The sequence below is a fragment of the Andrena cerasifolii genome, chromosome 12 (genome assembly GCF_050908995.1).
Source record: "Andrena cerasifolii isolate SP2316 chromosome 12, iyAndCera1_principal, whole genome shotgun sequence".
In the NCBI taxonomy this organism is placed as follows: domain Eukaryota; kingdom Metazoa; phylum Arthropoda; class Insecta; order Hymenoptera; family Andrenidae; genus Andrena; species Andrena cerasifolii.
In genome coordinates, this window is record NC_135129.1 from 5,322,183 (window position 1) to 5,444,078 (window position 121,896).

Below are 121,896 nucleotides of genomic sequence, written 5' to 3' on the forward strand. Positions count from 1 at the left end.
ACGTGCTATGAGATACAATGAAACGAGCACTATGATTCGTGGCGCGGCCCGAGCATCCTAGGAAATACGATTTCAACGATTATGCAATTGCGCGACGAGTGGCCGAGAAGTGAAGGGGAGAATTGAAGGAGGTGCAGCTTATTTTCAGAGCTGCATCTCTGTACATATATATCTGGGCCCATGGGGATCTTTTGCAGAAACCATTATTGCGGTAGGTTCTTTTTAAATAAATGTCTATCAATCTATGCATATATAATCCGTTGGAAGATTGAAGTAAGTTGTACACGTGCCTAAAATTTCGTGAATTTCGCGATTATCGACCTTATTCTGCGATCTTTAAACGTTTATAGCTCAGAGCAACGTTAACACATTTTTATGAAATTTTAGGCATATATACGATTTACCTACTTCAATCTACAAACGGGTTTTTTGAATTTTCATTACAGGCTCACAAAAAAAGTTTAGAAAACGATTAATATTTTTTTTTTACTATTCCAACTGCAATTTTTTTCAAAGCTACGAAACACGTCACTTGGAAAACTAATCCATTTAGCGTCTAAAAAAAAAACTCATGTCGTTTGGACCAATTCAAAACGGTGCCCGGCTATTCCGCGCGGACGGTGGGGGGATAGTGTAAAATTATATTTGCTGCCGTCCAGCTACGCGTAAACTCGGTAAAAATTTCAACGCGACCACGCCTACGGAATTGGGCGATGATGCGGGATCGAAATCGCGAGTGCTTTTCGGCGAGGCTGTCGGTATTGTGCAGTGACCATTACACGCGATATCAAACAGATGCAAGAATCTCGCTGATGTTGGCACCGCTCGTCGGCAATTGCGAGATTTTCACCTTAATCGCGAAGAATCAACACCCGTTGCATCGAGTAAATCCCGCGTCTGAAATGTTTACGATTTTACGAGGGATTCTGCTCGCAACGCTGCTGCATACAATTTTGACCCTCTAAATGTGGCAACGTAGAGGAAAATCAGGTATCTAGGTTAAACTGAATGAAAAATAGAGAAGCTGTTTTGTAGTTGGTAGTTTCATAAGCAATTAAATATCCAATTAAATGCACCAATAAAATTAAAACCAATTATACAACCAATTAAATTATTAACGCTAGGATTGCTACGAAAATTAATCGATGTGTTTTTGAAAAATCACAATTTACTTTCCACTCTCTACAAGTGTGCTCCTAACAGCGCGCGATACTGCAACAATTTTCAAGCCACGTTCTTATATGAGTCCTCAACTATCGAACGCACTGCCTCCGAGTTTCATATTTACTGTTCCGCCAAACGCGTAAAGAATTGCGGAACTTTGCAATTTCCTTTGCCGCAAGCGCGGTACCTAAGTTTCGAAGAAGGCTGCAGTAAACTCTCAGTTTCCTTCTCACGCAGCTTCCAATCTCATCATGCAGGTCGAACATCAGGTTCGATCGAAACTAATAGGAAAACATATGCATTCCTTGCCTACTTAATACTTTTAAACACCGGCGATGGACAAGTCAGTAGTGCACGCGAATATGTGGGATTACAATTGGAAGATACTCTGAACACACGTACAAGAGAAACAAAACTTACCTAAGTTAAATGTACCGTTTGTGGTCATTGCACTGCTTTTGGCCATGTGTATAATTATCTTATTTTTAAACTGCTTGCAGATCATTATTATGTGGAGAATTTCACATGATAAATATTTTGTTTAGTATACCGCCAGAAATATAAGGTTACATTTATTGTTTACACGGAAATGTATTATATTTTTTAAGAAGTGACCAAAACTGGTACAATACCTTAAAGTGGCCACAAATGGTGCATCTACCCTACTCAAGACTTTGAAGATTCATCAAACTTAAACAGTTTTGAAATTCATATAAAATCTCAAGTGATTCGAATTGTTTGTTGTACTCTACTGGGAATATGTATTGCATCACCCACAAATTCAGGGAGAGAGAGAGAGAAAGAGAGAGAGAGAGAGAGAGAGAGAGAAGATTGTTACAATTATCATAGCTCTGTGACTAATATAGTGGTTGCTATCCAACTTATCTCAACAAAGATATCGAGCACTGTATGCCTCAACAATTATTAATAAGAATCACGTAATAATATTCCTTCAATGCTAATATTGCATAAGGTGCATGCGATAACGTGTCAAACATTCGGAAACGTTCCCAATAGCGTATCCTCGAAACGATTGAAAGTCGAAGAGATTCGTCATTACGGTATGGTCCCAAAGAGAAAACGAATCACAGCAATTCGTTCGTTTCTCGGTGGCAAGTTCGCGGACTCGTTGCGATCACCCCGGGCGGAAAAGAAAGGACTAGCGAGCAAAGAAGAAACATCCAACAGCTTCTCGCAGAGACATTTAAAAGCAGCAATGGGGATAGCACGGGGCAGCATCTGCAATTCTCACGTGTCGGGAAAGTTGTCAGCCAACCAGTTGCGCGCATTCTCACTGCACTTCATCCCGTGCCTGGCTGCCTGCTGGGTCAAGGTAAAACTTTGCCAAAGGAAACTTCGAAGCGTCTTCTGAAAAGGGCCGCGGCAAGTTCGCCGGGGAAGTTGGCCAGAAATGCTCGCAGCTTTTCTTAAGATTCCCCCGAGAATAAGCGGGAATCTTTTCTCCTCCGGCCAGACGCGAAAATTCTCGCACTAGCCTCCTCTCGGATAGAGGCAAATCTTCACGCTGCTCTAACGCTTCACGACGGATCTGTCGAATACATAACCCTCCGCGGAAAGAAACAAAATACACCGGCGGCGAAATGTATTTAACTTTTAATTGATTTTAGGTAACGCAACAGTGAGCTGCGATTTTAATATCGAACGACGCTGGGACGAAAACTAATAACGCGACAATGCTGGAATTTAAACAGTTTCCCGGGATCGACAACGAACGCGGTACACCGAACGCAATCTATGAGATTATTTATCGCGTCGTTCGCGAAACCTGCACCGTTATTAAAGCTGGAAACACCTATTTTCTGGCAGTAACAGTTTAAGGGATTTTTGTACCCGCTGGCACAGGGGCGAAAAAAAACAGCATTAAATTTGCGATCGATGGTAACATAAATTGCGTCGCGCCACTAATTTACACCGGCGACAAAGCTTTCCGGGCGCGCGTGTCTCTTAGCAGTGCACGAATTACGGAACCAAATGTGTGGCTATTTTCTAAAATCTAAACGATCACAATCGCGTGAAATAGCAACGCTCTCGCCAATCGCGGAGTCATTAATACTGCTACAACATCAAATATTTATTCTGGGAGAAGCGTCTGCAGCGAGCGCACTATATTTAATTGAATCGCCAGGTACCTACTCGTGGCTCACGAGCAGTTTTTCCTTTTCAACGAAACGCACAGAAGATTCGCTCCACTTCCTATATAGTTTTATTTATTTGTATGTCCAATATTGTCTCGATCGTGGAAAAATTGGACGTCGGATAGGATTCAGAAGGCGATGGCCGAAAATTCCTCCCACGTTTTAGGCAATTATTTTCAGCCAGCACGCCGGGACAGCCAGGGACATGGAAATAATTAAATTCGCGCGATACCTAAAACTGCGAAAAAACCGTGGAGATACGGCTCGACAAACTATCCCGTTTCCACTGCTGCTTCATGAAATTAGCGAGTTGCAAAACAACGGAGGGATTCGCACGATTTTCTGCGACGTAGGATAAAGTTTAACGAGCGGAGTGCGCTTATGAAATAGAAGGTATCGACGCCTGTATTTTTGAATTATTAATGACTGGTATTTAAGTCTGACAGAGAACGAATATGTATCTTCGAATGCTGATAATTTTTTGTACCCAAGTTATTGATTTTTTCAATGGATGAATGTGCCAATAGATTTTTCAATGATCACGTAAGGACGAAATGAAAAATAAGTATTCTATAATTTTCGAAGAAAGGAAATATCCAACAGAATTCTATTCGAAAATAATTCAAAGTCTTTTAACTCCCTGACAAGAACACTTTCATTTAAGCGACAAGTACTTTTAGGCAGAGATGGGGAAAATTGTTATTTAAATAAAATTTCGAATAACGAATAAGAGGTAACAAAATTATTCGTCAATCGTTCGTTAACCCGAGTTAATTCTGTTTTGTAAGCTGCAGCTAAATAATTTCTAAAATTAATGCTCAATCGACTTTCATTACTTCCGAGGGTTTTCACGAAATGACACACGGCGCATCCAGTTTTTCGTTCGGGGTGCAACGTTCCCTACTGAATAATGGCCGTGGAAATTCATTGAAGACGAGCTGGTGCAATTAGTTTTTCCACGCGCTAGAGAATGCAGCGGTTACCAATCCGTCGGCGGAGAATTTAATTTTGTTACGCACAAAAAGGAATGCTGTCCATGCCACGCCAACGCGCGAGAAGTAACGCGACCACCGTTTGAAAACAGAATTTGAGAATTAAGCGGCCATTATTCGATCGTTGATACTCCCAACATATATTCCTATTCGCCTCCAGCTCCGCGGTATGTTTTCACAGAGATATTTTTCTTCGACCCTCGCGCGCTTTAAAAAATCAAAAACCACCTCTGTAAATATCAAATGTTCCTAGCTGGAATCATAATGCTGCAAATATTTCCATACAATAATATCTTTATACTTGCCTGACGTTTTCATGAAAAGCAATAATTACACGCAGAACCTAATGTTCCTCTTAGATTGTACCGAAGAAGAATAAAGCAGAAGATGGCTTTCTGTTCCGCATAAAAAAAATGAAGTTGCTCTGATTCTTTAAAAATATCACAAATTGCAAGACAATACCAGAAGTCGAAGGCACTAAAGTTTAATCTGCCTTGAAATTTCGGCTGGTCAAGACTCAGAATAAGCTCTGCCATTTCTCAAAGTGCTTCGAGTGTTTCGCCTTCGCAAAATCTTTCTGCAATAATCGTGCACGATTATTACAACTCCTGCTCAGCAGTGTGCATTTGCTGCAACCAAGAAACTCAAACCCCCGAACAAAACGATTCGCATTTCACATACTCCGCAAGGTCTGCGGAGGCAGGACTCGCACCGAGCGCGGTTGAATTTAAAAAAAAAAAAAATAATACACCAAGGGTGGAAAGTTCGGTACATCCAAGCCAAACTTCGCGGCGACACCCTCGAGTGATTTTCGAGCAATAAAAATAACAGGTCCTTGGGCGGAGGAGTATACTGCGGGAGTCGATGCAGCCTTGCTCGAGGGCCTAAAACTTTATTCCCGATAATTTCCCGTGGCCCCAGCCTCCCCCTCTGGGGCGATCTTTCAAGTGAAATCCACTTTCGACTCTCTTTCCTTCGACGGCGGTCGGTACACGGTCTCCGTTCTTGCTGCCTACTCAGCTGCGGTCAGTTTCAGTCGAAAAGAAGTTGTCCTTCGAAAGAGTCCCGCAGGAAGGACCTCCATTTTCCTTGACCCAAGGCGAAGGGTGCAGACGCGGGGTGGCGGCGTGCACGAAGGGGTCTGCGAGCAGCCACAGACGCTATTCACCCGTAACAAAAGGCAATCACCATAGAAGTGGCGGGACTGGAAACAGCAGCCGTCATAAGTTATCGGAATCACGTCGATATTTTCCTGGGAATTTCGACGTGAACGAGCTGGCCACTGGGGCTCGTCCTTCATTTTCTCCTTGCGTACGCGACCTTAAAGATCCTTGTCCACAGAAAAAGAATGATTCCTTTGGTCTTACTAAATTATTCTGATGGGCGAGATGGATGGCTTTTCTCGGAACCTTGAACCGTATAGAGTATATACATGTTCTCCTACGTAAAGTAAACCCAGGGAGAAAAGCTTTCCCGTTTAACCAAAGCCCTGGCACATTTGCAAACACGTGACAAAATAACCTGACAATTTCCTCGGCTTCTCCGCTGCCTGCACCATCCACCTTCCGCCACAGGCTTCCTTCTTCTTTCAAGGATTGGCCTTTGTGTGGCCAAAGGAAAGCAATTATGATGCTTCTCGATTTCCCTCGCCCCCCCCCCCCCTCGCCCCGTCGTTAGTACCGTCCGTTTAATTACTCGTTGAGATTCCAAATAAGATAGACACCGTCGCAAACGGCACACAGCCGCGGACTCTGTTTCCACTAATAAGGGCAAGACGCCTCTCGTTCAGCGTTCAATCTCAGAGACCTCGTTCGATTTCTTAGGCACTCGAGCTGCAGCCGGGCTCCTTGTATCGCGAGACTCCTCGAGCGAGCAGAACGTCGCGAATAATAAACGGCATCTTTGACGATCCCCCGCTGAAAGCGTGGCTTGAGTCAACATCATCAGACACGAGTAGATCGATGTAATTGCTCGGGCTGCGATTTAATGGTCCACTCGACACTTCCGCCTTATAATCGGTACCATCGTTCGCCGATGTTTCGATAAAAGGCCTCCCTCCCTACCACGGTCGTTACCATTTCTGCCCTGACCTTTGCGCCGGTGCCTCGGCGGAACGACTAGGGACGTCTCGATGGAGGGAAGGAGGGTCGGCTCATGAAAATTAAGAATACAATCTGCGAACCGCTCGACGATGAATCTTAAGTAGATATCGATGGGACCCGGTAATTAGGATAATGAGCGTCCCCGAGGTCGGCCCCAACTTCCGAGCTCCCTTCGCGGCCGCCGCGACTCGTCCGATGAATTTGTTAGCGGCTGTGCCAGCTTTGTTTCCGCTGAACACACAGGAATCCGATATTTACACGGGATCGTTAATGTTTACTGCGCTGCGTGGCCGTCGCTATCGCAGAAATGACGTGAATAATTGGCCGAGTAATGCGCGTGCTGAGCTATAGCCGAATTATCCGCCGATAATAATTCTCGTAAAACGAGATAAAGTCGAAACTGCCTCGTGGATGAATGAGCCAGCTGAAGTGGCGGGATTCGAGTTGCGTTCGAACGATTCCACTCACCATCTTGGGGGCACTTTTTGGGGGGAACGTTGTTTTAAGGGGGTATACCCCTTTGAACCCTCGGAAAATGTGCACATTTTGTGGATTTTTTTACAAGCCAACGGCTTGATGAAGATTTCTCGTTTTTTTACTATCTTTACATAGTATTATGAACTACTTAAAAAAAAAGTTTCAGTTAAAAAACTATTGTTTTTCGAAAGTTATGCATACATATACGAAAGCCTCTCGATTTTAGCCTGCTAAACGGTGGGCCTGAAAACAGCTGTATGTCGCCGTAGATTATTAGTACATTCCTATTGTTTATAGTCTCTTTGTTATACTGGTTGCGACAACCTACCCGTGCGACAACCATACCCGGTCTCCCCTATATTTCTTGGAAACAGTTACGCGCATCAGCATTATAGAAGCGAACAGCGACTTTTTCCCGCGATAATGACTTTCCGGTAAATTAGAATCGATAAGCGGCCTGGGTATGCCATTTCTAGATCCCGCTAACGATCTTTTTGCGAGCATCGAAGGGGGCCAAACACGCGCGACAAAAGCTCGATGCAGGTCACCTAGTCGTACGTCAATTTTCATTTCAGTCAAATGAGAATCTCCCGTTCGCCCACGCGAACAGCACCTAACACTGTGGCGACGCGGTTTCCCTGAAGTTCTGAGGCCAGCACGGGCCACCGGCATATTTGCGCTGCGAAGCACCGCGGAAATTCTTACCGGGCCGTCGAAATTGGGTTACGCAAATATTTTCGAAAACACGGGTAATCCGTCCGGGTGGAGGGGAAAGTTTTTTTATTTATCCGCTGTCGAAAACGTTTCGAGCCGCGCGATATTTATCCGGGCGCTTTTATTTGAAGAATGCTTCCCACGGATTTGACGATTTTGTTTTATCGCGGACCGTTGGAAAAATTGCTCGTTTACGTCGATTTAGCCTGCGAACCTGTCGCGAATGGCTCGTTTGTCGCGTAATTCGGCGGAAAGCGCGCGCGGCGCGATGAAAATCCGGGGGAACTAAGGCTTTGTTATCGGTTCGGCGTCGATCCGATTAATTCTTCCGACTTAGTTTCAATTCCGCCGGATTCGCGGAGGCTTTCTCCGCCGGGACGCTAACAAAGGCAGGCGGGGACTGGACGCGAGGTGGGTGACGGGGACGCGACGCGACTAAACATAGTGAAAGACCAAGCTAAATAAAACGGAACAAGCGCGAGGGCTCTACCTGCCGCAAATTTATAAAGACAGCATCCGGCACAGATGACGTTCGTTAGGTTCTTTATGACGCACTTTGCGGCAATGAACGACCGTAAAAGCGTCCATTAGGGGCGTTAGAGTACTGTGATTTATAATCCGTCTTCGGTTCGTATTTACATGCAAACAAATTGTTCGGTCTCGATTAAATTCGACCACGTATCGCTGAAACACTTACTCGGTACGGATGATCATTGCTTTGATGCGTACTCACCGGTATCTGAAACAGAAAGGGGAATTATCTGTGAGACTTTGGGCTAGAAGGTTTGAGGGTTGACAAGATGTATCGTTTTGTATATTAGTGGCCAAAGAAATTTGAAACTGTCAGGAGTAATGGAAATAAGCTAGTTCTATTAGCAAGAATTATATCGTGAAATTTATATCCCATAAATTGGTGGGTTTCTCCACTAAGGTAGAGTAAAAATGACAGTTGTAAACATTCTCTTAATCACCTCTATATATATTGTATAATTACATAAATTAGTGGTAAAATTTAATGGAACGCTAAGTCCGTTTGAAATATGCAAGCTCTGTGTAAATTGTTTGATATCTTCTTGCATTTGTGAAGAATGAAATGAGAATCTTAATTAATACGATGAATACTGCGAGGCCTGTTACAGTAATTTGAAGGTAGAAGTGTTTAGCTAATAGCATTCGTGAATGCGGTAGGTACTCCTCGCACAGTTTGCTTCAATAAAGGCGGACAAGTGTATTTTGTATAGACGTCCTTCCACGAACGTTACGCATACTTCAGGACCATTTCGTCCGCGTATTACCATATAGAAGGCGAGTGTATCGACAGGAGGCACCGCGTAAACTTTTTACTTTATAGTGTGTCTTTATTTTTTCTTGAGAGCCTCTACGCCGCATCTATGTCCCGATGCACTCGATATATTGGTACCTTTATGCGTGGCTATGCTCTAACTCCACCTACCCAGTCCCCTTTCGTCAGCACGTATAAATTTTCCTCGAATTGCACGATACTGGAATACGATGACCATTGACTATCGATGTGTCTACGTAACCCATCATGTGGGAAATGTTTCATAGGAACGTTAGATTCGTAAAAGAGTCTCTCAAGTGAATTTCTGCTTTTATTAGGAGACAGAAATGGCACCTGTGCAGCTTGTATAGGTTTCCTACGCAGAGATAGGTTTCATTCGATTGTTCAGAGAAAAGTATTTGTACGTGTTTGCTGTTAGAATACTATCCATTAATTATTAAAAAGCTGACAGAGGCGCAGAGTTCCGAGCAAAGAATTTGCAGAAACATTCGTTGCTGCGAACGCACAAAAGCGATAGCTGACAGTCAAACTTTCAGCCATCAAAGCTCAGCTGGAAAAAAAATGAAAGGCAGACAGTTGCTCGCGGTTAAGATAGCTTCTATTGTTCGCGCCTTTTTTTTTATGGAGCCATCAGTTCGCGTTTCAGCTACAGGGCACACTGCCGCAAGATTTCAGTGGAACCGCGGGACAGAGCAATTCAATGGTAGAAAATCAATTTCGTGCCCGGCAATTTGCTTTTTCACCGCAACGGTCGCGTCCGAATAATACCGACGATTCGGTGATTGTTTTACGATAAGTCAAACAACGCCGCCAACGACACCGACTTCCTTTGCATAATCCATGGCCTCATCCTGTCCGACTTTTTAATCATTCCACCGCACTTCCTCCACGACTGCATTACGCAGAATCGCGGGACGAGACTTAAAGACACTCCGAACGTTGAAAATGAAATTTTTATAGCAAACCGAGCGTTTTACTCCTTCTCATTTTAAATTGATAGTCTCGACACAACTGAGTGTATAGCTGTGCTAGAGCTAAATTGCTGTGCTATAAAAAATGTACACCACAAAACTGTCAATGGAGAATAGAACTCGTTTATTATTCGTAGCAATGGAACTCTGTTGTGTTCCACGAAATATTCAACAAGGAAATGAAGTTCCTTAGCAAAGAACGTTAAACGAATTCACTTTTAAAGGGCCCGCAAAGTGAATCGATAAATTTTAATCGGCCTGCATAACATTAATGAAGCTACCTCGGAATGTATTCAAAGAGACTTCTGTTTCCTGTAAATATAGATCTGACCTCTGTCCATCAGCGTGTAGCACTAAAAAGTTAACGAATAGAGGAAGTGGTGTAAATATGGGCTGGGGTCTAAATATGGGCTAGTTGAAGTATTAGGTTATAGTGGATGCCACATTCCATCGGCGAAGATGTAAAAGTACGACTGAGAAAGAAAAAGAATCTGTGGGAAACAGATAATGGCTTACATTTGTTTGGTTAACATGTTGTGTTGCAAATCGTCTTAAAAGAACGAACGAATCTGAAAGATTTTACCGGTAGGGTAAACCAACCAGTAATTGACCGCATACCAGTGAATGATCATTAGGCAAAGAAATGTGAATTATAAATTTAAAAATTATTATATGTTTATAAATGGAGTGTAGTTGCACTTTTAATATCCTGTATTTTTAGTTACGCGTATTAAGCAAACATTAATAAGTAGAATTCTTATTAAAAGTATGCGGTCATTTATTGGATCCATGGATTCAGCAATTCGGTCATTCACTGGTTGGTTTACCCTATGTTTGTTTTATTTTTTTAGCAATAATCTGGTGAACTAAAAGTTAATTTGCTATGAGCACTACATTGTTGACATTGTAAGCTTGTTTTCGCATAATTTTTTGTAATGAACACCACCGCGTAGTACTGACTTTCACTGCTCTAAGCGTCCATTAGCAAGTGGTCTAAATACGAGCTACCAAGCTGAAGACGACTTCAGCAACGTTGTAAAATGTTTTCAGTGTTATATGTGGGCACACCATGACTGTCCAGGTGTTGAAAAGGACATATACATCTGTGACTATTGTAAATAGACCATGAACATCTAAATTTATTTTTATTAGCAATTTTGGACATGTTTTAAAAAAATTCAGTCTGAAAATATGCAGTTTTCACTGTTCTTTTAGATTATTTTAATAGCAGCCCATATTTAGACCCCACTTTCAAAACCGAAGATTCGTACTGTTATTTTAAACATAGAATTCGAAACAAACATTAGTTTTTTCACCTTATTTCACCTCCGTATCATAAAGTAAACATACTGAACATATAGATTCAAGTCTCAGATTATAAAAATCTTCAACAGGTGTTCCAAAAATCCTGAAATAAAAGTGGTAGCCCATATTCAGACCACTTCCTCTACTATTACTACTCGATCTCACATCGCCAAAAGAATACCCAGCAATTAAAATCTCGTACAGGAGGCTACATCTCACGAGGAGCAGTCAATTTCCTCGAACTATCCTCGCCAACGGCCTTTTACACCGAGATAAAAATTCACAAGCGCATTCGCATGCACCGTCCAGCGTCCCAAATCCTGTCCCATCTAAAACGGAGTTCCTCCTCAAAATCTCGTTTCGAAAATTGGCGCATTTCCCTCGAAGAAGAAGAGAGAAAAAACGCGACTTCTCCCCGGAGCGCAAATCCACTTCAGACTCTCGAGTAAAGGAGGGTCAAAGTGCAACGACGACGTGCCGGTGTTAGTGCAAATATTCTCCCCCGGAATTCCCGGAATATCCGTCTGAAATCCGCGCGCCGTCGTCACGGGCGTCTCTCGATAACGCCGTTTCGAAAAAGGGTATATCTTCAGCCCCCGCCTCTTTTATAATTAATCGACTGTGCCTGCTCCGATGCCGCCCCGCGGAACGTCGGCCACGATAGTGCATTATCGTGTACCCAAGTCGCGCTTTTGTCCGCGGAGAAATTTGGTTGCTAGCAACAATCGATCAGAAGGGGAGCTTATCTAATTACTGTAGCCTCGTAACGCGGTGTTAATGACGTGGCACGAGGATATTCGATTTGGGATGCACGGGACTACGAGCCGGTAGCGATGCCTCTTTATAGAATATGAAGGTCCTGCAGACACGAAGTATGCAAGTTGCTTTCTGTCAAAAGAAACCGTACGTTCTGTTACCATTCTCCAACTTGAAGCTTCGCTCCCGAGATGCAGGCTGTTGAAACTTGGCACTTCCGACGCGCGATATTCAAATGTCAGATGGCATATGCAGTCGCACGCGAAATAGCTACGAGATACACGAACAGATGCACGTTCGCGGTTATTGTTACGTTGGCGGTAAAAATTCTTATGTATCACTGGAGTTTGTTCGCGGAGTCGAGCATTTTTGCTTTTAGTTTCGGGAGGGTTCTCGCGTGGAATGATCACTTTATGCAATTTTATATTAAAAGAATGAAATAATGCGAGGGATCAATTGTTAAATTGTAATGTTTGCATGCAAGTATGAGTCACGAGGATATTACTTTGATGGGACTTGTTCAATTCCTTTCGCTTTCGGTTCTTCGATTTCTGCGCGTGTATCGTAGAGCATCAGTGTAAACGAATTTCACATCACTCAAACACTAACTTGTGCCTCGATGTGGCAGGACTAAGTACGAAGCAAGAAATATTCTGCGAGACAGGTGCGTCCGCTACCGCAGTCAAAATGATACTGACTGCACGAAGCTCGTTTGAGTCGAGGCGCCCTTGTTTTTAAATTCAAGGTACACCCAGGCGGTGGGGCCAGTTGATGAAAAAAGGATAGCTACTGATACATTACTAATGTTCAGTTGAAAGTTGTGGTCTCTTGTGGGCAATTTACTTTACGAATCTAAGGGGCAGGGAAATTGCTAGTAAATATACCTGCCCTTTTTTCAAATTGTCCTGAAAGAATGAAGATTCTCTTTACAGGCGCCCGGATAAACTTGAATTTGTGTGGAATAAAATTACAATGTATTTTCAAATAACATGCTATTCCACCACGGGTAATTTTGGAGATAATAATCATGAAAAGGTTTCCACGAAAAAGTTGGCATTATGACATTATTCTCAAATTATAGTTGAACGATACAATTGTTAATATTAGACTCGTGCCTGCCATATACCCCTCAAACAAGGACATTTTAACCACGAGAATGAAGACAGGGCACAAAGATAATGGCGGCTAAGTCGAGGTCACTTCAATTACATCCAATAGCAGTTAAATTCCGTCGGATCAACAGACTCCGAGCCTGGCAGGACGCCATAGAAAGTTAATTCGCCCTGGCGCCGAATTAATTCCTGCGTTATAAATATACCGTGCCTCTAGGAATTTATAGTCACGTAGATTCAGCGTTTTCAACGTGTTTTCCCGTCCTCCCTGCTCTCCTTTCGTCTAGAAAATCTGTTGGAAAGGGATGAAGGAAGATGGAAAGGAAGTGCACACACGATACACAGGAAGAGGAGCTGAAAGATGAGAGTCTGCTTTTGCCTAACAGTCATGTAGACCTTTCATCAGCTATCACGCAACATTATCCTGTCTAATTAGCTGTGCTAACGATTATGGAGTCTATTAATAAATTGTACATTCAATCTTTCCAGGATTAGAAAATTTCACAATATTTTCCCTTGAAACATTTATAGGAATCCGACAGTGTTGAAATTTTCGAATAGAAAGGTAGGAAAATTTGAAGATATGCAGAAGTCCTGATTCTCTCTTTTATAGGGACATCAATTATTCAACGACTCCTTGTGTAATTCATCAAGGGGGGAATCCTATTCTTTGGGCTAAAAACACAGCAAAATTTTGGATTTTTTAAAAAAAAAACCAGCGCTTGGATTCATCTGCAATTTGGACTATGGTTTGATGCATCTTTGTAGATCCTGTAGTTTTTTTTTTATTAATTTTTAACCATAAATATACTAGTTATGCATGATTGACCGTCACGCCGCGCAAAATTCGCCGTCCGATGGTGTGCATGATATTTATCTACTAAGTAATCTGAAACAGAAAAATCAAGCGGCGTTTTATTTTATACATATGTAGCTTGAAATAGATGAACCAGCAAAAAACAAAAAAAAATTACTGAGCAGTGTGGAGAGTTTTCAAACTGAAAGGTCTGAACCTTTAATTTTTGCTATCCAATTTATCGTCAATTTTCTTACATAACAAAAGAAGTACAGAACTTAGTGGTATTCTGGTTCATCAAATTCAAGCTACATATGCACAAAGTAAAACGCTGTTTTATTTTTCTGTTTCAGATTACCTGGAAGGTAAATATCATGCACACCGGCGGACGAAGAGTTTCGCGCGGCCTGATGCATAACTCCTATATTTATTATTAAAAATGAGTAAAAAAAAATCTGCAACTTCTTCAAGGATGCATAAAAACATGGTCCAAATTTCAGATGAATCGAAATGCTAGGTTCTTAAAAAAAAATTCTTAAATGTTTCAGTTTCTAGCCCATAAAATAGTATTCCCCCCTTAATTCTTTCAGTGAACAATTGAATTTGACGCCAAGCCCTCATTCATGATTCGACTAAAAATTCCACCAAAGAATCAGTTGGATCCTATTAAAGAATTAATTTGGCCTAAGTAGTTACGCAGAAAGCAACCAACCAACACTGTATTCAATGAAAGCCCAATGGTTAATTAGCTTCGTCAGAGAATTGCTAAATCCTTAAACCTTCGACGAAGATACTCCAATCTCCCCGAAAATAATGTAACGCTGAAACGTAAAACGCACAAAGCGAGCCGCAATCCTGAAAGCCCATCCATTCTCCTCGACCAGCTGTCAGTCACGCGAGACATCAAAGAAGCAAAGCCCCGAAAACGACGCCAATGGGCCCGCGGAGCGCGCAGCAGAGGGACACCGCGGATGAAAGAATATTAGGCAAAAAGGAGCGATGCATCGGTGTGTGGGCTAATTGTGGATCACCTGCGGCGCGAGGCCTTGTATAAATTGTAGCGCGAGCGTGTCGGAAGGACGAGGACGACGGCTGGCAGTAGTAAAACCGCGTATTAAAATTCCGGACACCCCGTGAAATAGTGATCTGCGTCGGGGGTGGTACCACAAAGGTGTTCGTTGGACGGGTTGGCGGCGAAGCGTAGGGGCGGGAGGCCTTGGAGAGAAGAGGGGAAGCGAAGGTGGCGAGATGCACCACCGTTGGTAGTACCAGCCCGTGCCCCGAGGGATTAATCACGGGGCATTATGGCGGTACCGACTCAAAAGCGGCCAAGGAACGAACAGGGCTGAATCATAACTCAACCTCCTCAATCTCCAACCGTATCTGCTAGGTCTAGCATTAATAAGGGCATAAACGCTGTATAATTTCAAAGTAGGCAGCGCAGGCAGCCAAAGAGCCACCCTTCCGAAGCTCTTCGTTCCTTCCCAGTACTTCTCTACCCCCCCACCTGTACACCATCGCAGCCAGCGAGCTGCTGCTGCTTCTTCTCCGCAATGCCGAAAGCATGATGCTGAAAGCGCCACAGTATGTAGCGGCGCCGAGTTCAGCTTCCCGGTGCCGGCCTCGCAAGGAATAGATATTACTCCCGTGGCATTAGGGGTTCATAACTGAAGCCTTAGACCATTTAGGAATGAACGTTCACGAATTATACCGTCAGTTATGGTACAGGGAGGAGTCAATTTTAAGCCGCGGAACGGCGTTACGCTGTTACTCCGCTCCGGCAATGAATCGAAGTCTCGGAGGAATGTGTTTTTAGAGAACTTAAGGTGCAAATCCACGATGAGACAAAAATATATACATAGTGTTGCAACGGAGAGTTCCCTCGGCGGGTATCATAACACATCCGCAGAAAAATGAGGTATACAAATAGAACAGGAGAACATAATTCGAGAGAACTGTATTGAATGTAAGGAACTATAAAGAACAAGAAAGTCGTGAACAATAATTATGGTTTCGGCCCTTCTGCATCAATGGCGTCTAGGCTTGGAGTCAGCTTGACAGGCGATCGATCCGATCGCCTTCTTCTCGGTCGTCTTCTTATCTCATGGATAATCATTTCCCACGGACAAATCATTAAAAAGTTTTCATGCGGGTGCTGGTGAAATTCTTTTTTCTTCTTCATAACTTTTTTTTTAAGTGTGGACAAACGGAAATTTTTGTTGGACAAACGTGGACAAACGAGTGCCATTGATTTTTTCCAAAAATTCGCATTTGGGGGTGCTAACTTCACAGACATAGATAATAGATAGTAGAACATAGGATGGCTTCGTTGTTTCGTTTTGGGCTTTAAATGATGATAAAGATATTCCATCGCGTATATTGTCCATTATCTGACCTCACACGAGCACCCCCTTGTGTTTCCCCATGCCTGTTGTCAGTTCCAACGTTTGCTGAGCAGTTGCTGATCAGCGAGCCAACCCTCGTATAAAATTAATTATATTCCCGACGCTGTCTGAATTAATTAATTGCAAAAACTTCTGTTTTCCGGGCTCGTCCAAGTTAAACATCGAGGCTGAGGGCCGTGGACAGTGTACGAGGCCCGAAAGCAGCTTCGTCGCTTACTAATTAAGCGCAAAGTTGAAACTCTAACCTATAATACACCGTAATCAGATTATGAATTTGGTCGTGAATAGTATATTACACGGCTGCAAGGAAACTGATAAGACAACGCTTTTGTTAACCTAATCCCTCTGTTGATCCAGAAATAAAGGGCAAAAAGGAGGAACTCGTGGGGGCTTTGTGGGACCCGGAATAATTTGTTTACTTTCGCGTAACGAGCGTAAACGCAGGGCGCCGTGCAGTTTGATTAAAGTTAATCATCATTGTTGCAGCCGATGCGCCTGGCAGGGAATCACCAGGAGCGCAGCAAGTTTCGAGGAATAGAGGCAATCTGCGTAATCACGGGGATAGAATGTAATAAACTGTTCTGGGACAAGGTGCCTCGAAGGACGTCGAGGGCTCTTTAAATTCTACGAGATCAAGGATAATCGGAGGAACGTTGAATAACAATTCAATCCCGTCGATCCTCCGTTGAATCCCTTCGTTTCATCGTTCACTTATTGTCCCGACTACAAGCCTTCCAGCCAGCGAGCTACCTTCGCGGTACAACTACATCGCTGCGACGGAGAAATGTACACCTACGTCAGAGCCTGCTGGAATTCTGACGCAAACACACAATCCCCAAGCTCATATTGCATAGAGGTTCGAGCACAGAGCACCGAGAGTTTGGTAATTTAACTGAAATCCAGACCCCCCGTGTCATTCACACTCTACTAAAGCAAAAACCCATTAACAATTATTGTCACTCGAATCCTGATACTACCCGATACAGTTAATCCTAAAGGGCCTGCGATCGAAACTGTTCCACGAAATTATGGTTTCACCGATCCAGCACAGCACAATCATTCGCTCGAGAATGATCTGAATTAAACGACACGCTGCGACGAATTCAGTGTAACCTATTAGGCCGCGTACAGACTTGAGCACTAACGCGAATGAGGCAAGCCGAGGCAGGTAAATTTTTCGAAAAAATCCCCAAATTCATTGACCTATACAAAGTAATCTTCAACACCGAACGAGGATGAAAATGTGCGAAGAGTATCATTTGCTTTCAATTTTTCTGTGCGAAGTTATGAATTCGTATTTTTATAGACTACAACGCAGTAGTAAAGAAAATATGCGGTGCCACTTAAAATTCGTATTTCCAAAAAGAAATCATAAATAAACGTGTATAGAAGGAGGCTCGTCTTTCCCTTGCTTTCGCCGCATGCCTCGGAACGACACCCGCATTGAGCACGAATTAATTTTTTCCGACCGATAGCGTGCGGCGAACAACCCCGAGGCAGCGGCGAACGGCCCGAGCAACACTTGCTTACGAATTCTGCCTCGGCTTGCCTCATTCGCGTTCGTGCTGAAGTCTGTACGCGGCCTTACCCTTCGACAAACGAACCCGTACGAATACTTCTCTCCCCCAGAAACACTCCTAATTACTCCAAATTCTGCAGAGTTATGCTCGATATCGGTGTATCGAATAACTTTAAAGCCAGGAATAAACGATGCCCGTATTCTACAAGACCCCGATCGGTGCTGGTCAACAAATATTGCGATATTACCCAATACAAGCCAACTTGTCAAATTTCATGCAGACCGATAAAATGCAGCCTAATAACTTCACTCCTCAAACGTTACAAAAAAAAAGCGCGGCAGTCTGTATAACTTACAATAATTATAATTAAACGTAAAAGCCCCTTCGTTCGTTGCGAAACGTCAACAAACTCTCTTTGCGCAGGAAAAACCGAAAGACCATTGCGGGTGTTTCACCACCCAAAGCTCTGAGCGTAACAAGTACGTTCCACGAGGATGGTTGATCAGAGGGTGGCCGGAAGGGAAATCGGGTTTCGGGTATCAGAGATCGGGCGATCGCCGTGTAAAGACTTGTAAACCAGCCGTAGCACAGGCTCAGGGCGCCGTGTGCAAATGGCTACAGATAAATACAAGCGCAACGCGTGCTGAGGGGTGAGAAGCGAAGGGTGGTCTTGGGCGCTTGCGCAACTGCTTTAGGCTTAGCTAGGGCTCGAATGCAGACAGGGGCGGGGGGGGGGAGGGTTTCTTCTTATCGGGCGAGAAATATATTGGGTTCCGGTTCGCGTTACGTACGATCTGAAACCTCATATAGTAGGCGTGTTCGCGTAATTAAGCCGCAAGAGATTTGCATACGATCCGACAGATACACCACCGCCACGGTCACGTGCTTGCAAATGCCGCGGAGAAGAAGAAACCGTAGCCGCAAGCGGTTGCTGCTTCAGCCAGACGGCTGTTAAACACGTTTTTTGCCCACGTGCAGCGGCGGTGCCCCGACGGTTCCTAAAAATTCTTCAATTTCAATGGAAATTCGCGACCGCGGCGTAATTAACGCGGGAACGTCGTCGAGAACAATAACGGAGCACTAAATTGCGCAATTATGATTGTAAGGAGTGTAATCGTGCTCCCTTTGAGTAAAAATGTATCCGCCCCCCTTTGTGTGACGTAATTATTGTTTTCCTGAGCACGCTCGTACAATGGGGGCGTAGCGAGGAAATCTTGAATGGAGTGTTAAAAACACACCTGCGTACTTGTAATCGGCGATTTGATGAAAGTGTACAGTATTGAGTTTTAAGGGGGGAATACTATTTTATGGGCTAAAAACATAACAAAATTTAGGATTTTTTTTTAAGAACCTAGCATTTCGATTCATCTGAAATTTGGACCATGTTTTTATGCATCGTTGAAGAAGTAGCAGTTTTTTTTATTCATTTTTAATGATAAATATAGGAGTTATGCATCACGCCGCGCAAAACTCTTCGTCCGCTTGTTTGCATCATATTTACCTTCCAGGTAATCCGAAACAGAAAACTGAAACGGCGTTTTACTTTGTTACATAAGAAAATTGGCGCAAAATTGTATAAAATAAAACGCCGCTTCATTTCTCTGTTTCAGATTACTTAGTAGATAAATATGCACACCAACGGACGGCGAGTTTTGCGCGGCGCGATGGTCGATCATACATAACTAATATATTTGTGGTTCAAAATTAATAAAAAAAAAACTGCAGCTTCTTCAAAGATGCATCAAAACATAGTCCAAATTGCAGATGAATCCAAGCGCTGGTTTTTTAAAAAAAAAATCTAAAATTTTGCTATGTTTTTAGCCCAAAGAATAGGATTCCCCCCTTAAAGCTACATACACCCTTGTAGAGTACACTTGGCAACGTTGATTTCTGATGAGAAAACTGAAACCTCCTCCATACACCCTGCCAAGTGATTCCTGTTCCTCCCCTTACAATGTTAAGTCTCCGTTGCAAGGGTCTCGGCGGGTAAGTAGAGTGCGCTAATTCGTCACGGGTCGTTAAATAATTCTAATCAATTAGACGCAGGCTGCGCCGCGACTGCAGCATCGATTAGCGTAGAAACGTTGATCGGGCAAACATAGCGCCCGACACAAATGCAGCCCCGATGAACACTAAGGGCACCCTAACAGAGTGCCGAACAAAACATCAAACGCCAGATCGTTCGCTTTTACAGCAGCGATTACCACGCGGAGCCCTATTTTCGCGCGGGTCTATTGAATCAATAAGCTCGAATCAACCGCTGCTACGTTAATTGGACGGCCCTTTGGGGGCAAACACCAACGCGAGGGGGGGTAGATGGCACAAATTATTCGGATGATTCATAAAACGGGGTCAACGGCCGGCTCCGATCGGTGTTAAGTCCGAATAAAATTTTGGAAAGGGAACGACATCTGCCGCGTCCATTAGCTCATGATATCAGGTAATCATTAGCGGCCCAACATGTAGAATTTACTGCCTCGTTAGTGCGCGACGCAATACACGTGCATACGGACGCGCGCGCGGACGGTATAGCATATACATGCCAGCGGCGTTTACGAACGCAGACGTCGCACTGCACCATTTCTAGGGGCAATAAAGTTTCTTAATTTATACTTGTCGATACCGTTGACCGAGTAAACCGTTTCGGGGAATAGCCTCCGAGAGAGGAAAAACAGAGGAGGGGGTTGCTTTCCAATTATTCTTAACCCGGCGCACTTTATCGGGGAAATATTCCAGCCACTTGGGCTATCCCGTGTTCCGACGTTCAACGAATCGGGCTAAGCAGAAACGGGGGGAAATTCTCCAACGACAGTTGTAATTTTAGAAATTCGATATTTGTAGTGTAGATTGGTAATACAGAGGGACGTAGGAATGTTTGAAACTGGTATATTTGTAGAGGGTTGGCGGGTGCTAGTAGCACGACCGTGAAAAGGGCAATACTTCGTGAGAGAACGAGGCACAAGCGGGGAATAGAGTTGTTGCAGATGAATTTTTGTTCGGAATGAAAATAGGACTTGAAAATCTGCTGAATTAATTTTTAGGTTCTAGAAGATATTTGAGGATCCTGCGGCAAGAGGGGTGCAGCTCCATTTGGGATAGTTTTCTGAGTTATGACAAAAGAGCGATTTATTTGTTTTGCAAATATATAAAAATAGAAATATTAATATTAATATTTTTATTATAGAATATTTTTTCGCCAAAGATAGAAATAAAAACTTATCAACTCAATAATTGCTGCTTATTGTGTGAAAATATATATTTTTCAATTAGTGTTCTCTTTTTAATATTAAATCAAGGCAATAATTTTATAAACAGTTTTTTCTAATTTATTTGAAGTTGGTAAATATGGAGCTGCACACCTCTTGGTGCAAGGTTCTCATTTGCTTTGACTCAATGATGCTCATAGTATAGTATATTAAAACACTAATATTGATGATGGTACCTGTCAGGTGATTTAATAAAATATGATTTGTTTATGCTTTTAAATTTATTATCTTAAAGAGCATGACTACCTGCACCACAGCAATTTCACTGAGCGAAGACACACAAGACACGCATCTTTAATTACTCATATCTCTAAAACTATCAACTACCCACGCCCAATATTTTTCAAATAGCAATCATGAACTATACACCGCTACCCCAAAAAAGCACAACAAAATCGAAGCTATGTACCTCGAGTAATAAACTCGCAAAGTGACCCGCGGACACGCATGAAACTCGAAAATCAGTGCCCGGCCAGAGCAGAGAATTCTACCTAAAAGATGATGCTTTTTACGCGAGTTCATTATCTCGCAGAAACGCGAACCTTTTGTCTCTCCGAGCAGAAACACTTTTTCTGGCTTCGTAGGCAAGCCACGCGTTACCCTGGCCCACGAAACATGGACGACCGTATTGCAAGCTTCCTCCGTTACGCTGAATGCAAACCAGGCTATTGCAATATTTGATTACGCAATAAAGTAAGTCGCGGGGCGTGCAATTTAACAAGAGAAGGAAAATAAAGAACTGGAAATTGTGGCCCAGTGTTCCCCCGCAAGCCCATCGGAATTAAACGCCAGAGTATTTCTGGGAGCCACCTACCCACGGAATTATACGAATTTCTCCGCGATACAGCCGCGTCACTCTGCGTTATCGCGCGATACATTTGAAAAGAGCAAACGCTCGAGTCTAAGCACGCGCAGCGGGGGGGGACTCGATCTAAGCAGAAAAATTTCTCCTCCCCCTCCCCCCCGGACGTTCTAATTTTACGCGAGGAAAAGCAAATAGCCGCGGTCCGCCAGCGCCTCGCCTGTTATTCTGTTTCTCCCAATGTTGCGTCACGAAAATGCAAATATTGTTACACCATGAAATTTAAACAGTACTAGCCCCCAAATAGACAGGGCGCTCGTCGAACACCGTGCTGGTTGGCGAGCCGGAGGAAGATAAATGTAAGCCTCGCATGTAAAGCTCGGGCTACAACCGCGACTTGGCATCCGAGAAAAAGGTCGATCGGATAAAATGCCGATAAGACCTCGCACACCTTGCAATTAAGATGGGCCGGTGCGTTAAAGCACGTTGCTTTTATCTCTGCAGATAAACACGGGCAACGAAAGCAACGCTCGGCAGCCCCGTTTCCCTCTGCATTCCCAAAATTCTATTTACGCTCCCGATGTTTTCCGCTCTTTCATCGGGCGATATGAAAAATCAAATGAAAGTTTGCGCGTAAAAGCGGGAATTGTGAGGATTTCAGTTTCCATCGGGAATTAAGCTAACGATGGGGTTTTATGGTAGGTAACGAGCGTTCAACTTTCTGTGGTCAGAGCATTTGCGAAATGTTCGCGAATAATTCTGTGGTATTTGTACCGCGCACTTTCGCCGAAAAGTATGCTATTATTGTCAAGCAATTATGAATTAGACAGATTTAAAAAATGCTAAACGAACCGAGCGCGTGGAGTTACCGAACTAAGTAGCTAACAAATATCGATATAGGTTTAATTCACTCACGAACTGCCCGGAGTTTTAGGCTCATCAGTCTTCCACGTTCATTCAAATTCACGCCACTTCCTTCCCAACGGATGTTTAATCAATAAAGCCACCAAGCATGCGCGTTACTTATAAATAAACAATTCAAGCCGAATCTACTTACACCAAAACGTGATTAGGTCCAGGGCTCGCGTGCCACGCAATCAAATTATTATTATAATTTCCCAGGCACAAAGAGGTCGTTTTAAGCGACTGATGAATCTAATTCTCAGCTAATCTCTCTCGACGCAAAATCCGCTCTTCGCCACCAGGACACTCGTCGAGAAGGCTATTGAATCCATCGTTATGAAACGTTCCCCTCGTCGTGTTATTTCAGCGCGTATTTTTACTCTCGCGAATCTATTGAGCGACACAAAACACTTTTGAAAATAATAAACCCGTTCGCGAGCCGGACCGCGTATATACGCACGCGCCCAATGTCCAGTTTACCGTGCAAAACGAACATTTTCCATTTTAAACACCGGAACGGACGTGTTCCTCTAAACAATGGTGGGAAAGCTATGTATTTTAACGTTCGACCGGCAGGCACATTCAGATCGAATGCGACCGAAATTTTACAAAAACATTCGCCGAGGTCCTTCGTCGCGCAGCAGCGGAAGCCTTGCGCGAAGGGCGGCGATCCTTTTTTTAAGCGCTCCGGGAACGACAGCCGTCGCAATCGTCAGGAAATTTCACCTCTCCGTGGAGCAGTTTGGCAAGCCTCAAAGATAATCGAGCAAGTTAAACTCTTGCGAATTCAACTTCAGGGCGCTGTAACCAAAGTTCGGAGGACTATCGTCTGGTGACTCTAATCGAATTGGCACAGTGGCGAAGTTGCGCCGGAACTACGCAACTTCCCAGCCAGCAACTGGCATTTAAAAACAGAAATTTATATTACGCCCTCCGCGCGGCCGACCGATTTTTACGAAATCGCCCAGTCGACTGTCGAGGTAGAAACTAGCAAGTCGCTGGTTTCCTGAAGCTTGTGCTTCGATTTTATCGATACAAGCCTGCTTTACGTTCCCTTATACCGACTAGGGGTGGTAACGACTTGGGCGTGGGGTTTCTCCAATGAAACTGCCAGCCAACACTTTAGCATTGTTATGGAAAATGGAAGTAAACGTTAGAATGAAGTATTAATAGAATAACAGTTGTAGTATTTCTTTCCCCATGCTGGGCGAGGTCAGATCGCAATCTAATAAACGTGCCTCGATATTACGACCAGTGCTCGTAATTATCAATCGCCACAGAAACGCCCATTGCCTAATACCCTATTTCTTTGGAAACGCAACATCGCTCGGTAAGGTTATACAGTAGTGATTTCGCTCTTGTACAATCGCGATCACGAAACGTAAACGCAAAATCGTGGTACATGCGATTTTACCTCGTCTCTCACAGAAGGACCTTTCTGTTTAAGGGGTCATGCTCAGTCAGGAGGCCGAAAAGAAGGGTGGTGTTTGGAAATTTTTTACTCAAAAGCTGTGACACATTTCTCAAAGAATCTTTTTTCCTTTTAAGGATTGCATCTAGTACCGTGCATCGTATTTTTTTTATTTAAAAATATTTATGAATAACTGGGTTATTGTCTATCACTCGAAGGTTCTCTAAAAGAAAAGAAAGAAATATTGATTTGGGAAAAAATGGCTGATGTTTAAAGTAAAAGTTTTAATTTTTGTCATAAATCTTGCCTGATTTTCGTCGATTAAAAGAAAACTAAGCATTGGATAAAAAATCCTTCGTTCAAATACTAGATAATATAATATAACAAGTAAATTCTTTTGAATTTTTTATTTTAGATGATCGACTTTCGAGCAGCAGTGGTCACCGCAGAAGCCTTTTTTTAGAGAACCTTCGGGTGATAGACAATAACTCAGTTATTGATACATATTTTTAAATAAAAAAAATACGATGCACGGTACTAGATGCAATCCTTAAAAGGAAAAAAGATTTCTTGAGAAATGTGTTATAGCTTTTGAGTAAAAAATTTCCAAAGACCACCCTTTTTTCGGCCTCCTGACTGAGCATGACCCCTTAATATCGTTCAACTGACGGTTCTACTGAGAAGCAAAGGAACGTTTTTACGTGGAAAGACCATAGAGCTTCGCAACGCCAAGTTGCATTTATCTTGAAACTGTCATTCAGACAAACATTACAATGACAATTATCACCCAGACGATAAAATATTTGAAACACTCGAATAGTATTCTGAGATATTATGTTTCACTTAGGAACCCTCCCCCCGGCGCAAGGAAATCGCCGCGAAGAACGCGGCTCATCCTCTTTTCCTCCCAGAAAACAAATTTCGTTGAGCGTTAAAAGGAAACAGTGGGTAGCAGGGAAATTAACGCAAACAAAGCGATCGCGAATTCTGTTATCGCGCGGAGAGGGTATTTGCTCATTTTCCCAGCTTTGAATGCCGGAGGACATCGTTGTTATTGCGGGAAATGAGAGAGGAGACCGCGGCGCGAACAAGCAACCGTCTCCAGGCACACGAGAAATCACCGCCGAACACCGGTAGCAACTTTTTAACGAACTGATGAAACGTCTGCCGGACGGGCACTCTTATTTTTCCCTTCGTCGCCCGGCGAGTCGACGAGTGCCATCCCGCGGATAATTGCGAGAAATATAATGACGAGGAGGCTGTGTGGCTTGCTTTGTGTCCGGCTCCCAGCGGCGGCCTCGAGTGGACTTTCAAGGGGGAATTATCGGGTCGAATCGAGTTTAATCGTTAGAGGGATAGTTTTATAGAGCCTTTTCGCGGCCCTTTGTCGCCACGCTTTTCATCTACCAAACGACGCACAGTTATTGTTCTATTATCTTTATTACTTTTTTCGCGGCCGTGCTTCGACCGACTCTGCCGCCTTCTGCAATTGGATTTCGTTCGTCGAGCGATTTAATTGGAAGACGAGAGCACATTTGCGACCTCCTCTCGTCGATGGAACTGCGAAGCTGATTGTGCAAGCTGCTGCCAGTTTGGAGGCATTTCTTTCGCTATGACACCGAGATAAATTTCACGGGGCTAGTGATTACGATGCTCTTAACTTTATGCTGGCAATCATACAGCTTCTGGAGGGTCCGATGGAAAGAAGGAAGCTTGTCTTTGTGGACTGGAGAATATAGATTGATTTTTAACAAGAAAATGCTTGCCCAATTGCACGCGCGAATAGAAATTCCGAAGAGGCACTTCATTCGTCGAAACTCTGTATTCCACTTTAATTAACCGACCACCTCGACAAGTACGCAAAGCAACATTTATCGGAACGAATATACGCAGATTGGAATACGCGATGTCGCCGTGGAAGTAGGGAATTGCTTGCTCAAAGGAGCGCTGGAAAAATATTCAACAGGGGCCAGCATTTCGGCGGTACTTTTCAGACGAGAACGGGAGAAATTATTTGATCATTTGTATGAAAACCACCGCTTCCGGCCACTGTTATCCGCCGACCACTTTTCACCTGGCGAAATAGCGTCGTTTTCCTACCGGATTCTCATTTTGCGCATCAACAATACACGCGGCTGGCCTCTGCACCGGGCGTTCGATGCGGTTTTGTCGAATCGACACGGGACCGTGCTTCTATGCGCGTCCTTTCCTATTTATTTCCCAGCTATCCGCGCCATTGTCCCCCAGGGCGGAACACGCAAAAATGTATTTTTCGAGAACGATTCGCGGTAATCGGAAATCATCACCGGTCCGCGAATGGTCCCCGCTTTGAAACGTTATTCTCTTTCCACGAGAATTGCAGGACTTTGCTCACTGTTGCATCACCTGTGTTCGCAGCCTGGTATTGCACATCCGACACTGCAATTGCAATTGTCATACCTAATATCTAACCTTCGAAGATGTATTTGCATGCAAATACGTCAAACGATTTTTTTAACGATTCTTGATCTACTATTTTAGAAATTTTAATTAGAATTTTATTAGATACTGGGAAAATATATCCGCGCTTCGCTTCGAGCCTACGACATATTAAGGACTCCATGAAAACAAATTTCACCCCTTTTCACCACCCCCTTAGGGGTTGATTAGGGCAAAATCCTGAAATTGGTATTTAGGTACTCGTGTGGGCAATCTTTGTGAGTAAGAATTAAGTTGATATCTAATCGGGCCTATGAGATATTAAGGAATCCGAGAAAATACATTTTATCCCATTTTAGCGGAATTTCCAAAAATCCTTCCTTACTGGGCGCCGGTTTGAGCTGGGCGTTGATGAGTCTGTCGATCAGCCAATCAGTCAGTCATGAGTTCTTAAATAATAATATATATATATATATATATATATATATTGATTTATTCTATTTGAACTAGAAAATATTTTCAACAGAGAGCAGGTAATTCCAATTCTGAACTGGGAACGCTAAAGCAGAGCGAGAAGAAGGAGCAATCGCGATCCCAGCCAAGGTCGGAGTACTTAATTTCGAATGCGTGGGTCAACCAGACGGTCCTTTTGCTACCGTGAGCGAAAGGAAATCTCGCGAAAAAGTGAAAAGGAGCACAAAGGAGCTGGATTCATATGCGGTAGTCGGTGTCGATGGTCCACGCAGAACCGTTTTCAGCCACTTTGTAAGGGGAACTGCGGATTAAAGGGTAAATATTCGGTGTTTCCAGGTGAAGCAGGAATTATTCCCGCGGCTCGGCTGAAGCGCGTGCAGAGTTTATGACTAAAACTCCCATTTGCGCGGCGCAAAGCGGCTGCTTTACTTTCGAATTCGTAATGCACTGTAAACGTAAGAATTTTTATTAGGTATAACCAGGAAAGCGCCGAGCTGAGTGGAAGTTGCTTCGATACAGGCGAATTTCATTTTCACTTCGTCAACGTCCTGCTTGATGTAGATAAACAATTATTTTTTATGCGCACCGAACAAGAAAGCTCAGCAGAGTTAGCGCGATTTTGATTAGTTAAACAAATGCTCGTCGACGGAATAATGTAGGATGCAGAGACGGAAAGAGACTTCGTTGATTATAAAAATAATATCTTTGCTGTTTGTCTAAAAAAAGAATAGTAAATTCTACACCCCTCGTGTTAGTGTAATAACTTTCCACTTGAAAGGACCCGCATTTTCATTCTTTAAATTAGCGAGGTATTGACATTTCCCTTCTCCCTGAATCGCTTGAAAAGAGAAAACACTGTTCCCGGTTCCGCGCGGGGAAAATATATTATTCCGGCCATTCCGTGTAGTAAATTATTCACTTAATTAAGGATTAATAGCCTGCGTTAGTGACTAATGATTAATGATCCCTCTGGCAAAGGAACGTTTAATAAGAAACACCGGGCACATCGTTAGACCGCGAAATTAAACGCGATAACTTCAAAGAACCAGCAACAGGGCGGCGGGGCGAGAAAGTATCGCTCGCGCTCGAGTGAAACAACGTACCGATTACAAAATAATTTCAAAGGGATGCATATTTCCCGTCACAGGATGCCGGTTAGAAGGCGAAGTTTCGCATACCTGTAATCATCGCGGCGCCGGGGTTAATTTATTTCTGAACATGCAGGGCAACGCATAATAAAGGAACGTTGCTCTATAATTTGCGTAAAGTTCACGCGGCGCGTAAATCTACTTTGTTTACTTAATGTCCAACTTTATTCCATCAATTTGGAGCAAGTTTGGATAAGTCCTGTTAAATTTGCATGTTTCCAGTCGAAGTCAGGAGCGTTACTTCCGCTGGATACATCAATCACTTACGCGCCATCTTTGTGTATACAAGCTCGGTGTAGTCCGTTAATAAATTGAAAATATCGAATGTTGCTGGGTACACGCTGCTGGCGTTCGAAATTGATTAACTTTCCGAGAAATTACGTGGTACAGAGTGGGAAACTTGCTCACGCAGCCATCGGGCGTCTTGTGCCCGTGCTTTATTTGTCAAATTATCCGTATCGATCCCTCGCGATTTCGACACCGAGAAGCCCCGTCAGTTGTGCGTTAATAAAAATTTACTTCACATCGGAGCAATGTTTACGTAAATTATCGTAATTCTCACATTTTTCATGTACTCTGTGTTCTTATGTAAAATCCGGAATAATAAAGACGATAACGAACTGGTTAAGAGAAAGGAAGGTAATGAAGTTAGGTAGAATCGAGAGCTAGAGAACGAAGAGGAGAACCGGCCCAAAGGGAAGGAATAGAGAATTACTGAAATCGCTTACTCGAAGCTTTGCAATTTTTGAAATTAACGAACACTGCCTTGACTGCACCTTTAATCGGACTGCTGCTCATCAGAGCAACTCGTCAGGCAGAGTATAGGATGGTTAAAGGGAAGAAGAAAAATCGACATAATCCAATACTCGGAGGAACAAAAAGAATCGGTTACACTAATTGAAGTTAACCTGCTGTTTCCAAGGACCGTTATACATTTCGCGGTCTCCGATTTCCATCGCCCGAACAGGATATTCCGAATCGCGAAAGAGGGTGTGAAATACACAGATTTATATTTAAGAAAGGCGCCAAAGGAGAACCCACCCTAATTCACGGACGAACGACTGTAGGATCCTGGGATAAAAATTGATAACAGCGATGCTTCTATCATTTCCACCTCCCTCGATGGAATATATCAACGGATTACGGGCAGCAATCTCGAGTGTCTGATGGTCACCATTCGAGGAAGGAGGCCAGTCATTGTAAAGAATAGTGAACGTCTCTCGCGGTAATATATGCGCCGATATCAGCCGGGGGGAACTACGATGCATTCTCCAACTGTCATTCAGAAGTTTTCAATCACTCGACATGCAATTCGAGACCTGATCCAACGAATTTTTACACGCTCGCCCAGTAAAGAGGATATTTGACTTCTGGGACACCTGGAGCATCCCCTTTACCCTGCAATCACCCTCGCGGCCCCGCAATCTTCCACCACCGCGCGGACGAGAGCCACCGTCCCCGGTCTTCAATTCTATTTCATTTCCCGCGGCACGGTCGCATAGGTAATCACCAAACAGACGCAATAACCATCGGCCAAAATCGGTGTCCAGAACGAGCCAAGGAAACGACAGCGGCATATTAATGAAAGGCACGAATCGATGGCGATCAAATTAAACGTAATCGCGTTGCGTCGCGACAGAGAGAGAGATGGGGAGAGGCGAGGGGGGATGAAACAGGGGATTGTGGAATGGACGATTGAGTATGGGACCTTTGGGGGTTGGACATAGTTTAGCTGGTGCGAAGAACGTGGTACGCACTTGGCGCGCGCGCGCGTGAGAACGCGCTCGCGCGAGCGACGTGACCGGGTTGCGAGTCCAGCCGATTTGAAAGAATTGCGAGTCCATCCACGTAACATAAAATATAGTAAATCGGGCAGAGAGTAATGCCTGGCTCGTAAATAACATGACATATGTTCGTAGGAGGCACGGCTGGCATGCACGCGGTAAATCTCCCTCCCGGAACGATCGATATAATGGCGGGCCGATTGCAGCGTTAACGCGCGTGCACCGATCGATCGAACCGGGCCGGGTTCGAGTTCGAGCCGCGATGCTTCAAAAAGTTCCGTGGACTTGAAAGCTGCCAAGGCCCCGACCTGCACCGATCAACGTCAAGTTTCCAGGACGTTCCGCGGCAAAACACGGCTTCCGCGCGCCCCACCCCTGCGCGGCCAACCCCTTTCGTCCCCCGTCGCTACCACCCCTCTCTCGCCCCTTCAGCTTGTTTCCGGCGGTTACTTACGAACAACGGAAAACCCTACATCCCCGTTTAAACTTCCAGTCGCCGACGTGGAAGAAGTTGCTGCGAACCCAACGATATCCGAATTTCGGTAGCATTCGCAGGGGGATAGCGCCACGATCACCTTGGTGTCCAGTCTAATAAGCTTTTCCCCTGTGTCGAATCGGGCACTTAACGCGAATGGAATTTAGGGAATTCGCGCCCCTATACGTTGCGTCGGTTTCCGGAATGAGGGAGGCATAGTTGTTTTATTCTAAAAATCGAATATTTCTGATTATCGCGAATGCGGGCTATTCCCAGCCCCCACTTCGAAATAATAATGTAAATAACTAATAATCTGACTAGAAGAAAAAATATAACATTAAAAATCTTAAAGAACCAAAAGTTAGAAGTAATACTGTAGTTAAAAATAAAATTAAATTAATACAAAATATTCCTTTTCTCCAATAATCTTCAAAATACTTAATATTATAAAAACTAATATAATTAAATTAGAAGAATATAAATTTAACCAAAAAATAAATGCAATACAATATCAATTTAACAGAAATGAATATCGAACTTCGTATTGCGAATATTTGTGAAAATCGAATATTTCCTGACGGTTGTTGTTCTGTATTTAGATTTTCTAATTGTGTCGAGAAGAAATTTGGGTGGCTCGCGAAATACGGAAAAACAATTCCTAAGCCGTCAGCCTGTTTTCCTGTTTAAAGTCTCTCGTCAACAAAATTGGTGTACATAAACAGTGCAACGTAATTTATGCACCTCAATTTTACTTTCCCAGTATGCACGAACGTGTCTACCTTAATTCTGACCCCAAAAGTTCAGCCAAATCCCCGCTATCCTTCACCTATTTCCAACCTGGCGCGTTGTAATCTCCTTAGGACACTTCTCTCCTTCCACGCGAAATAAAAATGCCCTCGACTCTGGTGCAATTTAATGCGACAAACAGGCGCGAGTTAATTAAGAATAAGCTCTGCCGTGCGATCATCTTCGCGTAGTGAAAAATTTCCTCAATGAATACCGTGGAGTATTTTATTTTCGTCCGTGCCAACGATCATAACCGAGGCAGAGCACATAGTTGTCTTCTCCTGGAATTATATGGATCTAGCTTGACTATAATAGCGCAGCTAGGGTTGTTGTTGTCCAGGCAACCGGAGAGCCTTAGAACCTCCCCGCCTTTGTCCATGTTTGATCAACGTTGTAAACAAGTTTCCTGCAAGTTTCGCGCCACGATGAATCAAGTCATCCATTCAGAGATCAAAGCTAAGCTCGCGCGTAAAGTTAATGTTCTACGATGAACTCGGCCAATCGACATGTCTCGGGAAACGATCCGCTTTCATGGACGATCATTCGTGATTTAATAAAGGAACTACCAGCGCCGCTGTATCCAGAAATACCAGCGAAACATAAGTTTACAGGAAGACGCATCTATTCCGGCCAGCGAAACAGCAGAGCTTCGGAGATCCCTTTGAATTCCTATAAAATGCCACATCCACCAGCTTTCAGATTTTTATATTTAAGGGGCAACGTCTGAAAACAGAAGTTGAGGCTGCGAAAAAGAAGGGAGCGATCACGTTGATCCAGAAAAGAGGCACGCGGAGTGCACGAAGGAGGGCAGGGGATACAACTATCGCGAGATAAGAAACGTTCATATGCAGAAAAATGCAAATTCCCCTTCGTACGGAATTACGTATTTGCTGGGTAAGTGGCCGGGTGAAAAAAAAGGGGGAGATCCGGCTCGCCACGGACGCGATATAATCGCTTCACGGTGATTCAGGTAAACCTTATTTAATTTTACGTCTTACCCGTCCCGACTATCACGCGAGATCCGCCACCGAGATGCGAACCCGTGATTCGACGCGAGATTGATTAAAACTGATTGCTCAATTACCCTGAATCGAGTTCGTTTTTAAACTAATCACGGGGTCTGCTTCTCCATCGCGAGTTCATTAAATCTATTTAAAAAAAAATAAAGAAAAGAGGAGAAGAAGGGAGGAATTAAAAATTCGCTAATGCAGTTACGCCGGCGGAGTTTTAACGAGCCAAGACACACGGCTGCTTCGTTAAGCGCGAGAAGAAGCCGGCGTGTTACTCCCGTTTACCTGAAAGAATTGAAAAGCATTTGCTGATTCTAATCTGGTTTGCAATCGCGACTGCGATATAATTGAGAAAGTAGGACTCTGGCGTGGCAAAGCGTAGGGAATTTTTATCATGTTTATATTTTTTGGAAATACGTACAACATTAGAAGAATTAATTTGCTAACTCCTGCGTAAGTGAAATAACTAATATAAATCGAAATGAAGAGACTGGTAGCTAAGTTATTGAAAAAATGATTGATTATAATTCATTTTCAGGATAATAATACAATAATTTTCAGGATAAATTTAATTTTAATTTAATTTCTAAAATCAAAATTAATTGTCTTCTTAACAGAAGTAAATATGGTCCAAAATGTCTCGTAATATTTTGAACGATATCAATAGCATCCGAACTTTTGACCAAAGCCTTAGTCTTTCAAAAATTGAATACCCTGATTACTGAGTGCAATATCTATATGCACTCGCACCCTCCTCCTACTTTTCAGGCATCAAAAGCCAACAATTCTACGCAGCGATACAGCGAACGCAAAGTATCACGCTTTCAGTGTATTCTGCTTAATGCCGAATGAAAGAAGGATTGATTTAACCCCGGTTTTCAATCTAAAAGTGCTTGTCGCGCGCCGAGGTTCGTTCGATTCTCCATACACGTCCGCTGGACGATTAATAATCTTCCCCTTTTTTATTCCATTGCCCTTGTGTACGTGCGACGACCATCAGTGGGGGGCGAGGAGGCGAGCCCGTGCTCTGTATGCCCGGCTTCATCAACCGATTTCGCAATTATCGAAGAAATAAGGGGACAATTGCATTTAGCCGCGACAAATCGCCACGCGGAACGCTCGACAGGCAGTGCATCGTCGGAAACGAGAGTCGCGGGAGGAAACAAACAACCCCGGAAACGTAATATGAAGTTCACAGGCACGCGGACGTTAATCTAACAGCCTGATGATGGCCGAAATCGTTTTACTCATCAAGATTGGCTTGTCGTTAGGGGGGTCCGTTTCCCGAAATTTTACCCACTCTTGATTGCTTTCCTCCGTGCCCGCCCTCTTCGGGAACCGCCGTCCCCAGCCATGTCTTTAAATCGGCAATTTGAAGCTACACAGCGAGGAGAATAAAATGGGAACACGGTGAAACTCGCGACATTCGGTCGGGGACACGCGTGGGTTCAGAGGAACTTTAAAATGTGAACAGGAATAAAAATAGTGGAGTTCAAGAAGGTGGATTGTGGTTCAGAGTTTGTCTTATGGAAGGGTTTGTTCTTGAGTCTCGGCGATAATGGGGTGACATGTAAGTCTAGGGTTAAGATTATATGTGGATGTGAGTAAAAAGATCGATTTTGAAATTTCTTTTTATCAGTAGTGTAAGTGGAGCAGAGCTCCAAAGGGCGTCTGACCATAGGCTGACTTATTCCCCTTTGAATCTTACACTTTGCTTATTTCTCGCGCCCTAAGGGTGAAAGTGATATTTTCTTAGTACAGACATCTTAGGACACGTATTGTTAATCACACTTTATGAAACTTCCTTCTGATCCATGTGTATTAAAGGGTGTTTTACACAACTCAGCTTTGACGTAAGTGACTTCTTAGTCTGTGATTCTTCCTAATAAATATTGAGGAATTATAACGTGGTAAATAGGAAATTTTACCACAGCCTTCTTGGTATTCTACTCTTTCATCTACAAAGGCTGATGTCCTATCCATAGAATATTTCTGGATTAACGAGCAATTGAAAACCTTGCACGAAGAGGAGTGGAACTCTATCTTGACCAGTTTCAAGTAAACCGAAAAAAACTGTTTATAAAATTATTACTATGACATAACATTAAAAGGAGAACACTAATTGAAAAATATACGTTTTCACACAACAAGTAGTAGTCATAGAGGTGATAAGTTTTTATTTCCATTTTTGGCGAATTTTTCAAGTCTGAAGCTGCACCTGTCTTGCACCGAAGAATACAAAAATCAGTCGTGTTTTGATAACTATGCACAATAAAGAACACATTTTATTGATTTATTCTCAAGCAGCCAAGAAAGTGAAACAAAACGTCACAGAAGACACGAACGAATATCTTTTAAACCACAATACTCTAGAAACACCAAACGCTGAAAAATATATTTCAATCGAGACACTGGCAATTACTTATAACTCGACCCAGCAATTAAACTCTGTTCCCATAACGATTCCACTGCCCTCCCCGTTTCCAATTTAACCTACCACTGACCCCATCGAGATCCTTCATCGTACCATCCAATAACCGCGAAATAATACCCAGAGAGTCTATGAAACCGTGGACATTCTGCTTTAGATCGTTGTATTGAACGACGCAGCCACCGAAAGTCGTCGGTTCAACGAATGAGCTAGGCGAGGGTATCGGATAATGCAGAGAAACGCGGGGACCAGGGGGAGGGAACCGAGCAAAGCAGCCTAAGTGAAACGAATGTCGGTAGTTCCACGAAGCAGTTTCGGGATGTTGCAACGGTGTCAACTTTGTCCATTAACCATCGATTTCTCTCGACACGTTAGCCAACCGGGCTGAAGCGTTCACCCCTTTTCGCTGATAGCGGCAACTTCGCCCCCGCCTTGACAACCTTTACAGTTTCCACGGGCTCCTCCTGCTACTTTTTTCCTGGCGTCTGCCCGCCCGAGGACGCACCGCGATGCAGTTAATTGCGATCGCTAATGAAACACACCCTTCGAACGAGATCCTTCGCGACGTTCTGCTCTAATTTTATCAGAAAAACGTGGCTCGCTACGGGGGAGAGGGGCTGGTCGACCTGGGGCCAGGGAAAAATTCTGCTCGTCGTTCGGCGAGCACTTTACAAGGGACGCTCGCTGAGTGTACAGCCGCGAGTGCGAGAGGAGCCGCGTTACGGGAGGATGTTCGTGTTTGGAAGAATTATGTGCTGGATGTTTAGAGGCACTACGGCTCAGTTTCAGGGAATTGTGTCTGGTTTCTTACTGTGCTCCAGTGGTGGTTATTAAGAGGGGCGTTCTGGTGCATACAGTGACTCGCATTAATATTCGGACACTTTTTAAAATCGCATAACTTTTTTAGAATTGGTCCAAACAACTTGAGTTTTTTTGAGAAGCTAGGAGCAACGTTAACCGATTTTGATGAAATTTTAGGCACGTATACAACTTACTGCAATCTACAAACTTTTTTTTTTTAACTTTCATTATAAGCTCACAAAAAAAGTTTAAAAATCGACCTTTACTATTCTTTTCGCTATTCCGACCAAATACATTTTTTTTCAAAACGACCAAATACGTCATTTAGCAAACTAATCCTTCTAGCTTCTCAAAAAAACTCAAGTCGTTTGGACGAATTCTAAAAAAGTTATGCGATTTTAAAGTGTCCGAATATTAATGCGAGTCATTCGTAAATATTAATTGGAAAACGAATTTAGAGGACAGAGAAGGATGGTAATACCAAGCTACGTGAACTGAAGTGATACAACGAAGGTCAAAAGAAAGTAGAATTAGAATCCTGCTCCCCTGTGTCGTCACTACGTCATCTTGCGAAAATGTTTGTTATTAATTTCGCGAACACTGTCAGAAGAATAATACCAAAAGATTCAATCGGAGTAATTAGAATTCCTGCCTACCACGAGACGACAAAATGATTCAGTTGTGAAAACTCTGTTCCTCCCCATTTAATCAGCCAAAGTTCATGCGTGTTACACTGCGTCGACAGAAGGAAAGGGTTGCGTCTTCCGAACCCGCGCCCCGGAACTTCCATCTCCCAAGAGATGAATATAAATAAGGGTATTAAGGTAATAATACCGGGGCTCGCTTTAATTCCAGTTACGCTTACCGAGACTTATCGTCGCACTTGAAATTAGGTTTCACGCGTACCTGACACGTTCACCCCTCGGCCGTGGCTGAATGACGCGTATTCGCGAACTGACGTGCAAACAACACCGTGAATATTTGAGACACAGGCGGGCTGATTTAACTGGCGAATTAATGCCGAGCAACATACACACCTGTGCTTTATGAAGCTGTCTGACAATAAGACCATAACTCGGATTTAGTAAGTTAATCCCTCCGGTGGAAACGCGAACAGGGGTCGCGCCACCCCTTTTAATTAAGAGTGCAATCATTCCATCGTAATCCAATACTCGATCTCCTCGTTGGCCCATCGCGATTCCCTATCCGACTTACGGGCCCCTAAAGTTAAATTTGCCGTAAAAACTTTCAACCCAACACCGCTCTGTCTTCCTCAAACACTCGACACATCGTCTGCCAGCGCTCCCCGTTTAAATTTCGTCCCTGCAAAGTGACTTTTAATCATCAAACTGCGAGGCCCCGTGAATTCTGACGTCCGCTACATTCGATTATACACACCACAAAGATAATATCATCTTATTCCTTGAACCACCTTCGACGAAACACGCATGTACTTAGAAGAGATTCGTAATAGCTTTGGAAGCGTCGACAAAGGGAGTTGAATATACCTGCAAATGGGCCATGAAATTCTGCTCGAGTGCCGCGAGGTCTCGCCGTGAAAATTTGACTTCCCTTCTTTGAATAATTATAAACGGCGGCGCGCGTGGACAGCGGGTACGAGGCGCCCCGGTTTGTAGAAACAAAATTGCAGTTACGAGGTAGCCGTAAACGGGACGTTTTATACGATATTAATGCGTTAGGATGTGCGAAATATCACGAGGCCGTGACCAATTTTCGTAAACGTTCCCTTTGATGCCGTAATAAAGCGTTTACTGTCGCACACGCGCGCGTCTCGCGGAGCATAAACTCTGCCTTTATATCCCTAAACTCTTCTGTCGTTTCCCCTGATCATCGTTCACGAATCAGTGGACGCTGGCTGCCGCTCGCTGCTTTGTATACGTACTTCGCGTTTGAATTTTAAGCAGCACTTTCAGCGCGCGCTCAACTTTTCCGCTCGTTGATTATGCCCGAGTGGGCCGGCGTAAAACCGCCCATGGTGTTTTCGTACTTTCAGTTTCCGTCCCCCTCTGACAAACCTGGGCTAACCTTAACCCTTTCCCGACCCTCTTACAGCAATTTCAGCTGGTGCTTGACGGTGGCAGAAGCTTTTCAACTTGTTAGCCAGTTAGGCTCGATTCTGGGTCTTCAATTTAAAGTTCCGGCGTAATTTTAATTCGAAAGTTCCGTAATGCACTATTTCAGGTGTCAGTGATGCATCATCATGTTTGCTGGCTTGTTTAGCCAGCTGCGGTACAGCTTGCGGGAAACTGGAATTTATTATTGCATCGCTGTTGCGGGGAAAGTTTTGCGCAGCCATGGCAGTTTCGAGGAATTTTTCTCCCTTGTATGGCGACGGAGAGTCTCCTTTGTCTGGTATTTTATCGATCGATATGATACATTGGCTGCAATGACGAACTAACCTGTGTCTACGTGTTTACATTTACCAGATGCATCGCGGTGCATCGTGGACCGCAGACAGGGCAATGCACTGTATGTTGCAAGTGTTTACGAGGATCTTGAAATTGTTTAAAAGATTGAAAACATGCGAATCTAAATGTATCAGACACGTTTATGCTGTAATGATTTGTAATCGATATTCATTGTCCTAAAAATAAGCGTAATTGCATAACTGCAGCTTCAACGTGTTTGATTATTTCAGTCTGTAATTAAACGAAGATTCCCCATTGCAGCTGCTAGTAAATTGCAATGTAAACTTTTCAGATTTTGCACGAAGTTTGCTGTTTTTAATGTGTAGTAAATATGAGGAGTTAGAAGTCATTCGTAAGTGCACTCACCAGTGAATCACTCAACACGATCATGCACGGCTGCAGCACGCTCGAACTGCCCCAATCGACGTATTAACAGAGATCCTTGGTACTCGATTCTGTAACCAAAAGAACATCAAACTTCTACACAGAATTCTCTGACAAGAACAAATACTATTGCAATATTGTTTCATCCATTACTGACGAACCCAAGGGCTATGGAGTTCTTTGAAAGAGAGTAGATTAAGTCACTTATAATCAGGGTGTACTTATAATTATCCGATTCAGTATTTCCCAGAACATCTTCAACATTTCTAAAGCGTGCCGAAACTTTCACAGAATCTTCGAAAACCAACAACTTCCTCCTCCGTTAATCAACTTTCAAGATTTCTGTGTACTTGCACAGTACTCTGAGGCAAATTTTTCCTCGATTGACGCGAGGTTGGTAATCGAACGCAACGGTTTGCAGCTGGACGATAAGGAAATTAATACTCGAACGTGACAGGAAGTTTTCTTAACGACGAAACGTCAGGAACAGTGCATCACAAATTCGCGTTTTAGTCGGTTAAGGTACACAAGGCGAGCACATCCTATTAGTGTCATAGCTTTCCGACGGTGCACTGAAAGCTGCTTAAACTTAATAGCTCGGAGTAAGCTTAATGAAAGGTGGTTTTATATTTTTCTTCGCGATAGTTTGGCCGCGGAAATAAGTCTCAGCGCAAGACAGAAAAGGCGGGGCACCGTGTCGTCGTCTCCTTTGATTTAACGAGGAGAAATAACGAAGGATTCCCCGAGATATTCTCACCTACAGCTTCGAGGGAGCGTTCGTTTTTAAATACGACGACTAAGAACGCGGCGCGATATCTATTCGAGTCGAGATACTCGATCAAACGATCCAGACATGCCTGACACTGATGTTATATTCTGAGCGAATGAGAACGTTCAGACAGAAGCACATACTGTCTGACGACTACCCACTGTGTCTACTCGGTGACAATACCTCCTACTGGCCAAGAAACTAACGTCTATGTATAAGCTTGACGAATGAGTCATCACGAAATGGCAAGCTAAAAATAAGGGATGGAAAGTGCGTGGCTCTGATGTCAGAGACATTGGACTCTCACCTCTGGTTGCCAAGTGAGTGGCTTGTACACTGACTGTCAGCCGCTGGTCGAAAAAAATTTCATATAAGAATATGACATTTTTCTTTAATCAGGAGCTTAGAATATTTAAGAATTCAAACTGAGGATACCTACAATTAATGATTGAAAATTGAAAGGTAAGGCATATTTTAAGTGTTTTGTGTAAATCGACCCTGACAGTGAAGAACTCTTTTCGACATTTGAAGCCTCCATATGAAAATAACTGAACGATATTTTGACTAATTTTCGAAGACGTTCTATCAACTTCAGATTTAATAACAGTAGATCCAGTTAAACATTTAAAGTTTATTTTCTATGAAATTTGGAGGGATAGGAAACAAATATTTGGCAATTCTCCCAGCAAGTCACTCCTCTGAGAAGATTACCCCTTATTTTCTTCCAAGATCGCAGAATTTTGAGAATTTCGACCAGCAGAATGTTGCAACAACATTTCTCCGGCATTTCCAACATTACACGATTCAATTAAATTCCACGCGTGCGAGTTTTCCGTGCAGCCGTTCCACCGTTGTTTACAGAGCACGGAATACTTGCACGCCTGTAAATCTCCAGCGTATTTCTATTCTCGTATCACGCGAGAGTTATTAAGGTCTGTACACCGGGTTGCATTTAGCCAACACCCCATAAAACTGTAAACACCGTGTCGACATTGGTTTTATCGCGTGCTCATCGCGACGTGCCGAGTTCGGTTGGATTCATACGCCGCCAGTTAAACTGCGCCCATTGTCCGGACACGCACGGAAAACCGTTTGGAACGTTATTTGATCGAGTTTTCCTAACACATGGGCCAGCGTGCGCGGCGCGAAACGTAGACGCAACCCGATGCATCGATAAATTTTAGTATCCAATATAATTTGGCTGGGAATGCTGAACGCCATCGCCACCATCAATTAAGTTTCAAAGTTTGCCGTGTCATTCGTTCGCTATTAACCCCGCCCGGGAATAATTCCGCTGCCAAATCGAGTGCGGTCATTTCAGGCAATAAGTGCTGGAATATTTTTCCAAATACACTACTAAGTCTCTACCTTTTCGACGTTTGCAGACGACGTAAACAGGAAGTGAATACAATTGCAGAGCGGAGACCCAGTAAAATATCGCGAGCCAAAATAGCGAAAGGATTGAATTATGCTCCTGGAATCGTTCTTGGGAGGAACGTTTCCACCGTTGCTGCTCCGCAGCCGGCGTAGCGCGTGGCAGAAAAAAGGTAACGCCGGGAGGACTGCTCTACTAAATCGTCGCGGGCGAAAATAGGACAAAACAGTCCGCATACTCAATGAGCTGTTACAAACCCGGAGTGGCCATCCAACTCGAGTTTCCGGCGTTAATTATATTCCGGACACGGCTCGAAGCGTTCAGGCTAAATCCCTATTAGCGAATTCTTCCCGTCCCTCTATAAATTTCCCACCGCCAGAAATTGCGTTTCAACCATCGCTCACGGCCTCAACCGGGAGGAACATTAGAAGTTACAGCGTTCAACAGCCGTCCATATTGTCGCCGGTAGCCCATCAATCGTCTAATGCCCCAACTCGATTAATTCTCATTAAATTCGCCAACTTCAACTTGCCCCGGGGCAAATCGGATTAATACCGACCGCTGCGTGCTTTCACGGTGGGCTATTGTACTTCCGCCTACTCGTTAGCCCACATTCGGAACGGTCCAAAGACGCAATTATACAATTTTAACAACAGCCCGTTAGCCGAGTTCCCTCGCAGTGAATTGTGATAATTACTGCCCCTCAACGGATACCACCGGGGGATTCGATTAAAACATCATTGATGCCGTTGCGCAAAGAGTTCTCTCCAATCTGAGTAGGTAAATAAACGAACCTCGACGAGCTAATAAGATTCTTTGACCCTTAATATTTAACGATCCTATATCAGGTCCGACCCACTGCAAGCTAACAAACTACATCCTTCGCGCAGAATAGTTGTACAGACATGTCTAAAATAACTTGGACCGCAGAGGTCTGGCTCGGTGTTCGGTGTACGAAGCGTTTTCTCTGCTCGAGGGAGGCCAATGGCCGGCGTCGCGCGAGCCAAGAAATTTCCATAGATCCTTAACGCGTCGGTGGCGTACGCAAAGCGGTAGACTGCGGTAACGTCGCGCCGTGCATCAGCCACAGGTGCCTTCTCGCAGTCTCGCCAACACGGGGCGTTTATAGATGTTGTAAAAGCGTCATCCCCCACCCCGGTTCGGGAACATATCGGCACCCTTCAGCGCGCCTTTGTAGCATCCTCCTGTCACGAGCTCACACCTCCCCCCGGAGCGCCCTTCAGTGGATGGAACGCCAACGCGAAATGACCGTTTCAACGTCGAACGTGAAACAGGAGGCTCTGTGCAGCGGCGGGCAAAACTCTGAGCAGCTCTGCCATTGTTCGTTTCCCCGAGCAGATTTTTGGAATTCTTGTAGCGCTGGGCACAATCGGAGATAGGTCTGTCCTTGTTAAATGACTGGAAAAGAGCAGCGCGCGGAACAGCGGGTAATTTAATCGAAGCTTGTCGCAACAAGGAGGAACAGAGAGGAATAGCGGGTAAAGAATGACATCAGGCGCCCCAGCGCCCGAGACAACACCCACAAATCTATAGAAGAGGATGGCAATCGATACGTGCAGTTCATTCCCGTAATCAACCTATCGAGGTTCGCTTAAGGAGCTACGCCACCCTGAGACGCTCGAAACGGCACCAAATTAGACGGTTTTTTTTATACTATGAGGTTGAACATTATTTCTATGCTTATTATGTTTAGGGCATGCATTGATGAATATATTGTATAAATATTGTACTGAAATATTAAAAAATGGGCAAGTTGTGTTTTTCAAATTGGGTAGCAGCATAACTTGAACAATTTTTACTCGAGTCACTTGACATTTTAATAGTATCTTCTATAATAAAGTGTCTAGAGAAGTACATACGGATTTTACGATTAATTTAAAGCTTTTATTGCTACAAATTGCTTTAGAATTTTAGCCAAATTTTTCGGCTAAAACTGATGTTCTCTTTAAATAGCCACCATTTTCACAGAAATCAATATTTTGACAAATGGCTATGTACTTCTGTAGTAAATGTCATGTAAATAATAAAAAAAATCGGTTTTTATCCTACGTCAAAGTATACGGGGCTCCTACTGCTAGCCGTGGAGAGTGACTTTTCGAAAACTGCAAGAATGGAAGAGCACCACCAACGCCATTTTCTTTTAAAAAAAAGTAGTTACATTTTGTTTCTACATACAATAAGACATATAGAATAAAGCCCTTAAAAAAGTTGTTTAATTTATTTTCTAATTCCGCCCAAAAAAATCTGAAACTTATATATGATTTTCGGGCCTCAAAGGTGGCCTAACTCCTTAATGGGTCATTCTACTTTGATCGAAAATGAAACTATATTTAAAGATTTTTTTTCTCAATAAATACAACATACAATGAATTTTGATTGAGAAATATCAAAATGGCTCGGGGAACATTTTCGGTTATTTTTTGGCAAAAAGTGTGAATAGAGCTACGAGCGATAGCGACACTCATACAGATTAAGAATCTTTTCTAATTTTTTGTTTCACATAAGCCTGAGCCGGGAAATCACCTGCGCCACGAACATACCTTTTTTGTGGGTGTCACGCATTCACAATGTAAAAAAACATTTGCAACAAATTAAAAAAAATCTTTTTCAATTTTTTTATATAATATAACAGTGGTTGAATAAATTCCGAAAAGATTTATTTCATTATACGTTGTATTTATTGAGAAAAAAATCTTTAAATACAGCTTCATTTTCGGCCGATCAAAGTAGAATGACCCCTTAAAGCTTCCTCTGCGGCGCGGCTTAGAGAGAGTCTACTACTTAAATTGTCAGTCGTGCAATAATCTACGCCGATTGTATCGAACGTTTATGCACTCATATATAACCCAAGGACTACACTAGCTAACAAACCACGTGTGTACATTCTCATCCAAGCGCATGGTTTCGCGTGGCCCTCGCAATGGCGCGTTACGAAAACGAGGTGTCTCACAGAATTTGGTCAAATATAGTTCCCGCTGGATGGGGCAACAAAGCCGCCCTCCCCCTGCCATTACAGAAAATAAACTAAAGCGAGCACGGGGGTGTGATCGCGCTGCAAGCATTACCATCGCCATAGGTGTCTGGCCAACCAGGCTCTCGTCTGCTCCTCGCAGCTCCTAGTCGCCTGTGCCTTCCTGGCGCGGATATTAAAATCAATACGGTGTGCGTTTGACTGGCTCACCGTGTTCACCGCTATTATCGCACGCGATAGCCGCCGGCCCACACCCCACGCTAACAATAAGGCGCGCGCGTCTCTGTCTCTCAGGCTGCGCCTTCCCGATGCACGCGGGAATTGTAGCTGCAACTGCAGTGGCTTGCAGCGGACAAGCAACCGCCACGGTATGCCCCAACCCTCCGAAACGACCGAGTGAATGGATGGAGCTGGACTATAGGAGGGGGTGCGAAGCTGTTACGAGCTGGCTAGTAGGTGGGAACGGGGGTGCAGTTCGGTGTTTCGCCGGGGGCAGGAGGCGGCGGGGGAAGGGGAGTCCAAGTCGGTGGATAATTTCATACCAAGTTAATCAGACGGTCGAGGAGCCCCCAAGGGGGGGATGCACGCGGTGCCAGGGAAAAGTGAAGAACCGTGGAGGCGAGAGGGGGCGCGCAGGGGACAAGAAGTTATAAGAGAATGCGGCGGGGGGGAGATCGGGGGAGATCGTATAAGCCGCGACATCAGATAGTGTCCAAGACGTGGCGATGTCACGTAACAGCTGCTGCTAATAGCCTGTTTAACCGGCAGTCCGAAACCCCTCATTCTCACGCCTAGACTAATTATAGTGTCGCGCCTTAAATTCGCGCGCGACGCGCGCCTTGGGGTCGGCATTCCCCGTGTACAAATAGTGCCGGCGTTCTTTTGCATTAACAGAGGATTTCTGCGCGCCCGCGCTTGGAACGCGATTCGATGCGCGTGCATATTTCGTGATAGATGGGGAATCGCGAACTTGAGCTAGAAAGTATCTCTTGTTGTTGCATCGTGGGGCGCGGAGGAAAGTTACGAGCTGCGTGGGTTCATGTGATTTATGCGCCTCGAGGTACAGGTGCTTCGGATGAAAGGAAATAATATGTTTAAAGCTGATGAGGAGCTGCGAGTATTCACCACTGGGAGATTTGGAGAATGGTAACCTGCAGCGAAGGTTAGCACACTATCGATCATCGACTAAGTAAATAAAGATTAACTTACAAAATGCCAATCCATTTGAACAGTGCCATAATAGGGTGGATATTATTTTCGAGTTTCGAATTTTCTTCGCGGCACCCCACAGAATAGTTGCAATTAATTAAAAGAAATTGTTTGAGCCCGATTGGATAAGAGAAAAAGGAGCCCTGGGTACTTGAACGTTTAAATAATTACTTAAAAGCGCGCAAACTTGATTTTATTTAATTACCCTCTAAACTATTGATTACATACAAAAACATGTCAAACAAAAGTCGTAGATCCTGACAAGGAGCATCTTTCGTATTCTATTACTTTTTCTCGTGCGACAAACAGTTTTCGAGAAAAAAACGAGAAACTGGGGGGAAAAGTAACTTTTCTTCTAATTTTGAAAGTTTAAATGATTTTTACAAATTTAAGCGGGGGACACACACCTAGATATTTCACGAAGATCGATTTTTCACCAAGAATAAATTAGAGAACGTCCTCTTTTTAAAGTCGGTTAATAAAATGAAATGTAACCCCAGAGAATCAGGATGCGAATGCTCGAAGATTCCCAAATTTCAACACGAGTGGATCAAGAACTGCTCAGATCCTGAGTAAAGCGAAGTTACCTACAAACTAACCAACACTCGTCCATATTTTATCCACAATCGTTGACAGCACCCCCCTATCGGGATCCTCCAAGACCAGCAATTTATGCTAAAATTGTGCTGGCATGAATACCACCTGCGATCCAGTTAGGATTTTCCGTCTGCGTGCTTAATCACCGGCTGTATCAAATGCCGTGCACCGTAACAAGCGGCATGGCGGATAGAATACTGTTGCGGAGGGAGTTACATTTGATACTAATTAATTAGCTACTGTCACTTCCCAGCAGCGTGTTCGTCCGCCATCCAAGGTTGCGGCGTGTATGTCAGTAGCTAGACAGAGTCCCACTCGAATCACCGTAATACCTTGTGCGCACGACATCCAGAAAATTAGACGCTTAATTGTCCCCGACTGCGCTCGCAGCCGACTTAGCAATTCATACGAGAACCGTCATACACTGCGCTGTACGCTGTTACGCGAGAAAACGCGATTCCCATCGTTTCCCCTCGTTCCGGCCCTTTCCAGCTGCTTCTGCGAGTCCCCGTTCGCGCGTGAATTTTTTGCGAAAATAAATGGAGTTGCCACCGTCGAATAGTGATGGTTTATTAGAGGAACCGACGTAGAGACTGTTGACCCTGCTTGACGAGGTCAGGGGAGAGCCGTGGTCCAGGAACGCAGGGGAACGCACGTCCCGGTTCCAAGGAAGTTGGAAAAATTTCGCGTCGTACGTAGCGGGGCAACTCGGTAAATTGTTATGGGGCAACTGTTTTAAGTTTCGTTGGAGGAGCGCATCGCGTCTCTGAGTTTCACGCGGAGAGTCTGTTATCGAGAGTATCGGGAAACAACGAGGCTGAGGGAGCAAGTGGAAGTTAAAATTTTATGAAGCACGCGGCTCACATAGACGCGCGATACGCCATTGAACCGAATTGCCATTCGAGATGTTCTCTCCGCTGGGTGTAATCGTTGTGCAACAAAAAGTCTCGGGTGGATCTAGACTGGCCGATGTTGAACGATAGTTCTGCATTCGGAATTGGTCTTGGTACCTCTAAAAATCCTCAGGTTTACTTTAAAAAATTGCAGATGAAAAATAGCGGTTTTGCTTTGGGGAACAAATGTTGAAGAGTTAAAGGATATTTTCATTCAGAGGAGAGTCACGAATTGTTAATGATCTAAGCTTAATGAAATAAGAGATATGCAATCTGCTTACACTGAAGCACTATCTTCTTATAAAATGAACAAGTTATAGATCGTGAATGGAGGAAGACCCATTTCCAACGCATCAGCTGCTCGAAATGCGATCTGTGCACAGTGGAATCGATGGAGAAAAATATTTGTTCTCGCTCGAAAGAAATTAGACGTCGCTCAAAGCACGTACAAACTACCTTCCACCCCAATCGCCATCTTCCCCAGAATTGATCCCCCGGTAACTAAGTTTGCGCACGACACGAATACAAAATGCCAGCACGCAACCAGCCCGATTTGAATATGGTAGTTATAACGCGAGCCGCCCTATAACAGGAAGATGTATCGCACGGTTATTTCTTTTAATGTTAATGGTGACAGGGGATTTATTGCCGGGCGGCGGGACATTTGAAAGCGGCTGGATCATCATAAAACGTTAATGAGAGGGCGCGTATTGTGCCCATTCATTGATATGGTAACCGCGAAAATTCTGCTTGCCTAGTAAATAGCCGGCTCGAAACAGACGACGACGACACGCCGTACCGAGCGTTGCAAATTTTGCGGGCGTTCCGTAACTGCATGGAAATTGATTTGAATGTTTATTTAATTGCACTGCGCCGCCACTGGCAAATGACCGTACTTTTCCTCCAATTAGTAGCCCGGCACGATTTATCGATATTCTATGGTTAACTGCCTAAGTAGGTATATCCGTGACACGATGCGCGGTCGGTTTCGGGCTGATTCCAAGCGGCGCTTGAAATTTTAACGAAGTTCAGAATAAGTCTGTTGGAGTGAAGAGTCGATACGGCTGTCTGCTGGAGAGTTGTAGAGATTTTCATTTACAGGGTTAAAAATTTAAATTCTACAATTCTTTCGTCCGAAGTATTTCTAACTTCACCCTGACATTTACAAATTCAACGTACCTACCTGCTGAATCTATAACAGCTTTAATGACTCCAATACATTTATTTTAAAGTTCCAGCAACTCGTGAAAACTTATGCAAATAATCTTGGAAAGCAGAACAGAGAGCAAGGAAACACCACTGCTATTCTGAATTATACACATCGTGCTATTTAAAAGTAACGAGACAGTTACAAATTCTAAACAGAATCCCTAATTGCTGTACCTACCTCCAAGCCACATAAGTAACCATCAATACACCGAATCCCCATAACAAAATTACCCACAAGCCACCATATCTCTAGCAACCTACCCAGATAGACCCTCGGAAACTCATGAATATCACCAGCCAGTTTGAAGTGCAATTATTCCCATTGAAAACCTTCGCTCTTTTCCCCGACTAGCTCGCAGATAATCTGATAACGTGCATCATTAATTCGCCCGATCGGTTTCCCCGATGAAAGCCTTGTAAACGGGATCGTATCACTTCAGCGAGGGGTCAAATCGACAATTAAAATGACTGGAGGGGGGAAAATAAAACGTGAAACAGTAAAAAGGAGAGGGCGACAGAGAGCGGCAAGAAAGGGGCAGGAGGGAGAGAGGGGAGGAGCGGAATCGCCGAAAACACCGGATAGGTAATCCTGACTAACAATGCATAATACTTCAAACATTATCAAGCTGTCGCTCTTTTGCTCGCGATTCGGGGCCTGGCGCGGGGGCAGCCAGGAACGTCCAGGCTGCCACGAAAAACACGGATCTTAATAAGCCGCGCCATTCAAACGTCCAGTTCAAACGGCCTACCAGGGGATTACCGTACGGTACGAGAGTGAAATTCTACAGATATTCCCTCCGCTGCCGGGCGGGCAGGCCGGCAGGTAAGCGTACTTTCTGCTTGTTTAGCTCTCCATGTTGGATTAATCCGTCTGTCGATGAAGAGCAAGGGAGAAAGGAACGGCGCGCGGGGCGGGGGGGTGGCGGGGGTGGTAAAAAAAAAGTGGTAGGCGCGGGATGGCCGGCAGAGATCCTAGTGCTAGCGGAGTCGCGGAATATATCCTGAAGGGGCCACTGGGCTCTACCAACTGACGAAGGCGCGCCAGGATTTGTGGCCTTGATTTATGCCAAAACTGGCGCCGTTTATTATCGGTACCGCTGGATGTGTGCATGCGTGAAATTGGAAACGCAGACAAGCGTCCATGCAAATTTAACCCGTCCGTCTGCCTCCGCACGCTATTCACCGCGCCCATCCGACAAAGAAGGAACTTTACTGTCTAGCCCGCTCGTACCCTCCCCCCCCCCCCGTTCCTTCGCTAACCCTTCCCCGAATTCAACCCTACGGCACACCATCGACCAAGTGCCGTTCCTTCCTCGCTAACCCTTACCACGACCCGGCCGAGGGAATATTTCAGGGAAGGCTCGCGAGGCCCTCCGACCTCGTCCTCCTTGGCGAACTTCTAATCGACTTGGGAAAAAACGCGGCTCTTTGAAGGATACCGAAGCACGGCTCGGGATGGAATGTCCAGGTCGAGGGTAGTGAGAATTGATGGGGGATGGGAGGGTAGAATGAACCTGTGAGCTGTGCTATTAGGGTTGAGTGACGGTGTCTCAGAAGAAGGTACTTCAATCGGGGATGCAACATTCGAGCTGCGAGGCGGAGTTTCTTCCCGAAACTGGGTCGGGGAGGATGTGACTTTTCAAATCAAACTCTACCTGCACGCGAAAACTCCAAACCGAGAGTAACTTGCAACAAACAGAAATATCGCAGCACTTTAGAGCGACCGAATATCGTTGTCTTAACGGAACGGTGGAGTCGACAACTCGATTAACCAACAGTCTGACAAGAGAACGAGGCTCGCGTGCCACTTGTTCACCCCCTGTCAAAGGCTCGAACGAGTCCCAAAACTCTTCGGTTATCGACTTTCCGCCCGACGGAGTCAGCGCGGAGGGTAGCTGAGCCGAATTCAATCGGCTCGGTTTAATGTCGCTGGCATCGCCCTCCCCCGAAAAGTGTGAACCCTCTTAAACCACGCGAGAACGGTCTCGACAGGCCGAAGGGCCAGGTTCAACAATGCCGCGGGATTTATCAATGTCCTGGTAATTGATGTCGGCCATCAGAGGTCTGAGGCGAGGTGTAACCGTCATCCAGTGGCTAGGAAAAGTAATGCCGCGACGGAAGAACAACGGGGCCAGCGAGACAGACATTTGCATGGCTGTCGACTGTTTCTCAGGCGTTGTTCCCGTGCCTCGGGTATTCGAAGACGTCTCACCTCGAGCGGAAAGGCAATGTCGCCTGGGCGAGATGCAAGGCGATCGAGTCGTGTACGCGCGCGTGTGTACGTGTGCGCGCGGGAGGAGGCGTGTTTGCGTATTGCATATTACAAGCGCGCATCCCAGCCGACTATTCCTGGCTCCGTCTACAAGCCGTTACTCGCTACTTTTATTTCCACGATAGGAGGCTCGGTCTCGTTGCACGGTATCCGTTCTTTCCACCAGATTTCCGTCTTATTGTGGCCCGCCTCGCAGTATGCTGATAAGGGACGCCTCGGGGCGCAGAAAGGAAGTGTCGGTGCAGCTTGTAATCTCGAGAATTTTATCGTCCACGTATAGAAACACTTTTACGCGCGTTCTCGGTAAGATACTGCCGCCGCGGGGCCAGTTATCGCGCGAGGCTGCGAATGCTCCTTTCGTTGCTGGTCCTGCTTAATTATCGATTGAAGGTGCCGGGAGTGAAAGCAGGCGAGCACCCGTGGAAATGGTCTTCAAGGTGGGAAGTAAACGTGGCGCGAGTGTGGCGAAGGATGTGTGGCAGAAATTGGACGGGGATGGTTAAACGGATCATGTAGGACCCTTTGGATTAATTACTGAAGCAATGGAAGCCTGGTCGGGGATTAAAAGTTTTATTAGCAATGAGGTTAATTACCAAATTAGTGGTGTTATTGAGGGGGTATTCCACTGTGAACGGCCGAAAAATCAAGCTACTTTTAAAGATTTTTTTCTCAGTAAATACAACATATAATTAAATGAACCTTTTATTTTTTATTAAGCTACGCTTATATTATACAAAAAAAAATAAAAAGAATATTTTCAATATTTTTTACTTGGTTTTTTACAGCGTCGATATGGCACTTAAACAAAAACGGTATGTTCGTGGTGCAGGTGATTTCCCGGCTTAGGCTTATCCGAAACAAAAAATTCGAAGAGATTCTTAATGTGTATGAATGTCGCTATCGTCCATGTCTCAATTAACAATTTTTGTTGAGAAATAAGAAAATGGCGCCGGTTTGAAGGACAAAGTTCCCCAAAATGGTGTTTACTCGAATGTTCCCCGAGAAAAATCTGGGTTATTTTTGGGAAAAAATTGTTAATTGAGGTACGGACGATAGCGACACTCATACAGATTAAGAATCTCTTCGATTTTTTTTGTTTCGGATTAGCTTAAGCCGGGAAATCACCTGCACCACGAACATACCGTTTTTGTTTAGGTGTCATATTGACGTTGTAAAAAAAAACAAGTAACACAAATTGAAAATATTCTTCTTAATTTTTTTTTTATATAATATAAGAGTAGCTTAATAAACATCAAAAAGATTTATTTCATTATATGTTGTATTTACTGAGAAAAAAAACTTTAAAAATAGCTTGATTTTCAACCGTTCGCACTGGAATACCCCCTTACGGAATCTAGGTGAAATCTGATTTGAGTTAATAATACTTAATATCCACTACATGTTTCTGTCATGCCAATGTGTCCGAAGTTATAAATAACAGCTATTTTCCCGCTCGCGATGGATTTCCTCTATCCTGCGCGTCTCCTTGTCGTAAATATACACGGCGAGAAGTGACACCGCGAAACATTTGGCGCATTCTTATAAATCTTTGAAAGCCGAAAGCTCCAGGAGCGCGAGCTTCAACCAGCCAGTCGATCGTTCCGTACCTAAAGCCATAAATCATGACCGACCGTATTGCTTCGTTGCTTTATTGTGTCTACTCCAGTTCAGACGAGATATTTGAATATTTCATTGACCGGCGGAGATAAATAAAACAGCAGAACGCGCCTGCGTTTCCACTTCCTTCGGAATCATCGCTGCGGTACGATTTCTCGCGCCCCTACGATCGTAATAAAGATAACAGTTTGTACATGCGATGAAACTTCCCATCGAAATCACCCCGCTTCGTATTTCGCGCGAGACTGCGGAAACTTCGCGAACACAACGATGTTCCTTCGGTTTCTACTGCTCCATATGCCTGTGGGCTGGTGCTTTACTAACGCGATTACATTTTAATGTAATTTAATTCGCTGAGATATATGTCGATGAAAAAATCGGAGATGCTAAACGGGGGTGATGAGACGAGATCGAGTTACTTTAAATACTTCGTCCCTATATATTGAGATGCAATTGTACTGGTTACATCGAAGGAAGCATCAGCATCCTGCGACGTCTTGTGTTGAACAAAAATATCGAATGCAAATTGCATTCAAATTGTCTGCTTTCGGGTGATCGTTGTGTCGAGCAGTTTCATTAATTTCGCTTTATCGGTAGGCACTCATTGCCGTAAGCATTGCGCGGCATTCTGGCGAACGCGGTCCATCGGTGCACACTTTTACCAAAAAGAGGTAAATTGATCCATCGATCTATTTATACAGCATCTCGATAGATGGTCGGGGGGCAGCGACCAACAGTGTGCAACTTGCAACCGGCTTGTTTGACTTCCATATATCATTGTTTTCGTATTTACACTGGTTCTTTGCGCTCGATACAAACTGCCAATATCGAGGGAACATTTGCTCGCGATAACGAAATGTGACAGTGGTATTTTAATACTTCTGCCACGGCTTTGAACACATTTCACCAATCTAATCTTATTAGCATACTATACTACAAGTGACGCAACCACTGGTAGCTGGGAAAACAAACAGATCAATCTACTTAACAGCCAAAAAACACTATCAACTAATAACCCACCTTCGAATATAACTTTGTACAAAAGTAATTTGTTCTACTCATTTCTGAAGGTTGCGTCATCTGATTCGGTTAAATTAGTGTCTTGAGTAGCCCCCCTCAAGAAGTGGACAAGTACGTTTCATTAACTTTAACGAAGACAGGATAAATTGTTAACAGGAACGATCGCAACCTACCCGATGAAACGGGGGTCACTGCGACCAATTTGGCAAAGCAGATTTTAAAGCAGACTGCAACAAACGCAACGAGGACAATCAGATTCCCCGGAGCCACTCGTCGGCAATATTTTGGAAGAATCTCGAGGAGGAACTGTTCGGAGAAACCTCGACGCGTCACAATGAACGTGTACACGCAAGATAGAGTACGTGCTCCGCGTTTCGGTAGCTGGAGCGATCGAATTTTCCGCCACTCGTACGTACAGGCCGCGGCTGCCTGAATTTAATTTACCCCCGGCGCGAAACAAGTTCTCTTTCGCCCAGCTTTCTTCATCTCCATTTTTCGCAACGATCGTGGAATGTATCCCACGGACCACGACTACACAGATCCGCTCGGATTATATTACACGTACGTACGAGCAAGTAGACGGCCACGCGTACAACACGTTGCGCCCCGACGAGGTACAACGAGATTCCGCACCAAAAACTAATACGCCAGAGTGCTCGTGAAAATATTCTCCCGTTCGAGCACCAAACAGGGCAGGGGATTCTGGAGGGGCCGCAGACCGGTCGCTAATCTTTCATCGGGAAACGATTCCCTAAATTATTTAACGTGACAGCGACAGCTGATTGTCGCGAAGCTACACCCTTTCGTGACCTGGTTTAGTTTTAGTAATGGTCATGGATTCTATTCAGGTCTTAAGTTTTTAATAAGTAACGATTGGGAGATGTGGCAGAATAGGGAAATATTAAGACCACTTGTTTTCTGGAAGACGGGGCAAGTGGATTGACGGAGATGAGTGACGCAATTCTTTCGCGTGGCTTCTTCAAAAACTGATATATTTCGAGTTCTCCAGAGAAAAATATTATATATATATATATATATAGATTTATTTATTGCTTTAAACAGGATGTGGCTTATACAGAAACTGCAGTGTATATGTAGTTTATAAATTATGCAATTTTCAAATTACTAGCTACAAATGTACACAATAACATTTACACTGTTGAGTATTTAATATTTATGTTTTGCTTGGCAATAGTTAAATTTTCACATTGCATTTCTTGAGAAAGTTGAAGATAAGTTTAAGACCTTTTGATATGTGAGTCACAGAGGAAAGAACTAACACGCAGTGGTAGATAGTACTTAAGTCTGATAAGCAGTTTTAATAGAATTGCTTACATCCTCGTATTCGGGATATTGCCAGATAACATAGTTCAGGTCTTGAGGTTCTGCTCCGCAATGATAAGCACTGTTAGATATAAAATTAACTCTGGCTAAGGGAGCGTTTAAATTGTAATGATTAGAGCGACATCTATTAACAAAAACTACAAAATCTCTGGAGAGCCATCGTCCAGTATACCACGGATTACACTTATCCTTGTGAAAAACTCGAAAGTAGTCTATGCCTTTAATTAGGCCTTGCTCTATGACTAAGATATTGCTGGACATTCTTGCTTGAATTTTAAGGTCACTAAATAAATCAGTATGTGGAGCCTTGATGTCTGGTGTGGGCGTTTCATTTGCCACTTCCTTTGCTAGTAGGTCTACCTTTTCATTACCAGTAATTCCAATATGGACTGAGATCCAGACGAACTTAATAAACTTTTGATTACTATTGTTGGATACAAAAGTAGCGTATTTAATTTTAATTTCAATGAATTGGCTATTGATAGAATAAAGAAAAACGGGTTCTGTAATGATTCAATTACGCTTTGGGAGTCGGTGAAGATAAGAAAATTCGTATCAGTACCTGCACTGGTAATATCGAGTGCTCGGTTAATGGAAGAAATGTTATACTTTTATTCAAGTGAGGAACTTGGGCATCAAAACTACGATTGCTAACACTATCCGTAACCGTAAGAGTCAGACCTAAATAACTCATGTCTATCTTAAGTCACCTAAGGCAGTGATGTACAACCCGCGGGCCGCATTTGGCTCTCCAGCCACTGACCTCCAGCCCGCAACTATTGCAACTGTAAATCTATATCAGAAATAACAAATTCACCCCATAAATTAAATTCTTTGATTACTACATTTAAGTAATCAACATTGCGGCTCGCGTGGAGTATTAGGTGTCCACTTTGGGCCCACTAATGGCCTAAAGGGATCCACTTTCTTAACTCCACTTTGGCATCACACCGCGCGAACGCTGCTCAATGAATCAACGACAGTAGATGCCAGAAATGGCACAAATAACATTGAACCAGCAACAACCAGAGCCGAACGTTGACACTGGCAACGAGTACGCAAGGCCCGCCTTCGTTCTCGTTCAGTAGCAGCAGCTCGTTGGAAATTTTCAGGCCAATGAATTTCCACAACCACTCTATTTCATACAGTGAGACAGCAGAGGCGATGAGAGAGGGGAATGGAGATAAAAAGGAGGGGGCGCGTATAGCACAGCGAGGCAGGAGACAGGAGGAAGAGGAAGAGGTGAAATTCTGAAGCACGATCTATGCCCAAGAGTACTTAATCTAATTCACCGGCGCCTCATGCATTTAATCGCAGGCTCAAAAATTCCGGCGTAGGTAGGGACCGTTTGTTTTTTCACTTTGCAGAAAAGCGGATGACGAGGACGCGTTCACCGATAAAGCACGACACTCCTCTGCACGGCGGCCGTGTGAGTGTCGCTCGCAACGGAAGAATTTATACGCTCGCGCGTGTACCGAGAGGAACTTCTCTATTTCGACGCGCGACTCGATGCACACGCGTCCAGGCTCCTTTCGCCAAAAAACTGATTACGCGGATCTAGCGTTCCTCCATCGCATTCATAATGCCGGAGGAGGGGTGTTGTATTTCAGTTCTATTTGAGGGTAAAGAAACCCATGAGGGTTTTGAAAAATGTATTAAAAGCGCAACTGTGTCGAAGGTGACTCTGAAGGTGAAGTTCTGGGTTTGGATGGTTCAATTAAACATTGCATCAAGGTGAAAAGAACACCCGAAATGCACCCATTTTTGCAGATATCTTTCAATTTATTTCCAAAACTAAGGGTCTAGGAGAAAATCTGACTACTCGCGCGTTAAACGATAGTTTTGGAAATAAATTGAAAAATATCTGCAAAAATGGGTGCAATTCGGTTGTTATTTTCCCTTTGATCATTGTTGAAACATATTTAAAAGTTCATAATGCACTAATAACTTACATCGTTGTATTCGGAAGGGTCCATAGAATAATTTGACGGCACAAGCAACCGAATAACTATTACTGTTTCGACACAAAAGATGTTCAAAGTTGAAAATTGCAAAACACTGAAAGTTTGCAGTTATTTCTGAAAATCGAGTTTCTCAAAAACTGAGGGTGATGGCGACAAACAGTTTGCGGATTCGTTTTTAGCGCTCGAAAAACTATAAGAAACTGCTATTGAATGTTACAAGTCCAGAAGGCTGTCGAACTGTGTTTTTGGTCGAGTGAACGAGGTGGTTATGAGTGGTTAAGATACAGAGAGGCAAGGGGTACTGGGGATCCATTGAGAAAAGGAACGAGATTGATAAGAGAAGTATAATTGACATAGGTCCACTGATGAAGCATATTGGAGCAATACGCCAGTTTCTAAGAAAGTGTGGAATATTCCAAGAGTCCCCTTAGTTTCCTTTTCCTTCTTATTGCGGGCTTTGACGAAAAATGTAAAATTGCTGTAGTATGAATAATTCAGCCAGAAACCGAGCACTCGTCCGGTAAAACGGGAAAATAGCGCCGAATATTCTGCGGGTACTAGCTTTGTCACCTACACCGAGAAGCACGATTTTCGTTCGCGCAGAAAGCGCTTCCAGTGTGCTTAACATGCCGCGACAAAGTGAATTTGGTACCTGTTGATTAGATAAAACGTCGCCGCGGCGCAGTCGAACGTTTTAACCGGCTGAACGTTTAATCCGGCTTACCGGAAACAGAGGAAAAATTCTCGCGCTGCCCGGCTACGCGAGGGGCTGAATATTAAAAAACGCGGCAGCCCGGAGGCCTACCGTTGCGTTTCGACGAATTACGCTTGAACGTCGCGGTTAACCGAATTACGATGTAAAAAGGCCGCATCGATCCGATTTGCCGCGTGCCAAACGGCGACAGGGCGCGAGGCGGGCGCACGGGGAAATTAACTCGCCGATTACGCGGGCATTTTTAATCGAACATGAAAAATGTTTATTGGACCGAGTCGCGACGTGAAATGTAAATTGAATCGGCGATCCCAGCCCTGCAATTGGGAAATATCAGGGGCTGATAAGGCGGGTATGCAAATCCCCATACGCGTATATTCAAATTTTTTATCGGGAATGCCGCGCGATCAATCGCGAATCAATTTTCATTGCCTGTTTCGCGATTCCCTGCTGTATTCTTTCGATGCTCGCTGATAAGAGGGGAATGGAAAACAGACGTTACGTTCCCTGTTCTGTTTGCGTTCGCAGCGATCAAGTGTTTGCACAAGAATACTTCATTCGGGATATTTGATGACAGAGCATTGATGGCGCTCGTCGGGAGGCAGTGGTTTCACTGGCACGGGGACATGCCGCAAGAAATTTGAGGACCTGGTGCAAATTTTGCGTAAGAGACTTTGCCAGGGTAACTTAGCAGAAACCTGCAAAAGCCAGGCTGTTTACTTTCAGATTTCGTTTGATCTTAAAATATGTGTGGCTAGTGCGATGCTTGGGGACATGTGATTGCTTCTAATTGAGTAATGCTTTGAACTCTGCTCCGAGTAATTAGGAGAAAAATCTACGTGCCATCTTCAGCAAAGGGAATCAAGTATCGTGGAAGAAAATGTACACTGAATTTAATTCTGTAGAATTCACTAATTTTAAGTGCCACATATTTTTAATGAAACTGGCGAATAAACAGCGCGTTCGACTACAGGTGGGCATTCTACGTGGCGAAATAAGACGAAGATCAAGAATGACGAAATTGCGTTTGAGGCTTCATTCCTGAGTAATTAATTGTTGGAAACGTATACGCGTAAAAAGCGTCTGACGCGAGTGTCTTATACTACTGGCTGCACCGTGCCCTGACTAACACACGCTGACAGTAGTATAAGACCCTCGTCAGACACCTTGTTTCGCGTACGCAATCTCCAACAATTAATAACTCGAAAACGAAGCCACAAATTATTTTGGCCTGTAGAATCACCCACTAAAAGGCTGTCCAGCTGTAATCGAATACCCTGTATAGTGATGAGCGTAAAAGATTACATCGATGGCTTAGTGCACAAATATTGCAGTTTTAGGGACATACAATGGATAAAAATATTATTTTTGACATATTTACGAAGTAGATACAAACGTGATTTTTATACAACATAAAGAAACAGGCAAACACTATTTGTTGCATCTAAGAAATCAAATTTCATAAATGTGGACATACAATATTTGTGGACTAACAAGGGAAGTCCGCGAACCCGGAAATTCAAAAAAATCTGAAACTTTGTGTAGGGGATTTCCTCCTGATGAAACGTAATTTCTGTTTGATGCCCAAATTCACTCTAAGGGAGTGAAATTAACCCCTGGAAATTCAGGTATTTTTCAATTTTATTTTGTAATTCCCAATCTGTAAGAGACAGAAAAAAAGTTTCAAGACAAAAGTTACTCCTTTTAATTAGGGCTATCATTTGGTAACTTACAGTTCTTACAGTTCGCGACTTATAACACAAAATCTAAGGGGTCAATTTTACCCCCTTGCGTTGTAATCAGGAGGAAATTCCCCACATGTTCACAAAGTCTCAGAATTTATTGAATTTCCAGGTTCGGGATCTTTTCTTGCGAGCCACCGATATGAAAAGTACACATTATGAACACTCAAGTACCAGCAGTATCGATTCTTAAATAACACCCCCACTGAAAAGTATCGATCCTCTGCAATTATATCTTGAGTCCATGCACCTTACAAAATCCACGTACCCGGACACCTGACAACTGACAAAACATCGTCTACGTATTAAGGTCCCTCAAACAAGTGCCACTGAAAGCAAACCTCGCTAGACGTTAACCATAAAAGTACCACGTCAGAGGCAAGTGGAGTGGCCCTCGCGAAAGCCCTCGAATACGTCGTTGTTGCTGATAAAGCGCCGCGCTCGGAAGCGTGTAAACGCCGGGACACGAAGCTGAGGGATTACAATCGTTTCGTGTGTGACTTCGCGTAGGTACGCGGCCAGTCCCATCTCATTTCGGACTGCACGTCCCCGAGTTTAACAGGAACCTAATAAACAGCCGTTTACCCCGGTCTAACGTTATTTTGCTTTGTATGTAGCCAGAGGCATTCAGTTAGTTACTTGCCGCGGCGCAGGGCGCACATACGCCCGAGCCTGCTCCGGAGTTCTGTCACATTCCGTGCGAGGTACGATTATAAAGCTTCTAGCGGGATTCCGCCAGTCATTTATTAGGGAAACGGCTCTCCGCGGGGACGGCTGAGACGCAGAATTTGCGAGCAACGCCGTGGCGAAATGAGATTTTCGCGATATTTCCATATTTTACCCGCGGAGGGAGCGCGGGCGGGCCACTTCGAGGTACCTACAATCGTCGCGACTAGCTCTGCCTTCTCTTTTTTTCCAACGAGCCAGTCGAAGCGCGCGCGATGTAATGCAAATAAGGGCATTAATTACCTCGTTGAACACGGGCCCGAGGTAAAGAAGCCTGCATTCGATTACTAGTATCGCCGGAGCGCTGGTCTTTGAATACGTACTGCCCCATCGCTGCTGCATCGTGGAATGTTTCGCGAGGAAAGCTGCGAAGTCTGAGGGCGGAGATATCAACCTGCTCTAGTCAATGTCGGATTTATTGGCTTGAAATTATCGACCGGGAGATCGATGCTCCCAATTTAAGAAATCCTTATCTCGAGATTCAGGCAGGTTTAAGTGGGCGCGGATTGTCTAGACACTTCAACATCAATTTACTAAGCCGGCGTGATAAATAATTCAGACTGGTGGTTTATGAAAAACAGAAGGTGATTCGAGGTTCGTCTGAAGATTCTAAATTTAATAGGGCGGGTCAGGAATTGACAAGAATATTTAATAATGCACGGAGAAAATAGTTTGAAATGTGGATTCGTGAGAGCAATCTGTAGATTAAATCTGGCGATGAATTACGAAGCTGTCAACATGTGCAGATATCGTCTGAAATAATAAACGAAAGGAAACTGAACGTGATCTTCAAAATCACCCACCGCGAGGGAAGTGATAAATGTGAATTTGGATAGTAGCTTTCTACTTCCGTTAAAGGTACTAGGTAGGCAGTTGTTTTTGCCCAAAATGAAGCATTTCTTTTTCAATTAAATACAAAGAAATAAATTGAAGCCGAGACTTTGATGCAAAGTTTATTAACATCATAAGCTTTAAAACAACGGTTTGTTTAGTCAAAAATAGGCACTATATATGACGTTACAGATGGATCGGTAAAGGGGTTTTTTAAAAAAGTTCCTTTTGTTTTGCAGCGATAATTCAATAACGGAGGTTCCAATCGATTCAAATCAAATTCGAGCATGTTCGCAAAAATTGTAATTTCGGCCTGAACCGAAACTGAAGTTACTAAAAACTCTTATTCTTTATTAAAAGAAATCAAACCCTTATCTTTGTCTAACAAGGAACGCACTTTTTAAAAAATCGTCATTTCGTAGCTATCATTTTCATAATTTTCTTCGTTTATAAGTCCAGTGCAGAACCAGAAGTGTTCTGAAGTGGAATTTACAAGCTGGTCGCTGAATTTCGTTTCGTTTCGTCAAAATCGCTGCAAAACAGAAGAAACTTTTTTTAAAAAGCCTCTTTAACGATCCATCAGTAACGTCATTTGCATATTTTTGGCAAAACAAACCTGATTCTCGACCATTACGATGTTAATAAACATTGCGTCGAAGAACAAGTCCCAGCTGCAAAATTAAAAAAGAAATGCCTCTTCTTGGCAAAAAAGGACTGCCTAGTATCCTTGAAGATAATCACTTTGCCATGTGCATCTACATCGACAGCCTTAAAAGCAGAGGAAAATTTCTTCCCTCTCATCTGATATCCAAATGGAACGAGCCACGACTCAGATTTTCCCCAAGATTCAAGAGAATGAAAATACAAGAGACCACTTTAAAATAAACGTTCGGCGAGTGCGCGGCAAATAATCCAGCTAATGCCAAAGAAACGGTTGTAAAGAGCTCCTCACTTTAATATAAAAATGTTTAAGTCGATAATCCGAGCCTTTAGGGAAGACGAAGTGCCTTATTCGTCCCGTCTAAGCCACGCTTCCTATTTCCTCCGTAACGTCGTTAAAAATATCAATTTGCATATCCGATTGCTCTCTACCGATCAACGATCGCCTCGAATGCCTCATTTCCTGCCGGATCCTCGGCTATGGGAGCCGCATGAAAAATCGCTGGCCGCCGAATGCCTCGAAGTGGCCGTTTCGAAATGAACGAAACCGATCAGCGCCTGCGAGCCACGTCTCCGCCGCGGGGATGACATTGTCCCAGCGTTTTATAATAACAGCGAGTGCCGTTCGCGACGGCGGTAATCCTATCGCGCAATTCCGCTCGCGGGGAGAATCGCGCGGCGGACAAGGCGGCCATCGCGTAATATCGGAATGACGGCCAAAAATATAATGCAGCTGCCAGCTGTCACGGCGGACACATTCCATGGGGAACGGCAGCGCGAACGTGCTTTACAAACAATAGCCTGCACACACGTCCGCGGAGCGTGGAAGCCGCGACAAGACGGCAAAAACGGGCTTATGAATCAAATATTATGCATCGCGGCTCGTGCTCCGCGTCTGCCCGCTTAAACCACCGACAAAGCAAGCCTCCGCAGCGGCTGATGCGCGCATAAATTCCCCTGTGCTTTTTAAAAGTTCCACGCTTAATCACAGCCGCCGGGCGTCGCTTTATTCGTTTCGAATCGGCCACGCGAGCACTTCGAAGCATCCACCTCCCCGCTAATCGTTTCTGCCTCGGAAGACCTGGCTTCTGACAAAGCGCGGCAGGTGCTGGAATTTTTACTGGCAGGTAAAACTCCAGCGGGATGTTCGGGGGATTTTTCAGCTGGGTTAGGAGCAGTGGCTTTTGTCAGCGCTGTGTCATTTCGTTTGATTGAAATCATTTACGTACGGATTAAACTGGAATGAGAATGTACTTAACTGTCTCGAGTAGGTCTGTCGACCGTCATTGCTACGAGCTTGCTTGTTTTCTACGTTACAAGAATGCTTGAATGTTCCTGTTTGCATCGGGTGCTTTTCAATGCCCGGTGAAGTGTCATAGAAGTAAACATGCAGCTGCAACCATACAGCAGCTAGCTCCGCTTCATTTTCAATTTACCAATGCACGCGGCGAGTACCGTGAGTTACTCTGGAGTTGCTAACAGAGCATCGTGCCACTGTTATAATGCTCGCTGAACAGTACTCTTCAATTACACAGATTCTATGAGGAATGCCAAATTTCGAAATCTAGGTAAATAATACCGCGACAATGGTCAGGGAATTGGATAGTTACAGGAGAAGAATACATCCACCTCTTCAAAGAAACAGTTTGCATCGAGTTCACCTAATCTTATTCCGATTCGTAAATAGGGTAACCTGTCCAGTGAATGACAATCTAACAAAACAACAACAAGACTTGCCTTGGATTTAATAAAGAACTTGAAAAGAACTTGATGGAAATAAGTTCTGTGTAAATTCGAACGTGAAAAGAGAACACGATAGGTGTTAATTTTTTTAAACCAGTGTTCATTTACTGGGGGGTGGTCATCCACTGGACAGGTCACCCTAAGCATCGGCGTAGGCGTATTTTCACGCCGAGGGATATGAATCTTGTGCACGGTTTCGGGATGTTTTCACGTCGATGGTTTCTAGAATGCACGCGAAGTGCTCGAATCTTTACTTCAGAAGCAGACCAGGCGAAGGAGTTCGCTTCCTACGCTTTGTATAAGACTCGTGGAGCTATAAGACTCAAAGGAGCATTCTTCGAAACTTCGCGTCACTGAAAGTGTTAACGAACGAAGGGGAGGAAAAACGACCATCCTGGAGGATACCCGAGAGACCTGGAAGGAAGACGAATCAAACAGTGTCGCGACCAGATAGCAGAACTGAGTTTATGAATCATGTACCGCGGGTGTAGCGGGGCTGCGACGTTTAAACGAATACCAAAGCGAAACTGCATTCGCAGCCAGTGTTACGGTGTCCCAGCCGTCATGGATTATCCGACGACGCGCATACAGTTGGACCCGGGGACTTGGGAACGTTGGAAACGACCGCGTGCGTTCTAATAAAGTCTAATGAAACGAATTTACGCCCGATAATGCGTCCCTAGAATGCTATGGAAATGCTTCATGTCGGCCAGCCCCGCTCCATTAAATTGCGAACGCACTGTTACCCCGCCAGTCGCTTGTTCCGAACGTTTCGACGCCGTTTTATTGAACAATCGATTGAAAATATTTCGTAGAGGTGGAACAACTGCCGGCTCACGCAATCCGGATGCTCCCATCCACGAGTCCAAACTGCGCGATACGTGGTCTTTAACAATGTATGCTTCCCGTTGAAAAGCGCGGGTATGCTTCTCCATTCTTAATGTCGACTGGTTTAAAATTGCTTGTCAGTGTTTGTTGCTGACGGTCGGTGGACCGTCAAATGCAAAAAGGTAGTGACAACGATGTGTATCGTTGAATTGTTAAGGTTTTTCTGTGATGATCGTGCTGTCGTTTGCATATTAAATTATAGTAAATCTACTTTGCACTATTTGTTTTCTCGATTTGTTATTGAGATAAGATTGATGACATCAGATCTAAGAAACTATGAAAAAAATTTGTAGAAATTCTAAGGAAGAGCAGAATATTTTTAATTCTTTTTCAGTAGGGTACACAGAAAATCAATTTTCTACAAATTAGACGTTAAGGAATTATCTTGCAGCTTCGTTACGACACGCTTCTCAATTCTATCATCCAAGAAAGCTTTCCATAATTCCACTCTGGTCTGCGATACACGGAGAAAATCTGACTGTACACTGGATTATAAACATCACATTAAAGTATTGTCGAAGCTCCTAGCTACGCAACAATTTCTCGTGCACAAGTTCCAGTGGTTTCGTAATTCGTAAATTGCTCCCCTTAATAAGTTCGCCGAAGGGTTTAACGCGACACATACGCTGTTATTTTCTCCTTTTCTTTTCTGCTCTTCTTTTACAACGACAATAAACATTTTTCAGGGGTAAGAGTCCTGTTACCATTTTACGTCCGTGATTCACGGAAACGCGCCAAAGCCGGATGAGAAAATATAAAGTGTTTTATTGCGTGGTAAATCTTCCGCGCAATAGATCCGTAGGAGATACGCCCGAAGGATGCGATCTGCATAGGCATTAAAAAAACTAATTAAAATCTAGCGTGTCTGTTAGACCTTCTGCTCGGATGACGAACACTCGTTACCTCAACTCGCTTCGCGGTAACGCGATGTATCACCGTAGACGAGCAAAATGCTGCGCTATGAAACTTGAACGTATAATAATTTTGCGCGGCCCCGCGAGTGTGAGGTAAAATTGTTAACTGTTCCCACGAGCACCACCGTTATTACGCGCGTAATAAAGATTACACGAGTACGAGTGGCAGTGTTACATCTATCGCTGCACACTTTCCCCGGGGGGGCGCGTCGTCGATCTATACTACTGATTCCCTAATTATGCCCCTTTGATCATCGTTCGCGCGGACCCGAAATGGCCAGCAGAATCAGACACCAGCGGGCCGCACAGTCTGCGAAACGTTTCGGCGTTACTCGAGGCGGAGTTGGAGCGAAAATGTAAATTCCCAGTGATGCTCTTCTTGCATATTCAATGGGAAAGGGGGAGAAAAGGTATCATCCCCGTCTGTAACCATAAAGCGTGCAGAAATTGAGGGGTTGTTAGATTACAGCCACGCTTCTCGCGAACGCCCTTTCACTCGGCGCCTGGCGCGGCGACGGGCGAAAATTGCACGCTCGATTTGAAAGGTGTAATGCATCCGCCGTTTATTTACGATTCCGCGGAACGCACAAACGACCGGCAAGGAATTTCGAAACGGCCAATTCCCCGGCACACTTATGCCCGCCTCGAATCAGGGGCTACGAGAATGAACAGTTGCGTGGACGTAACGGATGTTCCTGGATCTTGCCGCTCTCCTTCGCTCCGGTTCGTTTAATTGCAATTTAATTCACTTTGCCTGATTCCCACCACGACCAAGTAACTTTTGTTTACGCACAGGCGAAGTTAACAGTGGAAGCTGAACAACTGTTCGAGTTCTCCTGCAAGTCGAGGCTACTTAAATTCACAGCTGCATTCTACAGATGCACCGATGCACTTTTTTTAAAAAATATAGTCGTGGGAATGCCCTCCGGTCTGCCAATTTTCTCTGCCCCCGAGTGGAAGGAATATACAACCCTTCCGAGTTCCTAGAATCGCCCTGTACCAACGAAAGTACCCTCGAGTTACGTTTTTAAAATTCATTTCTACCGCGCTGTTATAGTAAAAATTCCCCATCGTTTCTGTGGCTTATCAGGAAGCCGATGGCCCGACGCACCTTTCCCTCTATTTTTGGGTTGCAGCCGTAGCAAATCCACCTGAAAAATCGCGATGGCTAATGGACGCGGTGAAAAAAAAAATCTACTCTTCCTTGGAAGAAATTTTGCATTTCGATCGTGAAACTAGGAATGCCTACCGATATAAGCGGCTTATCTCGCTGCCAGTATTGATTAACACTGCTGACTCGCGGCGACTTCTTTTACAGTTACGTTTATGCCGGTGCATTTAAGCTGATTGAATTTTTCTTCGAGGTACGCTCTATCCTGCGTTTCACTTCGCCTGCCTTATCAAGCATATTCCTCAGGATACGCCTCTGCGGTACGATATCGCGGCTGTTTGCCTCGGTTTCGTCGCTGCCGCGTTTCCGGTTTCCCTCTCGCTGCTTCTATTAGCGAACATCTTGCGCGAAACTTTTCTATTGGGCCGTTGAATGAGTTCTTCGACGTCAAATAAACGTAACTCTGTCCGGAATGGAGATTTCCCATCGTAATAAAATGCCTGTTCCGTGTCAGATCTGTTCTTGCATGCTCCCCCCCGTAAGAACGTGGCGCTGTTATTCGACTCAATTGTAATTTGTGGGTAATAATGCGTAAGTATGGATGATGAAGTCTGTTGTAATACTTCATGGGGATTCGAAATTTAATTTTGTAATTATACGTAATTATTATGCAGTGCTGGTTAAAAAAGACAGTAACTGGTACAATGTGCTATCAGATATGATTGCACCAAGTTGTTGTAAATGGGAAACAGTGCAGTTTAAGAGCTGAACTATTATCGCAAAGATTATAGTTAAGAATTAACATCCTCTTTCCGGTGTTCGTTCCCTCTGTATTTCTGCACGTTGCAAAACTGGGTGAACAGAATACTATAGCTTTGGATATCCTGCAAATCGAATCGAGGATCCTCTTAGAATCTTGTTTGCTCCAACACATAATTCATGAAATCCAGAGTTACATTTCTCTACTTTCCGCACCCTTTCCCTTCTATTTATGTTCTTCGTGCTGGCGCAGACACGTGTATTCTTTGCTATTCCATCGATCTACCAAGCCATCCAAGCAACGTGAACTTAATCTTCCTATTTGCCGGTATAAATCATAAAATTTCAATTCATCTTGCCCAAGTTTAATTCCTCCTGGCGCGAAACCTGCTTCCTATTCCTCCGTTTCTGCCGTCAAAACGAGAAATGTACTTTAAAAAGTAATCTTCGTTTGATACGAGAAATATTCCAACTTTGCAATGGCAATGATTCATAATGACGATATCATGTCTTAACTTTTCAAAGCAATCAGGCTGACAATAGTGGTAGATGAAATAGATTATTATTTTCCAGCTGTTTGTGAATTTGAACGGATGCTACGAAGCTTCTCCATCGATGATTGTCTACCGAGGTATCAAACAAATATATAAACTAAACCGAAGACCAATGCCACACACAACATTCAGACGAAATCTAATCATGGAAATGACCAGGGGAAACGAAGGTAAGGCGAATATCGATCAGTAATAAAGGATAACGATTCTATGGGACTCATTACATCTTGCCATTCTCGAGGGAAGCATAAAGATCGGTGTGTTCCACTCGTAAAATCCCAGGCAGAAAAAGGTAAACCATTCGTTATGGTGACACTTAAAGTAATCCTGGCCCTACATCCAGAAAATTGCTTTAAAAAATATGACGATGGGATCGATTTCAGACACAAATCATAACAAATCCGATTGCAACAAGTGTGTACATTAGAAGAAGTAAAAATTATACTTTCTTAAAGTTATTAAAAATCTAAAATTTCCCTCGCTTCTACTCACTATTGCTACCTAACTAGTAACTGATAAATGAAACTCTAAGCACTAGAAAACGCGTAACCATCATGATCTTCCTTTCCCCGTAAAGATAACCGCCTGACCTCGCAAAGAATTATTATAACAACCTAACAAAGAACTGCTGCACGCTGAGGCCACTGTTATATTCCTGCCAGGCTCGTAAGTATCAGTTACATAAGTTTCGCCTGACACAACGTTAGACGGAATGTACGACAGCGATTTTATTCCGTGCCCATCCCCTATACCCTTGTGAAACACTTTGGACGACAAGAAGAGCTAAATACGATCCTGATATCGTAGTTATATACGTTACGGTTACTTGACACAACGTACAAATCCGATACTCTATCACCAGCGCCGAACGTGGTCCACGCTTGTTCATGAGCTATAAAGGATTGTAGTGATAAGGTAAATGATGAAAACCGACACGTACGTGCCAGGTCGACGTGGACTGGTTTTATGAGCTTGGTTAAACGTTTGGTGAATCGCTTTGAGCGTTTACGAGCCTATAGACGGCGTATGAAATATCATTTTTACACTTTGCAAGCGTGCCGCGGCGGTGCCTCGCATATTAGTGAGGATTCCTGCTTTCAAGAGGGGAGAAAGTAGAGTAACGATTATAGAACTATAGAGACTGTAGTGCCTCGAAGAAGAAGGTGGCTAAAAATGTCCACTGGCAAGTAGAAAGGAAAAATATGGTTAACTACTAGGAGTTAACTTCTATCAATGTCAGAGGGCTTCATCAATCGTGGTATTCCTTAAAAAGAAATTCTCTCTCGCAAGGTTTAAGAACCGCTACGAGCCTATTCTTTAATCTCGAAACAAACGTGAAATCTCCTTTGCCGCTAGTTAAATGTTTTTCGGACAAGAAGCCGCAGGACTTGCGTCTGTTCTTTCTGAATGGCACTCGACCAAACTGCAACTACACACCCAGTGCAGGAGAAAAAGGTGCCCCCGTCCCGGGGAGGCAAAGTTCCAGATAAATTAGCCAGATTAGAATGCGCGACATTTTCCAGAAGTTGCAAAATACAGTGTTCATTTTGCGACAAGCTTGGCCGCGGTAATGTCTACGATACGGCAGATAAGGGGATGCAAGCTTTTACGTGAATTGATTCATGAATATTTAATTTACGCGGCCGCTTTCATCCCATGCGCGATCCGACAATAAATTTTATCGATGTATAAAACAACTCCATTCAGAACTCGATGCTATCGCGCGAGGAAAATAATTCATACATACATTACTCCTTCAGCGATACTATCAAATTAAACTCCTGCGCCATTATTAAGTCATTATTCATCCTGCGATTAAATTATAAAGCTGATTTTGGAGCGAACGTCCCCTCAGACTTCCTTCTGCTCGAAATGTGAATGTTAAATCAATTTCCATCTAGTTGTGATGATAAGAGCTACTCACAGTGGTATCTAACTAGAGGCTGAGTTTTTTTTTTAAATTTTCCTATTGGAAGATTGCATTTACCTGGCGCGATTAATTACAGCTCGGAAATCGAATAGATAAGCAGCTTTTTCAAAAGTTCTGTCAGAAAGGGGAAGATATACCGCGGCGAATACTAAGAAGCATCAAAGGCAGCCTTTCTTCCTTATCGCGACTTCAAGAAGCGATAAGTATCGCGCATAATTGAATTTCTCTTTACGCATTACGTCTGCTCGCCGAAAAGAGGAATCTCCTTAGTGCGGGCCACTCGAAACGAATTACGCGAAGATGGTGTTCTTCGATCAAAAGCATTTAGACAAATTTCCAACGACAAAACAGAAGAATAATTACGTCGCGACCCTTTGCGATATTAATTACTTCCAGTCGCAAAACATTTTCCCATTCCTTCCTAGGATGGAAGGTTTATTTTTTGTATTTATTTTATTTTTTTTTAAATAAGCAGAAGAAGAAGACAAAGGACGTAAGAGGCGAAACTCGTGGAAACTTTGTTAGCCAACTTTCTACATCTCCCACGCTTTCTATTTTGCGGCAAACAGATTAAATTAGAAGCAGGAAAGAAAAGCAGCTAGCTACCCCGATCCAGTAATTACAACGATGATGAAAATTATTTAGAGGAGAACAGATGTACCGGGTGAAACGTAATTCCAGGTACAACTGGAAAGGAAACGATTTTTTAGCGACGAAATAAATGGAAAAGTAGAACGAAATTTGTCAAAACTTCAACGATTATTTGTAAACTTTGACATTGATGTCTTTGAAAATACTATAATAAATTTCAATGTTCGATAGAAATTTCAAAGAGATATATTCTCGTTAGCGTTTCGTCGAAAAATTCTCTCGCAAAAAGCAAATAAAAAACAAGCTCTATGAAAAAAAAACTCCGCTTTATATCATAGACTAATCCTCTCTGAAGGAATTGTCTTCTCGATTGTACCGCGGATTTATTAACCGCGTGGCTCGTCTGTCTTCCAACGGGGATGCGTTTTCCCCTCAAAGATGGCAAGATACGAAAACGGATTCAATTATGATTATGCCAGGGAAAATACGGCATCGTTATGTCCCGGGGTACAAAGGCCCCCAAGTTACGGGATTTCTTCGTTTATGTAAAAGTTCGCCGAGAAGTTGCCATGCGCTAGCTAGCAAGTACAATTTCCCCGGCTCGGCCCTGCGAACGAATTGTCGTGTCGTCTTGCTTAGAGGCAATTAAAGTTTTCATTATCCGGTAAATGTGGCTACATCTTCAGGCCCCTTGGAAATTCCTCGTTCTTGGAAAATACGAGGTAGCTGGGACGAACGAAACGCGTCTCTCTGTTCCATAATAAACGCGTGCAAATTTTTTTTTTGCAACGTCCCGATCATTACAAGGCATTCTTTTAAAAAAGCAGGGATTTTTTGTTATCGTTCAGCGGATAGAATTTACGCTTCGCGCTTCTTTCAATTTTTCCACGTCGGGAGGAAGCTAGCGCATTTTTTCCTCCTCCGAACACCGAAAAAATTCCGTAGAAATGCTTGCGGCGAGGTTTATCGCGAAACAAGTATACGCACGTGGTAAAATTCGCGTTTGGTTTTGGAAAGGGTGTATATAAACTACAACAAGCTGTGCACGTTTCCCCACTTTCTTTCTTCTTTTTTTTTCGTTGTTATAGCGATCCATGCTTTTGTTGCTGTTAGTTGGGAAGCATCTCTGATAATGTAACGGAAGGAGAAAGATTGGGAAATATGTACCTGCGTGTGTGTAGCTGATGGAGTTTTTTAATCATAGAACTAATTTCTGTCAGTTGGTAGGTAGCGAATTTTGATAGCAACGTGAATTACAGCGGTGGTGGCCAGGTCACATCTTTCTCCCTGCAAATTAACTACTGGCAAATCGCGTTTTCCGGAAACGGAGCAAAAAAGTAGGAAGAAAAGTGAGGTTTTTAGCCAACTTCGCGACGTGCGTCCTCGGTGGCTCGTTACACGTTTCCAAAGTCGTCTTTTTCACGGTAAGATCAAGGAGGTGCTTCATTAGACATTCTGCCCCGCCACCCTCTAAGGGAGCGACAAAAGAAACGACATTTAAAAGCGCGCTGAGAAAACAAAAGGACCAGCAGCTGACGGGTCTTTTGGTTTGCGTTACGACACTGTTGGGTGTCATCAAGATACACGAAATTACACATCCTAAAACAATGGTGGCCCGACTCTCAGAGAAGTAATATCGCTGGCACGTCAAAGAAAAGCGATGTCCGCGGCGAAAACCGCGGGGCCTACGTGGAAGCGAGTCGACAGATATTCGCGGAGCGTCAATTTACCACGTCGTTTAATCTCGTGCGGGTTACTTTCCAGGAACACTGTTTCCAACATTTTCTGTGGATGTTCATCGTCGTCAAAGGAATACCAAACGAAGCCAAATTTCTTGGAAGTTTGCTCAAAGAGCAGGTTTTTTGAAGACCACAATATCCAGTAATAATTGCACTAACATTTAGGCATAATGGACACAGTGCTCGTGATCCCCAAAATGTTTAAAATTAAAAGAAGGATTCACCTAAACAAAGGCGCAAACACAGGATAAGATTCAAAGAGGCTGACTATTGTTCAGAGATAACTGGGAAACGTGAAACAAACAGTTTTCCGGCGGACCCTTTATTCGGCTACCACGCGAGTCGAATAAAAATTCGATCAGCCGGCAATTCGCCGGTCCGGCGCAATTTCTATTTCGTTAATCAAGAGGGGGAGGGAAAGTGCCATTTGAATTATGCCCGGCGTGTGGGTGCAGGATATTTAAAAAAGGCTGCGCGTCGGGATTTAAACCAGCGTAAACTACGTTCATTAAAACAAAGAACGGCACCGCTGCGGACACGCGGCAATGCGTGCACACGGTATTCGCATGGAGAACAGGGTTGCGGAGGAATGAGAAGAAAAAAGAATAAACCCTCAGAAATACAACCTATGTAAAACACCCGGAGACAGCTAACGTAGCAAGTTGCAAGGCGTAGGTTATGTGCCGCCGCGTCTACAGTAGTTATAAAACGTAATCTCTCCCATCGAGACTTTTCCTTTTTAATTCAGCCTGTAACTCGCGCGAAATTCTACCCCCTCGGCGTTACGAAACACCCAACATTCCCTCCGGCCAGTTCCATTAAAAGTCGCAATTTCAAATCCTGATACGTACTCCGATGTCATTTTATTTTAACAACGGTAGTAAACGAGGTTTTGATCACCGATTTCCTTAAAATTTTCGCATGTACCTGATGCGCGCCCGTGTGTAATAATATTTTCAGTCGAATCGATAACACCCCCTCCACGCGAAACTCGCCCACTGTTAACGCGGAATCGATATTAAAAACGTGTTCCCTGGCGATTGTTGCTAACGATTTAAGATGGAAACCGAGGCGTCGTTCGAGCTAACCAATGCGCCACCGTAACCAGATATCAGCGACGACGGTGGAGAGTCGTCAGCTGGTTTTCGCAGTTCTGGCTGTTATTGCAAAATCGATACCCGATGAAGTTTGCATGAACAGCGTGCATTTGAAGAAACGCACGGTTGGCGCGCGGTGCGGTAACGATTGTGCTCCGCAAAATACACCCACACAATAATCTCGTCGAGGAATTTTCTACGTGTAAAGAAAATTCGCTTGTGACTTAAAATATGATGCTTTCACCGGAGTGATGCAAATTTCCTAGTAAATATTACTTTTAAACGAAGTTTGAACTCTGTGAAACTGTGCTCTACCGTAGATGATTCCAAAATTAGATTTTTGCGACTTAAAAAACCGGTGAATTTTTTTTAAGAAATCGATGTCTGTTTTAGACGTCGCCATTTTTTTTTTAATTTTCAGTATTTCTCGTTTAATCTAGTTCAGGCGATAGCGGCACTCATACAGATTACGCTAGTTTTTAAATTTGCTATTGCAGACAACTACAGCGGCTGAGTTTATGCTAACAATGCGCATATGATTTTTGTAAGGCGCTCTATTTGAAGCACTATAACTCCGGATATAACCACTATTTTTGTATACAATTTTTGTTTTCATATTCCCTAAAGATTGACAAATAAAGCCACAAAGCTGGAAGTAAATATATTTAATGGTTTTGTTTTAAAAAATTCCCAAAGATCGCATCATTTTTCGTCCGTCACAGTAGGGAGACCCCTTAATGAAAAATTATAATTATTCAGACACCTATCATTTTCTCGCGAAGCGTCGCTCTTTAGGGAGGTAAGACAAACAAAATCGAAAGTTGAAAAATAAAGACCACCCTGATGGTCAAGCAGCAGGAAACTTCTGTAGATTCCGATAATTCTACGTTCCAACAGGCTTGCAGAAAATATCCAATAACGAGTACTTAAGCCACAGAAAAAGCATCTCCCTCGAAGCCCCTCCGCTAAATCAAAGATTACGATTACGAGCTCCCATAACTTGGCAATAAGATAATTCCGAAGTGCAACGGCGCTCGAGGAGAATACGCTTCTTTAAACGTAATCACAGCGAAAGGAGACTTTTTCACCCGTTGGCCCCGTTCATTAACTCCTGGAGGGATTCCATACATTACGGACGCGCCTTATCCAGGTGAAACGTATGGACTGTTTGCGTGCATGAGGAAAAGCCTTGGTTTTAGGACTGCCGGGGGTAGGCAAGGGTGTGGGTGGGCGGCTGGGTGGGAGATGTCTCGGTATCGGGCTGGATCTATAGATCGTAGTGGCTGTCCCCCATGAATCACACCCCTATCTGCTGGAATACGGTCTGTATTTACAACGGCACGCTAACCCTCCCTTACGAGCGTCGGCCACCCCTGCGTCCCTGCCTATACCGGCGTCGAGGCGCGCCTATATCTTTCTAATCAACTGTTTGTCTAATGTCTATGTAAATACGGTATGTTAATTATCCCGATGGTAACGTGTACGCTGGCTATTAATCTGTGAAACATGTTTCTTCCTCGTAGCTGCACTTCCTGCCCGTCCGGATGCCAGGATGTTACAAATCGGCGGTCTAGAACGCTTACGATTGATTTTTTGCATCCACGATCAACCCCCACGGCCTCCGTCGACTCATCCCTTTCATCTATCACGATGGCACGTCTGACGTGAATGCGGCGAGTGAAGTTAAGGATGGCGGTTCGTATTATTTCCAAGAGAATTGTGTTCGATAGTTGCCATGGTTTTATTCCATAGGCATGCAGATTCTGGGGGCGATGCGCGTGAAAAAGCAAATGTTCGGCGATGGTGTCGTTAGATGAATGAAGTTCGATTGTTTGTTATTGTTGCGGTCCGCCGCGTTGTTATTTATACGCTTCCCTGACAACTATTGTCCGCGTTATTACTCACCGGCAGCGCGAAAATATTTTCGACCCTCGTGTATAAATAGCAGGTTCTGCGGGGGGCGTACATTCGGAGTTCGTTCTTTAAGGGAATTTTTAGATCCGCGCGAATGCGCGGGGATTAATTTTGTTAAAAGACTGACACGTATAAATGTTTGCGAATTGTTATTTACCGCGGCCCTTTGCGCTTTCCCCCAGAAGCAGGGCAAGAAAATTCGTGGAAACGACCGCGCGGAAACTGGTTACAAACAGTAATTAATGCGAGTGTGTAGGGTGCTCATTACCTAAATATCCGCGCGGAGAGCTTACCGGGTTTCTGAGAGACTAAGATTCTCAGAAATACTACTTAGGCTGCCCACCACTTTCCCACGCGGTGCTCGGGGCTACATTAGCAAACATAATTATAGAAATTTGTTGACATTACGCAAACGTCCTGCGAAGTAAGGCATTATTATATCACGCGTGCCCATGCTATCGCAACAACTTCCAAGTACAGTAATTTATTCCAGCCAATTTTCTAATTTTCACTTGCAACGCGAGACTTTGCAACAATCTCGCGTTCTTAAATTCTCTCGGTTCTCCTAACCAACGTTAACCCTTATCTCTCACACCAGACGAATACAAGTTCAGGAATTTCTTGGGGGAAAGATACATCTTTTAGTAGAAAAACACTGTGTATGATTTTCACTTATAAGTTTCCTCCTCAAAAAATCCTGAACTTGTATGCTTTTTCCGGATGGATATAACCCCTCAAACAACTAATCGATACACCAGAGCTCGGAAATTTGAATTAAACCGAGAGACCCATTGTATTCTAAAATTTGCGATCAATAATTGCCAATATTTTTTCAAAAAGAATTTCCTTTGATGCAATCTATCAGATACTGACCAAACAGGTGTCAGCTTTCGAACTAAACGCGAAGCTACTGTAGGTGCAGCATTAACAAAGAGAAACGACAGGACATTTTACAAATAGGTACTGTTCCCCGTTCCCCTGAATAAAATTCTCCGTCCTTAGCTAGAATTTCTCTTAATGACAAAATCGTCGGTCTGCGAGGATGGGCTCAAATGAAAGGGGTTAAACTGAAGGGTACCTTGGCGAAACAGCGCTAATACCGCATTCCAACCCCCCCTTCCCCCAAAAAACGAGAAAGAAGCGCCCAGACCGTACCAGGTCGTACCGCTTGCTTTTACTCCCGCCTAATATGCAGTAAAGGGACTCGGGGCTAGCAACCTCAAGCTACTAATTAACCCTGCAGTAACTGCGGGCTTGAAATTACTGATTTTCGGCGATACAGGCTTATCCTCGTTTCCTGCTCTGAGATCATTCGTGAACAAGAATTGATTACTGCAAAATATGTGTAGATATGTATCTACTTACTCTCTGTTCAAGCATGAACGCATCAAGTTCGAGTATAAGTCTTGAGGAGTTACGGTCCTTTCTGAGTTTCACTCTTAAAGGGATCACCATTTAAGGAGAAGTTGGTGTTAAGATTTTTAGCACGCTAAAAGAGTGCTAGGTACCATTTAATTCGATGGCTAGCTAATTGTGACGGCAGGAAAAGTAAACCATTTTTAAGAATTTTTTCCTGGAATAATTTACAGTTTTTATATAAAATTTGTATTACCTACCTTTAGTACAATGTCTTAAAGAGAATATAAATAAATAAATACATAGAAAAACATACATAAATTTTAATATATTAATTGATCTTCTAAACCCACCACGCGCGCTGGTCGAATGTGTAACTATGGAATAACAGGTCCGAAATCATTTTTTTTATAAACTATATGAGTGTAGTTTCGGTTGCACGTACAGATTCTTTGATTGAAAACAAAATTTTGGAATACGCTCGATAAACTGTCCATCTTATTCGCGGATTTTTGAAACTGTTTTTCTAAAGCGCACTATTTCTACAAAAATAATTCGTTTAAGAAACCTGTACGTGCAACCGAAACAACACTCATATAGTTTATAAAAAAAGAAGAAATTTTATTTCGGGCCTGCTGTTCCATAGTTACACATTCGACCAGGGCGCAAGGAGGGTGTAAAAAGATTAATTAATATATTAAAATTTATGCATGTTCTTCGATTTATTTATTTTTTATTAGTCTCTTAAGCCGTTGTACTAAAGCTAGGTAATAAAAATTGTATATGAAAACTGTAAATTATTCTTGAAAAAAATCTTAAAAACGGCTTACTTTTCCGGCCATCGCAGTGGTGTTCCCCCTTAAAAAAGTGAATTACAAAGGCCTGACTCAGTATTTTCAAGCACACCACTATTAACTTATGCAAACAGTGAGAAGAGCAACGAGTTCAAAACATTTTACCATCTGCTTTGATGGGCTAGCCAGAGATTACACATCATCCAGTGCAATTTATTTTTATTTATTTTTATTCATATTGATCGCGGAATTCATTCGTGTCCCTGCATCCACTCGAATCCCTTCGACGCGTCAACGCACACCCACCACTTGCAGGTGTCCATACACCAAGGAACCGTCATTTTTACGCCGAAAATACCGAGATTGAATTACACGCCGGCGTGACTCCCGGAGGTAATTTGCAATTAAGGTGAGATTTTGTTAAGAAGATTAATGTCTCTCTATCGATCGTGCTGGCCGATGGTAGCGGAGGCTAACGAACCGTGCAGTTCGGCAAGTAACGAGCCGATCTTTTTGCCGCAATAGAAACAGCGAGAATAGTTCGCGCGACTAATCATCGTATTCCGTGGTTTTTCGATTTTGCATAAATCATTCGCAAACGTGACGCGTCTTGTTTTGCCGCGCTGGTTTCCGCCACGCAACTCTCCGACTTACTTCCGAAACGAATTGAATAGGAACCCCTCTCGAAGATAATTGATTATTCGAAAGCCAATTGCAGCAGACTCACTCATCGTCGTTTGAAAAGTTCCCGATGCGAGTTCGTTAATTTCAGAGACACTCCTCATCGGTATCCCGAGGATGATATTTCGTCTGTCGTATTTTGAAATAATTGCACGGCGTTTGGGCGCGTTTGCATTAGCAGCATAATCGTTTCAATTTACCGAGTGGCGTGTGCCGCAGTTTCGTACCACGACACACGCAATTTTTCAGAACAATATCGTATTCCAGCCGTGTGAAAGCACCGAGAGCAGAAATACGTCTACTTTATTATACGGGAGACGGAACTAAATTCATGCAACGAGAATTTACTACGTCATTTCACTGCGCGCAACAGCATAAAAAGTTAGACGCTGGAACAAGAACGGAGAAATCCTTGAGCGAAGCATCCGTATACTTCTCGTGGACCGCCTAAACTGTATTCTTTCGGTTTATTACGTAGCCGAGTTATTCCTATATGCTACAGAAGTCGAAGGAGGTAAAGGGTAGATAAATAGAAATGTACCTGGATCGACAGTCGGCAGGAAGTTACATCGCGGGAAAATAGAAGAAGCGATCTCATCCAAAAGTTAAACACTTCACTCGGCCATAATTTATCTCCAGTGCAAACCGCGCAATCCTTTTTTTTCCACGCTTCAGGCTTTTTATTATTTTGCTTACATAAATTTTCAGCCATGTGCACGAGTGGCTTATCTCACGCTCCCGTTTCATGCGGGAAATCTCTATTTTTAAGCAAAGCGTACACAGCGAGGTTTATTTTCGATCTTCCGTGATTTCATAACCTTCCCTGCTCTTTACACTTCCGAAAGCGCTTTTAACGGGATTCGGGGATATGGATTTTCAGTAACCATGTACCTGAAGGTCGATTTCACTTTCCCGCGAAGCACGCGCTTTTTTTAAATTCCTGCTAATCGCGTAAACCTTCTGGAATCGACTTTGCAAACGCTTCTCGTTTGATTGCTCCTCGAAATTATTCATTCTAATTTAATTGCACCTCTTCTGCTGCCAGCGCGAATATTTGTCGGCCGGAATGTGTTCGGGAAAAAGGATTAAAGAGATTCTAAAAACCAGAAGTTAAAAGTAATTTGGGATCGATATCAGCTGTTTGACGGTAAGCAAAGGTCGGTGAATACAATTGCACCGAGGACAATTTTCCACTAGATATTTCCCAGCTCCTACAGGCTTTTAAATGTAATTTTCCGCTATCGCTAAAATATTTCTGACCTTTCGTACTAAGAGATCCGTTTAAAACGAGACACCAAATTGAAGTGGACAATTACAAAATTTCTTCGAGCATGATAAAAAAAAAAATTGGTGAATGTATGCGTGCACTCTGAAATATTGAGCGATGATACGGTACGTTGCTTTATGACTCGCGGAATGCTTTGGAATTTTCGAAGCGCACGGAATTCTTCGATAACGCAATAACTCCGAAAAAGTCGTAATAAATAAATCCAGCTATAAAACGCGCGCTGGGAACGCGAGACGCCTTGTTGTGCGAGCAATGATGCATAACGTTTCAGATTCGCATCCGATTGGCCAGCGCGAATCATTTGTCAGCGGCGAAAAAAATTGAAATCGCATTCTTCCTTACGTTTCGTCGATCGGTGGCCCCATCGATCATACGGCAACGATAAAAGCACGAGCTGACCGGCAGTTTATGTGCGGGTCGAAAGACTTCCACCCAGAAAGCCTTTTTCATCGTCGAGCTTTAGCAATATTTACAACGTTCGTAACCAACCTTGCTTTAGAAAGGGAGCATCTGTTTGAAAAATAAGGAATCGACCACTTCATCTCGGGCAATAGGAAAATTGGCTTCTTACGATGGATGCTTTGGGGTGAAATAATATAAAAATTCCAAATTATGTTCTTTTGAAGAAATAGAAGGGAAAATAACATTAAAATTCTAAATTATGTTATTTTGAAGAAACGAAAGGCGAAATAACATTGGATGTTTTATTTTTTTAGAATAATTACGGAAATGATTATTTTAACTTCTCTTTAAAAATTTACATCAAATTTTGTTTTACTATTGTTAAATGGATGGTGAATATAATTTTCCTGTTTGTTTAGATTCGATGAGGTGCACGGGAAATTACAGAATGGAACTTACTCAAAATGCTTTGAAGAGGCACTGACAGGCAGAGGCAAATGATTGCGGACAGCATTAGTGGCGAAGTATAAACATGTTTATTTTTCCAGGATGTTTGAAACACATTTGTTCAGCGAACAATCGAGGCTGTACATTCTTTATGCCGTCATAGTTACATCGATCAAAACGCGCATTCAATTCAGAACATATCGACGGAAAATGAAATGAATGGAACAGAGTAGATTAATTTATTTGCACGTGCAAACACAAGCTTCCTCCACCTAACATCGTCGAAATTGCCCCACTGTTCGTATCCAATCGACAGTAAATTTATTTACATCAAACTCACGGTTCTAACCAAAATCAAACTAGAAGATATCGAAAAATATAAGATTCATCTTGTGAAGAAACCAAATGTGAAGACTAACACTTCCAAAGAAGACTTCCAAAGTTTATCAAGAGACATGGTAGTGTCTCGCACCAGGTTGTGCCTCTATTACGCGGACTCCTTTTTCAAGAACACTTCGATTATCGAATCTCAATAATGGTTTATCCGATTCAATTTTTAATGTCCTCAATGGATAGCTTGGGTTTGATTTGCATTGCAAAAGTGTCTTCGTTTTGTTCCTACGTGCCTTATCAGCAGAGATATTTCCATGCAAAGTTCTAATTTGGCGATATTTCGATTAAGATATTCTCGTCATCGTCAATTGTGGGCGAGAGGGGAGCGTGATAAGGGTGAAGAAATGTGTCATTGTTAATTTTTTTGTTTGTATAAATAGCCATTGTTATAATTGGCGCAATATTTGTATATCATTAGTTCTGTAAATATTAATTTACGACAGTGTTTTTAAATAGGCTTTTTTATACTACCGATACTACTGACACCGCAAGGACTACTCCTTTTCGATACCAATATTATACCAAAACGTCAAGAAAATCGCAAAAATAAATGTCCCAATCAGATGACAAAACATCCCCCTGAAAGATTTCCCAATAATCCCCAGAAGAACACAACTGTGGGGCGAAACTTTCAAGCATTCCAACCCCCAAACTAACGCCCCCAAAATCACCCCAATTTTCACCACCAATTGGCAGCATCAGAAAACCGCATTGCTGGAACTTTCCAATTGGATGAGAAAGAAGGCAAAGCAAGACTTTGCTGCAACGGTGAAGGCGTGCGTCGCGAGGCAAAGACAAAACTTGGAAAAACGATTAAACACCGCTACCATCTAGCGGCCAATCAACATCGTTCCCAAGACGATCGGCTCTGGTTGAAGCAATCGTCGTCGGGGAGAAGTCGGCTGGTAGCAATTGGCTCGACAAACTTTCAGATGTTCGATGGACGTCACCAGCAGGGAGTTGCCAACGGCCGCCCACCGAGGGAATGGAACCCAAGGAAATTTGGTCACCGAAAGAATGCAAACGGTCCCGCCAATTTTCTCAACGCTTTCCCACCGGTATATAACTTCTCCTCGCCCGCGGAAACCGACGGACTCAGCTTCTTTTAGCCAGCGCAGGGCTGCTGCTTTATCCCGTTCGCTCTTTCATTCGGCTTTATTCCTTCCCATATCAAAGTCAATTTGTTCACCCGTGGACGGTCGTCGATGCGCGCGAGAAAACGTATTTTGCATAGCTATCTCCGCGGCGCAGAGCTCGTTAAAGCGGTTCTGTTTTCGTACCGGAATCATTTCCCTTTCATGCACCGATATCGGCCTCTAATTGCGCGCATTTCAACGGTCGATTCTTTATTCGTCCGCGCGCATCGTTTCGTTATTCCCTCTTCCTGCTCCTCCCTCTTGGCTCATTTGTGTTTAGCTACAGACTGTCGCGCGGGAGCGAACACTGGCTACCTCTGGTGAGATTAATCTGCCGCGTAAAAAGCGCGGACTGTGTCGGCAGCAGTCAATAATTGATCCATCCTCATCGGTTGGGCATTGCGGTTAAACAATGTCTCGGTATGCTTCTGACCGTTTTTTCGGTGTGCGAGGTGGGTGACGGTTGCTGCATTGCTCAGCTGGGTTGCAATGAGGCTCTCGGCTGGTATTTTATGTGCTATCGGTAGTAAGAGGTAGCTTTGTGGAACAAGTTGTGGGGATACAGTAATGAGGAGAGCTATTTATACTTGAGCTGAAGAAGCTGTGTTTGTTACAAGTTAGAAAGCCCATTTGTTAGCAATTACAAAGTCTACGTTACGCTGAAAATTAATTGCTATGTATAACAAGATTCAGTGAAGCTCGCGTTTGCTTCTCTCAAAAGACAAAGCTTCGTTATAAGAAACTTCATTCTATCGCTTCCTCGATATCATGTTGCTTTCGATATCACCATGTACACTAATATGGTTCCATTTTATAAAAAAATATTCTCTGAAAAATATTATTGCAATCGGACAACAAGAAAGGCCTTAAAGTTTAGAATTCATCGATAGTTTAGATTTAAAGAATTTTTCAAAAATGGTAAGCCCTATCGAAATTTTGTTCAAGTAATACTAAAAAAGCATTCAATTTTCTACAATTACTGTATATATCATTTTTCCATGCTTCCTACCATTTTTTAGATAATACAATAATTGTAGAAAATTAAATGCTCTTTTAATATTATTTGAACAAAATTTCGATACGGCTTACCATTCTTGAGAAATTCTTTACATCAAAACCATTAATGAATTAAAAACTTTAAATCCTGGTCGGCACCCTTTCCTGTTGTCCAATTGCAAGAATCTTTTTCAGGAACTATTTTTTTATGAAATGGAACCATATTAGGGGGTGAGAGCAAAAAAATCGCATATTGTAAATAAGGGCCACCCTAACGTACACATGTACCTGTATCAGTTCACCTCATAAATTCAAATCATCACCGTTCCATGTGCTCCCAAAGTCATCTTCCTTTTTTCATATTTTCCTTCGTAATCTTTCCTATTATTTCCTTTAGAAAACATTTATATTATGCGCACGCTCTTCTGTGACAGACTGCGCAACACGTCAACGGCACGATGAATCGAATTACATGTGGTTGTTGTTGCTGCAAAACAATCGTCCGTCGAAATGGTGTTTTCTATCCAGTAGCTGCGTCTGGATACCCTCTCTCTCTCCTTTCCCTCCCCGCACCAGCAGCCTCCCCAAAGTCGTTCATTGCGTATCATCCAGCGCTGCCAACAACCTGTTACACAATCCCGGAAGATACACAAAGGGGCAATTTATGCCCAGCATAGCGGCAGCCAGCGCGAAATTCGAAGCCCCGGCTGCGCGAATCTCCACGCACAAGGAATGCACAATGCGATGCCGCTTACAACAGATTTCGATTAGCCGAAAGTTTATTACCTATGGACAATGGGGCCGGCACACCGTGCCGATGGAACCGTGTATTTCGACGAATGGAACGAACCCCCTGTCCGAAACTGCGCGATTCGTTTTCGAAATACGCCTTCTGCCAGATAACAACCTGCATTGTGTCCCTGCACTTCTATGTGCCCTGGGAACATGGCGGCTTTGCGCTTTCAACGTCCCTTAGAAAGGTTCGGGCGCATGTTTACGCCGGTTTATTAGATTCCCTACCGCTGGCAGCGGAGTAAGATACTTGTGGAGCGATTACATTGCAGTAAAGGAACATATTTTCGGTGACGGTTTTTTGATGGAGTACGGGTGGCAGAGGATTAGGCTGAGTCAGGCTGACGCGAGGGGAATTAACAGTTGGTAGAAAATGGAATGGGCATACTGCACGAGTGAACTGTCATAACCTGAAAGCCTGAACTCCGATTTGACTGAATGTAGACCATAAACGAATCTTCCTCTGAATAATAGAAGTTCGTGTAAATGGTCCTACAGTGGCGTGCAAAACTATTCGGCCACCCTTTAAAGTAGAATAACTTGTTTAAAATTGGTCCAAATGACTTGAGTTTTTTTGAGAAGCTAGAAGGGTTAGTTTGCTAAGTGACGTGAATCGTCGTTTTGAAAAAATTGCAATTGGTCGGGATAGAGAAAAAAATAGTAATTGTCGTGTTTTTCAACTTTTTTGTCTGTGCTCGTAATTACAATTTAAAAAATGCCTTTTTGTAGATTTAAGCAAGTTGTATACGTGCTGAAAATTTCATCAAAATTGGTTAACGCAGCTATGAGCTACAAACAGTTAAAGTTGGTGAAAATAACACATTTCGTCAGTTTTAAAGGGTGGCCAAATACTTTTGCACGCCGCCGTATGTCGCCATGTGTTTGAGTAAGAGATGTTTGGTGCGTTTCTTTTCGGAGGATTCTCTCGGAAGAGGTTGTGTGAATGCGAGGTACTTTGACCAGTTAACAGGCTAAGCGCAGTTAATCCCGGGGTTTGCCAAAGTAGCCAACTGTAATTAATTGCGTCCATTTCATTTCGATTTTCGCCCGACCATTCAGAAAGGAGTAATTATAATAAAGTGTGCATTACACTGCAACACTCATAAAACAGAGGTAACGTTGCGCGTTAGTACTATCAAGCCCATATAATTCCCCGACGAAATAAATTCCATTTCGATTACTATTGTTCCGTTTTGCAAATTGGTCTTATGAGATAACACGAAACGCTATAATGCACCGCATTACGATCCCGTTTACTGCCGTTCAATGCATCGCATGCCAGACGGACAATTGAGAGCGCGAAATTTTGATAGAAATGTGGTCAGCGATTTAATAGAAACAGGAAAGATTCTTCGACGCGAATGAATGCAAAATTCCAAGTTATAAAAATTCGATTCTATGCGAGTCGATGTTCCCAAGCACAGTGCAAAGGTTTCTAAACATTACTCAGAATAGTTAGAACACAATCGTGGACTCAAAATTTAATGACTGACTATAAAGTCACCGAAACTCACAAGTGGAACATTAAGGGATAATTTGGACAAAAGGAACGGAAAAAAATGGTCAAAATCAGAAAGAAAAAGGACCTTATTCGCCTAAATTCTTCAGGTATCTCTTCCTGCGCATTCATCAGCATCTATGTGAACGAACATCCAAAGTAGCTGGCGGAAAATTCAATGGAAGAATCAGCAAACCGACACACGCTACTCCCCCTAGGATAATGGCATTCGCACGAGCTACGTGGGATCGCGTCGCCGTCGCCATCAGGCAAGTAATTCGCGCATCGAGTAAAATCAGGGCTTGGAGTGTTTGCACAATATATTATACGAGAGCGTGTGCAGTAGTGTGCACTAGTGTACACGATTTAGCGCGCCGACGAGGTTCGACCGTTGAAATATTCATAGGTCCTTTACAGCGAGGAGTCGCGAGACAAAGAGGGGACAGAGAAAGAATGGAAGCCGAGGGAAAGAGACGAAGGAAACGCGGAGGAATACCAGGGTGCGAAAAAAGAAACGAGAGGGAGGGACACCCCGAAGAAGGAACCCCCAGCCTTTCCGGCTCCCGAGGACAACCCAGCTCAGTCAAATGTTAAGCCCAGTTCTCATTTACACGGCGCACGCTGCTCCTCCAAGTGCCTCCGCTTGCACCCTCGCCCCTGCTCGCCCATCGCCGTTTCCAGCCCCCCTGCAGGAGCAGCGTTGCCTTAAAGTTAAATGGCTTTAACGGCTCTAAAGAGGTACGCGCGATTAAACTCCGGTCGTTATTAGTTCGACGCCTGGAACCTGTTTTCGGGATTGACTTTTCCTCGGGTGTGATTTACAGCCGCCGGGGGACGGAGCCGCGTCGATTTCAACCCCCTCGCCGTGGAATTATGGATTGTTTCGGGGGGAGTTTCGCGGAACCGACGCGACGTGCTGGATGGAAGTTGCTGTCTAACTTGTGTCGAGGCATGAAAACGAAACTGAAGCGGCTCTTTCGTTTTAGTGCAATGGTTGAATAAAAGGAGAAGGGACTGTAAGGTTTAGGGGTGTACATGGAAGTTAGGATATAGCTATTTCAGTTCTCATAACCTTGGCTCGCGTGACAGTTTCATGATCTATGCATGAGACGAAGGATGTTGATGGGGAATGTCAACACTGGTATGCAGACCAAGTTCTGGGTTGAAGAATCAAAGACCCAACTTGATTTGTATCATGGTTTGAGGAGGAAATATTTTGTGGGTCCTTTACATTTGAACCCCTTAGTTGACAAGTGAATTAAGTCCCTTTTCTTAGTATTGTGAAAATTCGACTTTCGTGTAATGCTTTATAAAATATTAAGGACAGAATGTAGCTTTATGGTAAGAAAATAAAGTGAAAGAATAGTAATTATGATAACGTAACTTAAAAGAAAAACTACATTTCTTTCAATAGTAAAGTAACGGTATCATAGCGAATAATCAAATACCATTATTGCACTGAATTGTAATATCACTTCCTTGTAATAATGTGACGTACGCCATACGGCAATTGATGTATTAATAATCATTACTTATACGAATGTTATTTTCAAGGCACTACGAGAAAAAAATCAACACTTTCCACTAAACACAGTATATTTTTAGATTGAGTATCTCATTTATTATAATAGGTGTATTAAGGAACTCATTCCTTGCTGGATTCGTCATCACTTTCTACAATCGCACTGGTTTTTAATGTGTGGAAAAATGTATGATGAATCGGAGGAATAAACTTTAGCAAATCTAGCATGTCCTTCTTTTTAGCCGCTTTTAACAATCACTTTGCTTAAGCTGTAAAATTGACTCTTATTTTTTATAAACATAAAAGAAAATATACTCAATTTAGATTGGTAAATAAAACAAGTTTCCTTAATACTTACTATTTCTATAATAAACTCATTTTTCGTAATTTTGGACTTACGCCACTTGTCAATTGAGGGGCTCATATTCAAATACCATCACAATGCAACCCTATTTCTACTCGAACTGGATCCCCATTTATATTTCACGACACGTTCTAATTTCAGCAGAGCTGACAGCAGCGAACGATTAACCGGACGATCCAATCTTTCGCGAAAAGTGTTGCCCAATTCAGCCCATCCATCGCCCGAAAGATGTCCACGAACTTTCATAAGACGGGATCGTACGAATCCCCTTGAAACGTCAGGCAGCTGCATCCACGGGGAGGCGCGAATCTCGACGAGCAACGTATATAAATATTATTTATGTTCGAAGGTGTACATAAAACTGGAAATCCTGGCATGCGTTACGGTTTGAATACCGCGTTAATAAAGCTCCGTGAGAGAAACGCAAGCCAGGGAATCTTTGTTCTCTTCAAGAGGACGAGCGAGTAGGTAGAGAAAAGGGGGGTGGAAAAGAGAGAGAGAGAGAGAAAGAGAGAGGGCAAGGAAAAAATGCTGGAGGAAAAGAAGAGGACGAAGGTGGAGGGTTGGAGGAGAGGAGCGAGGGAGAGAGAAAGAGAGAGAGAGAGAGCGGTTTATGTCTGACATGGTAATTTTTATTTCCCCGGGCAAAAAGGCGGGCTTTCATGCGGTCGGCGCTTTCATCCTGGTCTCGAATGATAAAGGCTCGGGAGGAACAGAGACGGGAACAGAGGGGACGGGGGAGGGCGAAAAAAACGTAGGAAAAGAGGAGCAGCAAAAACGTTAAAATTATGGGTCTAGCTTTTCAAGGAACCATACACACATGGGAATACAAACAATAGACCACCCTTCTCGTCCTTACGTCACGGCGCGCGGGCTTAGTTCGCGGCCTCAGTGTTCAACTTTGCAACAGTTTTGTCGACCCTTTGCCACGCTTCCAGGATTATCAACGTAAAAAAGCCGGGAATTGCGGAATCGCGTTCAAAGTGTTGCGCGGCGCCCCTGCGAACCACTTTACCCGCCACAGGCGTAAAACAGCGCGTATGCTCGGGAAGATCAACTAAATTGATACACACGACGGAGCAATTACTCAAACTACATACCGCTTTTCAATACCACGCGCGACGTTCAATTCGACGTCTGCTGCGTAGAAATAAAATGCATTTGAAAATGAACAATCGCCTTGGCTGCTAATTTCTTTCAGAGTTGATTCACCTTTCTATAGCCAACGAATTCTACTGTCGAGAATAAAATTGTTGTACCTGAAGCCCTAGCAGAAAATTGCAGCCGAATTACCCTATCCTTAATGCAAGCTAAGTTATGCTTGTAGGTAACTATGGTAGCTGGTAACTATGTTAACCAGAAACTCGGTTGATTGAGTAATTATTCTATATTGTGCTGTGAGTCACAGTGGGTGTCTGAGAATTTTTATTGCACGCGTTACCTGCGAAGGCTGAGCTTTTCCAATGGAATTAAAGTGAGGCGTTTGAAAAATAATGAACACAGGTTTCGGGGCCTTTGTGGTGAAATTTTTGGAAGGCTCTGAAGCTCGCGAAGGGTTGTAAATTCGTCGCTGAAAAAGCTAATGCATTCGCCAGCGTATGCTCAAAAGTGGTACACTGCTTAATTTACGGGTTTAATTAACTGCAGTATCCCTTGATACAATCGCGGCAGTCGCCTCCCTGGTGGGTTAGCAAATACATCGGACGGGAGCGCATAAAAAATTGTTCCCAGCCACATTTGTCGCATTTTCGCGGACCGGTCGCGAAGAATTAGTTGCTGCGTCGTAAAAGCGACTCTGAGACGCGTATCATAATTTGCATCGTTGACGACGACGTAGTAACACGGATATATGTACGGCGCAATTTCTCGGGAGCTAACAAACGGGAATTCTTGAGGGTAATTGTGTTTATCTAGCGAACTGCAATATTTATATTAACCCCGCGAGATTCCTCGAGCTACTCCAATGCTCCAATGACTTTCAATTTACGCAGAATTTGCAACGCCAGAAAAATAAACAGCAAGGACTTGCTAGGTTGGTACACAAACGAGGGATAATGATAGGGCAATGATTGATGATCATTGTGCCGAGTTGAATTCATTTTTAAGAGATTACAATCATATTCTGCATGAAGATACAAAAGGTTTCGGACAAATACGAATTTAAATAACAACTTAAAAGGATGCAGTACCACCTCGTAGGGTAAAATGTACTAATGCTGTAATGCTGGTACTAATAAATTGGAACTCCTGATTAAACAGCCAAATATTAAGAAGTACAAACTTAGAAAGTACTTTTTTACAATTTCTTATTTTTCTTTCGCTACAACGCTGCAAAGCCTAATAGTTGAACCGCGCATTTTACATCTGGCAATATCACAAAGTGGGACATAGGGCTGAGTTTTAGGCGTTTTCTTACAATTTTGATAAGGGGTAGGTAAGTATACTTTGTCGCTTGATAACTAAGTAATGGATTGGAATACAGATTTACTAAGTGTTGTAGGTATTTAATAGCGAATGATATAGTCTGTTTAAACACTTTAAACTTCGTTTTTAGCTACATATGTTTTTCTATATAACCTCAATTATTAGGGTGCCAATGATTGTACTTTTATGCCTATTTTTGTTTTGCATTGCATATTTTTAAAATAAAAGACTTACTATGTACTCCAGATGTTCTATTTTAATGAGAAATCCGTAATCATTGATAATAACTGAAAATTAAAACCATATAAAAACTTCACAAAAAATATAGACACTCCAATTGGGATTTTCACTTAGGGTGGCAATTATTGTACAGTTTACCCTACATCTATTAATTTGTTTCGACGTACAATTTGCATTTGGTTACATTCTAAAGAGACTGGCCCCAAGATTCTCTCATTTCGAACCTAGAATATCGAATGCAAACGACCGCGTTGTTTCTATATCTAGAATGCGCACCCTAGTGAGTGTTCCAATCGAGCAGCTATCGCGAATCGTGTGAGCTTAGCTTAGATAAATATACAATGTTGATCAAAAGAAAATAGCGGGGCGATATATTCGCCTCGATCCACCGCGGTACACTAGTCTCTTTCACCGGATACACTTTAAAGGAAAACAGCTTTGCCACATTCTAATATTGTTATTACCATTCCTCCTCTAAACCTTCCTGTAACACCATTGTGCATCAGGTAACAACTAAATCCTCACGATAATCTGACTCCATTAGCGTAATGAATGGAACAAGTGAAGTTCTCTCAAACACCGTAAGCACAGCCATCACGAAATTCTAAAGCAACGGGGAAGAAGACCCAGAGAAAAACAACCTCGTCGAGCAACGAGTCATACATATTCCGTCATAATCGTTCAGCCACCGACATATACCAGCGAATCCAAGGAATCCCGCAACAAAAATATATTCCATCCGAGCCGCAAAAGAAACAAATCTCATATCCAATACGGGGAATACAACATCGTTCTGGCAGTGGGAGCAGGCTCGAGGAAGGGGGGGAGCGGAAGGGAAAGAAATTACGCGGGCAAAATTGTAGGGAGGAATGCGGATGTACCGACACACAGAAAGGTATGCGTGATTTTGACTTGACGGGGGAAGAGTGGCTGCCAAGCACAGCCACTTTAAATGCAGATGCACCTTGCACACGCTGGAGACATCTTCTGCTCCACAATCACCTTTACTCACTCGAACCCCCGATCCCCCTCCTCCGCCAATCGACCACCCCCTCCTCAAGTTTATGGTTCTCCGATGCTCTTCTTTTAAGTACCAATAACTGTCCGGCTCTCTGAAGTATCGGAAGCATTCGGCGTGCAGCCTGCACCCGTGTGCAAGTGTGCATGTGTGCACATGCACGCGAAGCGATCGATAGCGTGTACATACCATTTTCGATATCTCAAGAGCGCTTAAGTAAACGGTGTATCTCTCCTCCACGGGCCTGCCCTCCGTCGCGATCTTCCCGCCCCGAGTTGCACTTTTCCTGCCACCCCATCCTATACCCTCGCGCGACTCTGTTGCAGCTCGCGGATAGTACATACTTTCGCGCGCGATTTGCCAACGGGACTCCGCCGCAATCTACGCTGCCTGCGAGCAGATCTCGCGCACGTTATGAGGCGCGTTTTAACACCCTCGTCGGGACTCCCGACAACCCACTGAACGACGTTTATTCCCGGTCTCGAGGCCCTGACTCAACCCTGATGAATTTCACCTCGACGATCTGGCGCGACGAACCTTTGTTCGGGTCACCCTTGGCGCTCGGCGAGGCTGCATTCGATGTATGTATCTTGCGTTTGATCTTCTGCTTCAGATTTATTTTCACCGTAATAGAAGCTGCGTTTAACTGCTTAGGTTCGAATGGTTTAAGACAGGCCTGGCCAACCCAAATGCTTTCACTAATAGGTGAAAAGCTTCATTAACTTTTTCAGACGAAAAATATTTGACACGTTTCTTTTGCTGTCGGCAATCGTCCATATTGAAGCAGTGAAAACAGCCCCTGAACTTGGAGGTCGAAAACATATTTTCTGAATTTTTATAAAAACTGAGCAGCGGGTGGATTCGACTTTAAAAACACACACACTTTTAAAAACAATTTGTTCTAATAGTTCTCGAGATATTCCAGAAAATATGTTTCCAACTCACAACTTTAGGGGTTGTTTTCACCCCCCTCAACGTGTACGATTGCCGATAACAAAAAATACGTGTCAAATATTTTTCACTACTCTGCAAATCTACACAAACTCGGCGCGTGCGAGTTCGATATGTTCCCTTGTTAGGCTGCTAAGGTGAATATTTAGTTCCCACGCTTAACCACGACTCGAAAGTGTTTCACGTTTCATTAAATCTTTTCAGAAATCCGCGAATACTCGTGGCTTTTGCATTCAGGTCTCGTGAGAAATATGGCTGAAATTTCTACCCCTTCCTTGCATTGTGCATCCAACTTCTTGTATTAACAGTTTCTCCGCCCCGTACCCCGTCATTTCTTTCCCTCAGAGTCTTAGTTCTTTCGTGGTCTTCCAGATAATTTTGCACACCATCTGTCATCGTAAACGTCGCTCTTGTCGGTGATTCAACAGCACTACAAGACTGTCCGACGTTGATTTATTATGAAGCCTGGCCGAGCAGCGCAAAAACAGAGCATTCCGCGGAATAGATTTCTGACGTTCCCTAAACTCTCCCTCCCCCGAAAAAATTAGGTTTATTATCCCCTCCGCCCCCGCATTCCATGCTTACGAATCCACTCGCTCCAGTTTATTACCCGACGCAGCAAAGTACTCCGCGAAAGTACTACCGCTGTGTTCGACTTGTTAGAAAAAAATATCCACTGAGAAATTGTTCGGCACTCCTTCCCTCAACGTGTGTTTTGCTGGCAGTGATTACGAGGAATTTCTCTCGAGCAGAGGGGAGTCTCGCGAGAGGTTTGTATATTGATACTACTTGATACTTTGGATAATATTCTAGAAACATCACGCGATCTGGATATTCAGTGTATACAAATCGGGAGCTGCAGAATTACAAATTTGTTTACAGAGAATCGCGTCGAGCTTGTTTTATAGGAAGTAATTCCTCGTATTTTGCGCGCTGCGCTATGCATTGGATGACGTTAACAGTGGCATCGAGAATTCCACCTGAAGCCACGAATTTATTCAAGTTGAATACGGACGCGAGAAATTATTAACCAACTTTCGCGGCATCATTACGGAGCTATTAAACTGCTAATTAGATACTCATTATCTGGGGGTAATTAGGTGGAGAAAGTAGCTCCTCAAGTGAAAAAAGGTGTTAACTTCGGACAACTTTTTTATACACCCTCTGTAATGGTCGAATGAAAGTGCAGGAACGCGAAGTTACGCTGGCGTGGTAAAATAATAGCGGCAGTGAAGTAGGAATCGAGTCACGTACTGTCGCATCATTTCAAACTCGTTTTTGGATAATCAAAAGGCTAATGAGAATGATCATTTCTCATTCGACAAAGCACACTTATCGCGCAACGAATTGTTGGCCAGTATTTCACCTATGCAAAGAACGCTAGCCAATATTACCTTGGGAACGTGCAAACGCCCAAGCCTTGGTGGATTTAATGGGGACGTTTAAACGGTATTTTGAGGCGCGTATATCGCGAAACGCTGTTCATTAAACCGTTAAATGTGCACAAATGGAAATGGATATTTAACATCATGAACACGATACACTGTACGTTTTGACAAAGCAAATAAACCCTAACGCGAACAGAATACCCTGCGCCGAAATATATTATTATTATGAGTAAATTGAGATTACGCCGAAGCTCTCTATGAACGTGTATAAACCTTATATACCTTGCCGATTATTGCGGAATTAAATAAGAGGATAAGACAGACGTTTATTGTAAAAATTAAATATATATAAAATAAAATTATTCTTATTAAAATACTAAATGATATAAATGAATTAAATTCAACTAATAGATGAAGAATATTTAATAGAATAAATTTTATGAATACTATTAAAATTTCTAGATTTATATTATTAATTTTTTTATTAAGTTAAATGAATAAGAAATATCTGAATAAGAAATAAGAAATTACACATTTCCTCCGAGGACAGTGTTCATCGAGACCGCAGACACGTGCGATACAAGGTATTTGCACAAAAGTGAGAATTTTCGCACGCAAAAATTACTCATCATCTGTCGAAACGGAAACCCGCGGAGAACCCGTCGGAGCTTGTAACTCGGCGAAGTGCAAAGATCGCTAGTAATTTCGCGGCGCCTCCATTATAAAACTACGGTCATTATCGCGGTGTTAAATGCATACACCTCCTGCAAGACGAGTGTTTAACTTTATAAGCACTAAACGCTGAAACAGCACTATATCCCCCATTATTCGAAAGGCGTTGCAACGAAGCGTTCGTATACTTAAGGGTCAGAGTTTCCTCGAAGAGCAAAGTTTGGTGCGTCGAGAGTTGCAGCGAATTCTGGGATTTTCTTGCAGCTATGAATAATGAACCGGGGCCAACCCCCGTAGTGATAAGGCAATCCGGAGCGATCGATCGAAAATTAAGTGGAAGCGCGGTAACTTTCAGCGCAACGTGTCTCATATTTACTGGCAGGAGTAAATTAAAAGTCCACGCCTTCTGCTTCGATGATCGCTGAAACGCGACGAACCTTAGGAGGATCTTCCTCCAACGATCATCGTACACGTATCTTTTTCTTATCACAGAAAGAAAAATTGAATTTATACCCCGTCACACTGAATTCCTGGTCCACGTTCGAAGTCGCAAAATATTGTACAAGGACATGCTGGTTGGACTTATTTGAATGGCTATCGAGCAATCAATTTAGGCGATATAGGCGGTTGAAAGAAGGCGATTTTGTTAACAAAGAGGGAATCGATGGACTACTTTCGGCGGAAAGTAATCGCGGACCCCATTTCCCCGCGCGAGCAAGTTGATAGCCCGGAACTTGGGGTCTTGAAAAGAACCGATATCAAATCGAAGTTTCGGCCAGTAACAAACGTCTGTCTGTCCCCCTGTAATTGATTTTAACTACGTATACATCTGCATGGACGGGCCTGTAACTCTTGCCTACCGGTTTCTGACGGAGAATTCCGAATCACCGATCACCGGGGGCGAAACTTTTCTGGGAAGATCACTGTCGGGATCCAAGAGACGAGCCGGAAAACTTTCATTCGAGTTTGCAAATCCTCTTTGCACCGAGATATACCCAGTTCCCCTGCAGTTTTAAGAATATTATTCGTCGTCCATATCCGGAGTTGGCCGTAAAAGATCTACGGGGGTAATCTAAATTCGTGCCAACGTTTTGCATAGTTTTAACGACTCGTGCGAACCTCTTTGGGGGGGGGGAGGAAAGATGTGAATCGCATCCCATGATGAAGATTGATGGACTAACAATTGCTACTCCGATGGTAGAGGTAATTGGAGGGCTTAATAAAATTACAGGATAAAAATAGTAGTCCTACTTCAAGATCCCCCGACGGGAGGATGATGAGGGAAGAAATTAGAACCATACGCAAAAGACAAACTCAATAATATCAAGATAGGGTGGCTAAACGGCTCCAACAGGTATAGCGAATTAAATGAAATATGGAAATGTTCTCCCAAAATGCAGAATCTATTCCCTACGCACATAGATACATAATTTGACCGCAACGAAACAGAGTTCTCAATTAGAACACGTCGACCGCGAAGCACGCTAATTTTGCACGCTGGCGAAGCAGAGAATCCGTCTCGAAACGAAGGTAACTGGTCCCAAGTCGGATCGAACATGTTAAGGGGAGGTTCCGGTCTAAATGTACAGATTTTTTTTTTATTTCATTTTTCGAATGTTCAATCTTTTAGGAATACGTGTTTAAAAAGATTTGTTGAAATTCGTCAAATTTTCGAAGTTATAGGCATTTGAGTAGCGGTAAATGCATGGGTAACACCCGGCCACTCGGCACTCACGTAAAACTTTAAACGCGTTTTTCTAGAAACAGTGTTCTCAAAACGGTGGGCGCTGTATCTCCAACAATTATTATCCGATTCGACTGAAACTTTTTTTATTTTGAAGAATATACTTCTGGCTAGGGGGGGGGGCTAGAAGAAATTACAAAAAATTAAAAATTTGTAATTTTCAAAGGCGTTGAAAGGACGAAAAATACAGGGAAAAGTGATTTCAAACTTGAAGTGTCGTTATTTTCTAAAAAAAAAGGCATTCTTTGTAATTTTTTCTAGCCCCCCTCCCCCTAGACAGAATAATAATCTTCAAAATAAAAAAGGTTTCAGTCGAATCGGATAATAACTTTCGGAGATACAGCGCCCACCGATTTGGATCAATTTTTTGACGCCTTGACTTTAACGGCTACCCAGGGCCGTCTGCAATGATTAATTATAAAACAAAAAATATATTTCTATAATCTAAGACATCCTTAATACAATGCAAAAAGTCCCATTAAATTATATATAGTAGTTTTCCTTTAATTAATTCCTAAATATCACCTATTTTTGGGGCTCTAGACCGAAACCTCCCCTTAAGGGTCGATCGACGAGGCACCGGTCCACAAAATATCCCAGGGATAGAACGATGAAGCGGATCGCGCAGCAGAACGTAACGAAACGAACTCGGTATAATTCCAATTAGTATCAGGCAGAGGCGGGCGTGTTTTTGAAATGCGCGGCCGGATCGCGCCGCGCGGAAACGAACAAGAGGGCATCTGCAATTACACACTTTTAATGGAGAAAACTTTTTAAGAGGGACATCTCGTTAAAGCGAAATACCGTGCCGCCGCGGAACTAATGCCGCTTCCGGGGGGTGAAAGTATACCTAAGGCGGAATGCAGTTCCCAGACGCGGCTTGTCTAAATAATTACCGAGCCCCGCGCACGCATCCTTCCGAGATTGTCTGCTACAATGCTGGATAAACGCGGGCAGAGACGGGGAGGGTGGTAGTGTGACAAAGGGGATCCACTAAATTCCGATTACTCCGGGGATATTACGGGAACTCGATAAATTGCGAATTCGCTCCATTCGTTCTGGCGAACGATGGCACTTGTTAATGGAGATTTTAAGATAGCCCAACTTCGCCGCGGAACTTCCTCCTGTTTCGCCCGTAGCCGTGTAAATGCAAGAATTAGTCAACTGAAATTATTACTCGGGGCTCGCAAGGTGGGACACTCGAAATTATACGCGCCCCGAATATTTCTGTTGCTTCTGGGGCTACGGTAACAGTGCGGAGGGGAGGGGTGAAAGTTGTTGGTGGATTGTGGGAGAAAGTGTGATGGTAGAGAGATCATTTTTATTAGAGACTGGCTTTACTAATCGGCTTCGATCCGAATTTAGATTCTGATTTTATACAACAAAATTTTGTTGTGAAAATAGTCACAGGCGTTAAGAGCTGAGGCACATTTGGCGATACCAGAGTTTACCGTTCGACAGGTTTTACCGGAGAGAGAAACACACGAACATGTAAACTTTCTGCTTTATATATTGGGTCATTCCACGCGAAATCGGACACTTTTCGGAGCAGCATCTGGGATTTCGGTGAAACTTGGATTTGTTGCAGTATTCAGTGATATATAAACGTATTTCAAAGGATTTTTCAAAATTTTCAAAATTTTAGATCACACAGCTCCTAGAAATATAGCGTTGACTTTTTTTCAATAAATTATAACTGCTGAACTAAGAGACAGATAAGAATGAGCTTTTGGGTGCTTACTGTGGGGAAATAAGAGTGACTAATAAAAATTATGTCACTTGAAGAAAACAAATTTTAGACCATTTATTTTACAATTGTTGTAAACAAATGCAATTTTATACTAGCAGGGCACTATTTAAAATTTTGAAAATAAATGAGAATATAGCCCTATATGTGCTCTTTACGGACACGTTTTCAGAAGCACAGACACTTTAAAATTGGTCGCACGAAAATTACTTGAATGTGACGCTGCGTCACCCAGCACCAGCGACCATTATTTTAAGATAATGGTTTAAAGATTTTGAAGATTGTCAGTGTTTTTGTGAATAGGTGTATTCGTCTGATGGGTTAATTGAATATATGCAGTGCGTTTTGATTTTGACGAAGCCACTGAGGAAAACCATTGAAGAGAGCCACACTTTTCAGAAGCCTTGGCATGAAGGATCGACTGTCAAAAATTTGAAAATCCAACGTTCCCTTTCATCAAAAGTCTACACCGAAAACCATACAAATATTTTCGCTCTCGTTGCGCAAACACATTATAGGATTACACAGCTAAATATGCACATGTGCTTTTATTCAACAATAATAAGCAACTTGAAACGATAATTTTGGTTTATTCCGCGGGTTATACTTACACAATATACGATGCGTAATAATATCGTTCGTGTGATTTGCAGTAGAAGATAAACTTTCGTCTAATATTGAAAATCGGGCAAACATGTGTATATTTCACTGTTTACCGCAACGAATGGCTATATGAGGACCGAAATGAACGGGATAATTCGTTTGATAAAATTAATGGTGTGTAACGGGCGAAGTCCTGAAGCATGCCCATTATTATTACGTCGATAAATCTGCTTCGGAAAGTAGCTTAAAACAAAAACACTGCCGGGCTGCTTAGATTTAAAGCCTTGACGTTCGCAATCGAAGAAAAACGAAAATCTACGAAAAATGTGGTGGAAACTGATCGCAGAATTCGCCCAGAATATACTGCCTATCTAAATAATTTATAACTAACCACGTTTCCCCAAATAGGTTCCCCAATATAAGAATGGCCTGAATCAACCTCATTTTACTTTTTAGGAATTAATGGTCAAAGGCTAATATTCGACGGAAGAAGTAAAATTATAGAAAAAATTCAATTTTCATCTGTTTTTTCTACACCACTCTCCTTCCAAGAGGTTTCCTTCTTCCCTCACTATTTCTCGTTCGAATTTAGCCGCAGAGCTCGTTACGAAACTGCGACTACCCTGGAAGTGTCTGCTTATGCATGGATTGTATCACTGGCTCGTATCGCTGGTATTCTAGAACAGGACGCGCCTCGAACTGAATCGAATTTATAGGATGATAGACGAAAGAGGGTTAAATGTGTCATTCCGTCGTATCGAACGGCAGAGAGCGAGTATCCGAGTGCAAAATGTGCAGACTTTGCTAGCCATTTTGCAGTTTCACGCGGTGTGCAAGCGCGGAGAGATGTTCGTTCTGCGCACCTTCACGGATCCTGACTGACCTCGATTACGGGTCGAAAAATGCAAATTAAATTAGATATTTCTCACCGGTTCGACTGAGTTTTATCTGGATATTCTCGCCAACAGTTGAAACTAATATATGAAATAACAGGAATGTCGGAATACCTGATAATATGTCCATCTATGATATTTGAAGAAACCTTAATGTCAAACCAATAATTTTGCAGTTCAGTTGACCTAATTTCAGGTTCGTTAGAAGGAAATATAACTTAAAAAAAAGCAGTACTCTGTGTTCTTTGTATCGAATATTTCCAGCAATTCAATAACGACAAAGCAATATTGGTCGGTAGAATCAATCGAATTGGAAACTTTCGTAAAAAGTTTCGTAAAATCATTTTGTAATAGTATCGCTATGAAATTAATAGCTACGGCACAATGAATAAATTGTACATTATTTTCATCGTTACAATGTCTAAGCTAAATAATAAAATCGAAACACAATCGGTAACTTCTGCGCAAAATAGAGGCGAAAGCTTATTCCGCTGGCTCAGTGTGCAATTTCGCTTAATTAACACCTGTCGTTCACTAGCAATGCATCGATTTCAGGTCAAAGTGTTACTAAACTTATACCCGGAATTATTAAGTAATCATAGTCAGTTAGTATTGCCCATGGAACTTGTTACACAGCTGCCAGTTACGTATTAAAATGTAACGTTATTATCAAGTAACAGGAGGCTAACGTTATTATTTCGATCAGCTTAGCAATTGTAATTCCTCGTGTACCTGACATATTTCGTTTCTGTCAGATTTTCCGTAGCGAACAGCTGATCCAAACCACTTTTGAAACTGTCAGTCCAGTTAAGCATCATGTTGAAAATTTTACAATCAAATAATATTAGACTTTAGTAACGCCGGAATATCATTCAAGTAAGCTGATTTCGAAAAACATTCTGAACGATTCTAAAATTATCTATAAAAATTTCAATTTCTACTTTCATTCTATTATTCGCGAAGATTATGAACGATTGAACTTCATGCTTCGGTACATGTAACGAGGCGAACGTGCATACTAACTTAAATCTAGGATCCTGGAGCACAAGACAGGATACTTCGACCCAATTATTTATTCATCACGACCATAATCCCTCGGATACACTGGATCGTAGTGTAATTTATGCTCTATATCGTCGAGCGTAGCATAGTTGCAAGATCTATATTACTACCGTGCACATCCTATTTTCATCGCATCGAGATCCTCGGTAATCGGATTAATATAATCAATATAGCTATGAAAACAGCATTGCAAAATGAGACAGCTCTTCTAATAGAAATTCGCGAAACTACAAGCAGCGCTACAACTTATCTCCTTGCATGAGGATATCGTCATCTTTAAATAAAGTTCTCTAAAATGTGCAGGGCTTTGCATAAAAGATAAATGAATTATTATCGCACTCAACACATTCTGATCTACGAAATTATTTATGACACTCTAAATTTAGAAGAAATTTCAACCTAACAGTTCCAGACCAAAATTAGCTCCATCATTGGTATTTGCATAATTAAACTAATAATTGCGAGCGAAATGTTACAAGAGACAAATAAAAATTTCCACACTCCTATTTGCTCTTTAGAATCCTGACAGGAATTGAAAGATCTGAGCTTGCAATTCACCAAAGTTCCTCCAGAAAAGAGCTTCGAAAGAAAGCGGAAAATTCTTCAGGGAAGCCATCTCATTCCCATTCTCCGCGTTCTGCTAAACAGATTTAAATACTTCCGAAGTTGTCGCAGCTCGGAAGCTAATCGCCCGTGAAAATTAAGTATCCCTCTCTCTATAATAGAGGTATGGTCGGCGAACAGGAAGCAAGTGCATCTGCCTGACATTCCCGTTGCCCAGAAATGTGTCTACGACGTGCAATGGCCACGGCTACAACATACCGTACTGGCTGCGGTCATTTTCAGTACGCTGGGTTAGCCAGGAATGTTAATAGAAAATACTCGGTGTCTCCAGACTTTAATTACGAGCCGTGAATGGAGATCGCGGACCGAAGAAGCTTATAATAAGCGTCCGTGATCATTAGAAATCATTGAAACCCACGATAAAAAAATACCTACTTCTAATTTCGACTCGTGGTAATAGCCAGAAGGCTTTTCCACCCCCACGATTGAATGATAACAATAATTCCATCAGAGAATCACCAGTAGTTTAATAAATTTCAGGAAGAAACAAAGACTCACAAATCACCTCCGTGTTTAAAGAACCAATTTATGCACAAGAGTTTCTATTATCACCCAAAATAATACCACAAATCGTGCGCACTCCCTTAGCCATGAAATTCACCGATAATCCTCAGAACTCTGCACCGAGAATCTCCTCTAATTCCATTACCGCTGTCTAAAATGATAACAAGACGAAAAAAGTAACTCCGGAACGAACGGACACTCGTTCAGGAGCGACCACTCTTCTCACAAAGGCATCCACGGGAACGATATGGTCGATGCCGCGAAAAGAAGGAGGAGCGCGAAGAAAGAGTGACCACTCGAGATGACTGCGAAGGTGAGCGTGGCCACGACAAAAGGCAGATCGAAGAAAGCTTTCCCTCAGACGTTTTCGCGAGACCTCGCCCGATTTTCGAAACGACCCTCGATCCTAGAGCCCCGTAACGTTAAATTCGCGATTAAAATGCATTGCGTAAAATCGAGTAGACCCTATCGCCTGGCTGTTCCGGGCGCCCGGGCTTTTCCACCCTCGCTGGCCCGCTATCACTCTGGCACGGATTTGATGAACAGTGCGCGCCGCTTAAATAACTGATGATACAGTTAAGGAAAAGGAGTGGAGATAAATGTTACTGCGGCTTGGCGGGATTTGAACGGGGGGGGGGTAGTTAAGATTAGAACCAGCCAATGTTGGCCGTGTTGAGGTCGGGAACGTTGAGAAATTACCCCTCCCGCGTGATTTTTACAGGGATCGGGGATTTATCGATGTGGAAGACGAGGTAGCATATTAAGCGACGCAGACTCTTCGGGGCTCCGTGTCAGGCACTCGTAGGAAAATAAAATTAAGTACGCCGAGACGATGTAACTAATTGCCACGAATCTGGTGTGCTCGAGAGGCAGACTATTTTCCTTTGATGTCGCCCGATATTTCGCAGGGCCATCCCCCTGTTCGCGAGCCCGGCAAGGTACATTAATAACAGCGCTTAACAATTTCGATCATCGGTGCTTGTAATAATCTTGTTCACGCTTAATGCCGCGTCAAAACGCTCATCATAAGGGGATTAAAATTTTACGTGCTCATAATTCACACTCACCAGGGGAATTTATTGTTCCCATAGTTGAAAGCCTTCCATGTCCAATTAAATGAACGGCACCTGAACGCGTGCTTTTCAATTAATCTATCACCGTTCCCGCCGCCAGCTAAAAATTTGTTTACCTCAAATGTTCGATTTTGGGGCGGGAGCATTCGCGGCGTCGACAGCAGCTTTGCAGATACGTATCATCGCGAAGAGCCTGATTAGTTAAATGGCCGATCATTCAATGACTTACTTAGTCTGTAGGAATATGTTGGAGTGAATAACTTGGACATAGGGGAGAGGTGCGACAAAAGGGACCCTTTTGTTTAGCGTCCATTTCTGACAATGTCGTTATAGGTATTTAAAAAGCAAGTACATCGATAGAAAGCGTGTTTATTTCCCTCCAATAGAAGTAGGGGAGGCCGGGGCTAAAAGTTCCGATTTCGATAAAACATAAAAAAAATGAAAAAAAAAATTTTTGCCCACCCTCCAAAAAAAGTTATGAACAAAATAAAAAATTTGTCTTCATCACCCACCATGAATGCATTTCAATTTTTTAAAAGAAGGATACGAATGTACCGGACCTGGCCACGTTTGCCCACTCTCAGATTTCATTTGCCCACCCTCCAGAATTTAAATAAAAAATAAAAACCTCGAAAAGAAGGGTACAGGTGGAACGATCGCGTTAAAGTTCGATTTTTCTAGAAAATATTATCAAAATGTTCTTTCAACGATGCAGTCCGTTAGTTTACATGTAGAAGAGATTTACCCATGCATTAATTTCGTATGGCCACCCTCCAGAATCGAATTATTAATAAAGATAGCCAAGAAGTGCGGTACCCGTTGAAGCGATCGCGTTAAAGTTCGATTATTCTAGAAAATATTATCAAAATGTTCTTTCAACGATGCAGTCCGTTAGTTTAGATGTAAAAGAGATTTGCCCATGCATTAATTTCGTATGCCCACCCTCCAGAATCGAATTATTAATAAAGATAGCCAAGAAGTGCGGTACCCGTTGAGACGACCAAGTATAAGTTCGATTTTTAATTAATTAAACGATGAAATCGTTTGTTTAACAATGCATATCGTTTGTCCAGATGTAGAAGAGATTTGCCCATGCATTAATTTCGTATGCCCACCCTCCAGAATCGAATTATTAATAAAGATAGCCAAGAAGTGCGGTACCCGTTGAACCGAATACCTTTCTGTTCGTTTTTTTCCGAACGAATTATCAAAATCGATTGTTCTTACCTTAAAGGTTGAAGGTGTTTGGTGACATGTTATCGAAAAAATGTTGCACACACTTCTTTCTCACTTTATTCGAACGACACTTCAATTTGTATCGCTCATCGAACACTTCACACTTTTCACACATCTGCAGCATGTGCAGAATAACACCAGAGTGGTTTTCTAGTCATTTTTCACTAATTACCGCAATGATACCGCACAACGGAAAATAATATAATCTCACAGTTACTTCACGAACCGTAAATGAACGCACGGTCTTACAAGAGCTGTGCCCGAACTCTGTAGACCGACTGACTTTCGTGCGTCGTTGGAAACAATTCGACAATATCGCAGACATTTGTTTACGTTTCGGCAGTGGCACTCGGCGCTGCGCCCCTTTAGGGTAGCAGCGCTGCGTGTCGTCATCGAACGAAAGTAACTACGCGTTTATAAACATTTCTGATACGTTGTCACCAAATAGACTAAACTCTTACGTTAAATACAAACATTGAAATTGGCTAACAAATATGTAACACATTTCAAAATTCCAATGGAAGAAGAAGGAAAAGAAATAGCGGATAGCATTAATGTTTCTAACGAAAGTAATACTAGAATTCGCGAATTCTAGTCCAAATAAAATAAATAATATACTGCCGCAATTATATTTTGATATTATCGTTGAAAGAACGATTTCGATAATATTTTCCAGAAAAATCGAACTTTAACGCGATCGCTTCAACGGGTACCGCACTTCTTGACTATCTTTATTAATAATTCGATTCTGGAGGGTGGACATACGAAATTAATGCATGGGCAAATCTCTTCTACATCTAAACTAACGGACTGCATCGTTGAAAGAACGATTTTGATAATATTTTCCAGAAAAATCGAACTTTAACGCGATCGCTTCATCTATACCCATTTTTTCGCGGTTTTTATTTTTTATTTAAATTCTGGAGGGTGGGCAAATGAAATCTGAGAGTGGGCAAACGTGGCCAGGTCGGGTACATTCGTATCCTTCTTTTAAAAAAATGAAATGCATTCATGGTGGGTGATGAGGACAAATTATTTATTTTGTTCATAACTTTTTTTTTGAGTATCTTCATAGAGTGTGCCTTATCGTTAATGCTTTAGCAGCTTTTTTAGTTATAAAGTAATATTTTTTTATAAAATTTGTCCCTTACAAACTAAGTTCAAAATAGGAATGCCCACGAGTGGTAAATGTAAGTACGTATATGAAAAATGTATAAAACGCTAAATAATAAAATAGTTTAAAATTAAATTCTACTTGAACAAAATGAGAACAATTGTACTGAAATAGGTAGGTACCTTTTTATATTGCAGATTAAAGATTATATCATTAATTTTTGACGATAAAGTTTGTCGCTTTGAATAGACACTTTATTAATTCTTAAATTGGAAGCAATACGCCATCAACTTATAAATGATAATTTAAAACAATACCATCTATGTATCAGATGATACACTATAACTTTACAGGAAAGTAAAATATAGTGTCCAGCAGTACATGTGTATGAGAGGGCAGCCATGCAACGGACGTCCCATTTAAGACTTGTTATGCTGTCCCATTTAAGACTATAAGCGAGTTTAATATATAACAAGGGATATAACAAGGGAAGTTCGGTTACCCGAGCATTCATATTTTTTTGAAACTGTACAGGTTTGTAGGAGATCTCGATAGAAGTATCAGGAAATTTTTCGTTTGTCCCCATTTTCGGTTCTTCAGGGTGAAAACACCCTTTAAATGTTAATGTGCGATTTCCTACTTTCCTCTATATCTTGAAAACTATAATAGATATAACAAAGGATTAGAATAGAAACTTAACAGTTTTCTATGCCCCATAAAACTATGTAATCGACGTGTTTAAAATTTGCAGTGGGAAATATATATTTTTTTTTAATTTCATTATACAGTTTTATAGGCCACAAAAAAACCGTCAAGTTTTCATTGGAATATTTCTTTATAAACTACAGTTTTCCAAATACTTATATAGGAAAGTAGGAAATCACACATTAATCTTTAAAGGGTGTTTTCACCCTTTAAAACCGAAAATGGGCCCAAACGAAAAATTGACTGATGCTTCTATTAGGATCCTCTACAAATCTGCACTGTTTCAACAAAAATCGGAATTTTCGGGTACCTAAACTTACCTTTTAAGAAAATTGTGATCTTTTTCATTACCTATGGCATATGTACATTTCCACTACCTATGAAGGATGATATTAAGTAAATTATAGTGCACGGCAATTCTAGATATTTATCAAGCTGCACATTGTATGTTATCGACAAACTGTCCTGTCACCATCGTAGAAAGTATCACAATACCATCTGGATCCCTTCAATCATTGACGAGAGACACAATTGGCAAGCCACTGCAATTTCCCTACGCTCTTTTTGTCCTTCTACATATTGACCTATCTCATGCCGCAATTCCCCTCGATTATCCTCGACTTTTGTCCACTGTTGTGTTATGCGGGATGTGTCTGTAATGTCGCTCGTAACTTGGAAATGGTAAGAGGGCTCCAGAGCCCTATTTTTCGTGGTGCCAGCAACTCCGTTGGGTTTTGGGATCATTCTCCCTTTCTCTACCTCCCCAATCTCTCTTTATCCTCATCTCCTACTTCTCTATTTCTCCCCCTTCCCCCCCACAGTCCTCCCCCATTTTTCTCTATCTTTATTTCTTTGCGTATCCTCTCGTGCCCCTTCACTCCGTCTCCCTACACTCTTTCTTGCGTCTTTACCGCTTCCAGTCCCTCCTCTATCTTTCTCCCATTCTCTTTCCGCCCCCCGCGTACATCCTTCTCTCCTGTCGAATGTATATTTCACGCGACTCTTTACCCCCGTCGTTTACCATGTCTCTAGCCGATAGCTGCAACTTTGGCCTGTTTCGCGTTTATTCATGGGTTTTGTAATCCTCTGTATGTAACGGAAGGCGATTAAACCTTGACAACGCACAGTTTCGGTGCTCCGAGCGAGGAGATTCTGAGGCACCCTGTCAGGCGTGATTTTGGCAGCTTAACTTGAAATTATTGTGTCAGATCGGGCAAGCGGGAAGTTTCTCTTTTAGAAATATAAATAGCACAATTTACTTATTCCTCATTCACATCAGAGCAGCAGTTCTCTAATAATAGAACAGTTATGGAATAGTAATAACAAACTTGCCTACTATGACACGAACCGTGGCTAATTGAACCTCCGCAGAAAAATACTGCCCGTGTAAAATAAATTAAACTGGCCGTGCGACCCTCCATCCATCACAACCACGCCGAAGTGGGTATTTTTCGAGATATTTAACGCGTGCTTAAAATGTCTCCCTTTGTGACCGAATTTTGCAATGAAACGACACGCCGCGCAATGTTGTTCGTCCGTTTCCGAGGCGTTCATCCGCGAAACGCATAACTCGCCGTGCAAATATTTAACGCGTAACATATTCCCGTTCCTTTTTCGCCGTATTACGCGAACGCTATGCGGGAAATGAAATAGCTGCACCGACGACGCATCATTATTCCCGGTCAAACAGAATTATGCAGAGACAGCCGATATTTACATTTTGCGCGGGATTCGCGTACAAAGCAATACAATGGATCATCTCGATCCAAACGTATCGCTTTTTGCAGCCGCGGGGCTGGCGTCGAAACCAGAAACACCATTTGGCAATTTCGCTTGGCGAGCTAGTCCTGAAAGATGACCGCGTCCCGAGCTGCTTTCAGGTTTATCCAAGCACGGGCTTTCACCCAAAGCTTTTTTCAACCTGCACCGCGCGCTACTCGTCGGATCCCAAGGTGCGAGGGCTGCGCGTCGAGGAATTCAGGCGTAGAAAGCGAAACGCTTTAGGAATGAGGCTAATACGATACAAGGATTCTAGATAAGACATTCGTACATAGCTCCGCAAGTATCTGTTTTCGAAAACACCGTCAGGATTGTGGATAATTTTTGAGCTGTCTGTTGAAACGGTCTTTCGTGTAAATCGAATGAAATGTAATCAACATCGAAAGAGTTAATCTTGTTGATGGAAACTATTGCCAAGTGTAGCGAATTGTGAGTGTTGCTTAGTTCTGATGAGTATTGATGAATATTCTAATGAATATTAGTTAATACTAAGTTCAATCAATTTGAAGTGGCTTTGAACCCATCGAGTGGCTTCGAAAAATAGTATCTACTATTTTCAGAGAAAAGTAACTGGCAATAATTTATATTATACTTGACAGAAATATGTGTAAGATTTTATACCTTCACCCTATCAATATTTAACAACGAATGTGACTTAATTAGAAATGTTACATTTAGAGACAATGCGGCAAACTTCAAAAGAGTATGTAAAAAGATAGCTCGCACGCAATAGATCGACGGTTTCTTGGAAAACAATAGAAAAATAATAATAGATACTACCGCATCAAATGGATGGATTCGTGGCTTATGGAAATATTGTGTATCGCATAGAACAACGCTAAGTTAGATTTTTCGTTACTAATTAACAACTGATAATCAGGCGTTTTCATTAAAATAAACTAACACCTGCCCTAACAGTTTATAAGTTATAATTATGTGTTGTAGGCGAGAATCAAAGTACTTCCCTCGCAGCCTTTCGGGCTGCACAGTAGAATAGAAGCCGTGCTAATGACAAAACCAATACAGTCTAACGCTTGCACACGCACACGGCTAATGAGCGTCATAAAGTCAGTGTACTATCGAGCAATAGTATGTAATTAGTAAATGGACGTGAAGCCCCTGAAATTGATCTTTCGTAAATCGCCAATCTACCCCATAGAACGTGTTAGCTACACATTCTTCCCCGAATGATTAATTACCTCCTTGGAATTTTCAAAGTTACGAGGACCTCGCCACTCGATGGAAGTTATTAAAGATAATTCGTGTGTTCATTGCGTTGAAAATAATTCTACGCGAAATTTCCGTGTTCCATCAGCGTGTTTCCTCGCTATTAGTCAGGGAACACGTGTTACTCAGAAGGAAGAATAAAATTCTCTTACGTGAGCCGCTTTTTAATGAAATCCACCTACTTGGTTATTAAATTAACCATGCATTACTGTGAAAAATTTTGTTTCCGTGGGGATACTTGATTATTAATAGAATTGCATTAATCTAAACTGTACTTCGCCCATATGTAATTCACATTTTCTGCGCATTATCACTCAATTATGAGCTGTATAATTACATTGTGTTAATAACTGCTTTTGAGAAGGAGCTGTAATTAATTTCCTGTCGGTAGTTAGACTCGATAGTCATATTCCGTTGTATATAACAACAGCTATTCATGAACGTATCGAACACAATTCCTTGAAAGATCGAGATCAAAACGAGAAGCACTTATCGTTACTGCATAAACACACTTAGATTGCTTTTATTCAATGTCAGTGTCAACTTTGAAATACATACATATTACTAATACTCGCTCATACTGAACAAATACAGTGATTTGAACGAAGCATTTGATAAAAGGACTATTAATAAGCGAGATATGTTTAATTCCTAAAATACCATTATTAATCAAAATAATTCTATTCTATACAGACACAGAGAGAAATTTCGTTTCGTTTAAGTCAGAGGAACGATAAATGCTTCATCGTTACTTCCGATGGCACAATGCACATTTCATCGATGCAATAGTTAACCATTGTAACGAAATATTCCCGACTTACGTCCTCAGCGACGAATTTAATTACAAAATCCTAATTTCATATTACGACAATCAATAATTAACGTCCAAACAAATCGAAGTAAGTTTTAAACAAAATAGAAATACATGGAGTTCCTCGAAATCACGTATGTCCTCCTAGGTTTCACGAACGACACGAACGTGTAGGTACATCGAAAATGGTTAACGTGCTCCGTATCAAACGACAAACATTAAATTTCATTTTCATTGACTTACGTTTCTCGGCGAAAAAGGAGTCCCAGACCCGTCAGCTTGCACTTCTCCACGCCCTTCGAAGCTCACTTTCACACTCGCGCCGCGCGTTATTTTTCTCCGCGTACAGCAATATTCGATCCTGTTGAGCGTCGGCGTTGTAATGAGCTTCGCTACCGTCTTCCAGGAATTCAAAGTTCGCCCCCAAGTCAGGACTCTGTCGAGCTGAAACAAGAAGGTAAACTTTTTACGATCGCGTACATTTCTACCCGTGCGATTTGTTTTCGAGGCACCGAGAACAATTTTCCTCCCACGCACAGATGATTTCTCAGAATTCTTGCCAGACAGGCATTAAATCAGCTTTACGGAATTTTTCGGTATCTATATCCTGTACATAACGGTGCGCTGAAAAGATGCTTGACAGAGTTTTCCTGCAAGCTCGTCTTCGTAGAACTCTTACAACTGAAAGGATCTCTCGGAATTCATAGGCCCTGCTCTTCTAAATAATAATGCTGAAGAGAAGGCTTGAAAACGTGGAAAATTAGGTGGGATATTCTACTCTACCGCTGAAGACGATGGAACGGTGGAAGGATATTTTTCAAGGACCCTTCGAAGAAGTTTGAAGGATGAGTCTAATGTCAAAAATAGAATAAATACTGTGTATTTAATACAGTAATATCAGATTGCAGTAAGCAATGGCTAATTCAGAGAACCTCGTGGAATTTAAAATTATTATTTGATTCGGGACAACCGTAAGCATCTGCTAATAATACAACATAAGCAAATATAAAAGCCTTTATCAGAGATCTGAATTTTATGTCGACGAAATAATCTCTAACACGCGAGACAATTTATTATGCTAATATAAATTGAATCTGTTGAATGCGACGCGCACCATAATAGGAAATTCGTTCAGCCTGTTGGGTTGTTGAGTCGCGTTTAATAATAACACTGTATTTCACACAGCGGGGCTCGTGTGTCTGTTCTTGAAAGGAATACACGATCGCACACATATGCCCAATATTTGTTACACATTAATCAGCGATTAATCTAATGTGCTTCCACAACGGACGCATAAATTTCAAGTACTGTTTAGCTTAATATATTCGCGTATGGTTATCAATATCAATGTTTTCGTTTCATTATCAACCGAGGCCAGAATAGGGGGCAGGCTAGGATGCGCTCGTAATTGAACATTATCTTGTTATACCCTTCGCTTTTAGCGAACCAATTCTTTTTATATGCAATTATAAGCTTCGTATATTCGCGAGCCAGAAGAGACAAATAAAGCATCGTGTGTTATGATATAAAATTAAACGCGCGACGAATCTGTTAATTATTTATGTTCTGTACCCTGGATAAAGTTTTTAATATTTTACTATACGCCTTATTAACGATAGAAGTCCTTCATTGACAAAGTAACCCGCTGCTCTTAAACATTTAACATGAATTTCTGTGGAAAATATTGAATACAGTCTCGCGTTCAAAATACCAATGCGCGAATTCGTGATATTCTTGGAGACCTATAAAAGGTCTCGATTCATTATTAAATAAATGAATAAAAAATGAAATTCTTTTGGCGAGTTATATCTATGAATTCGAAGCGAGCATTTTCGTGAAAAAGGAATGGAAAAATTGACAAGAGGGTGTAGCGAAGGAGAAAGAAGAGGCGCGATAGTCCCCAGAAAAGTTGGTCGCGCTCTATAATCCCGAACTGGCTGCAAAACTCCTTTGCGTTCCCCGATAACTTGTAAGTTATGATTGAAGGTAGAAACCCTTCGTTATGAACTTACAAGCTAGATATCATTTAGGAAGTTTCTCACCTCCTGTCTATTTGCAGTCTACCCTGAGTCGCCGAAGGAATCCGAAAACCGGCGGACCAATTTCCATGGAACTTCCTGCACGGTGTTAAAACGTAAACGAAACCAATTGTGCCTGCTGAATTCATTTACGCCCCGTCCTCGCGAAGAAATTTTAATAAACTCCACTGAGGCTCCTCGAATACAATTAAAACGCAACATCAAAGCTACGTGTTGTGCAACAGAAAGAAATGATTTCCAGACTAAAAGAAATAACACGGTTGGCATTCAACGCCCAACTAAAAATAGACAGCAGGTGAATAATTCATTACGATTGTGAAAAAGAAATTGCAGAAACTTATAATTGAATAGCGAGCAGTAAATTATTAATTAAAGAGCTGCAAGGTGACGAATTGTATGGCGACGATTTTAATGAGAAACGAATAATCTTTCGGAAACTTCTTGGCAAAATTATGCCACGAAGAAAGGAGCAATTACTTCTTGGAATTATCGCCTGCGAAACTGATCGATACGGACCACAGGCGAAGTTTTATTTAATATGAAAGTTTTCGATAGCGTTTCGTTCGAGCCGATTAAAGAGCCTGATAGAATTCAATACGTCGCCGTGCGCCATTGGTACCCGAAGAGTAAGGTTTTCCAGCAAAGTATCTGTTACGACCATTGGGTAAGTACCCGCGATTTTTTTCGGTCCTTTTCTATTGAAAAATATCCGACTCCGCCGTAACTTTTAAGACAGGTTATTCGAGATAGATGGAAAATTTTACGTCCTCTCTTCCTGCCTTCTACGTTAACACTTTTTACGGCCGTGGTAAAATGATCGCGGTATCGAGAAACGAATGAAATAAATTTTTTCCTACGATAGTGGGAGATCAGAAGATGAGTGGGAAATGTGGAGGATCCTACGTAATACGCGCTTCCCTGTCCTAAATTTAAGAAACGAGCTCCAAATTTCGATGAGCTTTGAGCGAGCTTCAAAAATTTCCGCATTCATTACGTACGAAGTGGATTCTCAATAATTAAAGAAATAAATGAAAGAGCGCAGAACTTTGCAGAAGATAGGAATTACTCTCTGATGCATATTTACACGGCGGCAAATTACTCGCACAGTGGTTTAGTTCGAAGCCACTGCTGTTTTTGGAAATCAACAAAATCGCGCTGCAAAGAATTCGAGCGTTGGCGGCCGAACAGCGTCGCTGTCATTTTCAGAGCATCGTGAATAATGCGTGCGAGTACACGTATGCAAATGGCACGACGCTGTGGAACACGAAATCGGCTTCCTTGTTGCGATTTGCACGCATTAGCATAGACTCCGCTAGACATCCAGCCTGATCGTCCGCGATTATTTCATTCCGGTTGATTTTAAACAGCAACGCCGGATCGATGTCTCCGATTCGTCGCTGGCCAACGGCGCCGCGGCGTCTAATTTTTCAGCCCGAAATTCTGGTTTCATTTGCGCGATATTAACGCGTTCGTGTTTCACCTTTTTCACCGACGTTACATCGTGGATGACTGCCATGCAGGCGAATAAATTTCGCCTCGCCGCCCCTTTTTCATCCCCGATATTAATTACTCTTTCTCCTTGCGTTCCCATATTCGGAACAAATTTCGGGGAAAATGTTCGAAAATATTTCACCGACGAAAGCGTATTCATTGTTCGTCGAGCAGTGTATTTCGTAAAAATAATGAAAAAGGGAACGAACCGACGGATTGCTATGCATTTTTATCAACGTTCCCCTTCATCGCGTGGAAACTGTGTTAAGAATTGTTAGCGACAACCCCCCCCCACTTGGCTAAACATATCCGAGAGCCACGGAGGGGTCATGTAAATTACGCGGAGCGGCGGAAAAAAATTTTATTACCGTTGCGAGATCAGTTAACAACGTTCTGGAAGTCGCGCAATCGTCACGAGAATGTGCTCTGTTTGGCGCGATTAATATACAGGCAGCGTACTAATTTAAATACAATTTGCACGGGACACAAATGCTCGCGGTCATTAGCGTCGAAAGAATTTAATTACAATTGTTCGAATCCACCGAGTACACAGCGCAAGGCTCTCTCTCTCTCTCGCTCTCTCTCTCTCTATTTCTGTGCGCGAAAATTAATCCGCCGCCGCTTGTCTCCGTGAAATCGACACACTTTACGCCATCTTTGGCCCAGATTTTTACGGAACCAGTAATGTGATTCTCAAGATTTCAACGGCTGTTGAGAGTCTATTATTTTAATTGCGCATCGCCTAGGGAGGAGCAATATCCTGGTAAGTGTGCCAGAATTATTATGCGGCTAAATGATAAATGGAATCGAACAGAGCGATCCGATTCGAAGGCGATTACGAACATATCGCGTTTTAATGTTTTCCATTAGGGGAAGCGATCATTGGGAAGCAGCGAGAACACGAGGGACAGCTACGGAAGAGCTCGAAAATCGTATGAAGAGAATGGTAAGGATCATTCGTCCATTAATTCGTCGCGGTGATTAAAATTGTCCGAAGCTGAATAGCGGGAATCCTCAATACTATTTGCATCGACAGTGCATCACAGAAATTTATATTTGTACACCTTAATTGAGTTATTATAGGGGATCGTAAAATTTTGATGGTGGGCTCGATAGGTCGAATTACTTCAATCACATGCACGCCTCGATTCGTTTCTAATATTACTTGAAACTAAGAATTCTTGAAAATCAGGAAAGTATCGAGGATCTTAAAAATTCTAATAATCTCGAAAAGCAGATCTTTTCTCAATCCAATCTACCTATTTTTTAAGAATAAACATGCAGCCTATGTATTTATTATCAATACGTGTAAATTATTGTACTCGTTCCTATATAAATTTTGAAACAATAAATTGTTACTTAAAGTGAGACATACTGAAAAAAATTCATTAAACAAATATCACGCGTTTTATACAGTTAAAAAAATCGTCCTACTCGTTGCACGTACGCGGCATTTCTCCTGCGTTGTCATTGATTACGGTAATTTAAATTGAGCTTACAGGGGCTGTTACGTACGGTGTACGTAAACTTGTGTAACTGGCCGCATCTTAATATTTACAATTTCCTCGGGGCGGCCAGCAACGTTTTCAACTCAAACAACCCCGAAACCATCAGACAACCGCACGTACTCGGCAGAGATCGAAGAAAATCGAGTTAAACGCTAATCAACCCCCAACGAATTGCAGCGTGGAGTAGGTCACGCGAGGAACACGGATGTCTACTTTTGAAATTACTCACCGAACAATGGTAGCGGGCTGACAAATATCGAGTCGAGTATCAAAGCCGGCGATCCATCCAGCGGCGTACACAGAAACTCGTTCGGTATTCAAGAGGGCGAGCAACAAAAAAAAAAAAGAGAGGGAAAATCGGAAAGAGGTCCGCGAGCACGCTGGAGTTTTCTGTTTTTCTCCCCCTTCGGTTCTCCTCTCCGGCGGCTTGGTCCCGCTCGCTCGCTACCAGAGTGATGCCAAGTCAGCGGCCGGCGCACACAGGTGCGAAAAGAAGAGGGGCGGAACAGAGGGAAAGAGCGCAAAATGCGGCACAAAGCGACCGCGTAGGGATGACGACGGCGAGGGAAGGGTGGTATATCCTCGGCGGCAGCGGGTACTCGCGATTCGAAACGGAGGATCCGCGACGGGGAAGCTACCCCCGCGGAAGGCACTCCGTCCAACGATCTCACGTCGGGGGAAATCTAGCCAGCGTCCTCGTGGCGGCACTCTATTTACGGGGAGATCTAGCGGCGGCGATCGCTGCACCCCGGGAATCCGTTCTCTGGTTTGAATGGTTTTAAAAGGGCACCCCTTCGCGCGGATGTCTCTCCTCGAAGGAGTAAGCTCGAGGACGATCGGGCGCCTTTAGGACTCGAGGGTGAAATCGTGAGCTCGGAGGGCACGTTCGGCGTCTTTCCAGCGAGTATGCCCGATTTCGCAGAGGTTATCCTCCGGGGACTTGGCCGTCGACGTCGGCTCTTTTGCTCGTACGATCACGTATGGACGAGGTGTCGGGCGCAGATCACTGCCATGCGAGGACGTCGCGACGACTGGCGGACGCAGACTGGCTCGAACGCCGTCGTCCGTCGGTTTTCACGGCGCGCCGCGACGCCGTACGTCCCGACGCCGCTCGTCGAGGGCGCTCACGGTCGTTCGTGCCGTTCCGTTCGCGCGTCGTGGCTTTCCGCCCCTCGCCTTTTCTCGCGATTCTTCGACACGCGTCGCTACGACGGCTGCGTTTCCACCTCCCCCCGACGCGTGCCTGCTACCCTTCACGGTGTCTTCGAGGGCGAGGAACGAGAGACCAGGCGCACGGACGCGGCGCGAAGGGGGTGGAAAAATGAACAAAGACGAACGCAACAGTTGTGAATCTTCTGGCACGGTGCACGGCGGCAGGATACCTAAGGAAACTTCCTTTTTTATGCCCGACTTCGCGGTGCACCGCGACGATTGCTGTTTCACAGTCGCGCCGCAGAAGGGGCAAGAATTTCAGACGTGGCTGGAATCACTCGGGCGTTTTATTCCGATGCGATGTTTTTGAAAATGAAATAGATGCTGCGTGGGTGGAGGAGAGTTGTTTTCAGCATCGTGCACGGCAGTGGAAATGTTTATTGCATACATATTTATTTGTTTTCGCCTGGGTAGTTACTTGCACATTTTTTGCAATAAATCTTTCCGCTACTGTAGGTTTTTTTGTATGGGGAATTTTGAATGTAAAGTCGTATCCACCTATGTAGATAGGTAGTGTTTGTTTGCTCAATTTTACATAACCGTCGAATATTCTGTGAGATTGCCGCACTCTGTGCACTGCATTTCTTTTAAATACGAAGTCATTCGAAAAATGACTTCCTCTTAGCCTCGACAAGTGGAAAGGCTGGGAAAGCGGAGAGAATTTATATTCGCGAGTTCTCATAACATTAGCTTCCTCTTCCGGGTAACTACCACACCTGAGAAAACGTAAACGTAAAAATAAATTATGAAAATGACAGAAAACCTAGCTCACCTACACACAGGAGAAATACAGGCGAAAATCTTTGACTATCTTATAATATGCTTTCAGATGAATTTATTATTTCAAATTGTACCGCGCTGTGGCAGGAAATGTGTTATTTTAAAATTTTTGATAAGCCTCCGAAATTTGTGGAAATGTATACTGTTGCGGAAAAAACGCAAACTGCTGACAGAGCGAGCCAGGGAAAAATACTACACCACCGAAGTTGCGAAAGTAAGTACTATTTTTCGAAGGAAGAAAGCACGGCATGAAGAAAATGCGAACGCACTGACACGAAACAGGTACAAAAGTCAGCAGAGAATGAATACAACGGTTGTGAATCTTTTAGAACCTGCAAGAACAGCGGGAATTTTCCTGCGTAGGTATTCAGTTTGCTTACGTGCTGGCAATTGCTTCGGAAAGTTTTCCAAGGGAACCTCTTCCAACATTGTAATATTAAAAAGAGTACAAACCACGCTGTGCATTCCTCTGAAAATATAACTGGATGTTTCCTCTGTTTATCCATACGTCAATAAATATTTGCGCAACCACTAAACTGAAAGTCGAATCATTTATTCTATTAAAGTGAAGTGTCGCAAACACAATCTATATAACAGAAACCGGATCGAAATAACCACTAGAACCGTCGAAAGAGACGCCGAGTATCGTTCGAACGCTAGTGTAGTTTTTCGCCTCTCTTTTCCACGAATTCTATTGCGTCCGATTACCTGCGAATCGAATGGAAAACAATAATTTCGTCCGATAATGTCAGTGTCAAATGGCGCGCGTGCTCGAGCACGCTGACGTCGCGACGGTATACCCATCCTTGGCGGCAACCCTCTGCAGGAATGGAGTGACAGACAAAGCGTAGAGAGAGGGTGTTCGGTTTCCAGCAGAGCGTATGGAAAAACGAACAAAAGACGAGTGCAACAGTTGTTCATATTCTACATTTGCGTACGGAAGGTTACGGAAGCACCAAGAACATTCGCGTTCAAAGCCACTTCATTCCGATTATCATCGTGCCAAATGCGGCTTGTTATTCACAAACGTCCTCACAGCATCGTCAAAGGATGCGTGGAATAGACGAAAGCAAAATAACACCGAGTAATGTGAAATGTGGTTAGAAGTATATCATTGAGAAATTAACGCATCAATGAGATATGAAACTGCAGTAAGGGTGCGAAATTAATTGAAGACCATACAATTGAGGACCTTGCAGCAAGAAGGGTCCTTGACAACCTCGAGTAAATTAGAAAAAACTGTTTATAAAATTACTGCTTTGACTTAATGTTAAAAAGAGGGTACTAATTGAAAAATATATATTTTCACGCAATAAGTAGCACCTAGTTATTGAGTGGATGAGTTATTGTTTCTATTTTTGGCGGGAAATATTCTATAATAAAAATGTTAATATTAATATTTCTATTTTTATTTATTTGCATCAAACGTGTACCAAACGCTGTAGAATTTTTTGTTACGTATATTACACGTCATAACTCAAAAACTGTACAAAATGGAACCGCACCCCTTGCTGCAAGGTCCTGAATTTCAGCTTGCTCAAGCTTTTATATTTCAGATTATGAATGTGGCGCGAGATGTGCTCAAGAATATACGCTGGGAGTTCCTTTAAATTCATTGGCAACGAATGAAACAAATTCCCCGCAGACTGAGGTGAAATTAATTTCCTCTCGTGTCTCACGTGGACAATGGCATAGTATATCACCCCTCCACGTTCGGAATATAAACAACAACATGTTATTAGTCAAAGTACATTTATCGATCACAAAGTTTGCATCGCGGGGCGATAAATTACTAAACAGCAAACCCGACTTTATTTAAATCTGTGATTTCGCCGCTGCAGAGACGCATTCGCCATTAATGAATATCAACAGTCGTTATTAAATATTTATGACGGCGCAGTAATACCGCATACTATTTTCGAATCGCATTAACATTCCACTGTATTCTGGGGCGAGAGAAATTTATCGCGCTACGAAACGATTCGCAAGTTGCGCTGTATGCCCTCCACTCAGCGCTGTGTATCACGGATTATATAGAGATGTAGATAGAATGCATAGATCACTGCACGATCAAACGTGTTTTTCCGCCTTTACACAGCAGCCGGCTCGATCAATACGTTGAATCCTATCATTTGAACAATAAGACATTCCTCCCCTCACGAACCATGGAATTATTCTATCCCCTGCAAGGCTACACTAAATTCCATATGAAATTATCTTCCGCTATAAATCCCCGACACGACGAATTAAAACCCACCCACTCTCTTCACACCGTTCCAAAAATTAATAACAAATGACAAGATCGAAAGGACGTTTAGAATAAACATATCCAACGACTCTCCTCCAATCCAGAAGCTCGCGTCGATCCCCAAAATCAATAACCATTACTTTCATCACATTCCGTACACATCGTTAGCGAGGAACTGTTTGAAGTCCAGCTAAAAAAATCCGACCGAAGCCAAAACGTATCGCGCATCAAATCCTTCCTCAAAACATATTTCAATCCACCATCAAAGTTTCAATTCCACCAGGTAGAACCTTACAAAGACTTCGCCCAGGTCCCATTGGCTTCTCTACCCCGAATTGCAACCCCTTCAACGCGTTTCCTACCAATCACGCATCGCATACCAATCACACCCCTCATCGGGCACTCTGCTGCAGTGCACATTCTAGCGTGCACCCCTGCAGCTGCACAGAACGTTGCATCGCCTTCGTGTCCCTGTGCACGCATGTTAGTTATCGTTTAATCAGAGGCGAGGAGGACTCCTTAATGCTCGCCGCTCGCGGGGCGATTTTTCTTAGCGCGAGGCGGCCAGACAACGGAAAAGGATTTCGCGTTTCTGTCAACGCGGATGCAACAGTTGCTCGTATGACGCCTCTCGCCTTGGCTTCCGCGGGGTTCCCGTTGCATGTCGTCGTGCCGCGTCGTCGCTGTAACCGAGCACTGTGACGGAGCACGTAAACGCGGCAGCGCAAGCTCCGCGTCAGGATGCCACCGGAAAGAGGGTGGCGTCGGTGCGGCTGTCCACGGCTTTATGCTCCTCCAGGGAATTTCTCTCTCACACCAGCCACCCCTCGGAGACATTCACCCGAGCCGCTGTACGCCTCCCTCGCCTCGCCACGCCTCGTGCGCGAGTGTCATGCACACGCACACCTAGGCGGCACACACTGGCGCAGAGACAGACGCGGGCAGAACGGTGCTAAACGTCCAGCGGCGTACAAAGGCGCGGCAACGAGCTGAATAGGAAAGTTCTCGGCGATAATTATTATTGTTGCTACGCTACCGGATACCGCCTCCACGGGCAGCGCGGTCTGGACGTGTGTCCTGATGCTCTCCCTATCTAGATTTCCACGGGAACAAGCGGATCGCGGAACGAATCAGCCTCCATCGTATCGCGGCTGTTATTAATGGTCGCGATTAAGGAAATGGGAGACGTTCGTTTGACGCGTTTAGTACCAGGCTGGAGGAAAGAGTCCCGCCTGGGATTGCGAGTTCCATTTGCCACGGACACTGTGATAGCGAGGGCATGAATGCTGCGCGTTTAATTCGCGCGCGAGTACTTCGAATATGATGAGTGACTGTTGATGGGGGTGCGGAGTCAGTCTGACAAGGGAAGCTAGGCAACCCGGAAATTCAGAAAATTACGCAACATTGTTTGCGAGTAGAGTAAACACAGAGTAAGATAACACAATCCTATTTTTTGTCGGTGCCACAGTGGGGTTTTAGGGGGTGGCGTCAGCCGTTGAAAATATGCAGAATTTTCTTTTTCCTGGAATATCTCGAGAACGGTGAGTGATATCGAACAGAAGTATCAACAGAAGTTGCATCTTCTTTTTATATCTGCAAAACTGCTTCAAAGTAATTATCGAATTAAGTATTGGTGGTGGGCGTAAGTTGAGAAGTATGGATTTTTCGATAATTATTTTTACTCAGTTTTGTACATATGAAAAGAAGATGCAACTTTTGTGTGTAATTCTTTTCGATATCTCTCAACGTTCTCGAGATACTTCACGAAAAAGAAATTTCTGCCTTTTTTCTAAGTAGTGATTTCACCCCCCGAAACCGCACTACGCCACCAGCAAAAAACAGGCTTGCCTTACGCATCAACTACTCTACTTGCACAGAAAGTTCCATGATTTTCTGAATTTCCTAGTTGCCTAATCTCCCGTGTGAGATAAGTGTCGGTTGAAACACCGACTGTACTACTGATTTTAAGGTAGGAATGGTAAAAAGAACGGTTTTCTTCGTGGTTTGGGTGGAATCTAATCGAGTGCATGTAATATTCTTAATCCTTTTCGATTTTGAAGTGAATTCAGGGGCACTTAGATCCTTTTGTAAATCATAATCGATCAGAGTCACGTTCTTCACCCCCCCCCCATTTTATGTACAAAGAACAAATACGTGACTCATAACCCGGGTCGATTAGATCGTCTCCAGATGGCCAGCGAGAATCCAAATAAAAGTGTTTAACTAACGCCGAAATCGAACTACCCTTTCATTATACGATCCCCCTCAAAAGGCTGGGGACTGACTAACGCGTGCAGATAAAATCTACGCGCGAGTTATCTAAAAAAATAACCCGCCGAAACGGAGCAGCATCCTGCGACTCCCAGGTGTACGATTTGTAAATGAGTCGTACTCGTTAATGCGGCGTAATACATTGAGCGGAAAACACGAATTGCACCTGCGGGTACGGTGCGCCCGACAAAGAAGAGTCAGTTAGACACACGCGTAGAAAGGGGCGAGAGGGGGGGGGGGTTGGAGAGGGCGGCGGTGTAGGGGTGGGACACAGGTTTTCGAACTTGGCGTAATCAACTGATTGTGCAAAAGCTGCTTACACGGGTGTGAGACCGATCAATATACATAGAGGCAGAGCCAAAACGAGCGTGTAAGAGTAATGAGTGCGCCTTTGTTCCCCGCTCGCCTCTGTCGAGTGTTTGAAACAATTAGGAAGTTAGATACGCCTTTGCCGAGTAATTTTGTACGGCGAGGCGGAGTGCTTGTAACACGATTACAATCCACATCACGGTGACAATACCACGGTCACTGAAATATTGATTGGCCGGAAGATTTTCTTTACCGTTAACTATCGATCGGAATATAATCCATCGCGACGTTCAACGCGATAAAAACCAGCGATGGAGAGGGTAATACGAACATCAACGTGCTGGCCCGCACCTGTACTGGACAAAAACTATAAATCATGTAATACTCCGCTTCATTTCTACGAAGCTCCTTTTTCATCTTCGTTAAGCGTAAGGGGTGATTTGCGTGACAACTTTATATTTCGGATTATATCCTGTGATATACGATGCTTTATCGAATCCAAGGATAATCACACGTTGTGGAGCATTCACGGTGTGGAAAGTTCTGGACGTATTTAATGGAGGTAAGTTAATTGTTGCGCAAAGTAATTATAACGTAAGGAAAAAACGACGAGACTGTTAAATAGAGATGAAACGTTAATATTATATTTTAAATATAATTCCTTCCACAAGCTGGTGAAGTATAAAAATGGAAGAGTCGAAATAACACCACCATGGTGCCGGAGGGTCATTGAACGTGTCCTGGAATGGCACTCTGTTTATTCTGGAATTTCATGTTCAGATAATCGATTGCAATTTGAGTGTTCGAGCTGCAGCCCCACCCTCATTCGAATACTTGGCCTTGTCTGTGTGTCTGTAGACTTTCTGTGTGTGTATGTGCGTCTGGTATGCCGCTTAGAAGATTAGAAAGACTTCCGTGAAACAAATAACGCCTGGACACGAGGTAAATTGAATTCTTCCCTTTCCCTTCAATGATTAATGAACGCTGCCACGTAATAAATTATATCGAACATTAAACACGTGTTAAAGGAACAATCATATTAATATCCTGCAATAAAAACTGAGTAGCCGTTGTAATCTATTCTCTGTAATAATCACAAGTGTCTTAGCAGCGTGTCTTCAACCACCAAACGGCCACTTTGAAAATGGATCGTTTACGTTTACACGCGATTATCAGGTGACCCGTCCGAAACATCGGTTAACACCGCACGGCCTCGGGAACACCTTGAATTGGCAGGTGATATACGCATCGTCAATACCTAATCCAAATTACTGGGTCTGTGGATCGAGGCAGGATTAACACAGTCGCAGGTATCCATGTACCAAGATATTCACGCTGCGCGGCCGCAGACTGAAGAATAGAGCTGCTATTTCGCGTAGAAACTACCGACAATTCCTAACCCAAACTGCCTGGACTCTCTCCTACACGAGCTGGATTACATTACAGCCGCGTGAATAATCCGCCGGGTAGTTACGCCGATGAAAATAGCGTCAGCGCAAACCTGGAAACAATTCTGCGCATCCGCGAAATTTTCGACCAAGATTTTCCTCCGTACTATCGAGTTCCCGAAAGTGTTAATTAAGCCAGGCAAGACCGCCCACCGCGCAGCAGTTTATCAGATTTTTCTACGTTCTTTGGCAGCCGCGCCCCCTCGAGCTATTCTATAATATATTCGTGCGCCAGGAGGATTCTGCTGATGAGATCGCTGCATCGATCAATATCACGAGCCCGCCGCTGCTCGAAGGTATTAGCATCGCGAGATAAAATTAACAAGTAGCTACAAGTTGCAGGAAGTTTCTGGTTACGTCCAGTTCCACACTCCCGTGTCAGTTCTGCATCAAGGCACAAGAGGCGTCCCGAATAGCGAGTGGTTAAATCTTGCCAGACGTCAGATCTTTTTGCTTCCGACGGAGTTGAACGGGGGAATTTGGAAAGTAAAGTGGAAGAGCACTCGGTACCGGCAAAACAATCGAGTATCCCGCCCGCCAATTACACGAGACACGACAACTCAATCTTAATTTCCGCGGTCGTCAGAAGTTGGGGAACCGAAGTTCCCCTGGCCGTGTTAGACATTAGGTGTATCTAAGTGTCGTCCCTCGCTTCGATAAGTCGCGATCAGTGTCACACGCCAAGTGTTTCCAAAGTTCATCGCGACTAATTGTTGCGAAGGCGGATGCCACGAAGTAGCCCATTGGAAATTTGTCAATTGCAGGTAACTGCGACTCGTTCGTACAGATGCCACGCAGATGTTCCTGATAGGTCAAAATTACGACTCACGGTTGAGTAGTAGTTTTCCTGTACAGCTGTATGACCGTACTCTCTGCGCTTACACTAGCTTTTCTCCGTTGCCCACCCAGAACACCCGATGCCATGATCATAAAATCTACGCAGCATTTTTCTAATTTATCGCGCGGGGCCATAAATAACCCCGGAGTTATAAATTGAAGGAGACGTCGAGTCTTGACGAAAGTTGAAGCTACAACACGGAACTATCGAAGTACAAAAACGGAACTTCGCAAGTACATTATTATAGTTCATTCAACCGAGGGTTCCCTCTGGATTGTGCTTGTCTCTCTGAGCAACGCTGACACACCCCGAGATACGATTTTTGGGCCGTACGTTTGAGCTGTATTAAATCAGCATGTAACGAGGAGAACAGATTAGGAGGTGAAGGCTTAGAATTAGTGACACGGTCTACCTTGCATCGCTATCAGTAAGCATAAATGAGAGCCCCGTGATTTATACATAGCGCCGGGTTCTAATCGGGATTAGCAAAGCAGATCTCGGTGATTTATACATCTCAGTAGGCATTACCTTGCTCTGTCTTTAAAGGAAAAGACTGACTACGAAAGTGTGCATAGCTGCGCCAGTAGCTCGCAAAATCCAAATAAATTATCACGATTCAACCCTGAACAACTACGATCTGTAAATATCCCTAAACACAAATACTATTCGCAAATACTACTGCAAAATTTGTTTATAAAATTTTCATGCAACCTATACATAATTCGAAATGATAAATGATGCAATAGATCAGTTCCTAATGATCTCAATTTTACCCGTCCGCTTTTATCGCGCGCAAGCCGC

At 43.1% G+C, this 121,896-nt stretch overlaps 1 long non-coding RNA gene across 1 annotated transcript; it reads right to left on the reverse strand.

Annotated features, from left to right (window-relative positions):
- Positions 1–38,277: 38,277 nt before the first annotated feature.
- LOC143375439 (uncharacterized) lies at positions 38,278–113,111 on the reverse strand. The gene is made up of 3 exons (XR_013086899.1): positions 112,219–113,111; positions 107,195–107,387; positions 38,278–38,366 (listed from the first exon to the last, which is right to left on the reverse strand). It is a non-coding gene; the product is annotated as an uncharacterized LOC143375439 (long non-coding RNA).
- Positions 113,112–121,896: the final 8,785 nt, after the last annotated feature.